Source organism: Cibotium barometz, chromosome 22 (assembly GCF_041138505.1).
Source record: "Cibotium barometz isolate CiBa-2024 chromosome 22, ASM4113850v1, whole genome shotgun sequence".
In the NCBI taxonomy this organism is placed as follows: domain Eukaryota; kingdom Viridiplantae; phylum Streptophyta; class Polypodiopsida; order Cyatheales; family Cibotiaceae; genus Cibotium; species Cibotium barometz.
Window position 1 is genome coordinate 26,009,835 of NC_141067.1, and position 144,179 is coordinate 26,154,013.

Genomic DNA, 144,179 nt, shown 5'->3' on the forward strand with positions numbered 1-144,179 from the left:
AAAGTGTCATGTGGTATATTCTGCAACCTCATGACGTTGCCCAATTAGAAATCGAAGAGAAACCGAAACTAAGTCGTACTGCGAGAAGGCGGCAAAACCAAGAGATAGCTCAGCAACAAAAGGAGGCGGAATTAAAAGAAAAAAGCCTGGCACAACAAGAACCAGTAGACTTACACCCCGCACCCAAGCATTTCAAATCATTTACCATAGGGGAACGTAAAGTGGTCTACACAAAAGCCCAACAAACGCTACCAATGGGAGTAGCGATGTTTACGATGGCCCGACAATAGTTAAGGAGATAGAACTAGCAGATCCAGGTGAGGAGTCTAACCTAGTTTTTATTGCTCAAGACCTCACCCAGATAGAGGAAGCTACACTTAAGAAGCTTCTTAAGGAATTCAAAGACATATTTGCTTGGACATATCATGATATGAAGAGTGTTCCACCCTCGGTAGTGCAACACCACTGCTAAACCAGTCCAGCAACGTCCCTACCCAATGAATCCTAAGTACGCAAAGATTATACAAGAGGAAATTGAAAAGCTTATAAAATATGGATTCATATATCCTATTGAGCACTCAGAATGGGTTTCTCCCGATAGTCATCGTACCAAAGAAGAATGGGAAACTCAGAGTGTGCGTTGATCTCAAAAAGGTTAATGCAGCCACCAGAAGGGATCATTACCCCTTGCCGTATTCTGAACATGTGCTTCAAAGAGTTGCAGGGCAAGGAGGCGTATAGCTTTTTAGATGGGTACTCTGGTTACAATAAGATCACAATTGCAATAGAGGACCAAGCTAAAATGGCATTTATCACGGAGTTTGAAAGAGTTAAAACAGCATTTAATGCAGCCACCAGAAGGGATCATTACCCCTTGCCGTATTTTGAACATGTGCTTGCAGGCAAGGAGGCATATAGCTTTTTAGATGGGTACTCTGGTTACAATCAGATCACAATTGCAGTAGAGGACCAAGCTAAAACAACATTTATCACGGAGTTTGGGGTGTTTGCCTTTCGCATCATGGCCTTTGGCTTGACCAATGCACCTGCAACATTACACAGCCTTTAAGGAATATCTAAGGGACTTTTGTGAAGCTTTCTTAGATGATCTTTGTGTTCATTCCTCTTGGGACGAGTACTTGATGTGTTTATGAAAAATATTTGAAAGGTGTAGATTATATCGCATCTCATTGAATCCTTTCAACAAATGCCAATTCTGGGTTGAACACGGAGTCATTCTAGGGCATATAGTGCCCAAAAATGGGATTTCCACTAACGAGAGTAAAATCAAGGTCATTTTGGAATTGCCCCCACCCACCAACTATAAGAGAGTCCTACGTTTTATGGGCCATGTTGGTTATTATCGAAGGTTTATTCTATTCTTCGCCGAGATAGCTCGACCATTGTATAAGCTTCTCATCGAGTTTATTTGGACCGAAGATTGTGACCGTGCATATGAGTTATTAAAGAAGGCCTTGGCTAGTGCTCCAATCTTGCGAATGCCTAACTGGGATTTAATCTTCCATGTGCATATTGATGCATCAAACTTTGCTATTGGGTGTGTGTTAACTCAACCTGGAGAACACAAACTAGACTACCCCATTAGCTTTGCCAGTCGATGATGCTGAGATGAACTACAAAATCAAATAATATGCATTGAGAGGAGGAGAACTATGAAACGTATGAACTTGTTTCACGGCATCAAATGGGTTGGACATTTTATGATGTGAGATGCATAACCCGTTACCTTGTACCCTTTTAAATTGGAAGTTATGGCTTGGTTTTGGGTACTCTTTCACCCTCCTTCTGTCTTATTTCCAAGGAAACCAAGTTGATACTTTGGAGCTTATGGGTAGGTGTTGTTGTAGACATTTTAGTTCTGAGTGAGAACTTCTTAGCTTTCCTTCCATCTAGTAGAGGAGTATATCTACTGAATCTTCATGAACCTATTGTGTTTCTTGTGCATGTGGCTTCACTTGGCTCTGCCTGATCTATTTTTGGGGTGACGTTGGAGGTGTTGCACTCCCTTGTTTACTTGGGTGAATGGCTTTCTTCCTTGTTAAAATCCCATAGATATCTCTAGTTAATCACTATGCATAAACACGCATAATCTAGGCATATACTCATCCACCCAACCACCCTCGAGCCCAATGGGTACAAGCAACACATATGTCTAGCATGAAATGGCAAGAGAGTAGACACAATGCTCTACACGAGAGTACATCCCTTAAGAGTGCCCCATGCCCCTATTATATAGGAGGGCCCTCAAGTGACTCTTGACTCTCCATTTCCATGTGTGACCCTTGGTTGCATGACCCTAACCTCAACCCAATGTTAGACCTAACCCTTTCTCCACTAAAGCATGTTCCCATGCTCCCACGTTCACGTGTCTAGGGTGGGTTAGCCTCCTAGTATATGCACATATAATGTGCACATAACATACTTCCCCTCTCTCAAAACATTGTACTCTTGCAATGAAAAGAAGAAAAACTGTGCTGAGCATTCTCTACTGACTCCTAAGTCGAATCCTCAATTTCCTTGTCTTTCCGCTTAATTTTAACCTTAGGGATTAAGTGACTACGAAGTTTCCTTTCCCTAAATTCAGGTACCTTTTTAGGTTCATGTGAAACATAAGACAAATCTTTGACTTCAACGAGTTCTTGAGAAGTAACTGTGTTATCCTCACCTCCCAGCTTCTCTTTCAGTTTATTGACATGAAAGCCTAGATGAACTCTGACATGTGGAGGTAGTTTTAATTCATATGCAACCGTGCCAATCCGACGTATAATTTGAAATGGACCACAATATCTAGGATATATGCACATATATAATGTGCACATAACATACTTCCCCTCTCTCAAACATTGTACTCTTGCAATGAAAAGAAGAAAAACTGTGCCGAACGTTCTCTACTGACTCCCAAGTCGAATCCTCAATTTCCTTATCTTTCCACTTAATTTTAACCTCAGGGATTAAGTGACGTTTCCTTTCCCCAAATTCTCATGTTGACAAAGTCTAAGGATCTTTAGGAACTTTAAATAAACCAACGTTCCTGGCTCAAAAGACCAGGGTGAGCGTCCCCTATATCAGCATAAAATCATGCTCTATCCTGAGCACTCCTGATAGAATCCTGAGCTTGGGTCAACATTTCCTACATATCACACAAGAAATCCCTTGATGCATCAATGTCATTAAAACTGACATTAACTGGTGCCCTAGATTGATACCTATATATAAGCATAAATGGACTATAACCAGTAGCCATATGCTTAGAACTATTATAGGCAAACTCCATCATTGGAAGATACTTTGCCCAACTCGATGGTTTTCTAGAGATATACGCACGAAGCATATCCTCTAAAATCTAATTCACATGCTATGTTTGCCCATTAGATTGCGGGTGATCAGAGGAACTCATACTCAAAGTAGTTTCCAATTTATTGAAAACTTGTTGTAAACCATTCGGAAATAAAGTAGGAAGACATGGCATTATAACGGCAGGAACCAGGGATCCATTGGCGGCCCAACGTACCCACATCTGCACAGGGAATTATCAACGTAACAAGTTACCCATATCAACATAGGGAATCATTAACATCTCACTGAGTCATATATGTACATCTATAAACCATCAGGTGGACTATAAACCATCAGGTGGACTATATAAATCACCTAAAGGACGGAACTAGATAAAGAAATGTCGACAAAGGAAGAATCCAAAATTCCTTAATCCGAACATAACAAGATAAACTCGTTGAACTCTAAAGAAAGAGATTTTAACAAGTGAAAATGTCGACGAGATTACACCCATCAAAACATGTAGGCTATAGATAAAAGAAGTTTATCTAAAGAACGCCTACACTACAACTTCAAGTGAAGACAAAAACTGAGTTTGTCTTTGAATATTGGAGTCAACATGCCAAGTGATGTAAGCAAGGCAACAATCTTGAGCCCAAATTATCCGATAAGATAATATATGTACCACCATGATACCACCCATACATACCTTACCAATTTGGAACTCCCTAGTATGCCGTCTAGGAAATATGAATAAAATCATGCATAAAAGGAATGAGAGCCTTCTCCCAGACTTTCACATACTAAAATCTGTCCCTATATACCTGAGACCACATTAAGGAATAACTCTTTTCGAGTACATCATTAGAAAAAAATTTAAATTATTTGCGCCTTTCTAATGATAACTACCCAATAAACATAATAAAGTTGGAGTAGAAAAATAACAATTCACCTAGATATATAAGCAACTAGGTATCCAAGTTGAAATATGTACAAGAGTATAAGGAACATACTCCAAAATTACGTGCAAAAACGAAGGCAAACACTACCTTCAAAGCACATGATATTATTCAAAAGATCAAAAGAGTCTTATAAAACCATGGATAGAAGCATAGGAGCGCCTCGAATCCATGGAAACCATACTTGATCATAAAAATCAATGCATGCCATCTAATGGTCATTGATCATGCCAAAAGAAGCATTAAAATCGGTGGCCAACTCATCGATCGGAAGTATATGAGCATGGTGTCATTCAAGCAAAACTCCAAAGTAAGCAAGTGAAACACATGTATGTAGCACTCATTAAAAACCCCTAGACACAAGTGATCTAGGCAGAACCTGATGAGTCTATATAAAACTTGGAAACCATCCAATAAAATCCACCAAAACAACTAGATCAACTAACCCATGATAGAATTTGTCTTAGGCTTAGGAAATTAAGCATAGACCACACTTAAACAAGTGCAAAATAAATTATCATGGACAAGTGTCAAAGACGAGACACTCTTGGAATGTAGACTCCAGTCATCATCGAAGAAAGTAAGGAACATGTTCAATAAGAATGACTAAACAATGGTAAAAAATTATGAAAACATCGTCTAGAATTAATCCAAACAGAAAAAACTACTAGTACGAGGTACAATCGCATTAATAATATGTGAATAACCCATACCTATCTAATGTCAGCACATGAAAACGTACTTCAACACCCTCGAAAATATTAAATTCTTGAGAAAAAAAAATTATCATGATTTTTTTTTTCTAATTTTTCCTATTTTTTTAGGACCTCAAAATTTACTAATTTTGAATTCCACTAAATTTCATCTTATGGCACTCCAAATCTAAATTTTCTAAAAAAATTTAGCGATAAAATTTACCAAAATACAATTGATATTTCAAAAATACCAATTTCTAAGATTTCTAAAACATTTTCTAGAAATTCCCTAGTTTTTGGTAATTGTAAAACAAAATTACCTCGAGAATCCCATCGATCATGAAATTATTCGGTTCCGTCCCGACAATTCTCAAATCTAATCAAAATTTACAATTTTAACGGATTTACTAATTTTTTGGAAAAAAAATAGTTTTTTAAAGGAATTTGAACGATCACAGGCGCCCAAATGGACACACCACATGCCGATCACTAAACCCGAATATTCAAAAATTTGAAATAACCTTTGTCTAATTTTCTATGAATTTTGGAGATTTTTTTGAAATTTTTAATGCATCCCAAACGCATTAGAATACGAACGATAAAAAAATTCAGAACTTGAAAGGTCATCTCGGAATACGGAAAGCCAAGGGTTGCTGGAAAATGAAAACCCCAAAGGCCAAAGGTCACAAGAGAATCTTTTTTTAAAATCTTGGAAAATATTTTTTTAATTCTCTTTTTTTTATAAATTTAAAAGCTTATAAAGCTTCTTTTAAAAAAAATATTTATGTAATGTGGGGGGGGGGGCGCCGAGACGGCCTGCAAAAAAAAAGCCCCCCCTTCTCCCCCCCCTCCCCGCGCGGTAGCGCACGATTGAGAGGGAGAGGAGAGGAGCATAGAGCTCACTCCCCCACTTCATCCTCCATCTCCACTCTCTCTTCCTTCAATTCTTCTTCTCCATTCTCTGTGTGATTAAAGTCTTAATCCTAAATTTTTACTAATCATGATTAATACCTAATGATGATTAATATTAATCAAATCTACCCCACCTAAGAGGTGTTCACACGAGGAGAAGAACATGAAGGAAAACTCGGATTTGAGAGATGGAAGGAAAAATTGCCACGCACACGAGAGAGAACCCGATGCATCGACATGCTACCCCCTACTGCATTTCAGTAGAAAATCGACAGAAATTTGATAGCATGCCCACGAGAAACCCATAAAAAGTGCATAAAAATGCTTTTTTACCATAAAATGCTCATAAAAAATCCTAAATAATTAGAAAAAATTCCTAAAAATTGTAGAAATTTAGGGAATCCATTCTACCAAAAAATACCCACAATAGCATGTGTAGTATTTTGGTAATTTTTTTGTAAAATGCTTATTTCAATCATAAAAATAGTATTTTCACTCTCGAAATTTCCCCGCGATATGTCCATTGAAATTCAGAAGCATGCGTTCCGACCACCGTATTGACGTTTCACACGCATAGGTTACCGAAACCAACCAAAAAATAACATTTTTTACTTAGTAAATGTTAAAATTTACTTTTAAAAAATGCTAAAATTTTTGTATAATGAGAGAAAAAACATAAAAAATTAACTAGAGACCGCTCTCAAACCATTGTTAAAATCCCATAGATCTCTCTAGTTAAGCACTATGCATAAACACGTATAATCCAGGCATATACTCATCCACCCGTGAGCCGCAAGGGTGCACACATAAATACAGTGAAGTACGACATACCCTTTCTTACCCACCTCTTTTGAATGTCAAGTTGTGTTCGAGCGTGCTTGGGTGGTGGATTTCTCTCCTTGGTTTGATCCCCTTGGTTCTTGTGATACCCATGAGATTTTGTCACTATCATAGTATCCTTAACGACCGAGTCAACATAATAATGTTTTGATTGAATTAGAGTGTGTTTTCCTTGCCCAAATGATCTAGAAAGGTTGTGCCTAGCAATAGGAATGTAATGCAAGCCAACACAACCGATGGCTTCTTGTTTTTTTACGTTTTTTGTAATTTTTTGAAAATAAATAAATAAAAAAAGACGTGTCACCATTACTAGCTCATGGTAGCGAAATTGGTGATGAAAACAACAAAATTGAAAGGAAATCCCAATGTAGCTTTCCTTTAGGCAATACCAAGTACTCACCTCCAAATACATAATTTTCCATAACTACTCTAATTTCTTCTCTTCCACACAAACCTTATCTACACAATTTTGCACAATGCACCTTCAGAATGTAAAGGCAATAGTGGATCTTGCATAATGGGAGCTAGAGTTCTAAGAGGATGGAAGAAACTACTCTAATTTCTTCTCTTCCACACAAACCTTATCTACACAATTTTGCACAATGCACCTTCAGAATGTAAAGGCAATAGTGGATCTTGCATAATGGGAGCTAGAGTTCTAAGAGGATGGAAGAAACAATGGTTGCCTATTGCACCTCCCAAGAGAACTCCACACGTTCACAACTGGAAGAAGCAATAGACAACAACCATCGTGGGGTACTTACCAATGCTTCAAGCTCGCATCCCTTGAGGCTCTCCAAGCTCACTTTTGGAAGCTCTAATCCTCCAATCTTCACGTCCACTCTGTCCACAGAGCGGAGTTACTCACACCAAAATGCAAGGCAATCGTCCTCTCACTCTCCCATACACAAGCATAGAAGAGGCACATGCGTAAGAGTACACTCTCTCTCTCTCTCTCTCTCTCTCTCTCTCTCTCTCTCTCATACACAAGACAAGAGCTCTCATAGCACAAAGGGAGATTGTGTGTTTCCATTATGAGAAATTGCCTTATATACAACTGGCCCTTATTCACACTTGGACACCCATGGAGGAGCATCTTTGTTAATTCAAAAATGGGATTAACAAAAGCCACCAATTACTCCATTCATTAAGGGCACAGATGCACAAAATATTACCCCAGAGATGTGTAAATCCAAACTTAAAATTTGAAAATGAACGAGGAATAAAATACCCATGTGAAAGTAATTTACCATTACTTTCACATTGTTCAAATTTATTATTTCTTTCTCTAGAAATTAGTGAAGAAAACAATCCAACCCTAGGAAGAAACTAGAAAATAGACACTTAGAGATAGTCAAATATGATGTAGTTTTTTTCCATCCTAAGTAATTATGTGAAATAATTTAACAATGTTTTATAGCAGTATGTTATAAGTATTATAGGAAAAAGTAAATCTAAATATGCATGTAAGGTTCACGATGCCCTTTGTATATAATAAATAGTAAATCTAAATATGCATGTAAGGTTTACAATGCCCTTTGTAGCCTTTGAATTTCACCATTGAGTGTGTCAAGTCGTCTAGGCATATGCCATCCTCTTGTCATCTAGGCATGCAACAACATATTTTGAGTGTGGCGTTTATTCCAAGTTGAGGGCATCAAAGTCATTAGGCATATTCCATCCTCTTGTCATCTAGGCATGCAAGTTGTTACAACACATTTTGAGTAGTGTTTGGAATATGTATTCCGAGTTGAGTGTATCAAGCCGTCTAGGCATATGCCATCCTCTTGTGCATGCAACAACACATTTTGAGTGGTGTTTTTGGAATATGCATTCCAAGTTGAGCTCAAATTTTCATACTCTTCTAAGTTGAATTTCAATGCAAGGTAATTCTTAACTTGACATTGATAAAAATCCACCACTAAAATTGTGTTGTGCTATCATCACCTTGCATACTAGGGCGACAACACGATCACATACGTGTAGATAAGTTGCCTAAGTTTGAAGGTTGTAGAGGGCCTCACATCCTTTTCAAACCTTGAAGGAATTTACTTGAAAATTGGGTTGCATTACACATATTTAGGTTTATAAGTAATACTTAGAACATATTATTATTATTACATACTATAAGTAAAATAAATTTAGTTACATATACTTACTATTTATTTATTTATAAAATCATACAAATGCTATATAACGATGTCCCAACGGCTATTCAAAAGCCAAAGAATGTATTAGAGATATGTATTAACATTCAAAGGTGGTCCATGATAGTGATAAGGTTATTTTGGAAAAAAAATAAATAGTAGGGCAAGGCAATAAATTTGGAGATGTGTTGCATATGAGGCCCTACTCTATTGTTGCTTTTTCCTTTTTGGGAATAAAATGGGCTTTTTTTGTTCCAAACTTACAATCTTGCAAGATCTCAAGTGAGGGGAAAGGTGGGTTAGATTTGAACCCACTTCTTGGGAGGAGAGAAGGGCGTCGAAACTTGATAGTTTTATTCTGAATCTGAGAAATTTTGTAGCCAAACCATCGCATCCATCCCTCGTTTACCAACAAGTACTACAATATCCAGTGATGCGCACAGATGGTGGGCATAGTTGTTTTTTGACGGGTGTCACGTCGGTTTTTGAGCACTTTTGTTGTAAAATATTTGCAAAATTTTAAAATGCCTGTAAAAAAATTACACAAAAATAGAAAAAAAACTTGCTATATTGCACTAAGCCTGTCAATTTTGAAGGGCAAGGGTGCACATCAAAAATCAAGCCTGATGGTGGGTAGGCAAAAGGAGAAAAAGGAAAAGAGAAAAAAAGAAAAAAGAAAAAAAGAGTTAAAATGCTAGGTGAACTTTTACTAAAGAAGGAAGACTACATACAGTGGGGATGATGGAGAGTGACTAGGGTAGAAATGAGGGCGAGGAAGCTTGCAGGAAGTAAAAGGCTTTCCTGTTATCATTTCAAGACGCAAGCGTGCACGACAAGGGGCTATCAATCCGCCCGTTCTGTGGGCGTGACCCGGTGCAATTTCCGCGGCCTGCTGGACAGCATCCGGCAGCACATCCATGACGCAGACTTTTTGGCCCTGGACTCCAGGCTCACCGGCACCCTCACCGCCCCCTGGCGCCAAAGCCATGCCCTGGACACAGTTGAAACCACCTACCATAAGCTCAAGGATTCCGCTGAACGCTTTGCCATGTTGGAGTTTGGCCTCTGCACTTTCTCATGGCGAGAACCCCAACAGAAGTTCGTTGCCCAACCGTAAGTGCATTTGCTTTGATACTGTTTAATTCTGTTTCAACACTTTGTTTTTGTTTTTGTTTTTTTGGCTTTTATTGGGGAGGGAGTAAGGGGTTTTGATTGTCAATGTACATGATGAACACATGACATTAAGTATCCCATGGGCATGATTGAGGTCATTGAACACATGTGCGTGGTTGACCCCGTTGGGACACTTCCAACAATGTTTTTTTTTTCGTTCTCATAGGGGGGTTCGGATGCTTGCAGTTGATTGTCACCATACAATGTGAACACACGACAGCTTGAGACATGTAGGCCATTTGCATGATCAAGGGCGGGTTCCTAGGCCCTGCCAAAATTTTCCCAATAATGGCTCTTTTATTTGGGATTGTTTTTTTTTTTGTTTTGTTTTTTTTTGGGGCGGGGGTTTTGTCGGTGGTTTTAAAGGTTGCGGTTGATTGTCAATGTATCAGGTGAACACATGACACCTTGACACATGTAGGCCATGGGTATGATTGAGGTCATGGAACACTTGTAGGCCATGTGCATGATCAAGGTTAGAACCCTTCGATTTGTTGGATAGTTTGAATGGAGGGAAGCTATGTGGGGTGGAAGGCAAACTTATTCGAGTGTCTCGATGGTTTTTTAGACCCATATGCAGCCTGTCTTTGAACCCACCCTAAGAGAAAGTAGGGGGCCACTTTGAAATGTTATACAAGTTTGTACATTTTTTAAGATGTATTTATGGAAGGAGAGGAGTTACCTCGGACCGGGCCTCTGTATTCCACTGTGCTCGATGCCCTTGGTTCTCCTTATGTCGGCCACGATCCCCTCATAAGCTCCAGATCCAGGACATGCTCCATTGTCATCGAGCTACCTTTCCACTTGACATAGCCGAGGGGGACCTCTTGACCGTACTTATTAGCTCTATGCTTGATTTTTTGGAGAGTGGTATACCATCTATTGGGGGCTAACGCCCCTCTCATGTTTCATATTCTTGGTATTTCATGATGAGATTTCCATTGACAATTTTGTATCACTCTAGTGAGATAGCTTTGTTTTGTTTCTATTTTATTTTCCATTGCATGATGAGATATGCCATGGAGGCCCATTGGGGCTTTAGTAGACGCTTAATATATCTTTCTTTCGCTTTCTTGATGGTGTGGGCCCTTCGTGCCCCTCCCCTTGGTTTGTGTTGTGTGCTGGTGGACTTTGCACCCGTGGGGTGTTGTGCGCTATTTGCACTGTGCACCCCCTGGGCTGCCCTTGCTGTTCATGTGTGCTGGTGGTTGGGCACTCTCTGCCCCTTGTGTGCGTAGCTCAGCGCATCCCCCTTGCCCACCTTATCCCACCCACCCTGCGCAAGTTCCCAAGGCAGCAACTAGGGGGGGATAGCCAAGATGAACCTACAAGAGTAGGAGGCATACATCAAGATTGCACCAAGAAGGCATTGATCGAGGAGAAGGAGGTGTTGGACAGGGTCCTTAACCAACACGAAAAACAGTTGGAAGGCCTTTGCAAGGAGAAACTGAGAAAAAATAACAAGATTGAAGAAGTGGAGGCAAAGTTAAACCACTAGGAGGAGGAGATTTGGATGTTGAAAGAGACCTAGATGCAACTAGAGGTGTCACCATTTGGCCACCCAAGTAGTCCACCCTTACTTTCTCATTATTTGTATACATTGGATTGGTGTCCATGTCTGTTATGTAGGGGATTGATGCCAGTCATGTGATACTGTGGATCTGGCTTTTCGGTGGGACTTGTGCCTGAGTGTACATGCCCGGAATTGCTTGGAGGAGTGGGTGTTCCACTGGGTCTAGTACCTCATGTACTTGTTTGGAACATGTATGTTTTGCTATAGTCTCATGAACGGGGATTGTCCATACCAATGTTGCATTGCATAGCATCTTCATATGCTTGCAAGAAAATTAAACTTGCATGTTGTTTTCATGCTTGCTTGACCAATGTGTAGTTTCGGGTAAGGGGACACCAGTCCGTGAAACAGTTTGCTAACATGGTTATGTGGCATGTGAAAGGTGGTAAATATTAGTCAAACTTGAGCCTTAGGATCTAGTATTAATTTATAAGTGAGTGTGTACATAGTTTATTAAGTTTTGGTTAATGAACACACTTATAAATTATGACCAGCCGTGTGTTCGCACACACTGATGTCTCGAGGTGGACAAAGCTCAATGTCCACCGCCTAGACCTTATCTCCTTTGTTCAAAGAGAGCAACTAGCCATGTGTCATTCCCAGCTCGGACGCCAACTAACTTTTCCTCTCTGCTTGACACCCACGGTGGGACATCTCAGCATCTCTCTTCTTCCCTCTCTAGAAGTTGGTGCCCTCTTGAAGGAGGCCTTATGGCTATATTTTCTGCACTTCTTCCTTCCTTACACCATATCCAAGCTTGCTAGAGTGTTTTCCAAGCTTCCAAGATTGTTTCCAGGTCATTCACTTTCCTACTCACTCCGAAAGGCTCAAATTCAGCAAAACAGCCCTTTTATTTGCTGTCCTAATTTCTACTTCTTTTCTCAAGTTGAACCATAGGGGAAGCTTTCCTAGGGTTTCTTGCAACCACTTGAAGACTTTTGTTGTGAAGGATTGCGACAAATTGAAGATTTCAGCATTCTAGACGCTTCCATTGCGAAGACTTTTGCTAATTGGTAAGCTTTAATGATCAAATATGAGAGCAAGTAGCAAGAGGGAGGATGTCACGTGCATCCCACGCTTGGATGCGAGTGTGCCACGTAGACATATCTGAACAAGAAGGTGCAGGACCTGGGGTGGAAAAGTGGTCCCATGTGAGCCCAGTCAGCCAGGGTTCCACTCCATGCGTCCGAGGTCAGGTGTGCATTGTTCTACACATGCATCCAAGGTCAGGTGTGCATTGCCCTGCACATGAAACAGTGCTAGTCCGCGCTGTGAGTCTCCCTCTGGAATGATGTCAGTTGCTCTGGGTGTTTGGTCTTTGACCAGATGCCAGACATCTTTGTAGGTTGCATGTAGAAGGGGGCATTTCTTAGGGCTACCTCAGAAAGGGGTATTATATCCCATGTTTGGTAGAGGGGCCAGGTAGGCCCCAGGATTTGCCCACCAGCCCAAGGAGGGGCTGGGCAGGCTGTTGGCTAGCCCAAGAGGGCTTGGCCAGGCAGTCGACTAGCCTATAAGCCAGCGCCTAGGCCTGGGTGCTACCCAGCACCCAATCGGCCAGTCCAAAAGGTTGCCGAGCACCTAATCAGCTAGACCCAGGCGCTGCCCAGCAGTATGTGCAAGGTGGCCAGGGCAGCTTAGTGTGAAACGATAGCATTAATGCTACTTTTGCAAGTCATGGGTCTTTTTCAACAAATCGACCCTTGATAAACTAGCCGACCAGCATCTTTAGGGGGTATAAATATCCAAGGCATAATTCAGTCCAATCATCTTATAATTCACAAGGTGCTGAAGCTACTCAAGGGCCAGGACAGCCAAGGGAGAAGCTAATGCAAGGGTGAAGGATCGAAAGTCAAGGGCAAAGATCCATCTCAGCCAAGAAGGTTCAGATTCAGTCTTTTATTTCAGATTTTGCATCATTCTAATAAAAGTAAATACACCATCCGTGGTGGGGGTCCTACAGCGGGTATTCGAGACCCAATACTATGTCCACTCTCTCTATTTTTTGCACATCTATATTCAGTTTTGTGTGTTATTCTTGTCGTGAAAAGTGTGCTGATTCTGAGCATTGAAGTTACCAATCTCCCCCGAAGCTTCCGCATGTTACAATGGTATCAGAGCTTACTTCAAGTGTAAAGATTCAACAAGAAACCAGGAATTTTTTCTCACTTGTGTGGTTGGTTTTTAGACTCCGGTGGACCACCTCTTTCGGAGTGATTCTTATCCCTCGAAGGACGGTTGGTTTCACCCTCAGGAAGCCTCGGAAGTCTCCCACACACATAGTGGATTGTCAAATTGCGCTCCGAAAAGGAGGTGTATTTTCCTACTATGGTGAGCTAATACGGCGAGAGAGACCAAGAACCTTGGGACCAAAGTGCACTAGGCAGTCCAGCTAGGGCATCGGGCATGAGTGTAAAAGAGATGTTCCAACGGATGATGCGAGCAATCGCAGACCAGAGTACCAAGTTGGAAGAGCAGAAGGCGCAGATACTGGCTCTGGAAGAGCGCACCCGTTCTCTAGCTCCGCATTTTCCATCTCCTCCTCCCTCTCCCTTCGTTTCCCAGATTCCATATCCTCTACATAGGGACCCTTTCGAAGGGTCACGACTGCAGCTGAGTTCGATGCTTGAGTTGCAGATGTGTGCATTGGAGATCTGACAACGTGAAGACGACGCTATGCAATGCGTGGAACATGAGTGATACCTTGCGGTTTTGGACGCAAGACGGACATCAGCGGCTTCCTCAAATCATTTTTCCGAGAAAATGAATTTCAGTAAGTATAATGATAAACTTGACCCCACACCTCTTTATTCATGGTTGCATCAATTTGAAGCTTACTTTGCCGCGGTTCGAAAAAATGATACTGACAGGGTGATCTTAGCTAGTTGGTACTTGGAAGGTGAGGCCATTCCTTGGTGGACTCAGTGGGCTTATGCCCACACCAGATTAGGTATGGCAGCTTATGTTTGGGACGAGTTTGTTTGCGACCTTAAGCAGCGGTTTCTACTGCCCCATTACCTTGAGCGACTCAAAGACGAGTTGAAAGGTCAATTCTTGTATGGCCTTGACACGCAAATCCAGTGGGAGGTGCGTATGTTTAGGCTAGCTATCTTCGAAGACGCACTCTCGCTTGTGTAGAGTGCGGACATGAAGCACAATGGTGGAAAGCCCCCGACTTCCCAGCCGGCTACCACCTCTGGGGAAAAAGGCCAGAACCAGACGGGGTCTTCCCCAGGATAGAGCACGGGAGCCTCTGGCTCCAAGAACTCGACCAATGCGCTCAGGCTTACTCTAGACCAAAAAGCGGAGGCAAGCAAGACCGGTGGAAAGTTGAGTGCTGAGGAGATTGCTCAGTACAAGGAGGGGGGTAGGTGTTTCTTTTGTCATACAAAAGGACACACTTCTCGGGAGTGTTCTAAGAAGACTACCGCTCCAAAGACCGCCGCCTCAGCCTCCATGGCTTCAGTGGTGAGCCGAGCTCCCACACAGACCCCAATGGCTGTCCCTAGTTCTTCGAATCCCAATGCTTTGGTTGGAGCAATCATTAGCCGGGAGCTCGAAGATAAGCAGATGGGCGCCCATGACCAGGAGTATGAGTGCAACGAATTGCTCAAGACCTTTGGCTACATAGGTGGCTAGAGAGTCGTCGTCTTGTTTGACAGCGGCAGCACGGAGGATGTGGTCACGGAACAGGCTGCTTGGCGTGCCCGTTTCGTCTTGACTTCGGTGGACAAGCAAGTTGAGGGTTTTAGCACAGGCATGACGACGAGTGTCAAGTATGAAGCTCTTGGTGCTAAGTTGGTTATTCAGGGCATAGAGTTTGTGCATGATTTTATGGTTGCCCCTCTTGTAGGAGCATACATCATATTGGACATTTAGTGGTTTCACAAACTCCTTCCTGATGTCAAGTGGGACAAGCACACTTTCCAGATTAGCCGGAATGTGTCCAACGCCCCAGTGACCATTAAGTGTGAGCGAGGAATCCCGAACTTTTTGCTCATCTGCCACTTGCAGGCTAAACGAGCAATCAGGAAAGGCGCACATTGTGCGATGATTTACATCCAGACTGCCGAGACGGTAGCCAGTGCTTCCGAGAAGTATTTGGCTCTCCATGAAAAGTTGCAGAAGATTTTTCTTCGAGACGATCTCCCTTCCTAGCTTCCCCCGTCTAGACTGGAGGACCACAAGATCGACCTCCTCCTAGGCTCGGAACCCCCGAGCAAGTTTCCATATCGTCTTTCCAAGGCAATGGAATCAGAGTTAGACCGCCAACTCCATGAATTGTTGCAATCTGGCTTCATCTGTCTCCCAGTGTGTCGCCATTTGCAGCACCGATCCTATTTGTCAAGAAGAAAGATGGGTCTTCTCGTTTGTGTGTTGATTACTGTGCACTCAATAAGCTGACTATCAAGAGTCGATTCCCGATGCCTCGAATAGATTATATTCTGGAGAGGCTGAATGGGACTAAGGTGTTCTTGAAACTCGATTTGAAGAGTGGGTACCACCAGGTGAGGATTGTGAGGGGGACATCTCCAAGACAGCCTTCCGTACGGAACGGGCCCACTATGAATTTGTGGTCATGCCTTTTGGCTTGACGAATGCCTTGGCCACATTCAACCGCATGATGATGTGGGTGTTTCGGGAATTGATTGGAAAGTGTGTTTTTATATTTTTGGACGACATACTGGTATTTTAGCTACGGTTGAGCAGCATGACATTGATGTGGAAAAAGTCCTGAAGTTGTTCGAAAGCAACGAGCTCTACGTCAATGAGAAGAAGTCGGAATTTTATTTGTTCGAGATTCATTACCTTGGATATATAATTAGTGTAGAAGGCATTCGACTTGATCCGGCCAAGGTGGCCGAGATTGTCAATTGGGAAGTACCACATATTGCTTATGACATCAGATCCTTTGTGGGTATATGCCAAGCATACTCCACCCATATAGACAAGTTTTCTAACCTCTCAGCGGACCTCTCCGATCTGCTAAAGGGTGTCAAGACAAAAAGGCAGCGGATTCGAATGACTCCACAAGTGTTGGAGGCATTCAAGAACCGCAAGGTGGCTTTGTTAGAAGTGCCTTGTCTAGCACTTGCCTCGTGGGATGAGCCGTTTCAGGTGATCACCGATGCGAGTAACATCGCAATTGGAGGTGTATTACAACAGAATGGTCATCCAGTAGCTTATATGTCTCGTAAGTTATTGCCCGTAGAAAAGAATTACTTGGTGTACGATCGGGAACTCCTCGTAGTTATACAAGCCTCGAAACATTAGAAACATTTTCTTTATGGCCGTGACTTTAAGGTTCGCACTGACCATCAAGCATTATGTTGGATTCAAACAATGCCAAGTGCACAGTGGAGTGACCGACAGCACCGCTGGAGCCAGATATTCCAGTAATTTGGTGGTATGATTGAGTATGTTCTAGGAAAGGCCAATCTAGTCTAATGCATGTTGCATTAATGTTCCAAATGGTATCATACTGGTACAAAACATTGGTATCATATGTCCACCACAAGTTCTCCTTCTGGTGTTTACCCGTTATCATACCAGCATTCAACTAGTATAATAACGGTCAGAAAATTTGCTAAATATAAAGTACATTAGAGGAGACCTTACTACCCGTTATCATACCAGCGTTCAACTAGTATAATACCGGTCAGAAAATTTGCTAAATATAAAGTACATAAGAGGAGACCTTGCTCTTAAGCCAGTATGATAGTAGTGTTTAACCGACAGGCTGGTCTTTTCCCTATGGATTGTGTTAGTTACATACAACTATCATTCCATAACCGGTATCATATTGGTTTAGGATTGGAATGATACTAGTGAAAGGGCTATTAAGTTTGTTCTTGCTATAGCCTAAGTTGATGTCGCCTGCCAAGACTCTCTCCCTGATGAAGTGATAGTGTACCTCAATGTGTTTTTGTTCGCGCATGGAAAATTGGGTTCCTGGCCAACTGTATACTGCGAAGGTCATCACAATATATGACAACCTTTCTCGTCACATGCAACCCCAGTGCAGCAAGTAGCTTTGCCGATGCTTTGAGTAGGAAGGGATAGGTGACTTTGAATCAGACCACTAGACTCGACCTTGTTGGTACGGGACTAGACGACATGAAGCACACGTACGTGGATTTCGAGGAATTCGGTACACAGTGGGAACAGGCATTGGATGCCACAGGACCATGTCACTTTTTGATACGTGATGGTTGGCTTTTCTACAAAGACTGACTGTGTGTCATGAAGTCGTTTAGGGCAGCTCTTCTCATGACGCCATTACTGGTGGTCATAGGGGCATGAATTCGACTTTGGAGAAGTTAGAACGGCGATACTATTGGCCAAAGATGAGGTGAGATGTGTTTTCATATGTACAACACTGTGATATTTGTCAAAAGGTGAAAGCTCCTCATGTGAAGAAGATAGGATTGTTACAGTCCTTGCCAATTCTTGAGGGACCTTTCCAAGATGTTTCGATGGATTTTGTCACGAATCTGCCTCCCCGTCCGGGTAAGCGTAATACTCAGTGCTTGACTATAGTTGATAGATTTAGCAAATTTGTTATGATGCTTATTCCATGCAGGGCCAATGTGACCGTCGAAGATGTTGCCCATTTGTCCATTCGGCATTGGTACCCGATTGGGGAGATCCCTAGGACCATAGTGTCAGACCGAGATGCCAAGTTTACCAGTTATTTTTGGAGGACATTGTTTGATAACTTTTTTGGTACTAAATTGAATTTTTTTAGTGCATTTCACCCACAGACAGACGGCCAGACAGAAATCAACAACCAGTTGGCCTTTGATGTGCTGAAGTGTTATGTCCACGATTAGCAAGGTAAGTGGAAATCTTATTTGCCTTTAGTTCAAGCTGTTTTGAATGATTCTTTTTCTTCAACTATTGGCAGGACTCCATATGAGGCAACGTTTGGAAGACCATTCCAGTTGCTATTGACCAGAATCTCGTCTTCAATACCTGAAGCGAATAGATTGACGGAGTCTTACCAAGAGATTTTGGAGTCAGTAAAAGACAAGTTGGCTAAAGCACACTTGACAAGCCAACAAAGATCGAAGGGATATGAAGTTTTCGGAAGGTGATTGGGTGTATCTTCGGATTATGAAGCAAAGGTTGAAACAGGTGGGCAAGCGATGCCCAAAGTTGTCATTCAGGAGCTTCGGATCTTTTCCCATCTAGAGAAAGATTAACGAGGTTTCAATGAAGTACACATGAAATAGTGCCGGTCCGCGTTGAGTCTCCTTGTGGAATGATGTCAGTTGCTTTGTGTGTTTGGTCTTTGACGAGATGCTAGACATCTGTGTAGGTTGCATGTGGAAGGGGGCATCCCCTAGGGCTACCTGAGAAAGGGGTATTATATCCCATGTTTGGGTAGAGGGGCCAGGCAGGTCCCAGGACTTGCCCACCAGCCCAAGGAGGGGCTGGGCAGGCTGTTGGCCAGCCCAAGAGGGCTTGGCCAGGCAGCCAACTAGCCTATAAGCCAGGCGGCCAGGCCTGGGTGCTGCCCAGTACCCAATTGGCCAGCCCAAAAGGTTGCCCAACACCTAATCAGCTAGACCCAGGCGCTGCCCAGCAGCATGCAGAAGGTGGCCAGGGTAGCTTAGTGTGAAACGATAGCATTAAACGCTACTTTTGTAAGTCGTGGGTCTTTTTCAGCAAATCGACCCACGACTTGCAAATCGACCCACGGCTTGCAGAGGGGCCATGCAGGCCCCAGGACTTGCCCACCAGCCCAAGGAGGGGTTGGGCAGGCTGTTGGCCAGGCTGTTGGCCAGCCCAAGAGGGCTTGGCCAGGCAGCCGACTAGCCTATAAGCCAGGCGGCCAGGCTTGGGTGCTGCCCAACACCCAATTGGCCAGCCCAAAAGGTTGCCCAGCACCTAATCAGCCAGACCCAGGCGCTGCCCAGCAGCATGCGCAAGGTGGCCAAGGTAGCTTAGTGTGAAACGATAGCATTAAATGCTACTTTTGCAAGTCGTGGGTCTTTTTCAGCAAATCGACCCTTGATAAACTAGACGACCAGCATCTTTAGGGGGTATAAATACCCAAGGCATAATTCAGTCCAATCATCTCATAATTCACAAGGTGCTGAAGCTACTCAAGGGCCAGGACAACCAAGGGAGAAGCTAACGCAAGGGTGAAGGATCGAAGGTCAAGGGCAGAGATCCATATCAGCCAAGAAGGTTCAGATTCAATCTTTTATTTCAGATTTTGCATCATTCTAATAAAAGTAAATACACCATCCGTGGTGGGGGACCCTACAGCGGGTATTCGAGACCCAATATTGTGTCCACTCTCTCTATTTTCTGCACATCTATATTCAGTTTTGTGCGTTATTCTTGTCATGAAAAGTGTGCTGATTTTTGAGCATTGTTGTTACCGATCTCCCCCGAAGCTTCCGCATGTTACAGAGGAGCAGGACTTCGTGTTCACATACCTTGTGTAGTGTTCTCATGTCCTACGTGCTCTCCTGAAGATTGTTTCTACCATGTGTGGGTAGAACAATAGAGAGAAGATGTTAGGGAACATGGGCACTTGAGAGGGTAGTGTGAGTTGAAGTGTTAATGCGCGGAAGCTTGGTGTCTTTTTTCAACCCTAAGCACCTTTCATAGGAACACATAGATGCAGTCATGTAGAAGCAACAGAGAGAAGAGAGAGAAAACAACAGTGTTTTCAGCACCTAATCTAATGTATATTTAATAATACCAAAAGTATGTATGTATATACAAAGCTGGTGGCCATGGGCACGAAAAGGTCGTCTTGACTTAGAAGTCCTAGTCTATGATCAAATCCCCAAGATAGGAATGAGATCATTAATACAAATGCTTGCTTAGCTATATATAGCCTCACAAGCTGTTGATCGGCCATTCCTGAAGCTGTCGGCTTGTTGAGGAATGCCGTGACCGGATATATATCATCATCAATGCATCGTTTTGCACATGGGTTCACACGTGGGCCTCCTGGCTACTTGCTGACAGGATACTGGACCCCCAAAGGAGGTGCCGATTGCTGTCCAAGCATCTTATGATGCTTAATCAGGCTACCAAATTCCATGTGTCAGCCTTGGAAGAGCACCATGTCCACCATGTCCATGTGTGTACATGATATTCCCTCTTGCTAAACTTGATGACGGGCTTCCAAATCCTTGAGACCATGGATGATTGTCATCATCCCTTTGTCCCTTCATGAAATCCCACACTGTTATCCTTCAATGCCTTGCAACTCTTCTACTGAAAAACCTTGCCATACCCTAATTTCACTCTAAAGTTTGGTGTAGATCTGTGCATCTATCCACTTTGTCCCCTTGTCCTTCATGCCTCTCTGAACACCTCTTTGGTCTTCTTATCCTAAGTATTGAGTTTGGCATCTTCACTCCATGCCGTGGATGATAATCGTCCCTTGGAACCGTTCTCTAGAAAGCTTTTTGTGGATGCCTCCAAGGGCATCCGGGTTCACATGGCTGCCATTTCCCTTGGGTCTTGCTGAACACCACCAACCTCATGGGATCTTCTTCCATGTTTGTGTTATCCTCCTTGGACTATGCACCTTCATGTGGGACACCAACACTGCTTATCCTTGTTGAGCCTAATGCTCTGATATCAATGTTACATGCGTGGAAGCTTTGTGTATTCTTTCAGCCCTAAGCACGTTTCATAGGAACACATATGCAGCCATGTAGAAGCAATGGAGAGAAGAGAGAGAAAACAACAGTGTTTTCAGCACCTAATCTAATATATATTTAATAATACCAAAAGTATGTATGTATATACATAGCCGCTGGCCATGGGCACTCCCAAAAGGTTGTCTTGACTCAAAAGTCATAGTCTACCATCGAATCCCCAACATAGGAATGAGATCATTAATACAAATGCTTGCTCGGCTTTATGTAGCCTCACAAGCTGCTGGTCTGCGGTTCCTGAAGTTGTCGGCGTGTTGAGGACTGCCCCGACTGAATATATATCATCATCAATGCATCGTTTTGCACATGGGTTCACACGTGGGCCTCCTGGCTGCTGCCCATAGGATACAGGACTCCCAAAGGAGCTGTCGACCGCTGTCCAGCATCATATGGTGCCTAATCAGGCTGCCAAATTCAATGCTTTAGTCTTGGAAGAGCACCATGTCCACCATGTGTATGTGTGCACATGACATGAAGATCTTCATCGACAACCATGTTGTTTGCAATACTGTATTCCTATGCATTGGTATGGAAATCTGGTCAGAAATGCCCATGACACTATCTACTTGATTCTCCCAAGATCAATAAATATTATTTGAGGGCGGGGCCGGTTGTTCTGGCTCATTATGCGGCTCTTGTCAATTCAGCAAAATTGTGCTTGTTGTCCATTAAATCTTAGTGTATTTAAGTATACTGATTAGCATTGTGTTCAACCAAATATTCCACACTGACCGGTGGAATTACATTGATATTAGAGCATATGATTCTCGTTCACTTCCATCGTGAAAGATGATCACCGTGAACACTAGCTATCTCTACACTTAGAACACTATGGACAACTGTATAGTGAATGTTGAAGATGCCAACACAAGAGGCAAGGACAATGAATCAAAGGCACTTGCTTTTATTGCCTAGTATGATATTGCCTTTAGTGATGGGGATTTCACTCAAAAATCCATGATCTTGTATGTAAGCATGTTTATGAAAGGTATTGCTGCTCATTGGTGGCTTACTGAGAACCTGTTCCCAAATCCTGTTAGATCATGGGAAGAGTTCAAAGCAAAGGTTGAATGCATATGTGCACAAGTTTTGGAAAGTGCTTTTGGAGCTGTCTCCATGCATGCATGTTCCAGAGGCGGAAAGGAAGATAAGGTTTCAATTGGGATTATAACTTGTGTACAAAGCGGGACTAAAAATGTATCTTGGTCACACCTTACAACAACTAATTATATATCCTGGTCACACCTTACAACAACTAATCATAGCCACCCACGGCCACCAAGCAATCGGAACTCAAGTTGAGTCGATCCAACAAGGCTAAACTCTCTTTCCACAACAAAGAGAGGGTTGTTCCAAACCTATAAATTAGTGGACAGCTACCTAAAAAGGACCAAAACCAAGTCAAAAATAGTCCAAAGGCTGAAAATAAGTTTGCTAGGAAGCATCCCTTCAAAGTGGCAAACTATGGTCTTCTCACTATTGAGCAGAAAGAGCAGTATATGTGCGAGGGCAAATGTTTTACTTGTGGAAGCATTGAGCATATAGCAAAAGCATGCCCAAACAAGAAGAAGTGTGATAATGTGAATGCACCAAAGCCCAATGTGCATATGGTTCTCGATGTATGTAAAGCTTCACATGATAACAAAGATAGGGTTGTATGTAAAGCTTGGGGACAGCTTAAGGATCAGCCTGCTTTGTCTATGTTTGACGATTGTGCAACTGAGAACTGTGAACTTTATATTTACACAAATGGTCGTTGCTTTAATTATTGAAGTAGGGGACATGGGTCCTCAAATTAAAGCTGGGGCTATCTTTGTTGGTAAAGAAGCGTAGGTTGCACCAATCATTGGCAAGTTGCACATACACATTCAAGGTTTTTTGGATCATGAAAACTTTCTTGTAGCGCCTTTGAATGGTCGTGATGTATTGCTTGGAAAGCCTTGGCACACGCGCATTCATTCGGGCAAGGGTTACAAGACCAACAAGATCACCTTTATGCATAAAGGCTGAGAGCATGTGATTGAGTTGGTAAAGACGATGATACTGTCCCCATTGTATGTCTTGTACAAATTAAGAAAGTAATGAAAAAGGTGTTTCTGTGTACTTCTTTTTTTACGGGATTATGTTAATGTGCACGTAAACACTCTTAGTAATGATTGGTTGGAATTTTTGCAAGAGTACAATGATTGTTTTGCTGATGAGCTACCAAATGAGTTGCCACCCGAAGTCGTCACTTGATTTGAGAGTGCTCCTCCCTACCGCATTGCTTGCGCTTGTCCCCCCCTCCTTGCATTCTCCTCCCGCGGCCCGAAATGCCTGGTTGGTTGGCCCACGACCAGCATAGCCTATCCTGTTGGCCAGCTAGGCCCTAGTTAGGCCCCTCCTGGCTAGCTGATTCCTATAGGCCGACCAAAGAGAAAAAAAACAGCCCCACATGCCTACCAAAAAACTGGAGAAAGAAATGGGAAAAATGGACATCATTGGGGAATCCTCCCGTGGGCAGGCACACCCACCTACAGTATAATATATTATAGACAGGAGATGAACGCTAACTCCCCCTCTTAGCTCTTGGATGTGGAACCAATCCCAGTGAGCTGGAGTGTTGACGGAGCATCTGCTGAGGAAGAGGCTTCGTGACCGCATTGTCCTCCGTCGAACAAAAGGCTAGCAAGATGTCACCATTCAAAATCTTCTCTCGAACAAAGTGATATTGTATCTCTATATGCTTGGTCCGGGCATGGAAGACCGGATTCCGAGCAATAGCTATATAGCTCTGGTTGCTGCATTGGATGACCATGGGCTCCTTCTGCGGAAACCCAATCTCGCCAAGTAACCTCCTCAGTTACACCACCTCGCAAGCAGCACCACAAGCAGCCCGCCACAAGCAGCCCGATACTTTGCCTCAGTGGAAGACAAGGCAACAGGTGGCTGCTTCTTGTTGCTCCAAGAAATCGCTCCCGAGCCAAGGGTAAAGCCGTATCCTGAAGTAGATCTCCTTGTGTCTGCATCTCCTCCCCAATCAGAGTCACTCCAACCTCGGAGATTGATCTGGTCCTTCGATCCCCCTCAAGTGTCGTAGAAGAGTCCAAGATCTTTTGTATCCTGTAGATACTACAAGATCCGTAATCTTGCGTCCCAATGAGTCTTCAAAGGTGTCTGCATAAATGAGCTCAATAGCCCCACTGGAAAACTCAAGTCCAATCTGGTGTTCAATAACCAAATCAATGAACCGACAAGTTTCCGATATAAAGAGGCATCAACCTGCTCACAAGGATCATGTACATTAAGTTTGGTATTCGGGTCCATTAGAGATGAAATAGGCTTGTAGTTCTCCATCCCAAAGGCCTCTAGCAACTCATGAATATACCATTGCTAAGAAACAAAAACCCCCCTCTGGGTCTGCCAAATCTCCAATCCCAAAAGAAATGGAGTACGCATAAATCTGTCATCTCGAACTCCTCTGACAAGGCAGCCTTCGTCACGGCTATGTGCTCCACATGACTGCCAGTGAGGACAAGATCATCCACATAGAGGATAATCAATGTGACCATGCCGCGTTCCCGAAAGAGATACAAGTTCGGATCTGCAACAACTGATCTCTGGAAACCTTGTCTCTAAGAGAAAGCATCAATCTTCTGGTTCCAAGCCTTGGGAGCTTGTTTAAGACCATACAAGGCCTTCCACAACCTGTACACCATACCTTTTGAGCTCGGAATCTCAAAGCCCGGAGGTTGCTCAACATACACCTCCTCCTATAAGTCACCATTCAAAAACATAGATTTAACATCCATTTGATACACCAGCCACTGCTGATGGGAGGCAAGGGCAAGAACTGTATCGTGGCCATTCTAGCTGCTGGTGCAAAAGTGTCCTCATAGTTGATGCCTAGCCGCCGCTGAGCATAGTCCTTAGCCACAAGTTTGGCCTTGTGCTTGTCCACGGATCCATTGGACTTATATTTGGTTTTGTAGACCCACTTGATACCAATGATTGATCGTTTCGACGGCCTTGGAACTGATTCCCAAGTCCCATTCTTCTCTATGGCCTAAAGGCATAATTTACCTGTAAATGCTTCTCTGATTGACTTTTGTCACGAACTCTATGTGATCTTCGACGTCCATCCTCCGTGGTCCACTTGGAGGGATACTTCGTCACACCAAACTTTCGAATGGTATCCAACAACCACTTCGGAACCCGAATAGAACGCGGAGCTGCCTGCTGCTGCAGTGGCAAATCTCCAACCTTAGGATCAACCTCTCCTACTGTGTGAGGCTGGCTAGCTACTTTGTGATGCTGGTTAGCTGGAACAATAGCTTGGGACTTATCCTCATACTCATTTGGCTCTCCAAGAAGCGGTGGCTCCTCAATAGTGGAAGCTGGAACATGCTCATCAAAGACAACATCTTTGCTAACAACAATCTCATTCCGCTCTGGGTCATATAACCTGTAGCCTTTGCAAAGAGAGTTACATCCCACAAAAACAAGCTTCTGGGACTTGGAGTCAAGCTTCCCCCTCTGCTTCTTCGGAATGTGAACATAGGCATCACTCCCAAAAACATGGAAATGGGAGACATTTGGTTTCTTGCCGAAATAAGCCTCAAATGGAGTCATCTTAGGCACTGCAGTCGTCGGAGATTGGTTGAGGATATGGACAGCCGTAGCCACAGCCTCTCCCCAAAGTGGACGAGGAAGGTCGCGATGCTCCAACATCGTCCTCGCCATCTCCACCACAGTCTGGTTCTTTCGCTCAACCACTCCATTCTCTAAAGGAGACCCAGTATTAGCTAGCTCCCGCTTGATGCCATTCTCGGCACAAAACCGCACAAAAGCATTGGAAGAGAACTCTCCTCCTTTGTTAGCCTGAATAGTCTTCACCTGCAATCCAGACTCCTTTTCCGCCAAAGCATACCAATCCTTGAACCGAGCAAAGGCTTGGTCCTTATGTGGCAGAAACTACACCCATGTGAACCTGCCACAATCATCCACAATCAACATGAAATACAAGGCTCCTCCCAAAGATGGAGTTTGCATAGGCCCACATAAGTCAGTGTGAACCAACTCCAATAAAATGCTACCTAAAGACACATCATGGTCTGCTACATCATTCATGAGAAATAATAAGGTTTTCTAGTTGGTAGGGTACGAATTTGAAGATGGTTATTTGTACTTCAATAACTACATGTGTGTAAGAAGAGGATTTTAATTGAGGCTCATGATAGCCCAATTGTAGGACATCTTAGTTATGTGAAAACCTTCATGCGTAAGCACCCTTTCATGAATTTATTTTGATTGATGTTAGTCCATGAACTCCTTCTTTCAAAGAATAAAAATATATAAGAATTTTTCCAATTCATGTTTTTTTTCAAATGGAATCAAAGGATAAAGATTACCCTCGAAGACAAGCTCTCAAGCTAGATTTAAACATCCTCCCCCCCAAGGAGTCGCTTATTCCACCTATGCAAAATTGCAGGAACTAGAATGTCCTTGCCTGTTGCCAACATCTGGCAAGCCATCAACCATCTGGTCCTGGAAAGCCCGCCGCAGTGCGTCCACATTCAAGTGGCCATAACGAAAATGCCACAAATCACCGACCTGAGTACCTGTAAGAGAAGAAAGTGCTGAGAGTTTGTAAATCTCATTCTCCACTCTGCCTTCCCAAACAACGTGGCCTATTACTTTGTCCTAGATAGCAACTGAATGCTCATCAAACTCCACCCACATGCCAGTCTTGCAAACCTCATGCACTGACAAAAGATGAAAGCCAAGAGATGGGACATAAAGAACCGAGGAGGAATGCTTCCCCCCTCTGCCATTGCGAACGATCTCCAACTTGCCCTCACTGTGAATCGAGATAGTGGACTTGTCACCAGTAAAGATGTGACCTGTTTGCCTTCGAAGGTCCCAGACTCCTGTAACAACTCTCGGGAAGGAGTCATGTGCTTGGTGTCAGAATATGCAGCGGAGATGAAGACAAAATCTGAGAACACAAGAGCAAGTATACTGCAGAAAAATACAGCAATGGAGAAGGAGAGAGAGAGGTGTGTTAACTCTGCTCTATATACACAAGAAAATCCCGAATACCTAATAATACAAGTGGGGGAGCAAGGGGCCATTTTATATGGCCCTTGTGGTCCAGTCGGCCAACAGTAGGGACAGTCGACAGCAACAAAGACAACACCCGACCTGTTGAACCCAGTCGGCCAACTTCAGTGAGTCGGCCCTCACACGTGTGAAGTCGGCCAGCAGCAGAGAGAAGCAGGGTGCAGTAAAACCAGTTGGCCATCACTTGGATCACTCCAGGAACCACAGGACAGCCTCCCACACCTGGTAAAAATAGGGAAAAATATGGAGAGAGGGGAAAAATGAGAAAACACCTAAATCGGGCGGGCACACCCACAACAGAGGCCCTGGTATAAATACATAGACAGGAGATGACTGCTAACACCCCTCTCAGCTCCTGGATGTGGAACCAACTCCAGTGAGCTGGAGTGCCGCCGGAGCAAAGCCTGAGATAGAGACTTCATGAAGAGGTCCATCGCAGTGTCCTCCGTCCAACAGAACTCTAGCAAGATGTCATCAGCAACAATCTTTTCACGAACAAAATGCCTCTGGATGATCGTGGGTTTCACCATTGGAAACCCAATCCTGCCAAGTAGCCTCTGCAACCTCACCATCTCGCAAGCAGCACCACAAGCAGCCCGGTACTCTGCCTTTGTTGACGACAAGGCAATAGATGGCTGCCTCTTACTGCTCCATAAAACTGCTCCTGAGCCAAGGGAAAAACTGTAGCCTGATGTCAAGGTCCTCGTGTCTAGCTCTCCTCCCCAATCTGAGTCACTCCATCCATGGAGTCTGACTCCATCCATCAATCCCCCTCCTGTGTAAAAGAGTCCAAGATCCTCCATTCTGCAGAAACCACAAGATATGCAATCTTGCCTCCTAAAGAGTCCTCTGCAAACATGAGCTCAACAGCCTCATGAGGAAGCTCCCGTCCAATCTGGTATGCACAACAACCAAATCAATGAACCATTTTGCTTCTGAGTCAAGGAGGCATCATACTGCTCACAAGGATCAGCACCTATTACGGTGGGATGCCAAGTCCTGGAAACCTGCTGAAGACCACTCAAGGCCTTCGGAAACCTGTAACCAACCCCCTTTGAAACTGGAATCACAAAGCCTGGAGAATGTGCAACATCCACCTCCTTCTGCAAGTAATCAACTGTCACTTGCCTGGCTTTCCAATAGGTCCCCGTGGAAAGAACTTCTTCATCTATAGGAGTTTCTTTGTCCCGAAAACTACGAGACATTAGAGCATAGGTTACCTATAAAGTTTCCTCTGACTGACGAACACAAGAACTACCATCATCTGTACTGGAAACTTCCTGCCAACTGCTCCCATCATCTGGCAAGCCATCCACCATCTGGTCCGGGAAAGCCTGCACCTGCAGCCTATCCACACTTAAGTGGCCATTACCAGACTGCCACTCATCACAAAACTGAGGACCTGGGAGAGAGAGTGTTGAAAGTTTGTAAACTCCATTCTCCACTCTGCCTTCCCAAACTACCGGGCCTGTTGCCTTGTCCCGGAGAGCAACAAAATGCTCATTAAACTCCACCCGTATGCCAGTCTTGCAAACGTGATGCTCTGTGATAACAGATGAAAACCAAGTGATGTAACATACAACACCTGGGAGAAATGCTTCCCCCCTCTGCCACCATCGGGAAGTATCTCCAACCTGCCCTCACTGTGAACTGGGATAGTGGATGTATCCCCAGTAAGAATGTGACCAGAATACCTGCAGAGATCCTGCAAATCCGAATGGGAAGGAGTCATGTGCCTGGAAGCACCACTGTCTAGAATCCACTCCCGAGTATCTGTAGGCGGAGAGTCCTCCAACCTCCTCCCTGCACGAAGAAAATAAAACATCGGTGTCCATAACCTCCAGGTGCACAAACGCTGGAGTCTTCACGGTTGCTGTTGAGGATTCTACATCCTTCTCGGTGCTCCGCTTGGGACACTACCTCCAATAGTGGCCTTTCTCGCCACAATCATTACAGGTCCTCTCTGCCTTCAGTTTCTCGCTGTCTGAGTCGGACTTCTTCTTAGAAGACTTCTCCGATGAAGCCTTCCCTTTGCCCTTGTTGTTACGGCCTTTCGACCGTTGGCCAGTTAAGGCCTCCGAACCTCCGCCCTGTGGAGGGTTCGAGAATCTTTCCTCCTGGTCCAAGACCATGGGCACAAGCTCCTCCCATGTCATGGTGTTGAGCTTGCCACTGGTAATTAATGAAGAGTAAAATGCTGAGTACTGAGAGGGTAAATGCGACAGCAACGTGATGGCCATATCCTCCGATGATATCTCCTTTCCAGCTTGAAGAACTTCTTGCTGAAGAGCCTGCAGCATGTTAATGTGCTCTCGCATCGTCGATGACTTTGCAGGATTCATAACCCGAATCTGTACTTTCAAGGAAATCCTCTTCATGGGCGATACCCTGTTATAGAGAGAAGCCAAATGCTGCCATATACCTCTGGCCAGCGTCATATGCTTGATATGATTGATTACCTGCGGTGTGCAATTGAGGAAAATGAAAGAACGGACCCTGGCATTGACACGATCCCATAACTGTGCTTGTGCCTTACGTTCCTTCCGAATCGAGGGTAACTCCCTTTCCTCTACCTCCGGCGGTGGAACCCCAACAACAATGAAATCAGCAAGGTCGTAAGACTCTAGAACAGATTCCATCATTACCTTCCATATGCCGTAGTTGTTCCCGTCCAACTGACGGTCCACTGGGAACGTGGGGAGTGTCGGGATTTTCACATGCTTCTCAGCCATCTCAAGTAAATCTGCCATTGCGGGGATGTAACTGAAAAGGGTGGGTGGGTGGGAAAAAAGAACTTCTTAAACCTGCAAGTGGCTGTCCCGCAAATCAGCCCGCCCTCCTCTTTCTTCCCGAACGGTCCAAAACAGTCCACCAATCAGCAACAAAACAGCTCCCCTCTTGCTCACATAGTTCCCAAGATTTATCACGAGCCTAGAGCTCTGATACCATGTCAGAATATGCAGCGGAGACGATGACAAAATCTGAGAATACGAGCAAGTGCACTACAGAAAAATACAGCAATGGAGAAGGAGAGAGAGAGGCGTGTAATTCTGCTCTATATACACAAGAAAATCCCGAATACCTAATAATACAAGTGGGGGAGCAAGGGGCATTTTATATGGCCCCTGTGGTCCAGTCGGCCAGTAGTAGGGACAACTGATAGCAACAAAGACAACACCCGACCTGCTGAACCCAGTCGGCCAGCTTCAGTGAGTCGGCCCTCACACGTGTGAAGTCGGCTAGCAGCAGAGAGAAGTAGGGTGTAGCAAAACCAGTCGGCCATCGTCTGGATCACTCCAGAAACCATAGGATAGCCTCCCACACCTGGTAAAAATAGGGAAAAATATGGAGAGTGGGGAAAAATGAGAAAGCACCTGAATCGGGCGGGCACACCCACAACAGAGGCCCTGGTGTAAATATACAGACAGGAGATGACTGCTAACACTTGGAAGCACCACTGTCCAGAATCCACTCCCGAGTATCCCCAACGGTGAGACCAACTGCATCCCTGCTTGAAGAAGATGAAGCTCTGGTGTCCATAATCTCCAAGTGCACAAAAGCTGGAGTCTTCGCAGCTGCAGCCGAGGAATCTGCACCTTTCTCAGTGCTCTGTTGAGGACATTTCCTCCGGTAGGGATTGGTCACAATGGTTACAGGTTTGCTCAGCCTTCAAGGCATCACGATCTGAGTCAGGCTTCTTCTCAGAAGACTTCCCTTTGCCCTTGGTGGTGGTGTTGTGGTCTTCCGACCCACTGGGGCTAGTCAAAGCCTCCGAACCTTCGCCCTGTGGTGGAGGGTTTAGAAACTGCTCCTCTTGGTCCAAGATCATCGGCACACGCTCCTCCCAAGTAATTGTGGTGAGCCTCCCGTTGGTGATCAAAGAGGAATAGAAAGTTGAGAACGGAGAGGACAGATGAGACAACAGGGTGATGGCCATGTCCTCTGTTGATATCTACTTCCCAGCCTGAAGATATCTCCTTCCTTGCATCTATACTTCCAAAGAAACTCTCTTCATGGGTGATACCCGATTGTACAGAGAGGCCAAGTGCTGCCAAATCTCGTGAGCCAGCGTCATGTGTTTGATACGATTGATCACTTGGGGTGTGCAGTTGAGGAAGATGAAAGAGCGCACATGGGCATTGACACGATCCCACAACTGTGCCTGGGCCTCCCGCTCTTTGACTGATAGTGAAGAGTCCTCCTCCTCCGGATTTGGCCTTGAAACACCAACCGGATGAAGTCAGCCAAATCATAAGATACCAAAACAGGCTCCATCACCACCTTCCAAATGCCATAGTTGTTCCCGTCCAACTGCCGGTCCACTAGGAACATCGGTGAAGGGTTTGAGCTGTTAGGGTTAGGGTTTGGAAGGCACTTCAACAGGAGGCGTGAATGTCAGAGGGAGGAACAAGACTGCTCATGTATTGATTGTTATAAAATGAAGTACAATAGCCACATAAAAAATGTGACCTAATAGTGTGTTCACATGGTCCGGTCATAAATAGTGCCAGGTGGACCAAATCACTTATAAACCTTTATAAGTGAAACTAAGCTAAACTGGGGGGAAAAACCTCCACTAACTGAAGTAAAAAGTGCCCCAGTAACCTACTAATGATCACTAGCACTTCCCTGGGTGCATACACAGCATAAAACCCAACAATCGGGAGGGTGGGGATCTTCACAGGTTTCTCTGCCATCTCGAGCAAATCTGCCATCTCGGGGTTCACGTGGTCTTGTAAAGGGAGTGTGGGTGGGAATTTATTTTTTTGAAGAAGAGGCTGCACTTTCTTGCAAGGTGGCTGTCGAGTAATGACACCTACCTTCTACCCACTTCACCACGTCTCGGACAACCCAAACACTCTCCAATGAGCACCAAGCGCAAGCTCTCACTAGGAGATGAATGCTAACCCCCCTCCCCCCCCTCGCGTGCTTGCGTCCTGCTTCTCGCCCCTCCCCCTCCCCCTCCTCTCTCCTTTCGTTCTTTTCTTGCTCTCTCTGTAGCCCCCTCCCCCCCCTCTCTTTTCTTCGCTCTCGTCCTTAGCCTCTCTGTTTATCCTGTTTCTCCGACTCTGTTGTCCCTTTCGTCTTCTTTTGGCAACGTCTTCAGTTCTTGGACATTTGCACTCGGCAAATCTTGGCCTCTTTTGGTCTTCACCCTCAGGAGCTCTGTCATCCTCGACCGAGATCGCCGTCACTTGCTTATCTTTCTCTAAAGCAGACCTTTAGCTCCTCGCTATGATTGTTGCATCCTTAGAGGCCTCCACTCTAGTTTGCAAGATTGTCGGTAGCCGCCTTGCGTGTGGACAACTCAGAGATCTTCTACAGGCTAGCCTCCGTGGTGGGCCTGCAAAGATCACAGGCATTCATCCTCTGGGGCGTGGCTACTACCAGGTTGAGTTCGACTTGCTAGCGGCGTCAAATCGAGTCATGCAGCTAAGTCCCACTGCATTGCGTACGGCCCAGGCCTTCTTTGCGCGCTGGCAGCACGGCTTTGACCCCGCATCTGACCCATTGAAAGGTGCAACTACACATGGTCTAGTGTTGCTAATTCTGGATTTGCAGAAGCCATTCGGTGTAGAATGCGATGCATCTGGAAACTGCATAGGAGCTGTTCTAAATCAAGAGGAACATGGTGTGTCTTATGAGAGCCATAGATTGCACGATGTAGAGCTCTCTCTTGGCATTTATGAGAAAGAGCTCTTGGCTATAATTCATGTACTAACCATATGGAAACATTACCTTCTTGGAGCTGATTTCACTGTGAAGACAAATCACCAGAGTTTGTATAGTTTCTTACCCAAACTAAATTGTCATAGAAGCATATGAGGATGGCCAATTTACTCTCCATGTTTCATTTTCAGATCTTACACATCCCGGGAAAGAAGAATGTAGTGGAAGATGCATTGTCACGAAAGCCATATGTAGGAGCTATCTTGGTTGCCTCTAATGGGGACTTGTCTGCCATGCGTGATTTGTACCATACATATGTTGATTTTGCCACTATTTGGGCTGATTTAATGGTGGCTGATGATGCACATGTCTCCTTTCTGGTCAAAGAGGGTTATCTTATGAAAGATAATTGCCTATTTGTGGTGTCTAACATGAGGCAAAAGGTTTTGGATGAGTTTGTCATGCACCTCCATATGCCGGTCATAGAGGAAGAATGCCTACTATGCACAATATTGGGCGGTATTTTTTTTGGCCAGATATGCGGAAGGACATAGAGGCATATGTGTTGGTCATGTCCACTCCCGGCTAGTTCAGGTGTGAACCCAGCTTACTCACGGGCACTTTTTCCTTGTGACTGGACATAGGTTTTTTCCTCGTGTGAACACACTTATGTGTGTTGGGCACTCTGTCCTAGGCCTTTTAGTACTCACTTGTACTTTCATTTCATATCATATCATTATTGAGTACATCTTTTCCAGCACTCACGTTTCTCTGTGCTTGAGGTTGTGTGTGTGTGTGTGTGTGTGCAGGCTAGCTTCCCTCCTACCCAACATTGGTATCAGAGCTTGGTTAGGGTTAGCATTAGGGTTTGCCCCCTGCTGCCCGTCAAAGCTTGAGCCTATTGCACACATTAGGGCATTAGGGTTTTGTTGCATTAGGGTTAGGGTTTTGCCTTCAGCCGCCTTGCCACTGCCCTTAGCCGCCTCTGCACGTCGCCGCGGCCTCTGTCCGTACGCCGTACTGTACCGCCCTGCCGCCGCCCTCAGCTGCACCACGCCGCCGCCGCCCCTGTGCGCCGACCGTACCTGTGCGCAGCATCGCCATGTACCACAGCCGTCGTCGTTGCCTGGTAGATCTGTGTGCGCTGCCGTCGTCGCCGCGGCTCTGTCAAATCTACAACGTCGACTTGTACCGTCGTCGCCGTCGCCTACGCCCGTCGCCCCTACGTGCGCGGCCATCGACTCTAGCTGCCAGATCCGTGCGCTGTCGCCTCCACAACTGCTAGATTTGGGGTCGCCTCCTTTAGATCTGCCATCGCCGTCCTCAGCTGCACCATGCCGCCGCCTGCGCCTACCGCCTTGAGCACCGCCGCCTCTGCCATCGCCGCTGCCCTGTACCGTGCCCCGCACAGCCTCCTTGTACCGTCGTACGATCATACCTGCACTTGTACTGTACGATTGTACCTGTGTACCTGCTCTGCACTACCCAAAGCAACTTCAGATTCACCTTCAGATCTACCCAAAATTGGCAAGGTTTGAGGGATTTGCAATTTTTTGACCTGAAATTGCACATTTTGCCTGTTAAAAATTGGGGCTTTTCACCATTGAGCTTGCAATTGCAACATTGGCATTGATTTCAGCAGATTTGGTGCATAATTGCACTAGAAATTTGGGGATTTTGCAAAAATTGACTCGATTTGGCAGAAATTGGCACTATTTGCAGGCAATTTTGGGTATTACAGGCACATTTGGTTGGCATTGGGGCATTTCCCCCAAATTTTTGGGTATTACAGGCACATTTGGTTGGCATTGGGACATTTTCCCCAATTTTTGGGCATTGTAGCACTTGGTACATGTGACAATCGCATTAGCAGATTTACAGGTGCAGATCTGGTTCAGATTTGGATTAATTGGTTGCCTAAAAATTAGGGCTTTTCTACAGAGCCTATTTTTGGAGCATTCGACCAATTTACATTTGATGTGCCAGGATTTGAGCACTTGCAGCTCTTATAGGTGTCAGTTGATTGTGTTTTTCATGGCACATCTATACATTCGTGGTTTGCTGCAGTATATGTATGCCATCGTGGACACTTTGACAGATTGCATCATCGTGCAGTACACTTGCAGATTTGGGACATGCATATGTATTTCTCGTTGTGAAGGAGTTTCCTTTCAGTCCATTGGTTATCCTGCTATTTATCTCCCACATTCTTACGGTTTTGCTGGACATTGCACACTCGTAGTGACTTGTGACAGATTTGCTGTGCTATCATGGCCAACAGTAGTAATGACCTCTTTGGAATGCTATCTCAAGAGGACAAGCTCAATGGGGACAGCTACCCTATGTGGGCTTACATGATGCGTCATGTTTTGGTCGCCAAAAATGTATGGCTGTATGTGGATGGCACTGAGGAGCGTCCTCTTGCAAAAAGTGATTCCCGCTCATCCTCCTGCAGGTCCACCTCCTTGTCTTCCTCCTACTCAGTAGCAGCGTACTTGGGATGCTAGGGATGCTCAAGCCCATGCATTGATTGCTCTCTCATGCCGCAGGCATATCATTCCGCACATTCGTTCTTGCACCACTGCAAAGGGTGCTTGGGATACCTTGGCGGCATTGTATTCAGGTCACAATGAGGCTCGTGTAGCTTACCTTCGGGGCAAAAGCTTGAGACTGACCGCATGCTCGAAGGTAACTCTATCGATCAGCACCTTACGCATGTGAAGGACCTATGAGAGCAGCTCATTAACATTGATGAGGTCTTGACAGATAGCTATCTTGTTCAGACAGTTTTGCGCAACTTGCCTGACTCTTATCAGACATTTAGCACCACTTTGCGGTTGTTGGCTGGAAATGCACCTAATGCCGTAACTTTTGACAACCTTGTGACTCTCTTGCTCAGTGAAGAGCAATCTCGTTCCAACAGGAACAACATGATGTCTGTTGAGTCAGCAATGGTTGCTTCCTTTTGTGGGAATAGAAATGGGCCTAAACCTAGCCCATCGAATCCTCCCAAGACAGAGGACAAGCCTGAAAAGAAAAAGCGCTGTAACTATTGTAGGAAAACAGGGCACACCATAGCACTATGACATTGGGGATTCTCCTTTTTCCAGTCATATAGTGCTTGCTTTTTCCATTGGCACTGCAGTTCACTCTTACTGTGGAGCATAGTGCAGGGCAGCATTCACAGCTTTATCACCCTGTTGCTACCCGTTCACACCATTCACTTGAGGGGGGTTTGTTGGTCATGTCCACTCTCGGCTAGTTCAGGTGTGAACCCAACTTACTCACGGGCACTTTTTCCTTGTGACTGGACACAGGTTTTTTCCCCGTGTGAACACATTTATGTGTGTTGGGCACTTTGCCCTAGGTCTATTAGTACTCACTTATACTTTCATTTCATATCATTATTGAGTACATCTTTTCCAGGACTCTCACGTTTCTCTGTGCTTGAGGTTGTGTGTGTGCGTGCAGGCTAGCTTCCCTCCTACCCAACAACATGTACGTGCATGTATCATCTGTCAAAGGGCAAAATTTGATAGACAAAAGGCACCAAAGGACAAACATAAAAAGGGTGCCAATAAGCATAGAAGGCAATTTGATATCATAGAGAATGATAGGTATTGCTGAAATTTGAGAAAGCAAGACTTAGAAAGAGGCATGCCAAAGAGGATGTATACCCTAAACTTGCCACCAGGTACTATGGGCCTTTTTGTGTGATCAAGAAGATCAATGAAGTGGCTTTCAAGTTGGCATTGCCTAGTCATTGGTATATACACAATGCTTTTCATGTGAGTCTTCTTTGCAAGTATGTAGGTCCGGAGCCTAGTGAACCAGTCATTGAGGATCCACCAGAAGTAGATGAGCTTGAGGATATTTTGTAGCCTGAACAAATTGTGTATCACAAGGAACACAAGCATGTTGGAGACAAACTTGTCAGGCGTTACCTTGTGAAGTTCAAGAACTATCTTCCCATTGACGCTAAATGTGTAGATGAAGACAACTTGCTCATCCCCCTCCCCTTATTGCTCCCCTCCTTGCTGCACCCACCTTGGCTCTTTGTGCATCAACAAAACCAAATCTACGATGACTGCTCCTGTATATAGATAGTTGGTTCGTCACAATCCTCATCTGTTGTGCATTTGGAATGAACTGTCCCAAAACTTTTTCCCATCTCTCACTTCATTGTATGCGTCTTATCCACTCCCCTAGAACTTAGGATCCAACACAAGTGCAACGTATCTTTGAGTATTCTTATCCGCCTCTACAATGTGCTCCACCATCTTGTCAAGCCCACCTTGCCAATGGAAGGCTCACGGCCATTTGTGATTCTAAGCATGCCCACAATAGGCTTGACCACATTAAGCAAAAACTCTTAACTTGCAAGACTGTATAAACATTGTCACTTCAAGAAAAATACAACTAAAAGACAATGCCCTAGTACTTTTTCTTTCCCAATCATTTTGTCTACTAGAAGATGCTTTGGGTTCAATGCTGTCAACTATTTTTGACGGGCTTTGGTTTGTTTGTTTTTTTGGTTGTACAAGAAGGTGCCTTGTTATTTCAACCATTGAGTTTCTCTTTTTGAGAAACTAGGATGTTATGACTTTGTTAAGTTTTTTCATGCCGGGTTTTTATCGTGTGTTGTCACCATTTTCGGCATCTGCTGAATTCATGTGTGTGGATGGGCTTTGGATGCCTAAAAGAACAAGAATGTACACTAGGATGTTATGAATTTGTTAAGTTTTTTCATGTCGGGTTTTTATCGTGTGTTGTGTCACCATTTTGGGCGTCTCCAGAATTCATGTGTGTGGATGGGCTTTGGATGCCTAAAAGATCAAGAATGTACACTAGGATGTTATGAATTTGTTAAGTTTTTTCATGCCGGGTTTTCGGGTTTTTTATCGTGTGCTGTGTCACCATTTTGGACATCTCCAGAATTCATGTGTGTGGATGGGCTATGGATGTCCAAAAGATCAAGAATGTATACGCTTTGGGAATGGGGATTTATCCAGTATAGAGGAGCAAGTGTTCGTAGCATGGTTGAGGCACTCTAGACGGTTTCTTGGACACAGAAATGAGCTTTGGAGCTCAAGTGTCAAGTGGAAAGTATGTATGGCGAACTCTTGAGGCAATGAAACAGATTTCTACATGGTGCTTACATGTATTTCTCATGTGGTAGAACACAGAGAGATCATCTCTTAAATTTTAGGGAAAGTTGCTATTTTTGGCAATCTCCGATGGAATTTTCGTTCGTGTTATTACCTCCGAAATTTAGCAGAGATCAAGGATTGCCGAAGTGCCATTGTGAAATTAGTCATTATTTGGGATATTTTCAGAGCTGAAGATTTTGGAATTTTTGGTCTTTGGATTTGGGACATGTGGCAAATAAAAGGAAGTGTCTTCACACTTGTCAATTCAGCTCTACACATGGCATTGTAGCATTTTCTTGCTTATTTGAATATGAGAGAGTTATCTCTTGGGCAAGTTTGAGCTTCAAGCATGTTTTTGGAGGCTGAAAACTCTGATTTCTCTTCATTTCTCTTCATTTCTAAGCCCACCATAGCCATATCCAGCTTGGGGAAGATGATTTTCTCTACCGACGTCAATGAGGTGGAGAACAAACTACACCGACACATCATGGCTCTCGAAGCACGGGTACGAACCTCGAACAAGAGAACACGGCACTCAAGGAGGAGGTGAGTGCATTGAAAGTGGAAATGGTAGCCATCAAGAATACTGAGAAGGAAGAAGGGGAGATCAATGACAACACTCTCACGGCCATCAAAGAAGAGATCTCCAAAGAGATCACAAAGGACATGGAGGGAAAGCTCGAAGCCAAGCAATCAGGATGGGTTGAGGTGGTGAAGAAGAACATCCGTAAAGAAGTGAGGGAGGAGACTCAAAGGGAAGAACACCAAATCATTCACACCTCCATTGAGGAGGAGAAGATGAGGCATGCCCGCTGCCTCAACATTTGAGTCACAGGTATAGCCGAGACACTCGACTCCACTCCCGAGAAAGATGGACAGCTTCTTTCTATGCATGAAGCTCGGCTACAAGGAAGAGCACCCTCTCCCCTTCACCAAAGCATGGAGAGCCGGGAAAGACTCAACACGCAAGCGAGCCCTCATCCTACAGTTTGCAGGAGAGACGGAGAGGGTCACCTTCATGAGGAAGAGGGTCATACTACGGGGTTTAGAGGGAGCTCCTGTTTTCTTGGATGATCATCTCACGAGGATGCAGCTTGAGCATAGGAGAACTTGCATGCCACGAGTCTTACACGCGAGGAGAGAAGGCAAGAAGGCCTTCTATCGAGATGGTCGGGTCATCATTGATGGCCGGCCCATGGATTAGCGGCTTGGGGCCTATGGGACACAGACCAGGCCACTGACAGAGATACACATGGCAGTATGGAACTGTAACGGTTCACTATGGGTGCAGCCTGGACGACTGGAGCATGTTATGGTGGGGAGAGACATCATACTTCTGACAGAGACACATCAGAGCCCAGAGAGAGGGCTACCTCGAGTAGAGGGATTCCAGTGGGAGTCAGCATACAGGAGGACCACACGCCAGGGTACCTCGAGAGGGTCGGGGGGAGTAGCAATTCTATTCAAACGGGAGCTACAGGGGAGACTGAGAGTGGTAGCACAGGATCCAGAGGCCAGATTCATGTGGATCAGCTTACAGCTCTCACAGGACAGGGTTATATACATAGCTCTTTGTTACTTTTCTCCATCAGGATCCTCCTATGTCATTACAGAGGACATGCCACAGGAGGAGGAGACAGGAGCCTCGCCATACACTTGTCTGTCAGAGGAGATTATGCATTATTCTACACTAGGGGTAGTATTTCTTACGGGCGACTTCAATGCCCACATAGAGCAGACAGTGTGAGGTGTATGACTATGATGACATGGAGATCCTCCACCCTGTGGATCCAGAGGAGTAGGGGCTAGTCGGGCATCAGAGGACACTGGACCAGACAGAGGACATCATGGGGACCAGTTACTAGAGTTGGGAGCCAGGCATCGTCTCGTTATTTATAACGGCATGCTACAGTGGTCGGGATCAGGAGGGCTGACATGCTTCCCACATGGGGGTCATACACGGACCGGAGGCACGGTGGTAGACTACATTATGGGGTCTTTGGAGGCATCACAGCTTGTCACCTCATTCTCCATTCCACCTCGTCCTATTGGGGCAGATCATACATACTTGGCATTTTCACTAGCCGGATCACCAGTATCACCAGCCCCCCGCATATCGACGCCACACACTACCATCTACTTCACACATGACATGGCAGACATATACATTGGCAAAGTAGAGGATGGGCTCCTACTCATGGATCCCCTGGCACCTATGGATACCATTACAGCCCAGCTGGCATCACTCCTACACACGGCTGCATTACAGAGCTTCCCACATCGTGTACACTCAGGAGAGCGTGCGAGATCCGGGACTATGCCCCAGAATATATGGTATGATGACGAGTGCAGAGCCCTATACTCACGGCTCCGCATACAGAGAGCCTTGGGAGCCATCACAGAGCAGGAGTCGAGGAGAGAGATGAGGAGACTTACTCGCCGCAAAAGGCGAGCCTTCGCAGAGATACAGGAGCTAGAGATCTTTCATTTCTTCACGAGTAGAGATAGCCCTGTCTCATGGCGGCACTTCAGAGAGCACCGGACACCGACAGCTATTGCAGACCCACAGACATGGCACACATATGCAGAGGGCCTATACCACGCCCCATAGCAGCCACCAATACCTCAGCCACACAGGAGCCTCACCTACCACAGCTAGCTTCTTTACCCACTCGATGATATAGGAAGCTATCCGCCGCCTACAGCATGGACGGGCCGCCGACCATATGGGCCTGCAGGGTGAGCATCTCATATATGCAGTAGATTCTTTGGCTCCTTTTCTTGCACACCTGTTTAACAGGGCACTAGCAGAGGGTTTGTCTGCGGAGTGGACGATGCACACCATTGTGCCGATTCACAAAACAGGGGATATGCTCGATCCGAGCAACTACAGGACGGTTATGGTTGGCCACGTGTTGGCCAAACTCTATGGTGCAGTGTTGGAGCAAGAGCTTAGCTTATATGCTGAGTGAGCAGGTTTACGCTCATCAGGGCAGGCAGGCTTCAGGAGAGCTTTCTCTACCACTGACCATGTATTCACTTTGAGATGTATGATTGATCAGGCCAGAGTGAGGAAGAGAAAGTTCTATTGCTGGTTTGTGGATTTCTGCAAGGCATTCGACACAGTACCACGAGAGAGGCTCTTTTAGCGCCTGTAGTCTCTTGGCATACTAGCAGATATGACATGGAGCATCTATGCATTATATGAGCAGGTTTTTTGGCGAGTCAGATGTCCAGGAGGTATGTCCGAGACTATTGCTGGCACCATTGGTGTGAAGCAAGGATGCCCACTTTCCCCCACGCTATTTGGGTTATACATTGATGAGGTGGCTGACTTCATTACACGGGGAGGCGGAGATGGAGTTGATTTAGCAGGTACCTTAGTACATATTATGCTCTATGCTGATGATATTGTATTAGTGTCTGAGTCTCCAGGTGGTCTACAGCAGCATCTACATGCACTCGATGATTTCTGCACACAGAGGGGTCTTACTGTGAACCTTGGGAAAACCAAGGTTATGGTCTTTCATACATCGAGACAAGGCAGGAGTCAGCTGACATTCACTCTCGCAGGACGCCAGGTGGAGGTGGTGACATCATACGTGTACCTAGGGGTTACCTTGTCTGCAGCAGCCACACGCTTCACCATGGGTTCAATAGCCAGAGCTAGATTGACACGGGGATATACAGCATTGGCTATGCTAGAGAGACAGTGCCACCAGGGGCATTTTCAGGAGCCCCGGACGAAGGGGTGGCTATTTGACACATTAGTCACACCGGCATTGATGTATGGAGCAGCGGTATGGACGCCAGCCCTTGCTACCCATTGGTGGACACAGATAGAGAGACCACAGGCCCTCATGATGGCACGCATGATACGCAGCAAACCGTCAGTACCTCATGACATTATCCGAGCAAAGTTTGCTACGCCTCCTATGATGGTAGAGGCCATATTTTAGACTATATGCCTGCTAGACAGATTCAGAGAGATGCCACAGGACAGATTGTCATACAGGGCTTTTGAGGCATCTAGACAACTGGCTGAGGCAGGAGATAGAGGATCATGGTATGCACAGGTCACACATTGGTTCTCACAGCATGGCCTAGACATGGATCATCTACCACCATTCGAGTATGATAGGGATGCACCACATATCCGTCTCTCTCATAGTGAGAGGAACAGAGTATTGAGACAGGATCTATGGCAGCTCTATACACGAGAGACATGGATATCGCCTACATAGCCTCTTCCACCGAAGATGCTATACTACAGAGATCACTTCATGAGTATCATTGATGATGGATTTATAGAGAGGCCTAGATACATGGAGGGCTTGTGATGGTCTAGGGAAGGCCCCGATTCTCCATGGCCTCTTAAGCACTGATAGAATTGAAAACACTGGGCGCTAATCACTAACCCAAACATGCTCCGATCATGACCAAACTTTGCAAGCATGTGAGGGTGGGTCACCCCCCCATGCTTGCAAAGTTTAGTCCCAATCAGAGCATGTTTGGGTACAATGGTATGGGGAAGGCCCGGATTAAGCACCAAGAGACTTGAAAACTCTGCACTTGGCACTAATCACTAACCCAAACATGCTTCAATCATGAACAAACTTTGCAAGCATGTGGGGGTCGTCCCCTCCCATGCTTGCAAAGTTTGGTCCCAATCGGAGCATGTTTGGGTACAATAATATGGGGAAGGCTCGGATTTTCCAAGGTCTCTGAGTGAGGAGCATTATGTATGCAGATGCAGAGCATATACAGCCATCAGAGAGAGGTATCCCATTTTATTCAGAGAGCCACATTCCCTACGCCAGATCTTTGAGGCAGCAGACCAGCGCATACTGGGGAGATTCATTCTAGACATACAGCGCCACAGAGAGACATCATTACAGGCTCAGACAGCTCTAGAGGGGGGACGACAGATACAGATTACTACATTTTTTCAGAGATCCATCCCACTCCGAGTCCCTACACGGCAGGGAATTACTCTCCAGAGAGCAGAGACACTCAGAGCCCGCAGGAGACAGAGGACACCTGGCTTTCGGACACCACGTCTATACCAGAGAGAGATGACAGAGATTAGAGCTCAGTTTCACAGAGAGGGTGCGGAGCGACTGGCTCGCTTCAGAGCACACCGAGGCATGTTCTTCAGGGAGCTGTGGATACCCCCTTCATTGATGTATACCATTTTATACCCCCAGTATGGTACAGGATGGAGCTAGCTAGGTTGCATATCATGATTGTATACTCCATGCATATAGCTTTGCATTCTCCTAGTAGTAGAGCTCCATCCCCTTCACCACTCATTGTACTTATTGCACACCCAGATTCAGCTTTTTAGTTCAGTACTTTTTCATTTTGTTGGGATGACAGAGGATACCCCATACAGGTACACCGATTTGTCTCATAGGCCGAGTTTGGTCTTTTGGAAGACGTTAATAAAATCTTTCTTTCTTTCTTTCTTTCTCTCTCTCTCTCTCTACTCTACACCATCTTGCACACCCACTGCTGTCCTTCCCGGGTGGCCATTGGTAGGATTATACATAGCGGTACCAAGCATAATGGGAAGTGAACATTATGGTTTCTTGGAGTCTGTGAGGAGGCGTCTATAGTCTATCTTTGTATTATGGAAGTTGCTTCTCAAGCTCAAAGCAAGCTATAATGGAGTTTTATTTGTCTCATGGCTTCATGATGTTTTTGGCAAAGAAGAAGAGCTAAGTATTCTTTGAGGTTACAAAGCTATTACTTTTTGATTCTTCATGGTTTATGTGTTTTCAACACTTAATCCTTGTGTGTAAATGCAAGGAGAAGTGTTGTATGTTTTTCTTGAATGTGTTTCAGGAAAAATTCTTTTCATGGCTGAGAAGCCTAGAATCTAGAGGTCATCTCTGTTGTGAGCACGATGCTCAAGGACTGCAATATATATATATATATATATATATATATATATGGTCATCTTTTGCATTCTTAAGTTTGATGGCTTTATGGACTTATGACTCCCTTTACTGAGATGAATTCTTTTCATGGCTCCCTTTATTGGGATGGGTTATATCTATGGAGTTTTCTTTCCTGGATGAGATTTATGTAGATATTGGGCTTCGCAAGCAGTTTCTATGGATGAATCTATCCGAGTTTTTAGAGACGAAATATTTGGATATCTCATGGATATGATGCTTTTATGGATGAAGTCCACCTCTACTTCAAGGTGTGTGGTCAGCACGGAGCATGTGATAAGAGTTATTGTATACAGGACTATGGATTCTTGGACTTCTTTTCTAGGGATTTGGATCCATCCTTAGGTTTATGGAGTATGTTTATGGCTCCCTTTTAGTAGGATGATTTTTTTTTTTGGCTCTCTTTATTCGGGATGCATTGGACTTATGGAACTCATGGTTCACATACCTTGTGTAGTGTTCTCTTGTCCTAGGTGCTCTCTTGAAGATTGTTTCTACCATGTGTGGGTGGAACAATAGAGACTGGAAGGGAACATGGACACTTTAGAGGGTAGTGTCAAGCATAATATACTGTGTAATGCTCTCTTGAAGATTGTTTCTACCATGTGTGGGTGGAACAATAGAGAGCAGATGGAAGGGAACATGGGCACTTGAGAGGGTAGTGCGATTTGGTCGCAATATCTATAAACTATTGGTGGCCGAAATGCCTATAAGCTATGTGTAGCACAAATGCTTATGGAACACCAGGCTATCTATGCCTGCGGGCGATTGTTTTATCTTATTACTTGAGCCCACCTCTCATCCAAGGTGTGTGATCAGAGTTCCAACACGGACTGCAAGTGGTAGAGTGGACATGACACTTGTTTGGCACGGTACTTATGTCGATGCGAAGGGTCATGTGGACTGACGCCTTGTTGGCAGGAGACTAAGTTTGTCTCGCCTATTTACTTGGGACATGATTATGATATTTGGACTTATGGGACTAATTTGTCTTGCCCATTTACTTGGGACATGATTATGATATCTGGACTTATGGGACCGTTTTACCTTGCCCACTTATTTGGGATATGATTTTGATATTGATATTGTGGAACTTATTTAGTCTCGTCCATTTATTTGGGACATGGATTTTTTTTTCAACCATATTCGAATCACTATCTCTCCATACGGAGGCCAAGAGGTTCATTGTTCATCTCACCATACATGTGGATTCGTGCTGGGATTGTGAGAGGGCAATTCAATGAACACTCACCAGAACTATGGAGAATCAACTTTTCTGTCACAGTCACCATTTTGGGCATCTCCAGAATTCATGTGTGTGGAGGGCTTTGGATGCCCAAAAGATCAAGAATGTATAAGATTTGGGAACGGGGGATTATCCAATATAGAGAACCAAGTGTTCGTTGCATGGTCCAGGCACTTGAGACGATTTCTTGGACATAGAAATGGGCTTTGGAGCTCAAGTGTCAAGTGGAAAGTATGTATGGCGAACTCTTGAAGATTTGGGAGAGATCAAATAGGTCCCTTTTTTTTTTTTCCAACTGGCCTTTAACCCAAGATCCTCCCATATAGTTACCAAATTTCACCGTCTATAGATAGCCGCCCGTGGGCGTTTATTTATCCACCTGTAGGCGATGCCGCCGAGGAAGCACCAAGGGGGGTTTTGAACCCAAGACCTCTTGGTCCTAGGCAAACACCTTCACCACTTGAGCTATCACCTCATTTGTGCAATGAAACAGGTTTTTACATGGTGCTTACATGTATTTCTCATGTGGTGGAACACAGAGAGATCATCTCCTAAATTTTAGGAAAAGTTGCTATTTTTAGCAATCTCTGATGGAATTTCCGTTCATGTCATTTCCTCCGGAATTTGGCAGAGATAGAGGATTGCCAGAGCGCCATTGTGAAACTAGCTATTATTTGGGATATTTTTACAGCTAAAGATTGTGGAATTTTTGGCCTTTGGATTTGGGACATGTGGTAGATAAGAGGATAAAAGCGAGACAAGTGTCCTCACGTTTGTCAATTCAGCTCTACACATGGCATTATAGCATTTTCTTGCTTATTTGAACACGAGAGCGTTATCTCTTGGGCGAGTTTGAGCTTCAAGCAGGTTTTTGGAGGCTGAAAACTCTGATTTTTCACCATTTCTTATCATTTCTAAGCCCACCATAGCCATATCCAACTTGGGGAAGATGATTTTCAATACTCTACACCATCTTGCACACCCCAGATGGCTGTTTTTTAGCAAAACAGTTCTAAAGCTTGTTGAAATTTCTGGTTTTATGCAATATACAGGCTGTTTTTTAGGTTTTGGCACTCATGGATGCGACATACAGGCTGTTATACATGTTTGTGCGCCTACGGAAGGACCCATATTGGATGAAGGACAGGTTTATGGTTGTATATCTCTGGGCATCTCCCATGGGGAGAGTAAGGCCCTCAAAGCTTATACATGTTATATTTCTCCTTGGATAATGAAATACTCAAAGGGGGGGGGGGGGGGGGTCGGCCCATTGCGGCCTCTATGCGGTGTTGTATGAGAAACTTCTATTTTCAGCTTTGTGGATTGTTTAATGGCTGTGATTAAATCTCGAAATGTTTGATTGTGCTCATGGTCAAGCAATTCACATGCTTTGGAATGGCACCAGTTTGTGTGCATAGCACATGTTTCTGTGCGATGCACTAGTGTCTTGTGCATGGCACTTGTTTGAGTGTCTTAGCACCTCGTTGGCGATTTTGATTGGCATACGATCATCTCATTGATATTGATTACTGAGACACAGTTGGCTCTTGTGCCTGTGTCTAGCATATCTTCCATGGAATTCTTGCCCATTTATTTTGGGACATGGTTATATCTTGATATATGGTTTGAAGCTTTAAAGTTGAGGACAACTTTTAAGAAGCTGGGAGGATGCCACCATTTTGGGCATCTCTAGAATTCCTGTGTGTGGATGGGCTTGGATGCCCAGAAGATCAAGAATGTACAAGGGTTGGGAATGGGGGATTATCCAGTATAGAGGACCAAGTGTTCGTACCATTGTCCAGGCACTCTAGACAGAAATGGGCTTTGGAGCTCGAGTGTCAAGTGGAAAGTATGTATGGCGAACTCTCGAGGATTTGGGAGAGATCAAGTAATGAAACATATTACTACATGGTGCTTACATGTATTTCTCATTTGGTGGAACACAAAGAGATCATCTCCTAAATTTGCTATTTTTGTCAATCTCCGAAGGAATTTCCGTTCGCATCATTACCTCTGGAATTCAGCAGAGATCAAGGATTGCCAAAGCGCCATTGTGAAATTAGCCATTATCTTGGATATTTTTAGAGCTGAAGATTGTGGAATTTCTGGCCTTTGGATTTGGGACGTGTGGCAAATAAGAGGAAGTGTCCTCACACTTGTCAATTCAGCTCTACACATGGCATTGTAGTATTTTCTTACTGATTTGAATATGAGAGTCATCTCTTGGGCAAGTTTGAGCTTCAAGTAGGTTTTTGGAGGCTGAAAACTCTTATTTTTCACTATTTCTCTTCATTTCTTAGCCCACCATAGCCATATCCAACTTGGGGAAGATGATTTTCACTACTCTACACTATCTTGCACACCCACTCCCGCGCTTCCCAGGCAAGTTACATGTTGTGTGAGTGCTTTTTACCAATGTGTATAAAGGGTAGGGCATGCCAGTTCTTATTCTAATGTATGTGCAGTTTTATCAATGTCTCATATAATTATTGTGGAAGCTCATAATATTAAACTTTGTAATCTGCAGGTACAACTTTTATTTGTTTCCACAGGATGATTTGAAAGTCAAACTAGAAAGTGAAAGCTTTCTTTGTGAAACTTCAAGTTTAGAGTGTATGGCAAGGCATGGATTCAACTTTAATATGTGTATTCAGCATGGTAAGATCAAAGTTCCTGTATGCTGCATTCCTAGGTTTGACCTTAAAGTTTCTTAAAAAATTTTAAGTTATCAGGTTTGAAATTTGACACTAGCCTATATACAGTAGTGTTGCTGCCCATGATTTTATGTAGATTGCGGGAAACGTTCCGAAACGACGGTTCTCGAGGTCAAAATACACATTTCTGTTTTTGAAATGGTTTCTCCTGTTTCGGCTTTTTCCTCTCTGTCATTTCAGCCGTTTTTACACCATCACCTGCCATTTCCCCCTTGCCCCCTGGATTTTAAACTCAATTTAGGTCAAGTAGCTTGTTTTCTTGTTTCTATCTTTCGCTCTCCTCTTATCTCTTCTCCTTTCCTTTCTTCTATTACGCTCTTTCCTCTCTGTTCCTTTACCATTCTCTTTTTTCTTCTCCTCCCATCCCTGTTGCTTGTGTCATCCATCTGATGTGGTGTTTCCCTTTTTCAGCCCATCAATGCTTCCACTTCTGCTTCTATGAGAGTGATTGAGAAAACCCATGTGCATTTCTGTTTCTCATGTTAAAAATCTTGGTTGGTGTATCTTATCTATACTGTGTGCTCAAACGTTGGCAAAGCCATCATGTGGCATTGCATGGCTATAAAGTTAATGACTGACATACTAAAATGCCGAGTTGTTTGGCCCAATTCAGGCATCTCATACATGTCCAAAGATCAGGAGTCTATGGCAGGAGTCAGAATGGATTTTCAAGCTGAAGATTTTGCAGGAGTGCAGATGTTTGGCAAGTTCAGACATTGGCGCATGAGTGATGCAGAGATGAGTGCTGGTGATAAGATGTTTTCGAATCATATTAGGACTAAACTGATGCAGTGGCGTGGTGCAACAGAAAGCAAGATCAGCGCTACCTATCCTCACGAAACAAATTATACGAGTGGAGTCGTACCCTTGGACGGTTGCTTAGTAAAGAAGAGTGCCCATGGAGAATCCGGGCATAAAGGCAAGAAGTCCAGTAGGTTGATCGATTCATGTGTCATATGGTACAAATCATGTGAACCTCCTCGTCTCCTGCGTGCATCAATGAAGTGGGAGTCCTTAGGTCATCATGAGCTTTTAGTGCTTTTGGAGGTGAACTGAAGATGTCTCATATGGTTTCCTAGGGTTTAGTCTTGTTTCAACCTGGTGCTAAGAAGAGTGTTTTATATATTATATTTTGGGTGTCTCAAACTTACATGCCCTTCTGGGTGCACGGTGGTGCGATAGCTTACTTGAGCAAGGGTTCCCACCAACAGCTAAGAGGAATGTAATTTTTTGCAGGTGATACATCTTGATTTTAATGATCTGGTGGCTGTAGTTCAGCCGGAAAGTTTATCAAGCACAAGCAAGAATGTGCATGTATTCTATGCTGCATCTTATGAGGAGAAAGTCCTTTTGCTGGTTAGCATCTTGGCCCGCTCAAATATGAATGTTTCAAATGCTTTGTTAGGTAAAGCGAGATTGATTTAAATAAGCTGCCTAGCTTACGTCAAGTAAGCTGTTTTTTATGCCTTGGCAGATCAATGTTAACTTTTTATGACCTTGAGTGACATCAGATGGAAGTCCTATTGCTGGTCCTAGCCTAGGATGCCTTGAGATTCTTGCAAAGCTTTCAAAGTTAAAATAATTCGTCTGAAACTAAGTTCTCTTTGGGTTAAAATGTTGCTGCTCATGTTTAGTGTATGTTTGGGCTTCGCCTTCAATCATTTATTTAAGACATTCAGTTTGTTTGTTACAGTAATGTGGTTGGTGGAAATGGTCAAGCTTATACCACACCCAGCATCTACCAAAACCCTGGTAGATGCTGGGTGTGGTATGTGACGCATCTGGTAGTCATCAGTGGGCAAGGTGGTCTATGTTGTGGAGGCCTCCTATTCAGGTGTTATTTTCAATCTTGGGCCTATGGTTGGATCGTGGAGCTGACAACTGCTTTCTGTGTTCGACCATTTAGTTCTTGCATTAAAAACAGAGCGAGAGAATACACGACTGTTCCTACAAATATTGATCATGTCTGTGGGCTCATGGCTCACGGTTTGTGGGCTCATGCCTTGTGTAGATATAAACCATATGGGCAGTGATGTCTGTGAACACACTTAGTAGCTGTGGCACTTTTTCCCTCACTAGGACGGTTGTCCCCCCAGCATGTGCACACCCTCTTATTTCATATTATTGGGTGTACTTTTCACATTGTACTTGCACCAGTCACTATCTAGTGCAATCCATATCGAGTTGTGTGCTTCTTCTCTCCCCGACTGTGTACTCACTTGCTTCTATGTGTACTGCTGCTGCTGCAAACCCTAGCCCAACATTTGGTATCAGAGCTTGGTTGCCATACTGCAGGAGTTGCCATCTCTCAGTATCTTTGTTAGTCACGCGCTTGAGTTCCATCCCTCGCCTCCATTGGTCGTTGATTCAGTTTCACCCCTTGCTTTGTGCGCCTACTTGCTGCTCCTGTACAAGGTGGTGACATAGTTCAAGCCAATATACCACAGGTATTCCTTTCAGTATGTGGGATAGTCCTTACTGGTGATACAGAATATACCACAAGTATATTGTGGTGACATGGTTCAACCCAATATACCACAAGTATTCCCTTAATATGTAGGACAGCCCTTACCGGTGATATAGAAAGGTGTGGATCCCAACTTACTCTGTACTCTCAACATGCGGGCTATGTGCACACTCCTCTACCTGCTGGACAGCCATCACCCGCTCCTCAACCTCCTGCATCTCCTTTTGTGGATTCTTTGTACTCCATTGTACTTGATTCAGAGAGACAGTTTGTGGAGATACGCTCCCAAGCTCCCCGAACTGCAGCCAGTAATCCTCCTCCTCTGTAGAAGGACAACCTATGTTTTGAGTGCAACCAGCCCGGCCATCACTACAGGGATTGTCCGAAGAAGAAGTCTTCGGGGGGTAAGACTCGGTACACATTACGGAACTCCAAGGTAACTCTTTGATCTCTTTTGTTGAAATTCATCATTTGGATAGTAGTAGATGCCAGGGATGTGAGATTAGTGAGTCTCACTTTGGGCCGCATGATCTCCTCCGAGCTCAGAGATTTATAGGTGGCTCTCGGGTGTGGATTCTATTTAACAACGGCTCTACTCACAATTTTATTTCTTCACGTTTGGTGCAAACACTCCAGCTACCCATGGAGTCAAGTGACCGCCGTTATGTGGTTAACCTTGCTCGGGGTACAGACGTGGAAGTGTGGGATTGAACAGTGCCTAGGTTGGAAGTCCAGATTCAGGCTTTGGACCTCCACATCATTAACCTTGACAGGGTGGACATGATCTTGGGAATGTCCTGGTTTTTCAGTAAGAGCGAGACAATGGTGTTGGATTATCGATCTCATAGGCTATCTCGTTTGTTCATGACAGTGAATTGTATATAATTCGGAGTCATGTCCTCCGTGGATTTTGTGATGTAAAGTTGACTTAGGCTTTGGTCAAGGATATATATAAAACTCTTTTTAATCCAAATTGTGAACCATATTGTTGTTTTCATGATCTTTTCAATTTTTGAAATTTTGTTAAGATCATTTGCTTGTGAGTGTAATTCTATCTCAAGCAGTGAAATTTCTAAAGAACAACAAATTTTGGATGATATTTTACAAGAGTTGATGTATTTTCGAGTGAGTTACTAGATGATCTGCCACCCAAGAGAGGCGTTGATCATGCGATTGAGCTATTGCCTGGTAGTAATCTCGTCTCTCGGCAACCTTATCAGCCTAGGTGAATAAACTCACCGTCAAGAACAGGTATTTTTTGTCGAGGATGGATGACCTGGTAGATCGTTTTGAGGGTGCTAAGTATTTCATTGAGATTGATCTACGGTCAGGCTATCATCAAATAAAAATTAAACCTAACGACATGCCTAAGACTATGTTTCGGACTCGCTATTGCCACTATGACTTATTGGTCCTACCTTTTGGGTCGACCAATGCTCCTGCTACTTTTTAGCAGATGATGAACAGTTTGTTTCGTTTGTATCTGGGAAAGTGGATTGTTGTCTTCTTGGATGACATACTGATTTACAGTAGGTAATTGGAAGAGCACATACAACATCTCAGAGTTGTCTTAGAGTCACTGAGACGGGAGAAGTTGTATGTGAAGGAGTCAAAGTGGCATTTCTTCAAGCAGGAACTCTTGTATCTGTGTCACATCATGTTTGTTGATATTGTGAGGATTGATCTAGATAAGGTTCGAAAGGTCTTGGAATGGCCGATTCCACACAGACGATTAGACAAGTGAAATCATTTCTTGGCTTCATTGGCTTTTTCAAGAAGTTAATCGAGGCTTACACCAAAATTGCTACTGGTGAAGCAAGAAAGGCAAAACAAGTCTTCCGGTGGTTTGGAGTGACAGGTTGGATCGGTGTTTTAGAGCAGTGAAGGAGCTAGTCACCTCAATGCCTATGTTGCAAATCGTGGATCCTAATAAACCCTTTGTGGTCGAGATGGATGCTAGTGATTATGCAATAGGTGTTGCCTTGTTCCAAGACGAGAGACCCATAGCCTTTGAAAGCAAGAAGCTTTCAGATGCACTGATGAGGTAGCCTATCCACGAAAAGGAACTTTTGGTTGTTATACACGACTCCAAGGAAGTACCAAGCGGCTAAGGCTAAATTTTTTCAGTCGATTTCTATCTTGGGCATTAATTGATACTTGATGCTTGAGGGTGAAACATTCTAAATATGTACATGGTACCAAACTCTACTCCCATTGCCCATTGCCCATCCTCCTCCTCCTTCCCCCCTTGTTGTTTAAGGAAAAAGCTCCTATTTTGTGGCCTCTCTCGCTAATCGGAAGAAAGAAAGGTTTCCCCCCTCCCCTCACGTTGGATAGAGTCCTAGAAGGATCACTCAAGTCCCACCACTCCCTTTCCTCTTCCTTCAACAACATGATTTCTCTATCTTTCTTTTTCACATAAAGTGAAATATTTTCATCGGATATCTAAAATTTAATAGTAACAAGATACTCCTCGATCTTATTTAACCATGCTATGGGTGCCTACTTTAAGCTATATAAGGCTTTGCGTAACATGCATACACAGTTTGGATGTGCATCGGAGACACTATTTGTATGGGTCTCAATTTGTTGTGTGGATGGATCACCACTTGTTGAAGTATATTTGTGATCAACTGGACGTGAAGGGTCAGAAAGCCAGATGGGTTGATCTCATGTAGGAGTTCGACTTTGATATCTGTTATCGTAAGGGAGCAAGTAATCAGGTTGTTGATGCTCTTAGCAGGATCCCTGAGGTCAATGCTACCTCTTTTAGTTAGATAACGACTGAGTTCTCTCTCTCTCTCAAAAGGCGTTGCCAACATGATTCCCATTTTGGTGGAAATTGGCAATGGGTTCAGGTCGGTTGCAGCCCATGAGATCCGAGTGATCCGGATGCTCCAAGGAGTGTTGCTGAGAGAGATATTCCATTAGAGGTGAGTTACTATTCAAGGATGGCAAGGTTTGTGTGCCTAGTGATCTAGACGTCCAAACTTTGATATTGCATGAGTGCCATGATGCACCTAGTGTGGGGCTCTCCGGCATACATATAGAACCTTGGCCTTGGTTTGGGCCTGCATTTCCATTGGCCACGCATGAAATCTTTTGTTGAGGATTATGTGCAGAAGTGTAGCCAATGCGAGCTTAATAAGTTGAAAGGCTTACAGTTGGGGGCTTATTGTATCTTTTGCAAATTTTTGAGAACAAGTGGCAAAGTGTTTGATGGATTTTGTAGCTGGATTACCCCGAACGAGTAGGGGCTATGATTCAATGTGGGTTGTTGTTGACTGATGGACGAAGATGGCTAGATTTACCCCTACCAAGTCATCGGTGAAGAGTCGCAAGTTGGCTTCGGAGAGCAATTGTATAAGCTCTATGGATTGCATGAGGAGATTGTCAGGACTGAGATCCCAAATTCACTGCACAATTCTAGCAATCAGTGTTTTTCAAATTGGAAACACGCTTGAGTATGTCATGTTCGGATCATTTTGAGTCAAACGGTCAGACGGAGAGGATGAATGAGACTATGGAGGATATGCTGAGGGCGTATGTCTCCAAGCGGCAGTTTGAGTGGGGAAGGTATCTTCCATAGATTGAGTGGGATGATGTGCAAGATGGGTTTCTCGAAGGAGTGGGTCCAAGGTGTATCGGAACTCTACTTCGCTTCACATAGCCAGGTTCTTATTCAAGGAGCTACAGATGATAGATGTCCGCTTTCTCACTCAGTTTGGCAGGGGAGTCCTCTAGCACCTTATCTCTTCTTATTTGTCGCCGAGGCCATGTTTAGTTTTCTCTCCGCCCAAGGAGACCGGACTCCAAGGACTGCGTCTTCCCATCTGAGCATAGGAGCAGCTTCTCGATTCCGAGTTTGCCGATGACACTGCAACAAATATGTGGGGGCCGAGGGAAACATCCAGAGATTTGCTGAGGCGATTGAGACTTTCTTTCGTGCATCCGCAACACAGATCAATTGGCACAAGTCGTGTGGATTTTGGGTTGACTCATCGCCTGCCCCGACTTGGCGTCTAGTTGAGGCTTTTCAGGGGGGGCCGAGGGGCACTCCGGTTCGTTATCTTGGATGCTAGGTTGGCATTGACATCTCCCCAAAGCAGCAGCTTGCCTCTCTTCTTCTTTTGAGCATCCAAGGGGCACTCCGGTTCGTTATCTTGGATGCTAGGTTGGCATTGACATCTCCCCAGAGCAACAACTTGCCCCTCTTCTTCTTTTGAGCATCGGAAAGAACCTGCTATATTAGAGTTTTGCAAGGCTTTCCGTAGTTGGCCGGGTTGTGGTGGCAAACCAGGTTCTTCTCGCCATCGTGTGGTATATCACCTCTTGTTGGTCTTTCTCTTGGGTGTGTATTGGTTAGGTTTAGCGTTTGATTTGGAACTTTCTTTGGGTTGGCTGTGATGGGAGACTCGCCTGGGCCAAGGTGGCGTGGAGAATGATCATTCAGCCACGACGCAGAGGAGGCATGGGCATCATCGCCCTCCATTCAGAGCCAAGCCTGATTGGGCAAGTTGATTGTTCGAGTCTTCTTTCGAGTGGTGAGCCTTGGAAGAACTTCCTCTTGGCTAGGATCTCCGCTCGCACCCTGATCATGGGAGGCCTGTGGCCTCAGAGTAGGAGATGGATTTTCACAGAGATGCGGATGTTGAGATTTGAGGTGACATGAGAGCTAGAGAGAATGTTATAAGAGTTGGTAGTAGAGCTTAGGTCTAGCTCTCCTAGCTTAGGTTCAGATTATTAGCATTTGATTAGGGCTTAAAAGGTGTTTAGCAATCATTTAGAATTTCTTTAGGGTTCCATTTCTCTTCTCTTTCCATGCTCCATTAGGGCTTCATTCGGATTGTAGTGCATTCCCAACAAAGCAAGAGCTTGCAGTAAAACAAAGTTAACAATAGCATCAAGCACATTGGGTAGGAATGCAACAATACCAAGGGCGAGCATCGAGCTGGACAGAGTTTGAGAACTTGCAAAATTAGTGCGCCAGCATAGCAATAGTCTCTAGAAGGCCTCCACACAACCGCAAAAGGCCGTGCAATGCACATCCAAGAAACGTTTATCACTGGCCTACAGAATAGGGATAGAGCAACAACTTTGCACCTCTTCAACAAGCCCCGACGAGTGTAGGCCACCGAGTGCAGCAGCATAGAGAACAACAAAAGCAATAGCACGATCGAGCCCATCACGTCCTCGTGTGTAGTGCCAAACAGCGATCTGGGAGCAGCAGACCATTCTCAGCCATCGCCAGGCATTCTCACAGAGGAGGCAGTAACCGACGTCAGGCATTCCACCAGCAAGACAACACGACATAATCAAGTCTGAGCGTTGCGCAGTCATGTGTGATTTTTTGAAGGTCTATATTTTCTTTGAAAAGATAAGGTCCTTAAGGTGCATTCACATCCAAACTTTCCTAAGGCCTTGCTCACATGTTGCCATATACAATTTATTCTTGGCCATCACTCCTTGCATCAACATCAACAATAATCACTTAGGTTTTAAGTTTGGACATCATCGCATATTGTAAAATACTGGCGATCCTATCGGTAAGACCCCCTTGTGGTGCATGATGGAGAGACTCACATTAGAGCAAAATAAGTTTAATGGGGATAGTTTTTTCTCTTGGCAAATGAAAACCATGTACACATTGATGAGAAAAGGGATATGGGATCTAATTGAGCCTAGTGAAGATAGTGATAGCACGTCACTTAACACATTCAACAATTACAAAGCGCTTGGCATAATAGCTCAGAGCTTGGGAGATGAAGTTATCCATCACATTGCAAGGATAAAAGATGCCAAGAAGGTGTGGGAGGAACTCAACAAGGTCTTTGGAAATGAAACCAAGAGCTCCAAGATTAACCTTTTGATGCAGATTTACAGATTGGACAAAGAAGAATCTGACACAATATCGATCCACAAGATCCGAGTGTTCCAAACACTCCGATGAGTGCTATTAAGAGAAAGATATTGGAGAAGTATTCCATTAGAGGTGGATTACTATTCAAGGATGGCAACGTTTATGTGCCCAATGATCTGGACGTCCAAAGTTTGATATTGCATGAGTGCCATGACACACCGAGTGCGAGGCACCCAAGCATACATAGAACCTCGGCCTTGGTTGGCCAGCATTTCCATTGGCCATGCATGAAATCCTTTGTTGAGGATTATGTGCCGAAGTGTAGCCAATGCGAGCTTAATAAGGCTGAAAGGCTTAGAGCTGGAGGGTTATTGCATCCCTTGCAAATTCGTGAGAACAAGTGGCAGTGTGTCTCGATGGATTTTTTGGGTGGATTACTCCAAACGAGTCCAGGTCTGAGGAGCTCTCTCTCAAACTGACTCACAAAGTCGCTTATATAAGCCTCCTATAAACTAGGAGCCAAATATAGCACATGTCTCATGATAGCTACTTACCCCCACTTAAGTCACTTATATAAGCCTTCTATAAACTAGGAGCCAAACATAGCACATGTCTCATGATAGCTACTTACCCCCACTTAAGAGGCCTTACTCATAGGCTATGGTTGACCTAACCTTAAGGTCTTAACCCTGGTTAGCCTTGGAACGTAACACACTTTCCTCCTTAAGAGCCATTGGTTAGCCTTGGGACGTAACATAACGTGAAGGTCTTAACCATGGCTAGCCTTGGGACGTAACATACTCCCCCCCTTAAGAATAAGAACCATTGATGTCCTCAACAATGAATCCGCAAAAGCAACTATTAAGACTACTCACTACACATCCTAATCACACACTAATCTACTCTAATGACATTGCTAATCTATGGTGGATAATCACACACTAATCGACTCTAATGACATTGCTAATCTATGGTGGATATAAATGAAGGAGAGTCATTGTGAGTGTGTGCTAATTAAAATTAGACTCAAGTTTAGTTAGGTTACAAGATGGAAACTTGAACTCATAAAAAGACTTCAGATGTTGTGCTTGTATTCCATTGCTTGAAATGTCCCCCTTTTATATGAGGAGAGTACAACTTGGCTTTTCTCTTGCATGCGGGATAATTCAAAACTCTTAGCACATTCTCTCTAGCTCTCATATCACCTCAAATCTCAGCACCCCCCCTTGATGGTGACTTGACCTATCTTTGAGGCCCAGAGGTCATCTCTAAGAGTGAGGTCTCCCCCTTGATAGAGACTTGACCTATCTTTGAGGTCTAGAGGTCTCTTCTAAGAGTAAGGTTATAAATTTTGGTTATTTCTTCTACCTTGGCTACATCATCAATGCCAAAGAGTAGAACATACAATGTTTTTAGTGGACAGTTTTGGAGCTAGAGGCATCTTGAATTGCATTTTCTGCCACAAAGTGATCTTCTTTCGTACAGTTGTTTTCTTGATTCTGTTTGGAGTAGCAATGTTCTTCCAAGTACCCAATCTTTCCATAAGCATTACAAATTCTTTTTGGCTTGTTTTTTAAACGACACTTCACAAAGATGTAACCAAGCTTGCCACAGTGATTACATTTGACAATTTTTCCTTTTCCAACATACAAAGCATCTTGATTGATCCCTTGAGTGACATTTGATGTGCTTTTGAGTTTAGACTTATGCTCAAGTAGTGAAGACTCAACTTCAGTTAGAGTTTTGTCGACATTTGTGAGTGTGGACACAAGAACATCATAGGGGATTTTGTCGACACGTGTAACTACTCATCTTCTTCGATCTTCTTCTTGATTCCCGCTAGTTGTTGCTTGAGTGCCTTGAACTTGTTGGGAATCATGTTGGCAACGCCCTTTGAGAGAAAGATAAGAGGTCAGTCATTATCTCATAATAGAGATAGCATTGACCTTGGGGATCTTGTTAAGGGCATCATCAACCCGATTAGTTACTCCCTTACGGTAACGGATCTCAAAGTCCAACTCTTGCATGAGGCAACCCATCTGGCTTTTTGACCCTTCAGGTCTAGTTGATCACAAATATGCTTCAACGAGTGGTGATTCATCCAGACAACAAATCAATACCCATACAAATAGTCTCTCCAGACTGGCTCGCCTAGTGGTGCCGCTGTGCTCTAGAGGTCCAACGATGGTACCACTCTCCTGCACCAGGATCCTCAGAGGCTGGGTCTTGGTGCTATGAATCATGGGGGCCGAGATTCCCCCCTCCCCCCTTGATGAGGAGTTGAGTTGGGAACTGACCGGGGGGAGGGGGGGCTACTAGAGACACCCTCCTAGACTGACGGAGGGGACAAGCTCTAGCAAGGTGTCCCATCTGTCGGCAAATGAAGCATTTGCCGGGGAGGCCAGAGTACTCGACTTTGTGCAAAATAGGAACTCCATGGAGGCAAGGAAGTAATATGACATGAGGAGCTGACTATGGAGAGGCTATGCAGATACAAAGAGAGGGAATCCTTGCCATCCGAGTGAGAACCCAAGCGGCGCCCGGCCGGGGGGGGTGAGATCCCATCACTCTCTTGGTAGCACCACCTATCGTCACGAGGAGGGAAAGGTATTCCTTCTTGCGAGCACGAATGAAAATTGAGACGCTAGCCAGAGGGTCGGACATTGAGTCGAAGCCGTGCTACCACCTCACAAAGAAGGCATGGGCCGTGCACAGTGCGACGGGGCTGAGCTGCATGACTTTGTCCGATGATGCAGGCGAATCAAACTTGACCTGGTAGTATCCACGCCCCAAAGGATGAATATAAATGATCTTTCTAGGCTCGTCGAGATAAGGCTTGCCTGCAAAAGATCCTTGAGCTGTCCATGCATCAGGTAGCTACCCACAATCTTGCAGACCAAGGTGGAGGCCTCCAGGGAGGTGATTGTCGAAGCGAGGAGTTGGAGGTCCGCTTTTGAGAAGGAAAGGCAAGTGACGGCGGCCTCGATTGGGGATGATAGAGCGGCGCCATGGTGTCCTCCCAGAGATGTGAAGACTAGAAGATACTTGACACTTGCCGTAGAGAAAAACAACCTGAAAGCTGAAAACACCCGAGTGACGAAGGAGAGGATAGGGTTTCGCCAACGAAGAGGCTTTGGCTGTCGCCCGCCAGGGTGGGGGGGGTGCAAAATAGAAGAGGTGACGGCAGACCGGAGGGATAGAAAAGGAAGGAGCTCCACAGGGCAGAAGAGGAGCACGAGGACATCGCGTGGGGGGGGGGGTGTTGGTGGGTGGGTCGAACTGGCAGCTCGGGAGGGTGGAGGCGGTCGAAGGTGCAGGAGGGTGGGCTGAAGAAGCGGAGAGCAGGAAGTGGTTAAGGCGGGGGCTCAACATAGGGTGGCGGAGGAGAGGAACGGGGGCGAAACCAAGGAGTGAGGGGGAAGGCAATGTGAGAGAGAGAGCTAGTTGGGTGACAGGTGCATAGACGGGGAAGCTCCTATCTTAGGCTACTTTGTACCCTCATGAGCTCATTTTGCACTCAAATGATTACCATTATAGGTAGCTAGTCTTTTCCTTTTCACTTTTTCATCCATGACCCAGTATTCTCATGGATTCATTGTATTACTTTTGATCTCATAGACCCATTGGATCTTTTGAAGATGTTAAAACTCTCTCTCTCTCTCTCTCTCTCCACAGCGTGCCCGACACCCCACCCCACCCCCCCCCCCCCCCCCCCCCCCCCGCGGTCTGCCACGATCACCTTATCAGCTCTAGATCCAGGACATGCTCCACCGCCATCGAGCTACCTTTCCACGTGACATAGCTAAGGGAGACCTCTCGGCCATACTCATTAGCCCCATGCTTGATACTTTGGAGAGTGGTATACCATCTACTCGGAGCTGATGCTGCTTTCATGTTTCTATGCTCTTAGTATTTCCATGATGAGTTTCCATGGACAATTTTGTATCACCCAAGTGAGATAGCTATGTTTATGTTTTCTTTCTGTTTTATTTTCCTGGACATTATTGTATCACTTTGGTCTTATATGCCCATTGGGTCTTTAGTAGATGCTTTATATATCTTTCTTTCTTTCGTTCTTTCTCTCTCTCTCACCATGATGTAACTTTTGGTCTCATAGGTCATTATGGCCTTTTGAAGACGTTAATATAACATTTCATTTCATTTCATTTCTCTCTCTCTCTCCTCCCCCCCACGCGGTATTGCCGGGCACATTTTCAGGAGCTGAGGACGAAGGGTTGGCTTTTTTGGCACCCTAGGCACTCTGGCACTTATGTATGCAGCTCCCTTCTAGGCACCATATTTATCCCCGGCAGATTGGCAATGCATAGAGCATCCTTAGATCATGAAGTTATCATGGATGATATGTAGTTTGTACCCACGTACTGTTGAGAGGCATATGTAAATCCTCTCTCATGCGGGTGTAGCCATGACCACATATCTTGTATCATAACTTGATTGGCAAACACATTCCAGTTGAGCCTCTCTGGCCCATCCATAATAGGGTCAGGTGTAGAAGCATGCTCCGGCAATTCACATACATTAAAATCGCCCAACACAAATCCAGGCTTAGTGTTGTACAAACACAAATCGTCCCATAACTGACGATGCTGTGCAACACCATTAGGTGCATACAGCTCCACAAGCCATAATGTTTCATCCATAAACTCCACTTCCACAACAATGAATCGCCCTCAGACATCCTGCATAACCAATGATGGCTTAAACTGAGATTTCACTGCAATCATGACCCTTGATTGTGTAGTGGGGTGCCCCATTTAAAACACATGAAATTCCTTGTAATCATATACTTGTCCAGCCATGGAATGTTGTTTATGCTCCACAACACAAAACATATCCCATTGACCTTGAAACACAGTACGCCACATGCAATAATTCTTGGACGGTGAACACACACCTTTTACATTCCAAAGAGCAATCTTCATAATCCACCAAAATAGAAAGCCAATCAATGAGAGGTACCACCATTGGCCTCTCTTTTCTTAAAATATTGCACATGATCCTCAATGCCTTCTCTCTCCATTTGTTTCCATACTCTTCGTAGCAGAACATCCACCTGTTTCTTCTCACCTAAAGTACGTGCATCATTAGGTGATGTATCCTGTCTCCTCTTGACATCCGGATACTTCTTGTCGCAGGTTGAGACCATAGTCCCTTTTTTATCAAATAGAAGAGGAAAATTTACCTGATTTTCTTTCGTAGCTCGAGGTCTCAGATTATACCAAGAGTGTGATACCCTACCTTGGTTATCTTTCTCTGGAGTCCATCTTGTGGCACCAGGACGAAATGATGAAGAGGCACCATGACCAGCACCCATATTTTGATTACCACTAGAAGTAGCTGTTGGCGAGCGCCTCTCTTTGCCACCACAAGCCAAGGTCTATCTTTTGTATTTTCCAAAACTTGTTCACCTTTATCTTATCTGCCAAAACTTGTTTACCTTTATCTACCACCTGCTCACTTGTTTGCTCTTCTCTATATTCAAACCAGATGGCAAAACAAGAGCTAATGTATCTTTATGAGTCGGACCTTGGGACACATTCGGTTGTGGCTGAGCATTCACCTCCTCTGGACACTCTGAAATGAAGTGACCCATCTCCCCACAACAGAAGCAATGGCTGCAAACGATCCCCACTTTAATTGGAAATACAAAGGGTCAAATCCATCCATGCATGAGCTCAATTGTCGAGGTGAGGGCTTCCCAGTATCCCACAGCATGCAAACCCTATTTTTATTCTTGGACGACATTCTGGGCTTCACCAACACCTCCCCAATAGTACACATGGCCAACGGTAATAATTCCCACATAGTTGATGGAAAGTCTACAACCTTAACCCAAATAGGACATGCCTGACGCAACATATCTCTATACTCTGCCATAGGGCGCCATGGTACAACATGCACCAAGTGTCCATCTAGAAATAACGGGACTTTCTGCATAATCAAATCTCGAACTTCTTTGGATGAGAATAGGACCTCATAGAATCCTCTAGGACCGTCAAAGATCTTCTCCACAAAATTGCTATCTAATAAATCATGTAACCAAATATGTAACCCTGTTGAAGAATGGAATTCGTCCAGTAAAAAAGAAAATTGCAGCCTTGTTATGAAAGGATTCCACGTGTCCCACAAACCGCCATGTTTCCACTGGGGCATCTACCACTTCCTCTATTGGAACCTTGGTAGCCCTAACATGATTTGCCATCACATACGGCTGCAAAATCTAATTAGCTTGTGGAACTTGAAAAGTCAAAAGCCACCTCATTGTTCTCTTCTTGAGGTGCATCAAGAAGCAAGGTATCCTGAAGCATCCGACTAGCCTCCTTCCTTCCATATTCACCTCCGATCAATCTCTTCCTTTTAGCCTGATCTTTCAGGCTCTGACTGTGGCCCTCCACCCTCAAACTTCTTTGCATCTTGTGTTGAGACGCGTGTCTACACAAAATCCATATCCATGGTTCCCCAACTCATTTCCACTACTCAACACCGAAAATTAATGCTTCTACCACAAGAAGAAGAAGAGTTACGTTTCAGCCTGCAAACAAAGAGGAGAGGATCTGTTTGCCTGGATGGAAAATCTGTCTACACGAATGGCTCCGAAAGGGGGATAAAACCCCTACACAATTGGTGGAACCGCTTCAGGCTCACCCACATAGAAATTAGGGCAAACACAAATAATGTGCAGGTTGTAAATCTGCGTGAAGCCGCAATCGCGAATTCTCCACTGGCCGGATGGAAAATCTGTCTACACGAATGGCTTCGAAAGGGGGGTACAACTACAGCACATCAGCACAGATGTTGGAACCGCTTCTCTTTCACCCAGTGAGAAATTAGGGCAAATACAAACACTATGCAGGCTGAAAATCTGCGCGGGCGGCCGCAATCGCCCACACCAGTCATCACCCCTCCCTCGCCAACCAACCATCACCAGTTTCTTCCGGACCCAGGAGGGTGGAGGACACCGATATAGTGGATGTTGTGGACCCTCCATGAGCTGCTGCGGACCCTACCTCGCTCGAGAGGAGTTACCTCGGACCGAGTCTCCGCACTCCAGCGTACCCGACCCCCCCCCCCCCCCCCCCCCCCCCCCGATCACCTCATCAGCTCCAGATCCAGGACATGCTCCACCACCATCGAGCTACCTTTCCATGTGACATAGCTGATGGAGACCTCTTGGCCATACTCATTAGCCCCATGCTTGATATTTTGGAGAGTGGTATACCATCTACTGAGAGCTGATGCTGCTCTCATGTTTCTATGTTCTTAGTATTTCCATGATGAGTTTCCATGGACAGTTTTGTATCACCCAAGTGAGATAGCTATGTTATGTTTTCTTTCTGTTTTATTTTCCATTCCATGATGAGATATGCCATGGACATTATTGTATCACTTTGGTCTCACAGGCCCATTGGGTCTTAGTAGACGCTTAATATTTCCCACTCTCCCTAGTTGCTGCTTCCGGATGCTCCCTACTGATGTATTGCAGGGCTAGATACTTACCTTCAGTTCTTTCTTTTCTTTTCCAGACAGTGTATCAGATGTCACATGGTTGTAACTTTGGTCTTATAGGTCACTTTGGCCTTTTGAAGACGTTAATATAACATTTCATTTCATTTCATTCTCTCTCTCTCTCTCTCTCTCTCTCTCTCTCTCTCTCTCTCTCTCTCTCTCAGCAAGCCAATGGGAGTCACATCAGATCAGGCACGCACACTCCAGAGAGCTAGACGCGCTAGTCCCATCGGAACCCGACTACCCACAGCTCATCAGCCTTGGATTCAGCATATCTTGGCCCGCCATCGAGTAGCCTCATCCCTCACAGCAGACTATCAACATCTCTAGCCTTCTTGTATCACCCATGATGGACATCGTGGATGGGCCCTTGCCTGACATATAGTGTCGATTGACTGTTTTTATGTAGCTCTCCCACATCCCATCACTTATTGTACCCTATACCTGGCATAGTAGGATCTAGATTTTTCATCTTGTATAATCTCAGAGTCTGAAATCTTAGCTTTCAGTTTTAGTTTACTGTTGCTTTTTCTTATTTCATCCATGACGAGATTTCATGGACACTATGTACACATCATTTTGGTCTCATAGACTCTTTGGGTCTTTTGAAGACGTTAATATAACTCTCTCTCTCTCTCTCTCTCTCTCTCTCTCTCTCTCTCATGTTTCTATGTTCTTAGTATTTCCATGATGAGTTTCCATGGACAGTTTTGTATCACCTAAGTGAGATAGCTATGTTTATGTTTTCTTTCTGTTTTATTTTCCATTCCATGATGAGATATGCCATGGACATTATTGTATCACTTTGGTCTCATAGGCCCATTGGGTCTTTAGTAGACGCTTAATATATCTTTCTTTCGTTCTCTACACACACACACACACACACACACACACACACACACACACACCATGTTTTGATTTCCGGAGGACACAAGGTTGAGCCTATACCGAGATCAGTTTCTTATGTTCATGGCAGATATTTAAATGCGAGGATACTTGGGATCTTGCATGTCAATTGCTCTTCAGATCTCCATGAGTGTCATCTCACGAACTACACAACAAAGCTGGAAGAGAGAAGGCAGTCACACAAGAGAATCAAGAGCCGCGAGTATGACAGATTTGTGATATGCATGAGGTGGAGACGGAGGAGCACACCATCCTTCAATGTGTACATACTATGAAAAGGTCATAGGGTACAAGGATCAAAGATGTGTGGCATTATCCTGCACAACATACAGATGCATAGAGTGAAGACTCATGAGAGGCCAGAGAAGACAAGGAAACCATAGGGTATGGGGCTCTGTTCAAGGACACCTTGCCTTGTTTTGAAAATAAGCCTCAAACACCAGCAATACAACAGGTTTTGTTTTGCCAGTGACATAAAGATTTTTGGCATTTATTGGTATAAATCTTTTAAAGCAGACTTGAGGGAGGGGCCAGATCAAGGACAACCTACAGGGGATTTTCATTGCGTTGAGTTGGGGAATCCATGGTTTGGTAACTGATGGGTGTTGGGTGCCCATATAATGGCCCTTGCGCCTTAGTCAGTCGGTGCTTATCTCATTCTTTGAGAATGTTGGCTAGCGCCAATTTAAAGAGGCATGTGTGGAGGTGAAGACATGGGGACACTAGACAAGAGTGCTACTCAAGAGATCCACCACCATAGGGAGGCTGCATCACTGTCCCCAGACAGCTAGTTGCGTCAAAGTACCACTGGACCAAAGCCTACGAGGATCTCTGGAACCACAACTATTCAGAGGAGATCCCAAGTGAGATATCATAGACATGTTCCTTAAGTGCATGGAGCGATCAGCAGATGGCCCCTTAAAAGACAAGATTCTCCGGCATCTTTGTAATTCCATTGTCTTGACAAAGAGCAAGCTCCAAGAACAGCATATGCAGAAAATTCAGCAAGGTGTGGCATCCATAATGTGATATTCATATGGTCACCTCACCTTACCTCATCTCTCCATTTCATTTTATCTCTGTAATGATAGCTCTAGGTGACGCTGAAGGCATCCTTGAATTGTATAAAAGATTATATACATTCAGTACCACTTGGTTTCGTAGGCCGTTTGACTTTCTGCAGAGTGCAATAAAAGTTTTTTTTTGTTTTTTGTTTTTGTTTCTCTTTCTCTAGCAGGCTGTCTAGCTTTGAAGTAAATCAGGCTACCCCCTCACTCAAGTGGGTATATGAAAAGCCCCTTTTTTTTTTCTGGGAAAGAGATCCTTCTATTATTTTAAAAGAAGCAACCTGAGGGCTAAATGTACATGCTCAGAACCCTCATAGGAGGTAAAAAACAATCTGGGGAGGGGTGTTTCCCTCCATGGCTGGCTGCTCTTGGGGGGGGGGGGGGGGGGGGTAATGCCAAGTAATCTTGCCGGCCCGAACAGTGAGTAGGGGACCATTGCGCCATGTGCGCGGGAAGGCCTCTTGCAGTCTACGCATGTGATCCGACTTGCCCTAAAGCTCCCCCCATGTGATGTCACTCCAAATGGAGCAGATGGACTCAGCTGGAGAGGTGAGAGTACCCTCAACGATCTTGCTGGAATGGGCTCACCATATATGCCATGCAGCTATGCTGATGATGATCTCCCATGTCGGACTGGTGTTGGGGGAACAGGGCTCTGCCTTCCTGTTGGGGGTGGGAACTGTATCAATCCTGCAGTGAGAGAGTCGGGGGGCCTGCCCACCTGCTGCCTCCTTGTAGAAGAGAGGGGCTAGTCAGTCACCTAGGCTACTGCACCCCGGGTGATAGTATGCCGCGTGGACAGCATCGACGTGAATAGGTGAAGGATCCTTTGCCAGACCTGTTGTGCTTTGGGACAGTCCCAAAGGCAGTGCTGATGCGACTCCATAGGGTGGCTGCAGCAAACGCACTGTGCTGGCTGGCCTCCATAACTGCCAAAGTAAGAGCGTGACCTTTCTAGGCCAATTGCTGTCCCACAGCCGCTGCCAGAAATCTTTGAGGAAGCGGGAAGAGATGCCTCGGGAGGCCCAGTGGTCTGCCGCTGCTGGGGTGCCATCAATCTCGGATATGGAAAACCTACGTGGAAACACTCCTAAAATGTAGCCAATAAACCCACCATTGATGCCTCATATATGTCTTCAACAAATGCACCCTTTTTACCAATGAGTTGGCTATACCAAGGCTGTCCTGGGAACTCAGAATGGCAAGGCAAACGTCGTAAGGGCACACAGTTAAAGCTATCTTCTCACGGTTGTAAGACTGTTGTGCCTAATGTTACTCCAACTGAGTTTGTTTGGAAGTGCTTCCTCAAAAATTGGTACAGATTATTGAATGTCTGTAATTTGCTAGGCCTGTTGTTTATTAAGTGTGCTCAAAGGGAATTTTTTCTTCTTGGACAATGGTGTTTTAGCTACCCGCAGGCATGTATGCACTGTTATTTTGAACCTTTTCTTGGCATTGCATCACTAGCTTTTATTGACATTGCACCACTATCTTTTCTTGACATTGCATCACTATCTTTTATTTTAGTACTCAAAGTTAAGGGTTTTTGTGTTAAGGAAGAGCTGGAACAGGGAGAGAACAAAGAAAAAGAGAGGCAACTTGCTGAATCCATAGGCTTTCGACATATCATAGATGCTATGGTGGATTCCAAAAAGCCTGTTGTAGGCCATCATTGCATTCTTGGTAAGAAAATGCTATCATGTAATTAAGTACGGAATTTTATAGCTTAGATTTTCTTTGCTTTGCCTTTGCTGATTTCCTTGCATTTTGATGTCATTGTTCTCTTGTGTTGTCGTAATTATTTCCATGATATTGGCATGCAGATTTTGCTCATATATTCAAGAGCTTTATCAGACCTCTGCCTTTGACTACTGCCAAATTTACAGCTGGACTTCTGGAAAATTTCCCCTGTATCATTGATACAAAGTATCTATTAAAGAATATCCCGCAGTTGGAAAATGACAAAGAGAGACAACTTCCTGCATTGTGTCTGAAATTATTCGGCAGTCATGGTAGTGAAAACTGCAGGGTGATGGTTGAGATAGCAGATGAGCAGAGGATGAAAAGAGGTCAGCTCAAATCAATTGGGAGGTAATTCTTTTTGCTTGCATTTGAGTTGAATCGAAGGAGAACACCTTTATCTAAACAATAAATTCTAATTCAAAAGACCTCATGTTTACTTGGGGAAGCAGCTTCTTTTAGCAGCATAAAGTGGAGGATGCCTGCCAGCCCAAGCTGTGGGCCTAGCATGTTTTCTTGTCTTGTGCAGTTGAGCACTACATTTTCAATTTCATTGTTGCAAAGCCCAAAGAGAGTGGGAAAGAGACGGGCTTAAGAGTCCCAAGCAGCGCTGATCTTGATAGTCAATGACTTGGGACCATGGGCCAAAACCATTCCTAGAGAGATAACGAAGCCTCCCTCTCATCTCATAGTACAGCGGGCATCTCAAAAGGTAGCATTCCTTTGTCTCAACCTGTCCTCTAATCTCCCAGTCTCCACTCTCAGACAGTGGGATGAGACTTCAATCTGTCCGATCACTATCCACATGGCACGTGAGATGCATCGGCATAGCTGGGATTTTGAATGAAGCCATCATATACTATTCCCAAAAAGTGTTCCTGGTAAAATTGGAGCTTCCCACGAAGCTCTGGTAGTTCTAGCCTTGTGTTGCGGCGGATAGTAGTTGGAGAAGGTCAGAGTGGATAAGCCGGTTAGTGAGGGGTGATAGTGGTGCATCTAGACTGTAATGGAATGGCAATAAGTGTTCCATGCGGAGCCCATGTGAGAGGAGCTATTGTGTAATGGTGGCATACCACAACCTTTCCCATCCCTACTGTGCAACTTTCTTAGATGACTCGAGTTTAAGTCTGGTAGTCGCATGTCCTTTCGCATAATCCCACCAAAGTCTTCATCACGCACATAGTGATCTTTCATGGAATCCAACTCTCTATGATAGGCAATGGTCACTAAATGTACATGTGGTCTCCTAGATAGAGCATATGCAACCACATTCTTGTTTCGAGGTGTGTGCATATTACATAATCTAGAAATGAAACATGGACAAAAAGTTTACCCACCTCATATGCTTCTCGGAAAGCTTAGTTTGGGTCAGAAAATATCTCAAACTTTGATGATCCGTCTTCACCATGAAATCTGCCCTAAGCAAATAATACTTTCATGAAGTAAGAGCATGAATCACGGCTAGAAGTTCTTTCTCATAAACTTGCAAGTGTTTCGCGGTATGTTGCAACCTTCGGCTCTCAAAGGCAACCACATGCTCTTCTTGTTGCAAAACTGCCCATATACAATCCCCACTTGCATCACATTTCACCACAAAAGGTTTCACTAGGTCTGGAATGACCGATACTGGTTCAGTAGTAAGCTTTTGCTTCAATAAGTTGAAGGCATGTCTTTGACACTCACCCCATCTGAATACTACTTTCTTCTTGGTTAGATCATGCAATGGAGCAACAATTTTCTAATGAACCTCCTATAATAGGAGCATAACCCAAAGAAACTGTGCACCTCATGTACGGATTTCAATTTTGGCCAATTCTTGATGGCCTCAAGCTTTGCTGGATCCATCCGCACTCCTTTCGAAGACACTATATGTCCAAGGTAATGTATTTCTTCTAAGAAAAACTCACTCTTCTTTCTATTGATGAACAACTTGTGCTCTTGCAACTCCTGAAATACCTTAGCTGAATGCTTTCTGTGTTTCTTCTCAGTCTTGGAAAACACAATGATGTCATCAAAGAAAGTACTTGCATACTTCCGATGTGGTCTAAAGATCCGATCCATCATGTGGTTGAAGGAGCATTTGTGAGTCCAAAAGGCATCACTAAATACTTATACAATCCAAAAGTGGTACGAAAGGCAGTCTTGTGAGTATCCTGTGGTTGGATCCGAATCTGATGATAGCTACTCTTTAAGTCAATCTGACTAAAGAATGCCGTGCCTTCCAAGCGATGGGAAACCGATTCGTGTTTGTAATCTTGTTCAAGGCTCTGTAATCCAAGCACAAGAGGAATGAGCCATCCTTCTTCTGCACTAGAAGCACTGGAGAACAAAAGGGTGAAGAACTAGGCCGTATTAACCTCTTTGATAGCAAGTCGTGTACTTGTTTCATAATCTCTTCTTGTTGTATTGCACTCACACGGTAAGGAGGTTCATTCGGGGGTGAACTCCCTAGAATCAACTCTATCACATGATCCTCTGGTCGCTTAGGAGGCAACTCTCCTGGAATAACATCTGTGAAGCAATCCTTGTATCCCTCTAGAAACTGTAGTCTTTGCCTCTCAAGAGAGTTCAAATCTTTCATTGAGTCTTCACTCTTATCCTTTACAAAGATCATATAAGCAAAGATGGAAGATTTTATTGCTTTGGAAATTGATACATGGGATACAATAGGGATGGTATCTCTTTTCTTCTTTACTACAGTAGTGATATCCTTATTCTTATGCTTAGAAGTAGTAGTCCTCTCGGGAATCTGGATAATAGCACTCTTCCTATGGAACCATGGCATCCCCAAGATGACATCCGAGTGCTTCAGAGGTGAAATATAGAAATCCTCATAGTCCACATAACCCTGGACATGAATCCTCAACTTACCAATGATAGGCGTTACTGCCACTGCATTACCATGAAACACTTGTTCTGCATGCAAGACCGGTCCCATCTCCTTGGGTTTGATACCCAACTATTCCGCAAGCTCTATGGAAATGAAATTATCTATGGCTCCCATGTCACAAACAACACTTGTTCTGCATGCAAGACCGGTCCCATCTCCTTGGGTTTGATACCCAACTATTCCGCAAGCTCTATGGAAATGAAATTATCTATGGCTCCCATGTCACAAACAACACTAGAGAATTCTTGTCCTGCACTTTGCCCCAAGAGAGGCATAACTCTCTAGCCTCAGGTTCTGAAGTGTTTTCCAATACCCACCAACCATTGGCTTAGTGTCATGATTGTGACTTAATCTCTCTTAATTACCCTTAATTACTCTGTCATTCAAAGGACACTAGCAAAGGGTCACACCCTATCACATGGGTCATCACCAAAGGACACGTCTCTTCAAAGGGACACATTTATTGATTAAAGGACACATCTCTACATCCAAAAGACATAACTATTCATTCAAGAGTCACACCCTTTCGTTAAGGATGTGTCTCTTCATTTGTACCTCTCCACGCCCTGGCCTTGTGTCTCAATGCAAACACCATAGCTTTTCACTCTAAGCATCTTACTTTTCAGTTTGAAGTATTTTAATCATGTCTTAAATTACTAATAGACTAAGGAGTCCTCACAGTGGTATCAGAGCAAACAAGTTCTAACTTGTAGGATGCACACATCCAAAAAATACAAACCCTAACCCTAAAAATCAAAAACCCTAAATCAGCAAGTAAACCCTAAAATCAGCCGTAGTAGGGTTTATATGGAAGAGAGGGAGAGAATGCCTCGTTCAATTTTGCCCAATTTTGCTAATTTTGCCCAATTTTAGTTTTTTCCCCAACTTCTCTATAAAAGAAAGAAAAATGATGACTAGCTGTGAGCCTCACCAGTTGTTCTTACCTTGCCCAGCAAGTGCCAAACCCCTTCGGTTTTCCCACGCGTTAGCCTTAAGGCTCTTCTAGGCGGAAACGTCAATTGCAGGAGGTCGCCACCCCTTCCCTGATGAGATACGTCGTTTGACGTTTTTTTTAAACGATAGCGTAAGGCGTTAAAGCCTTATAACTTTACAAGCCTTCCGAGCCAAGTGAGCGAGCTGCGCACCCCCCCCCCCTTCCTGCACTGCATCGCTGCCGTTGCCCCCTGTCTCTGCTCTGCCGCCTGCACCCCCCCTCGCCTGCCCTTCCCCTTCCCCTTCGGCTCTTCTCTTCCCTTTTGCCGCTTGCACGCTGCCCCTCCCCCCCCCCCCCCCCCCCCCCCCCCGTTTGCACATGTGTCCGCCCCCTTGTCTTGCCCGATTGCAGCCCCCCCTCCCTTCGTTGTTTCTTCCTGCGTCCGCCCCTCCTCCCCTCCCTTTGCCGCTTGTGACCCCCCCCCCCCCTCCTTTCCTTTCTGCACCCGCCCACCCCCCGATGGAGTCCGGAGCATGCATACGCTCATGCTCGTACACAGTGGTGTTACATGGAAGACAGGATTAGTGCCCACTTGACGCACCTTTGCCCCCGCACAGATTGTGATTATTCCTTGTCCAAACCCTCGCCCAAGACTCTTCGAGTGGAGGGTAGTTCCGCTAGTGCCGCATCACACAGAGACTGATATGCGGATTGTTACATGGAACATTTAGGGTTTAGGGGGGGCTCAGTGCTTTCAGAGACGAGGTGTCCTACGAGGCTAGCTCCAGAGAACCATGGTTGGGGGACCCATAGACATTTTATTCCTCCATGAGCATCACCTCTAACAGGGGCGCACCCGCAGATGCAGGAAGATTCTTCCACGTAGGAGTCACACTTTTTGGTCCCCATCTTTCTGCCCCTCTGGGACGCAGGGAGGGGTGCGTGTTTCTGTCAGTGAGCAGGTGCTGTCCACAATGACTGGCTTAGGAGTCAATCCACGGGTGTACACAGTTGATTACCATTAGTATTAGAGAGGATAGCGTTGCCTTCCTCAACGTTTACGCTCCGAACGCTATTGCAAGTAGAGCCCTCTTTTGGACTTCAGTACTACAGGCCCTCCCTCAGGCTGACTTTTGGTGCTTGGGTGGTGACTTCAACATGATAGAGGCAGCAGAGGACAGACTTGGGGGTGGCACGGCCACAGTTTCAGGAGTAGAGTACTCAGCTTGGGAGGAGATGGTTCTTGCAAGTTAGGGGACATAGTATCTTCGAGAGTTTGGGCGTAACCCTGGGAGCCTTCGCTTCTAGGGCCCCAACTTGTCTAGACTTGATAGATTTTACGTGGATGAGTGGGCTTGCAGTCGAGGGGGTATGATTGGTATTTTGGCAGGCACTACATTTTCTAACTACGGCCTGGTTATTTTGTCCTTAGAGGACCCCTGGAGGCATGACATGCAGATAAGGATCCTGGACAACCTCATTTAGGACCCAGAGATTTACAGCAGGATAGAGCAGATATGGGCGGGATTTGATTTTCTTTTAGGCCCTGCTGCGCGCACAGTGGATGAGGGCTTAGGGGAGATCAGTTGTTTCTTACAGGAGGCAGCCCAGAGCCGTTTAGAGGATTTCCAAGAGCAAGAGAGGAGTTTGCAGAGTCGTCTTGCCTCTCTACAGCGGCTTCAGGAGAGGTCCCCGGATAGTCAGTGGATCGAGAGTCAGCTTGCCGCCGCTAGCACAGAGATTAGATCCATAGAGGAGAGGAGGGTGGAGTATAGGTATCATGCCAAGGCCTCTTTTTGGACTCCGGCGCCCGGGGGCCCATGGTTGCAGAGTACCCGATGGATCTTCACATGGATGAGAGCCCGTGGTTTTAGCTCAGCTTTTGAGGACGGATTTGCAACCAGTTTACTTTGGGCTTGGGATCATCTCAGGCCAACCCTTAGACAGATAGTCCCAGTTGCCTCAGAGGAGCAGCTCTGGCAGCCTTTGGTCTGGAACCCCTTGATCCGTTTACCCAGTGGCCACATGTTGGGGGCCCGACCGCATGTATCTTGGGGAGCCTTGAGCACGGGACCAGCTGGGTCTCTTGGAGATTGGATTGTACACAGACAGTTACCCTTAGAGGAGCAGCTGACAGGGATCCGGGGTCGAGATAGACTTAGCATCAACATTGACTCAGCTATCCCTCAGGAGTGGCTGATGCCTGTTTCAGGCCCCCCCCCCCCCCCCCAAAGTGTGGTTAGGAGTGTTTACCAGAATGGATATCCTTGTGGCGGTCCATGGAGCAGATGAGGACAACGGTCTGCTCACTTTTTCTATTTGATCCCAAGCCAGACTAGAGAGATCAGAGCTTGCCTTGGAGGATTTTAGAGGGTGCACCTTGCAGAGAGTGAGGGTGATTGGTTTTCGGGCATGGGAATGGCACATAGATCCAACACTGGCCAAAGTGGCCAGGGAGAGACTATGGTGGCTATGGATTTGGGAGTGCCGACCTCTCACGCGGTTGCAGTGGGACCCGGGAGAGTGGACTTGGCATGATCCTGAGGATCTAGAGGAGACTCTGGACACCCCTTTCTTTGCATATATAGCACTGCTGGGCTATAGGATCCAGATGCGTGAGATAGATGGCATATCGACAGTAGCAGCACATTGGCAGTCACAACGCCTATCGCAACGTTTCCTTTGAGATTTCTTGAAGAGGCTTTGGGACAGCTTTCAACCTAGAAAGATCACACTCTTTCTTTTGTTGATGGCACACAGGAGTTTGGCGGTCACGGTACTTGGCTGGCAGTTGGAGGTCGGTCAGCGGTGCGGCCACCATCAGGAGTCTCAACGACTTTGCCTTTGGAAGATTTGGGAGATTTGGTAGTGGATTCTCCACATCTTCACTATGGACAGGGTATCAACCCGGATCATCACTTGGGGCATTGTCACGAGGCAGGAGCGGTCATGGCTTATGAGGAGGATGGGGGAGGGGTAGCCCTTCAAGTCTCTCACCATCGTATTGCAGCAGTACCAGTACCAGCCCCTCCTATAGGTGACTGGCAGCGAGGCTCATGCTAGAGGTGGGAGATTTGCAGTAGCATTGCAGCCTGGCATATTTGGCGAGCTAGATGTAGCGAGGCCATCGAGGGTACTCACACTCTGCCAACTGAGACCATCAGGAGCATATGGCTTGATATTATTCAGACCCTCCGCAGTCAGTGGGGGAAGCTACAGGGAGGTTTTGACCGCATGCGGAAGCCTTCTTGTGACTTTGGGCGCCTGGCCCTTTCCTCATAGATAGAGGCGGTGACCCCATTTGGCACTACAGGCCACCTGTGTGGTTGTTCCCCCCCCCCCCCCCTCCCCGGAGCCCCCTCTTGTATGAGATAGCCTTCTGCTCACAAAGCGGCCAGTCGGAGGAGAAGCATCTCTTCCCCTTATGATCACTTGTTTCCCACCCTTATATGAGGCGAGTTTGTATCTACCCCGTCGTGTTTGTGGCTGTTTTCTTCTTTAACTAATTGAAGGATCTTCTTCCCGGAAAAAAAAAGCCTTCCGTGCCAACCGACGGTAGCTAGGACCCCAGCATTAAAAAAAAGGACACAAACAGCCAGCCGACTAGCAACCAGTGATTGGCAGCATTAAAAAAACAAAAAAACGACCTCCTACAGCATTCGCCTACAGCCTACGCACACGTAACCCAGAGAGAGAGAGAGAGAGAGAGAGAGAGAGAGAGAGAGAAATGAAATGAAATGAAATGTTATATTAACGTCTTCAAAAAGCCATAATGACCTATGAGACCAAAAGTTACATCATGGTGGATCTGATACAATGTCTGGATAAAAAAACCAGAAAATGAAAAATAAAGATGATACTACTGGCACCTAGAAAATGAAACTGGAACTGGAATATAGCGAGGGGGGGTACGCTATAGAGGTGAGTGGAATATAGTGAGAGGATACAATATCATGTGGGACGGAGGGGTACACTATGGAGGTGCCTCCATCTCATAATATGTGCCGCATCGGACACTGGCGGATCTCCTCAATATCCTCTGTGGTCAGCACCCTGAAGAGAGAGAGAGAGAGAGAGAGAGATGAAATGATATATTAACGTCTCTAAGAGGCCATAGTGGCCTATGAGACCAAAACGGAGAGTACATCTGAAGTTGGTGTCTCATCAAAGAGAACAACTAAATGAGACTAAAAAGTACAATAAACTGATTGTCCTACAGTTATAAGAATAGAACTGTAAGACTTCGAGATGATACTGATGATACTGAGTAGAAATAACTAGAAAATACTGAAAAATGTATATCAGGTAGAGCAATGTATGCTGATCAGTTGAAGTGTTGTCCTCTCCTTAGATCAAGTATCTCCACCATGGGGCTGTCTAGAATGGAGAGGTAGAAGCGAGGTAGGCGCCTCCGATGCCGAGCAATAATGGCTCTGATCTGGCGATGGATGCCGTGGTCGGGATCCTGGTGGGCGTGGCCGACGAGCACGACATAAGATAACTGCTCTATCAGTGGTGACTCCCTTGGAGCGTGGTCGGTGCCCTGATGGCCCAATGGAGGAGGTATCATGAGGTGTGTGGGCTGGGTTGCTGGTGCTAGTGTCGAAGAAATCTGTCAGGGTCCTCTGTCTACGTACATCATGGCTCGGCCTCCTGTCTGCCAAGAGGGTCTCTCTGTGTCTCCTGAGCTCAAGTAGAAACAATCCCAGGCATCTCTGATCCTCAAACTCCATGACCCTGTGTAATGGCCCAAAACTCTCTCGGAAGAGGCAGTGATATCTCCCTCGGATCTCATAATAGACTGTACATCGGCAAATGTAGTGTTCCTCTGTCTCTACCTCCTGGTAGCATAGCTGACAAATGCGGTCATCCAAGATCTGATGCACATATCGCCCTATCTCAATCCGCAGCTGGTGTGATGAGGTTCGGATCTGTCCAATGGCACAACGTATCCCATGTGATAGGTGTACATCCATGTACGCCGGGCGGGTGATAAAATCATCCGGTGAGAGGTGTAGAAAATGGCTCTTGTAATGAGCCATTTTCATGCCCAAGGGCTCAAGGGGGCTAGTCCATGTCCTCTTTGTGTCCACTCTGATGATATCCATCCTGATCACGCGGTTTTGCTCTGAGCGGGTGAGATCCAAAAATGGACAATCCAAACTGTACTGAAAGGGTGGTAGTGCCTCTATCCGCAAACCATGTAGGTCAAACCATGATCTCATCTGAGCCAACAATGAGTATCTCCATCCTCTGCCAACTGTATGGATGAGGTCAATGCCAATCGGGTGTACCTCTACTGAGGGAGCTCCCATAGCCGTTGTAAAAAGGCAGAGTATGCACCACTAGTGAGGTCGAGTAGTATTTGTTCAGGTGCCCATCCTACTAAGAGATCCGATGAAGGTTTCATTCTTTTCTCGGACAATTCGGCCCCTCTCACAAGTCATGCAGTATGAGGAGTCAGGACCAAAGATGTTCAGGCATGTACTTACTAGAGCTTTGCCGTCAAACAGAGGTCATGCTGAGGAATCACTCCGAGAGACAAAGCTAGCATAGTGCCTCCCAGACCTCCATAACAGATTTCTTTGGGTCACAGCCACTGACTACCCAAGCTAGACTGGAGCAGCAACAGGACCAGCCAGGTCCACGATAGCCTACACGGACGCATGGTCCTTCCGCCCCACGTCACTGGTGGGCGAGCGTGATCTCTGCTGAGAGCCAACCGCCGAGATCTCAGAGACCTTATTCCTCCACCCCTTCAACGAGATGGCAAGCTCCCATCACAGAGGGAAGATGCTATGGCTACTTTGCGATGTATTCTGGAGGAGGATGTTATGTAGTCTTTGACTACATACTATCATCATGTGACGTCACATGGATACTTCTGCTTATGTAGCTAGTTTCGTACAGTTTTTCTTTTCCATGGTTTGATATTCATCACTACCTTTTTGGTCTAATAGACCTTCTGGGTCTTTTGAAGACGTTAATCTCTCTCTGCCATGTATGTGATTTATCTCCACATTATAGAGTACTTTGTACTTTTTTTCTTTTGTATCCATTTGATGTCCATTGAGACATGATGATGATGTACACAGGTTTTGTCTCATAGGCCGTTTTTTGGCCTTTAGAAGACGTTAATAAAATCTTTCTTTTCTTTCTCGAAAAATGGGCATAGAAGACATACCATATATAGATGCATGGAGAGCAGGTAAGGACACCACATGTGCCCACCCACTGCTCCTCAAATTCAAGGGCCCCACCAACCAGCAAGCATTCTTGGATCATAGAGCAGACATAAAAGGTGAAAATTTTTCTTGGTGATGGCCTCACTCCCACATAGGTGGAGCATAGCAAAATGAGCATGCCACAGGTGCTTGAAGCCCGTAAGACAGGAATGTGGGCAATTTATAGAGATGGCAATGTCATCATCACATACAGATCCCAAATAGGGACACGAAGTCTATGGGACCACACATCTGAGGATGTCAGTCTCTGGAACTCCAATGGGACTTTGTGGTTAGACACTGAGGGATTCACAGAGACTTTCATAGGACAGGACATCATCTTCTACACAAAGATGCACCAGAGCTAGAAGAGGGGGCTACCACATTTATCGGGATACCAATGGGAGTCGGCTTACCGAGGGGAGACCCGAACAACAGGAGGGGTGAGGGGATCAAATTCAGAACCATAGTTACGAGAAACGCCCAAAATGGCCGTTTTTGAGGGCCGAAACGCGTTTCTCGAAGCTGAACGGATTAACCGGTACCTTACTTGCAGCAAGCAACGAGCACATTGTCATAAATAGCACGAGGACTTATACCAACTCTTCCTAAGCGGGAATTCTGACATGGCATGGGGTAGGATCCGAGAATGACGCTTACCCACCCCCATCACACATCTGACACTCATACGCACACGCATTATACCACATACTCCACCAATCCCCCCCTCTCAGCCCCCCTCCCACAGACCCACACATCTGGCACTCACGCACACACATCATACCACGTACCCCACCACTCCCCCCCCCCCCCCCCCTCATAGACCCACACATTTGGCACTCATATGCGCACACATTATACCACATACCCCACCTACCCCCACTTTTTACCTTCAAATGCGTGGAGGGTTTTTTCCCCTAGTCGTTAGGTGTGAACGGACACTACTTTTCATTATCCTTTGTACTTTTGGTTTTGTATATCTTATCATAATACGAAAAACGTACGCACGACTCTCTTCAAGCTATTCGCTATATTCCAGTTCCAGTTTCATTTTCTAGGTGCCAGTAGTATCATCTTTATTTTTCATTTTCTAGGTTTTTTTATCCAGACATTGTATCAGATCCACCATGATGTAACTTTTGGTCTCATAGGTCATTATGGCCTTTTGAAGACGTTAATATAACATTTCATTTCTCTCTCTCTCTCTCTCTCTTTCTACTGCATATTGGGGTTTGCTTAACCCAACAACTATCACCAGGTGCAGGTGACACCTCAAGATATGCATAAAACCACCTTCCGTACATCATTTGGGCTTTTTTATTTCCTGGTAATGCCATTTTGAATCAGTAATCCTGCTTCATTTAATGGATTGATGGATAGAATCTCTAGGAAATAGAGGAAGTTCACATGTACGTTCTTTGATGATAATGTTGTGTTCTTGAAGAATGAAGAAGAGCATAGGAAGCATTGGTCCATTGTTTGAGGAGCTAAGAATGAACAAACTCTATATCAATGGAAAAAGAGCGAGTTCTTTCTTTAGGAAATACACTACCTTGGGCACATGAGTGTCTAAGGAGGGTGTACACATGGATCTGGCGAGAGTACAAGCAGTGAAAGAATGGCCACAACCCAAGAATGATGTCTAAGGAGGGTGTACACATGGATCCTACGAAAGTACAAGTAGTGAAAAATTGGATACAACCTAAGAATGTGCATGAAGTGCGAAGTTTTATGCTCATACTATCAGAGATTCATTTGGCATTTTTCTTACTTGGCCTGTCCTTTGCATGCACTTACAAAGAAGAGGACTGCGTTTAGGTGGGCTAAAGCTGAAAGTAATGCCTTCCTTGCATTAAAGGATCTGGACCTGTACTCATTGTGCTCCTCTTGTGCCATCCTCCTCTATAAGAGTATACATGGGAGCCACTCTATGTTGCTGGAGGATGTTCCGGATCTGGAGCTGGTGGGAAGAGTTCCCGGAACTTGGAGGATGAGGATGTGTGGCTCTGTGAAGGGTCCTTGCGTGATCCTGGACAACTCTACCTATGCGTGGTGCCAGCAGGTCTCGGGTCCAGAGAACACCGTCCTGGTGGATGGGGGTGTCCTCTATGGTCTTCCAATCCCCTCGGATGCCAGCAGTGTTGAGAAGCTATCCCATCCATAGTCATAGGAAACGGCCGTTTCAGTCCCTAGAAACGTGTTTCTCCGTTTCAGGACCATGGCCGTTTCTCGTTTCCCAAGTAATTTTGTCACAGGAAACGGCCGTTTCCACCCCTAAAAGCTCGTTTACCCATTTCCATTCCTCCAACGTTTCCGTTCCTGTTTCTCGTTTGTGGTGTGACTATGGTCCCATCCCACTTGATGAGGTCCAAACAAGTCAGTGACAGATGCTGAGTGGTATCCTGCCAAGCTTGGTGCCTTATCTATAGTCTCAATAAGGCCTCTTGGTGATGACGCAGATCTAGCAAATAAAGGCCTAAGCACCTGTGAGCTCTATAGTGCACCCACCTGTGTGAGGGGGCCAAACCTTCCCTGAAGAGACAGTGAAACTTCCCTTGTATCTTATAGTACAGGAGGCATCTAATCAGGTAGAGCTCTTCCGTCTGAAACTCCCGTCCTGTGTAATCTGCAAAGCCATGCCTCTTGTGGTATACCCTCTGTTCTGTCGGTCTCTTATCCGCGGTGAGAAGATACCCTCAGCTGACCAATGGAATTCCGCATGGCATGGGACATGTATCTGTCTGCAGAACTCCAGTGTAGTGGGAAGCTCTGGGGGTAGCAACCATGTATGGCTTACATGAAGTGGTGTCAGCAGATCCACATGGATGATGCGGTTGATCCCCTACCTGTGAGAGATCTAAAAGGGGGTGGCTAGGCTGTACTCGAAGGGTGGCAGTTGGTCCATCTATAACCCATGTGCCTCCAACCATCAGACCACCTGGTAGTAGAAAGAAAGAAAGACCTACAAAAGACCTGAAGTGCCTATGAGACCATGAATAGTACAATGATACCCATGGGTATACAACGCCCTGGAAAAACTTAAAAAAGGATGCGAAAACTGAAAACTGAAACATTTGAAGCCTCCTGATGGCAGATGTGGCTATAGTGAGGGTGTGTCATGTCGTCGAAGAATCTCATGGATTTGTCTCTGTGGAGGAGATGGTGCTCTGGTGCTGGAGATCCTCTGTGCTATTGGTCTGAGAGAGAGAAATGAAATGTTATATTAACGTCTTCAAAAGGCCATAATGACCTATGAGACCAAAAGTTATATTGGTCTGAGAGAGAGAGAGAGAGAGAGAGAGAGAGAGAGAGAGAGAGAGATTTTACTGGCACAATAGGTTACTAAACATGCATGAGGAAACTGCAGGCTCAGCTCAATACAGCAGGAACAAAATAGACATGATAGTGGAAACAATGCTTACTTGGCAGGATGCTTGTTTGCTCATATATGCAATTTGACAAACACAGATCCATGTGAAATAAAGAAGCTTACTGTGGCTGGTGTAAAAACAGGGTTACGAAGACATGTGAATCTGTTGTGCATGCATAACACACTTTTTTCTGACCTGGATCTTTCAAGAGGATGTGAGGTTGCAAATGTTACTGGGTCACAAAAGCAACAAGATAATTCCAATGTGGTTCTTCTATGGGGCTATCCTTGCGGAACATCTCCTGTGTCGATACAGTCAGCGATTAATGAGACTCTAAAATCAAGTCATCCAGTTGGTGTTTTTCCATTGGATGATAGCTCTGGGCTTGTTCAATTCAATCATCCCGAAGCCGTGGAGCAATTTTTTGCTGTAATGCAAAGATCGCCAAAATGTGCAGATTTGGGAGCTCCTCTGTTGTTAGCAGCTGAGGTGAGAGCTGCGAGATTTGCAGCCTATGAGTTTCTTTGCAAATACTCTCCATCAATGCATAAACTTGCTGATTGTGCAAAGCATCTGCAATTGGGCTTTGTAAAATAATTACAGCAGGTGCACTGCACAATGATTCGGCTCTGCGGGGCTTTGGGGTGGGGGTTGTGGAATTGGGTGTGTAAGAACTGGCCAATTGCCCAACCAGCCAATCTGTGCATGGTATGTGTTCTCTAGTGCTACCCTTCATTATTTGATGGTTTATCTATGAAGATTTGTCTACTAAAATGACATATCTTTATGTGTGAACCTGCACCTACTCCTGGGGCCTGATGATGCGAATGGGGATGTCACAACACATAGTCTATGATGGAGTTGATGGTTTGAAGCTTGCTTTGTAGTCTCTCATGGACTCACGGACACACTTCAGTTTTTGTTAAGTTTGGGAAATAACCTAAACTTTACATTATTTTAGATCGAGGTTGATAGTTTCTACTGCAAGGCCTCACTCCTTTGTATAATATTGATTAGGCAAAAAAATTTAGCAAGCAACAAGGGGCAGTAAATCTTAATATATAATTATATAATTGAAAAAATGTTAATGTTGGGACCAGCATCTAGTCAAGGGTTTAAATACCTAGGTATCACATGGAATCACATAAGTATCCAGTTAGGAGTTGGATTGTATGTGAATTTTGCAAGGTGATTCCTCTTATCAGCAGCAAAGTCAAAGAAGTGTTGCTTACAATCACTCTGTCCTTTTAACAACTATGTAGGATATTATTTTTCTAAGGCCAATCTCAATGTGATGTGGCAACAAGTTGGGAAGCAAAAATGTGCAACCATGTTTTTGATTTATCGGTTATGACGTGGAGCCAATTCACACTAAGTTGAAAATAAGTTATTGTAGTACAAACCTTCCACTCAAAGCTTCCCTTCTACTTTCAACCAAGTACTTGTTCTCTCTTTTTCAGGCATTGTTAGCTTTTTTCCTCCCAATAAATGGTTTTTAGCATTTTGATGCTGTGCATTAGTTCACCTACTTACATACATACGTACATATAGATATCTATATAGACATATATGTATGCATATTGTGCGTGTGCGTATGCGTACACATACGTACGTACATATATACGTGTGCGTACCATATACACGCACACATATACATATACATATATACATGTGTATATATATACACATGTATATATGTGTCTACGTATGTATGTATGTATATGTGTACACATGTATATATGTGTCTACGTACGTATGTATGTATATGTGTACACATGTATGTATATGTGTACACATGTATGTATATGTGTACACATGTATATATATGTGTACATGGGTACATATATGTGTGTGTATGTATACACACATTCCTTGTAGTTTCAACTAAGTACTTGGAGTGGAATGTTTACACACATACGTACCACATAAATACATGCATCTATGTACATACATATATATTTCTTGTAGTATCAATCAAAAAGCATTTTAAAATGGAAATGCCACCCAACTAAAGTAAGAGAGTTCGGTAGACATACAGCTAGTAAGCATTAAAACAAGAATAGGAAACAAAGAGCCAAGATATGGAGTATATGAAAAGATTTATCAAAAGGTAGTATATTAAAGATCGTGGTGTGGAAAATTTATTTTTATATTGCCATTATATTGGTGGTGGATTTTGTTGAGCTTAATCCTTTGGTTTTGAAATTGTAAAATATCCATTGCCAACTAGCTCATTTTAGATAGGCCGGTTTGTTGGACCTAGTCAAGGGAAGGTGTGAACCCAAGACCTTGTGCTCAAGGGTTCAATCAACTACATGCCGTAGACTTCTTCACCAAAATTGTACAATGTTGGCGTTTCTAAAATATTGCTTGTATGCATGTGCTTTATATAGGGTCTTTATATATTGAACTTCTTGAGCCAAATCAATATGTATACATAAAAGAAGCTTTGGTTGTTTTAGTTAAGTAGTAATTAATGCAAGAACCCTTAGGATTAATGATTGTTTTAGTACATGAAGAATTGTTTAGGTTACACACGAATAAAGAGCTAAATCTATGTATTATTAGTGGTTCAAGCAATTAATATATAAGAGTGTAACTTGATCAAGCTTCCCTTTTTATAAAGTGGCATGATCTACCTCTACACTACACAAACCTTGGACATTGCAAACTTATAAGTTGTATAATGTAGCTTCACATATGGGGTACATGTGGTTGATTATGTGGATAGAATGGACAATATGTTTATTTTTGCATGGTGAATGCTCTATGAAATCATTGGAAATGCTTAACTAAAAGGGCTCATGCTAAAACTATTGAATCAACTCTCCATACATTAGTTGTGTATGATTAACCACCTATGCAATGTTAAAAGTCCTTTCCAAAAGGAATCATAAGGTTTGCAACCTTACTCCTTAACGTTCTTAAGAGTGGTTAATGTTATGTGCTTTATGTGAACCTGTTCATGTGGAACAACACCTTGTCCCTAAACATATTCGCTCACTCACTTCTCATACAAAAATATACATGTTCTAGTAGGATGATGATAGTAATCATTAGCTTGGTACTTTTACTAAATCTTTTGATATTTTTTTATTAGTCTAATTCTTATAGTTTTCTACTGTTTTAATCTCATTCTCTCTCTCTCTCTCTCTCTCTCTCTCTCTCTCTCTCTCTCTCTATGATCACAAAGGGTCTTTTATCCAACACATGTTGATGTTGAATGTTCTTACACGGCCTCATATATAATGACATGTTTTTCCTCGCCTAGAAGATCTTGGCCATTACATTGACGTAAATCATTCATGGTTTGTGCAAACTCATGGATCGAGATTCTTTCTTAAGCATAACTTACTTTGATTGCAATTGAATGAACATTTTTAAAAACTAGACTAAGGAGGTTAGGATAATAATTATATTTTATATTGCCATAGTTTTTTTAAGAGTAACACATGCTCTCACCCCCCTTTGTGGAGTGATGCAGAGGAGGGGTGTTGAGATATGGAGGTCAACTAGTGTTGATATGGATGGCATGCAAGGATGACATCTCTGCACTTGGTTGGTGAGCTTATGAGTCATATACTACCAATGGTTTACATGATGTGAGACAATCACTTTGGTTCACTAGATGTATAGCATATGGTGTTAGCTCATGTAGTCGGATTCACACTATGACCGGATCGTGTATGTTTTAGTTGTAGTGCACTTTCCCTTATAGGATATACTCTTATCATTATGTTATGGTTGTAGAGAAGAGAAGAAAAATGCATCCATCCATCTCTTGTATGCTTGTTCACTCTTGGGTGTGTATGTGTTTGCTTGCTTAAGCTCATTCTCTTCCTCGCATTCTTCTTATGGTATCAGAGTGTCGGTTCACTAAGAGAACTCAAGAGGCAAGCTAGAGACAAGAAAAGGAAGTGGTTCATAGGTAAGGGTAACTCCATCTCTTTTCCTTTGATTGGAAAATATTTCTATAGGTAGCTTCTAGTCAAAAGTAGCAAGTAGGCATAACAGTAAGGTGCACAATTAAATCTTAAGCCACCCTTAGCTGTGAAGCACAATTTATATTATGTGGTGTTTTGATATTTTAGATTCGAGGCCATTTTGGGTTGTTTTTTTTTAAAGCTTTACAAGTTTTTTGTAGGTACTTTGTGAAACTCTGTGAAAGTATCGATGACTTTATTTTGCGTGTTTGGTACATAGTTATGACATAAAATTGGCATGAAAGTATCGATGACTTTATTTTGCGTGTTTGGTACATAGTTATGACATAAAATTGGCATAAAATTAGTTGTAGGATAGGTTGTGTAGAGAATCTGGGATTTGTAAGTGGTTGGCATATGTATGTTTATGTGACTGGTTCACATACTATTTCAATCAATATCGCAACAAGAAGTGACTGTTGGAGATTGCATGTTTATTATAAGTATAGAAGTTTTTGCAAGTATTGTTTGTAGGTAATTATGTCTGAGAGTTTATCCAAGATTGTGAGTCCAGAGCTAGACAAGAACAACTTCCAAGCATGGAAGTTCAGGAGAATGAGAAACTTCCTCATGGGTAAAAGAATATGGGGAGTTTGTTTCAGGTCACAAGAAGGAGCTGGAGCTTCCAAAAGAAAATGCCACTCCTCAACAGGTACATGCCTTCAAGGCATGACATGAGAGAGATAGCAAAGTGATGTATTGGTTGTTTGTTAGCATGTCAGATGCTATGATCGATCATATAGAGGATGCATCGACATCGAATTCATGGGATACTTTGGTTAAACTATATAGCACAAGTACTAAGGCAAGAAAAATGTAATTAAAATAAGACCTATATAATGTGTAGAGGAATAAGCTGAGTATCGATGATTGGTCATTGAAAGTGAAAGGGCTTGCAAATGCCCTTACCTCCTCTATTGGAACTCTAGTTGAGATGATTTGGTATTGGTCACATTGAATGGACTTGAAAAAGAGTATGATTAGTTTTAGACACTTATCTGAACTCTAAAAATATTTTTTATCTTTGAGAACTTTATAGCCCTTTTGATTAATAAGAGAATGAACGTTAGAAGTAAATCATCTTTCAGAAAGAGAGAGAGACATGTTTACTTTGAAAGTAAGCACCGAGAGTTTGAGAGAGAGAGAGAGAGAGAGAGAGAGAGAGAGAGAGAGAGGTCTTCTGCATGGACACAAATAGAGATAGAGGCATATCTTCATCTAGAGGTCGAGGTGCAGGCCGTTTTGGACATAGAAATCATGGTCAACTTTTTGTGATATAACATATTCTTTGTTCCATGAATGCAAATGCACGGAATCCTAGACTTGTATGGTATGTTGAGTGAGATGTTTGTAACCCTGCAACAAGTAATGTTAAGTGGTTTAGAGATACGAGAAAAAAATAAAAAAACAAGGTATATGGAAACATGTGATGAATGCACATCCTATTGCACATGTTCGTAAGGTGCCATTGTCTATGCACAAGATGGCAAAATGAAGTACCTACTTGATGTAATTCATGTTCTAAACATTATAAAGGACTTGGTTTTTCTTAAACAAATGGTTGAGCAAGGTCTACAAGTGGGGTTTAACCCTTGTGGATGTTATGTAGAAGATTTCAATAACTAGTGCGGCCTTGTTGGCAAAAGAAAACATAATTGGCAGACTACTCACATTGGATATAAGTATGTTAAGTGAAGGTTGCAATGTTTGCATATGGTACATGTGTGATTACACACATTAATATTTAGAATAAACACATTGGTCATGTCAATATTCAACGCGATGGCGGCGATTAAAAAAATATACAAGCCCAGAATATTATTATAGGTTTGTTGAAGTTCAAAGTGGATGGAATGCACAATGTATATGAAGCATGTCGATTGGGAAAACAGTCTAAGCATGCATTTTCACACATGATAATGTAATTTAAAGACATTTGGATGTGGTGCATTCTGATGTTTAAGGACCAACAAAGATGATATTATGTATCTTTCATTGATGTTGAGATCACACTAGAAAAGTGTGGGTATACTTCATGAAAGAGAGAAGTGAAGTGCTTATGCACTTTCAGAGATTCAAAGCTATGGTTAAGAAAGACAAAGGCATGCACATAAAATGTCTAACATCAAATGGTGGAGGAGAATATTTCTCCAATGAATTCAGTGATTATCTATGGGTATAAAGAGGCAGTTTACATGTAGGTACACTCCACAACAAAATGAGGTTGTAGAAAGGAAGAATATGCATAGCAGAAGTTATATATGCATTAATGAATGAGAAAGAAATGCCTCACTATTTTTGGGTTGAAGGAGTAGCAACTGTAGTTTATATTATAAACAAAACTCCCATTGTAGTAGTTCATGGCATGACGTGTGAATGTAAGTTTACTAGCAAAAGACCAGAGATTTGGTACACTTGAAAGTATATATAAAGAGTCAAATGAGGTGAGAAGCAAATTGGATCCCAAAGTTAAAAAAACGTATCTTTATTGGATATTTCCTTGAGTAGAAAGGTTATAGATGCTATAATCCTACTACATGAGAGTAAGGATGTTGTGTTTAATGAGATGAGTAAGGATGTTGTGTTTAATCAGATGAGTAGTTGGTATGTACCAGTGAAAGATTCCATAGAGACTAATGTAAACACCAATGCGGCTATAACAAATGGAGAGAAATCACATGTATTTAGTGGACCAAAAGAGTTCTCTAGCAGTGGGTCTATTGTTAGACCTTGATCAGGAAGAATGAGGTAGAATGTCAAGAATTTTGACACATCATTTCATGGTACTACAAGTGCTAAAATTTCAGCAAATTCACATGTATCACGTAAGAAAAAAGAGAAGGTGGATCCATCTCTCATAATGCATAATATTTTAGTAGGTCATTCCTTTGTTGATGGTGGGGATAGTGGCTCTCATAACAGAGCCTTGATGATGAGGAGTTTAGAATCCTAGCTATACCAACAACTAAAGTAATATTAAGAACACATGGCAATAATCAAAGTGTCCATAGTAGGTATTCAAGTGTCAATGGACGGGTTGAGATATGATGGGTATATATGGTCAAAGACATACAAGAGGTAGACTCCATACGTTTTGAGGAGGCACTTGGACATAAGCATTGGGAAGATGCCATAGATGAAGAGATGGTTGCATTGGATGCAAATGAAACATGGGATTTAGTGCCTTTGCTGAAGGAGAACAAGGCAATTGGATGCAAGTGGATCTACAAAGTAAAGCATGATTTAGATGGGTCTCTGAGCAGGTATAAGGCAAGATTGGTAGCCAAGGAATATGCACAGACCTATGGCATTGACTATGAGAAGACTTTTAGCCTAGTTGTTGCTAGGATGGCAACCTTGACAACAATCATTACTATGGATGCAACTAAGGATGGTCTTTACTTCCAAATAGATGTAAATGAGCATATTTTTATGTCGTGATTTGTAGAAGGAGGTTTAGATGGTGCAGTCATCAGGACATGAGGACCATACGCACCTTGATTTTGTTTTGCAGGTTGCATGAATCCTTCTAGGAGTAGTAAAAGACAATCACCTAGAGCATGGTCAAAACAAGATAGGAGAGTATCTTATCACTATTGGGTTTTAGATAGCTACAATAGGTTTTTCACTTTATGAGAAAAATACTGAGAGGGGCATTGTGCTAGTCATCTATGTTGATGAATTGATTATGACAGGGGACAGTGAACATTCACAACGTGAAGATTCTCCTTAAAAAGAAGTTTGAAATTAGATATTTAGGTGGGTTGCGATACTTCCTAGGTATAAAGGTGATAAGATCATGTGATGGAATTTGGCATTTGCAAAAGCAGTACGCTACATAAGATCTACCAACGGTTTTATGTTTTATTTTGGGAGTGCTACTGTTAGCAAGAAGCAACCAATGTCTATAAGGAAAATTACTCTACATCTAAAACATAAAAAGGTTGGTCCATAGTATGAACCTAACTATATGCGCTAGCACTATAACTATTCTATAACTCTATTGAACCAAAGTGGTTGTCTCACAGTCCTATAAACCATTGGTGGCATATCACCAAAAATCTTACCAACCGTGCTAGTAGCATAAATGTGTGGAGTTGTCATCCTAGTGTGTCATCCACAGTAGTGTGTCGTCCTCCTAGTATGTGGAGTCATCATTCTAGTGTGTCATACACGCTAGGTGAGCTCGATACCTCAACACTCCCCCCTTGAGCTCAACTCCAAGTAAGCTCCTGAACTTGAGGAGCTTCTCTGTATACCAATGCCTTTGTGAAAATGTTAGCCTCTCCTGATCCTCTGCAGCACTGATGTAAACCAAATCCACATCATCTGCTAGCACCTTCTTCTGCACAAAATAATACTGCACCTCAATATGCTTCGTCCAAATCTAAATCACCTACTAGAACCTTCTTCCTCACAAAATGATAATGCACCTCAATGTGCTTCATCCTAGCATGATACACTAGGTTACTAGCAAACTCTATGATGTTGTTCATGTTATAACAATAAATCACAATTTTCCTATCTATAGGCTCTCTCACATGCTGCCATAGGAGTGCCTCTCTGTACTTAGCCACTGTACTTGATAAATACTCTTATCTTTGTATTATGGTTGTAGAGAAGAGAAGAGAGTAGAAAAAAACCCAACCATCCATCTCTCTTGTGTGCTTGTCTACTCTTGTGTGTGTGTGTGTGCGCGCGCGCACGCGCTTGCAAGGAGTTCAAGCTCACCCTCTCTCCCGTGGGGCGAGTTGGGGGGTGGGGGGAGGCAAAATCTAATGGGCATCCTGGGAGGAGAAGGGTGCCACTTTAACCACCCAATTATTGTCCCCACCTCATATTGCCATGATTCTACCCAACACACTCTTTTTTCCACCCTTCATTTGTATGCAGGTGCTTATTATGAAGTGATTTATGAGTGCAAAAAGAAAGTTGATTTTATTATGGACTTTAAGATTTCATTTTCTTCTTCAAAAACAGAAGGCTACTCTTGAACAAAGAACCAATTGGAAGCACCTCATAGAGTTACTTGTCATTGTTAACAACCATCACTATAAGATATTAACCCTATGCTAACACAATATAGACTTAGAAAAAAATTAGGCTAAATTAGTCACGTTGTTGGTATTAGGGTTGATAGAATCATCGGTATACATGTGAGTATAAATGCCAGCGCATATAGATACTTATATTGACACCCACACGAATTCTATAGTCGTCAATATAGGGGGGAATAATCGAAACTGCATCCTAGGAGGAGAAGGCCTCTACCTTAACCACCTAGCTATTGCCTCCCACCCCATATTGCCATGTTTTTACGTAGCACACCCTTTATTGTTGGAGTGGAGATATTCATTTTATGAAATGACTTATGAGTGCAAAGCAAGTTGATTTTATTATGGACTCTAAATATTTAGGATTTCTTTTCTCTTCTTCAAAAATGGAAGGCTACTTTTTATGTGGGTAACAAATAACTAATTTGAAGAGTCCTCATAGAGTAACTTGACATTGCTACAATCATCATTACAAGAGATAACCCCATATCGACATGATATAGACTTAGAAAACGTTTGGGCTAAATTAATCATGCTGTTAGTATTAGGATGAGTATAATCATAGGTATACATGGTGATATAGATGTCAGTGTACATTTGACACTCATGTTGACATCCTGCAGGACTCCTATAGTCGGGATAGATCTATTCCATTCTATCGATAGTACCTTTACAGGTGCTTAGATAGTGATATACTATCATATTTATAGTTAAAGATACTTAAAGCAAGAGCACATCAAATAAAAATAATAGTAGAAAAGACAAAGATCAATGATGCAAGTATTATAATTGGATTGACAATGTATATTACAATTACAAGGTTGGTAAATGAGAAATAAGAGCCAATGGCTTACACAAAAAGGGTGCCAAAATAGGATCCAATATTGGTTTACAAAAAAATGCCATAAAAGAATAGGAGGAAGGAGGTGAACCACTTGTCCTCATTTTCATCCTCCTTCTGATCATTGTCCCCCACCATCTTGATATTCATTAGGTTGCTCCTCTAGAATTCCTTGCATAAATAGAGCAATAAAGGAGACAAGTTATTTACTTACAAATATAATACAATAGTTTTTCAAATCAAAGAAGCTATGAAGGCTATACTTACATAGTCGACAACGTGAGTCGAGTTAAGGTCATGTCCTTTCTACTCCATCGTGTTAAACAATGTGTTGGTAAAGTGAGACCACACATTTTCATATGCATCTTGAGTATAATCTCATAGCATTACATCCTTCTATATACTATATCTATTACATATTAACCATGGACATCCAAGGCACAAGGAGAGGAGAGAAAAGAGAAATCCAGGATTTCTAAAAAATAAGAGGAAAAACTCCCTTCGATTAACCCTTTGTATTCCGGTTTCCATTCTTACATTTCGTTTCTTAATGTCTTTTACATACCGCATAAATGTGAGGGTTGAGTAGTACTAGTACATGTTTAAAATGAGATTTAGAGAAGGGATGGCCATGCATAAACGTATTCAATATATGGAAATAAATACATGCATGGAGTGAGTGGAGCTATGAACATGAGATTTGCGTCGAGGAGTACGTAACGACGAGGAGTGAGACCCAGAGTGGTCGAGCACGGCTGTGACATGGTGGTGGCCGCCGCCGCCGCCGCCGCCGCCACTTGCTCGGCTACGAGTCCTCCTGCAGAGAACTGCATGCTTGCTGCTGCTGCGATTAGATTGGGAGCCACCATGTGAATCAAGCAAGAGCTCCATCCTTGCTACTTCCAAACAAGAGATTTGCCTACGAACAGGAGATTATGTCACGAGAAGTGAGACTCAGAGAGGTCGCGAGACAGCTCCTCCTCCTCCACTACCACCACCACCACCACCACCACCACCCGCCGCCCCTCTCATCCGCCGCCACTTGCTCGGCTATGAGTTCTCCTGCAGGGAATCGCCACCACCACCACCACCCGCCGCCACTTGCTCGGCTATGAGTTCTCCTGCAGGGAATCGCCTCCATCACTACGATTAGATTGGGAGCGAGCATGTGAATCATGAGAGAGCTCCATCCTTGCCACTTCCTGTTGTTCATGGGAGAGTATGGACATGAAAGCTTGGATCTCCCTTGACATGTAGTTTTACGCTACCATAGTTATTCTTTAAAAAAAAAAACACACACACACACACACACACAACATACATACAGCTTCAAGCCTATGCATAGAGACTATGCATAGATGTTATAAAAATGCAATGCATAGAGCTTAAGGCTATGCATAAAACAGCTATTCACAGAGCCTATGCATAGATGTTATAAAAATGCAATGCACAGAGCTTAAGGCTATGCATAAAACAGCTATTCACAAAGGCATCTAGGTATCTATATATAGCCTTTATACACAACCTTAAGCTCTATGTTTAGGACTAGGCTTTGTACATAGCCTTAAAACTCTATGAATAGATCTTAAGGCTATGCACAGAGGCATAGATGCCTCTATGCATAGCCTTTATGCATAAGACCTTCACGCTATGCATAGAGCCTAGTCTTATGCATAAGACCTTAATGAAGGGTAAATAGATGCATATTGTTGCAATAGATTTCATCACTGGTCTTCCTAACACTCAGAAAGGATGGGATATAGTGTTTAGGTGGTGATGGATAGGTTAACAAAGGCAACCCACTTTATGCCAACAAAAGTGAGATGTACGGCATCACAAGTGGCATATCAATTCATGGAGAATGTGTTTAGATTGCATGTGGTGCTACAACAAATGGTGAGTGATAGAGATGTGAAGTTTATAAGTAGCTTTTAGTGCACACTATTTGTGATCATGGAAATAAAGTTGACACCAAGCATTGCCTATCATCCTGAGATGGATGGACAAATCAAAAGGGTGAACAATTGGTTGGAGACTTATTTGAGATATTATTCTTTTGATAACCAACATGCTTAGGATAAGTGGTTGCATATGGTATAGTTTGCATATAATAGTACCTATGACTTTAGCATTAAGATTTCACCATTTGAGGCCATGTATGAATACAAAGTGAATTTTTCAATGGGTGATTTTTATGTAAGATGGTATGAACCCAAATGCAAGACAGGAGGTGGAAATGAAGATGTAAGCCATACTCCAACAATGCAATCTTAATCTCAAGAAGTCTCAAGATAGGATGAAACACTATGAGGATGCCCGTAAAAGGCCATTGTCTTTCAAAAAAGGGGGTTTGGTGTCTTTGAGAATTACTAAGAGTAGATATGGTTCCCTCAAAGGCAATACATGCATGAAACTTTCTCATCATTATTATGGACCATTCAAAATGTTGAGGAAACTTAATGAAGTTCCTTATCAATTGTAGCTTCCTTCTACTACTACTAGGATATACGATGTTTTCCATGTATCACATTTGAATTCTTACTTGGGTCTAGATGTGCAAGTGGTGGATGATATGGATGAGGAGGGTATGATTGATTATGTGCTAGAGAATATATTGGGTAAGAAGAAAAGAGTTCTCTAGTGGAATACATGGGGAAGTGGAAAGGTTTACTCCTTGGGAGGCTTCATGGAGATCCGCTTGGGGAAGTGGAAAGGTTTACCCCTTGGGGCGGATTCATGGAGGTCCACTTCCATCTTGGAAGGGTTTGAAGAACCACATGATGCATTGGGTGGTGAATAATTAAGGCAAAGGTGGATTATATGCTGGAGTTTCTTATAAGTTTTTGTTTTGGATGCCCTATGAGTATTGGATTTGAGTTTCTATATGCAAAGATCCTTATGGGAGTTATGTGTTTCCATATGGATGACATTATGCTCTCATGGATAGTTTTTATAGCCATACCATTCTTGGTCATTTAAGAATTTTTTTTTATACTATCAACTTTGTAGTATGAATTTTTACTTTTCCTCCTTTGTCTTTATAGGTAGCTCTCTCTCTCTCTCTCTTCCCTCCATTCTCAAAGAGATGATGATAGATATTCCTGATCGACAGAGATTAGGGTTGGGATAATTGATTACAGATGAAGAGTATATTAGTTTTCTAATGTCACATAGTTGGAACCAACTCTACAAATTTAGAGAAGAACAAAGCTATGGAGATCAATATTCTATATTTTATAATCTTATAGATTCAAAAGTTATGTTTTGTGGAAGGATTTAACAAATTATTTGTTTAATAATATGTATTATTAATTATTTTTTTAATGTTTTAAGATAAAAAGTTATCTTTTTATAGTTCAATGGTTTTGATTATTGTAGTTGATTTTGAGTCAATGTTGGTATGAATTACTTTTGTATACCAATGATTTTAACTAAGATATAGGATATATAAAAAAGTAAGAAAAGAGACATCTTAGTATTCACCTATGTATAAGAGGACAAAGGTTGCCTTAATGGAGCAATCAATTATGCAAGATAATTGAAATGTAGGGAAAAAGCATGTGGATTTATAGGTAGACAGCTTGATATCTACATTTGATCTGATATCACAATGGCCCCCTCTTTTATCAAAATTAACCTCCTCCTTTATCAACCATGTCTTGGATTATACAAGAAGGCTTGCCAATCAAGTATGTATGGTCATGTAGGTCTCTTAGGTTATACAAGAAGGCTTGCCAACCAAACACATTATATTTACACATCATGCCAAATTATGTTAACGCGAGTAAGGAAGTAATGATAACACAACTCTCACATTTAATGATTGAGAAGAGAAGGAATGTGAAAATTTACAACATTATAATGTCTGCTATTGGAAGTAAAAAACGCTCAAATGAGTCAGAGAGTGCATATTCTTGAGAAAGAGAATAAGAAAATGCAAAGGAATGTTAGAACAATACTGCATTTGGGCCAAGAGCATGTTTGGTCACTAGAGGTGGACAATCGGGACTTATAAGAATATACAACATCTGCTTGTGATAGAAAATGAAGTAAGGTTGACACTCCAAGGCAAGAAGTTTAGAGCAATGTCAGAAGATATAACGAGAGATAAGATGCATGAAGCGAGCAAGACATTCACAACTAAGGGTACCCAAGGCATATGTGATAGAGCTTGGATTGCCTCAAGAGCATATGTTGCTATTTATTTGCAATTAGACAAATGATTTAAGGGGGTATGAAAAAAAAAAGACTTTACCTTTCCCAAAACCGTATCATGTAGGACAAGCACGATAATTGTTGAATGATAAAGCTTTGAAGCTCATTGGTGAGACTATGCATCTATGCCATACACAAAAATGCATGTCAAAGGTTATATTTAAGGTGATTAAATTCAAAAAAAATTGTGTTAGATGTATGGCGCAAAGTGCTGCAATGGTCAAGTTCTATAACATGATAATTCAAGAATGTGGTGGTACACTAAAGTTTGTATTAAAACTTGATGAATGTGAGATTGTCAAAGGACATAAGTTATAGAGAGTAAGGTTGAGCCTGATGAATAGAGCCTTGAGTTGGGACATTATAAAAGAAAATTCAAATTATCTATTTGCTCAATCAAAAAATGAGATAATTTTGATATGAGAAAGTACGTAGCCAGTTCTTGCGAAGGTGTCTATTTGAGTTAAGAACGTGCATTCCCACTTTGGCATGCACGTACGTAATTCTGATAGGTCTACGACTTACAATGGTGGAAGTCTTGGCCACATGACAATTAGTTTCCAACCATTTTTATCATTATGGTCTTTTATGGAGGGAATATTTTTTGACCTTTCCTTAATGAGAATTTTGTGTAGATTGTCCATGTCAATAGACTTAGAAACGTGCATTTCTACTTACAAATGTGCATTCCTAGGCCTAGTGGAGCATATATGTAACCAAGCCACATAATAGTTTTCAAAGTTTTAGCCAAAAAATCTAGCTCTTTTGCTCTCTAATTCCTCTAATTCCTCGTTAATGGTATATGTTTTTGGGTTTTTGATTTGATAGCATGCTAACCTATCTAATGATATGCTCAATGTAATCTAACAGTATTTTTACAAGGATTAATGGTGAGATTAACACCTCAAATGAACAATAAAACTCAAAAATTTACAAATGCAAGAAGGAAAGAGCATGAATCAAAGGAAATAGAATAGAACACTTACTTGTAATCATGCAACTCGAGCTGGAAGAGTTTCTCCATGCTTCATTACACTAAGGTAAGAAAATAAACAGAAAAACAAATAAAAAAACAAGAGTTCACTACCAACCGGTGGATTTGCACTCCAATCGAGCTATGTCAATACTCCAAATGCAAATTATAGCAAGTGAGTCATGAGCTAAGGTGCTTCCCTTGCATATAGTGGTGCAAAAGATGTTCAACTATTTGACAACACTTGAGCCTTACAAGATAGAGAGAAGAAGAGGAAGAATGCAAGGGTCTTACCAGCTTGCACCTCTAGCCACTCTTAGTACAGCAACCCGCTCTTGTGGAGAAAGGGTTTCTCAACTAAGAGTTATCTTACCGGCTTGCACCTTGTTAACCCTCGTTGGAGACCTCTTAGTGTGGTGTTGATGCTAAACCACTCCATCATTTCACCTCTTTTGTCTATGGGCATCGAAAGGTTGAATATAATGTATTACTTTACATGTGTGATCGCCACTTGTATATGAAAGGCACGCCCCACGGGATAGCTTAATTAAGGGTACCCAACAATGAGTAAGAAGTCTAGGAGGCTTAGGACCTAATTTTTAGCTTTGGTCGCCTAAATGATGTAAACCCTAAAAACCAAGGAGATAAGGTAAAATGTAACCCTAATCCCTCATTCTCTCTTGTATTCTCCTATGTTAACACTAAGTGTTTGGTAATAAGACAGAAACATTTCTGTGGGCATATTTAGGTCCTCTTTACTGACCAACTTTAAAGGTTTTCTTTTTTCATATCATCGGCGGGTACATAATGAAGGAAAATTGGGATTTTTTGGGATCACATTGGTTACCTCTAGAATTTTCAATTTCATAAGAATTCATAGGCCAAATTACAATCGTAATGCAGAGCTGTTTGGACTATATTTGGATAAAAGACCTTAATTAGTCAATTTCTCATTACTTTCTAAATTTTTTGACGCACATTGCTTCACAAACATATATATGGTGTAATATAATCTATGTTACACCCAAAAATCAATTAGAACTCCAAAATTTAGGTCTTGATAAAAATTCTAAGGTATTTAGCTATCTCAAAAAAATTAACTTTGAGGTTTTTATAGCTAATCAAACAATCATAGACTAGGACCAAATCTTGCACATATATTATGTACAATGTTATGCTTTTTTGTGAGTTTTGTGAGAGCCAATCATATATACACTTATCCCTTTAGGCTCTTTGTTTTACACAAAAGTTTACAAAATTTGAACCATATTTATTACTATAGAATAAGAGACTATTTCACTCATTTTTTAACGCCTCATAAGGCTTTAAGTGGAATTCATATAATAATAAATACTATTTTCATAAGTTCTCACTATATGATCCAAATATAAGTAAGGGTTCATATACGATGTTTTGTTATCAATACAGTTTTGAAAGATGAGACCATCACCTTATCTTCTAACTAAACTGAAATGTTTAGATACGTATTCTTGATTGATTACTTTAGTAGAGACATTGATTTATTAGTATAACTAAAGTAAATCACCATATAAGCTCACACTATTATCATATTTTGGGTGTCAAAGACTCAACAACCAAAAAGAGATTCCAAGAAGTAAATTTAATTGAATTAAATTTTTTGTCATGAAAATCTCTCTTATCCCTTAAATACTATGTAAGGTTTAGCAAATTATTTTTTTCTTGCATGTAGGAACGTACTTTGTAAATTTGTAACCTGTTTGGATTATAGTGTTGGATATACCTCTACTTATGGTGATTTATCAATTATATTTAAGGATATTTTTTAATTTTAATAATTTTATAAGGTTTTTCACATTCATGGAGACATGCCTTAGAAGAGAAATGCTAAAATATCGCTCCCATTCACAAGATATGACTTTTTTAGCAAACCCCTGAAAAGACATATTTATGTCCTACTGAGCTACCAAACTAGTGTTGAGTTCTCTTCTTTTGTACTCCCTTCTTCTTGCCTATCACTTGCCTTTCTTGATTTGAACTCTAGTGTACTTGTTTACGCGTGTGTGAGTGTGAGTGTGTATGTGAGTGAGAGATCGAGCTACGAGGGTGGAGCTTATCTTGTATGTGTGACAATGCAGAGGTCAAGCTCTTGTGTGCTCCATCATGATGCTTCCTATGAGGATCGAAGAATCCAAGCATTCATGAGGTAAGTGACACACTATGACCGTGCATTTGTAGGCAATGCTATGGTATATTGGTTGCTCGAATGAGCTCTTATGTGCTCTTGATGACCGTTCAACAATTCTCCCCATAACATTGGTAGTGTATCTGTGTCTTTCCTATGGCATTAGGGACACCTATAATTGGCAATTGAGTTCAGCATGGTGCAAGGCCTAAGACTTTCAGGTAGTGATACTTCCTCTGAGCTTGGATCAATGGAAGGACTACAAAACTTGGGGAGAGAAAACCTCGCTCAAAATAATGAATGCAAGACCAGCCACTAGCCTTATCACATACGAACCCCATGCACGTAGAGATTCATGTCCATACAGAACCTGTTGTGAAGACCAGCAACCCAACGCCTATTGGACTAAACCCTACAAAAATCTTATTGGCCAGATAGTAGAACAGAAGAGGAAGTGCAAGAAGTAGAGGCCTTGATTCGAGCTACTAGAGCAAAAGAGGATGTTGAAACTCTACGTCGAGCTCAACAAAGATTGGCGGTTCAAACTACACCAACTACCTAGGTTACCTAAATCGAACATCTATTCCATGTTCTTGATAGCCTAGAGGGTACCAGACATGTTGAATTCATGTCCAAAATCGATCTAGGCATAAGATTCTCATATACACTATTACAGATTGAGAATTGGCAATTTGATGTGACTCATGAAACCCTGGCAAACCTGGCTACGAGCCTCATCTATGCTGGAGCAAGAGAGGCTAAGACATGGAATCACCATACCCTCTCGACATCCTATGACATAGATTGGGATGAGCAATGTGTGGGGTCCTACCCTAAGCAAGATGACTGCTTCAATTTTTACAATCACTCTTGGCTCTGATACCACTGTTGTGGGAGGTTAACATGAACCTAATGGATTGATTATAAAAATACTAAATACCAAGCATAATATAGAATAATCGATTGCACATGACACAATATTGGGTCCAATTTGCCTCCACACAAGAGTGGCCCCATGCTTCCTCTTGGTGTATTTAAATGTATTGCTTGAAATAACTTGTGAGGCTCAAAATAGTTTCCTTTTATAAATATATCGACTTCTTCGAAAATAGCTTGCTTTATTAGACATGCAAGCTAATCTACTTCAAAATAGCTTAACTAATTAGATGTGCAAGCTAATCTACTTCAAAAATATATGTGAACCTAAAACCATATAATTCTATACATATCTTGTAAATCAAATATTCACAAGGGAGCTTTTGCATATTTCAAATAATATATACACATTGTCAATAAATATGGATGACACCCAAAATAAATTAATGGCACTTGTTGTCACAAAATCAAATAATATTTGTCAGCACTCAAAATCGATTATCTCAAAATATTCTTGAGCCTCTATTATCCAATTTAATGATCCGCACTTACATTGACTATGACAATTAAGTAATTGATTAAAATTACAAATAACCATACAAAACTCTTAACATCAAGACAATTTAACCAATACTCTAATGCATGTATTCGCCTTGATAGTTATCATGCAACCTGTGGGAGTTTCAACAAAATCAAAACCCTCCACCTATGAAAATCCTTATGCAAACTACCTAGCTTTGTATTTTTCAAATGAGCCCTCAACCTTATGCTTAGCTTTTCAAACCCACTTGGTACCAATTACCTTTCACTTGGTGGTTCGATTAATTAGCTCCCATGTGTTGTTCTTTATGATGTGCATTGCAGCTTTCCACTTTGGATGTGCTAAGGTTTTGTCTAAGGTGGCTCTGGCTCCTTCACTATTCCCACGATCTTAGCCATCAAGGCCATGTTGACAATGAGATCAAATACTGTTCCTCTCTGCTCCTCTTTTCTCCTTGATCTATGTGGTCCATCCGCTAAAGCTTCTGGCATCTCAAGTACTAGGTTGTGCCCAATTTAGAAGTGGCTTTCCGTGTGGTGCAGCAATAACAAGTTGGTGTAGTGCATGAGTCTTCTTCCTCTCTAAAAACTCCTCCTCCTTAAGAGAAAATCTCGTTAGTGGGTTGGACTCATGGTGGATTATTTCTCCAACTGATAATAAAGTGGATGGACTTGAGTGTGGCTTCTGCACAAACACCACATCTTGGCTGATCTTCTTCACCTTTGGATCATAGAGTTGATAAGACTTTGACTCTTGATTGTATCCAAGAAAGATACACTTCTTGATTTTGGCATCAAGCTTCTTTCTAGATGCATCTGGTATATGCACATAACATTCACAACCAAATGTTCTGAAATGAGACACTAAAGGTTTCTTACCAGAGTAGGCCTCTTGCGATGTGATACCCTTGAGCACACTTGTGTAGCTTTAATTGAGGATGTAAACTGTTGTGCTTACTGCTTTAGCCCATAAAGTGTCTTGTAACCCTTTTCCTTTTAGCACGCATCGAGCCATCTCCACAATGGTCCGATTACAGCATTCTACAATACCGTTTGTTGAGGTGTGGGAGGAGTTGTGAGTTAAAGCTTGATGCTATTCCCCTTGCAATAGCTATAAAACTCTATTAAAAGGAATTCTCCTCCTCGATTTAAACTTTTTCACCTTGTTTCTTATCTCATTTTTCACAAGCTTATGCCAGTGTTTAAACTTGCCAAAAGCTTTAGCCTTATCCCAAAGGAAATAAATCCACATCTTCCTACTGTAATAATCAACTGACATCATAAAGGAAGAAGATTCCCCCAATACAATAGTAGACATCTTACCATATAAATCAGCATGTACCAGCTCTAGAAGAGTATTTGTCCTATTGCTATTCTCCTATGGAAATGCCTTGTGTTGTTGCTTGCCTATCATGTAAGCCTCACATGGTTCCTACAATTCTAAAAATGCAAGCAAATTAGCTAATATTTCCTTTTTTGCATCTCTTTTAGCACTGCAAATCCAATGTGACCAAATTGCTTGTGCCAAAGCTTGCTCATGCTCTTTTCTACATTTGTCATTGTTGTAATAAGGGAAGTTAGCTCATACAAATTGTTGTGCCTTACTCCTTTACCAACTAACTTGCCCCAACAGCATATAAAATTTTTGCTTCATTTTTCTTAAAGTGTACTTCAAGCCCACAATCTGTTGTTGCAAATTGACAGCACGTTCCTCTTGATTTGAGGTACATACTACTTCTTCCCTTCATGTATAGTTTTCATAAAAGAGATGGTTCTAGACCCTTCAGCTCGACATTTACCATTATTTCCAACAACAACACTAATGGGTTCTATAGAGGCTTCTAAGAACTATACTAGCCCTTTTTACTGATCATGTATTGGGATGCTCCACTATCCAAAATCCATGAATCATCAACCAAAACTAGAGCCTGAGCAGATGAGCATACCTCTTCTATGGTGACCCAAAGTTCAAGCTCGGTCGTCTCAACATTGTTAAGTTGACTCCTTTCCCTTTCATAAAGACTTTAGGGTGCTATTCTTCTCGTCATCCTACTTCTTTCTATAGTATTTAATAGTGTGATAGTAATAACAGCTCCCTTGAAACTTCTTCTTCTTCTTATCACATCAGAAGATGCCATGCCTTTGCCTCCTTTAGACCCTTCTTGTCTAGTAATAGCAGCTCCCTGGAAACTTCTTCTTCTTTGGCTTTTTCTTTTTATCACATCAAAAAAGTCGGTACCTTTGCCTTTAGCATTAGTTAAAAATGTAGCATCCCCGCCATCACATTTCTTCAGCCCACATCTCCTCCTCAAGGAACATAGTACTAAATTCTTCAAATAATAGAGGTGGTACTCTAACCTAAGTGTTTAGTGGCATAACCAAGCCATTGTACTTTTGTGGAAGAATTCGGATATACCTCTAGGCTAGTTCTTCACTAATCTTTGTAATCCCCACTATAGCCATAGATTTTTTATCTGCGTGATAAATGCTTCAACTTCTTCTTTAGTAAACTTCTCATCAGCAAGGTGATTCTCTAGGTTTTGAATTCTAGTTTAATTTTGAGTCTCATCCGTATCGATTCCTAAGTATGGTCCAAGCCTCCGATGCCTTAGTTATGTGTTAAATCAAAATAAGAATAGAATTATTTACGCTAGTAACAATGGCATAAAGTGCATCACATTGTACCTCTTCCATGCCTGAAGAAAATGAACAAACAACTCGTATTTTCCAATAAACTCAGCCTTGATATACAACAACTCCTTACAGTAGATGAACAAACATTGAAGACTCAGTAGACATTATGCAAAAAAAGTGGATGTAGATTATATCCGCATGAGATGTACTCCTTCCTTGATGGATTCCACGGGTATAATTCAAGTCCACATGGCTCTGGAGGAGGATACAATATTTGTGATGGAATTGGTAGATTTTTCCTCCAATGTAATGACATTTAGCTTAAGAATGCACCTATAACCTTTCAATTGTGGTGTAAGAAATCTTCTATGAGTACCATGTATAGCATTTATTATGAAATGGATTCAACAGGTATAATCTGCATAGCTCCAGAGGATATATTAATTGTTGCAAAATGCATAGATTTTTCCTTCAATGTAATGACATTTGGGCTAAAGAATGCACCTACAACCTTTCAACAAATGGTGCAAGAAATCTTCTATGAGTACCTCATAGCATTTATGAAGGTGTTTATGGATGATTTCAATGTATATGGAAAGAAATTAGCCTACACCACCTCACAATTTGTTTGGAGAAGTGCAAGCAATGGCTAAGTTTGAACCTAACCCAGTGCTATACAAGTGGATCATTGCTTGGACACATAATCTTAGAGGAAGGCTTGGCAATAAATCCAAAGAAAGTGGTAGCAATAAAAAACCTGATATCACCAATAAACAATATCAAGGAATTGGGAGAAGACTCTTGGAACCAAAGATTAAATGGTTTCTAGCATACGTGGCATTCGTGATGTATGGGCTCACCAAGAAGGATACGTTATTGCACATAGCCTATGAATGCGCTTTTTAGAACTTGAAAAAGATTCTAACCTTAGCCCCAATTTTGATTCCACTAGATTGGACTAAGATTTTCCATGTGTTTATAAGATGTATTTGAAGTGGCCACCATCAAGAGTGTGTTAATGCAGGGGTGATGGTTCCAACCTATCTACTATGCTAGCAGAAGGCTATCTAAAGCAAAGAGGAACTATTCCATGATGACATAAATAGAAGCACTCATAATTTACTCATAAATAGATTGGACTCATAAATAGATTTTCCATGTGTTTATAAGATGTATTTGAAGTGGCCACCATCAAGAGTGTGTTAATGCAGGGGGGATGGTTCCAACCTATCTACTATGCTAGCAAAAGGCTATCTAAAGCGAAGAGGAACTATTCCATGATGACATAAATAGAAGCACTCATAAATAGATTGGACTAAGATTTTCCATGTGTTTATAAGATGTATTTGAAGTGGCCACCATCAAGAGTGTGTTAATGCAGGGGGGATGGTTCCAACCTATCTACTATGCTAGCAGAAGGCTATCTAAAGCAAAGAGGAACTATTCCATGATGACATAAATAGAAGCACTCATAATTTACTCTGCCAATAGATTGGACTCATAAATAGATTTTCCATGTGTTTATAAGATGTATTTGAAGTGGCCACCATCAAGAGTGTGTTAATGCAGGGGGGATGGTTCCAACCTATCTACTATGCTAGCAAAAGGCTATCTAAAGCAAAGAGGAACTATTCCATGATGACATAAATAGAAGCACTCATAAATAGATTGGACTAAGATTTTCCATGTGTTTATAAGATGTATTTGAAGTGGCCACCATCAAGAGTGTGTTAATGCAGGGGGGATGGTTCCAACCTATCTACTATGCTAGCAGAAGGCTATCTAAAGCAAAGAGGAACTATTCCATGATGACATAAATAGAAGCACTCATAATTTACTCTGCCAATAAGTTTTGCCACACTATGTGCAAGTGAGTTTTGTTTTACGTAGATCGTCAAGCCTTGATTTTCGTAATCCATAAGCCCAACCTACAAGTTAGCTTACAAGATGGATGCTACTACAGGAGTTCACATTCACAGCATCTGCCACACCACCAGCAGTGCAGCAGGTAGCTTAAATGCAGCCATAACCTAAATATAGCCATATATTTCCTTTTCCTTGCATTAGAAGCAGTAGAAGGTGTACATAGATATGTAGCATTGTTTGTGTTGTCTATTTAGGTTAAGGAGACCAACTGCTATGATGAAGTTTCAATGTTCATCATGGAGGAAGCTTTTTCGAATTGCATAGCTATAGCCATATTTGGTAGTGATGTGTGTAAAAACACTAGGACCAACTAGGACACTTTTCCCTCTTTAGGAGGTTTTTTTCGCCTGTGCTAGTATCATCTTTGTACAGCACACATTCATTATCTATCTATCATCTCATTGTGTGCTCTCTTGAGCTTCTCCACTCTGTGTGTGTGTGTGTGTGTGTGTGTGTGTGTGTGTGTGTGTGTTTTCCTGCAACCTTGTTTCCAACATTTAGTATCAGAGCATATGCTCCTTGCCCTTATTGCTGCCTACCCTTCACCCCAAGTTGCATGTCTTCTTGAATTAGATTAAGGAGCCCCTTTGGGAGAAGAAAGAGGACCTTGAAGTGTACAGTATCAATAGTAGTGGTGTTGAGCAATACAAAGCAAGGCTTGTTACAAAGAGTTGTGCACAGGAAAAAAGGCATTGACTATGGTGAGACCTTTGCCATGTCGTATGACTACCATGCGGAGTATCATTGCATTAGTAGCACATAAAGGTTGGAATGTACATCAATTGGACATTAAAATTGGCTTTTTGAATGGAGATTTGCATGAGGAGGTCTATATATCTCAGCCTCATGGTTTTGTTCAGAAAAGTCAGGAATCAAAAGTATGCAGATTGAAAAAATCTTTGTATGGTATTAAGCAGGTCCCAGAGCATGGTATGAGAAGATACATGCATACTTGGTTGCATAAGGTTTTTGCAACAATCCTACTAATAGTAGCCTCTACATTAAGAGGACTAAAGATGAATTTTTGGTCATCATACTATATGTTGATGACATGGTGCTCATACAAGCCCTGATGATGATTATATTTTAGTAGTTGATTTACATAGGTCTTTTGAAATGTCAAATCTTGGCCTAGTGCACTTTATTTGGGCATTGAGTTTTGACAGCGTAATGCTGGCATTGTTATGCAGCACACACAATACAAAGAGACATTGTTGAAGAGGTTTAATCTTGGATACTGCAAACCTATTGCTACACCTGTGGAACCTGGATTGCAACTTAGTCTTGAAGATGCAGGTGACCCTTTTGATGTTGGCATATATAAAGAAGTTGCTGGATGCCTTATCTTCTTATGTAACACCAGGCTTGACATTTAGTATGGTGTCTCAGTATTGACCAAATTTATGCATAGCATAGGCACAAAGCATTGGCAATCTGTCAAACGGGTGTTATGTTACCTAAAGGGCATCAAAGCACTTTGGGTGTTATGTTACCTAAAGGGCACCAAGCACTTTGGGTTGTTTTATCCCAAGGGGTGTAAATCACATCGGCATGCATTTACAGACTCGGACTAGGCTGGATATTACGACACATGAGTGTCCATGAGAGTGGTTTTTGCTTTCGCCTTGGTGATTCATGTATATCATGGCTCAACAAGAAGCAACCCACTATGGCCACTTCTAGCTGTGAAGTTGAGTATAGGGTAGCCTTTACAGCTACATTTGAGTGTGTTTGGATCAAACGCCTTATTTTGTTGATTTGGGTATTGGCAAGTCCTTAGCCACTACCATCGTTTATACTGACAGTCAAAGTGCTATGGCAGTTAAGAGAAATCCAGTTTTTCATGGTCGTGCAAAGCACATTGAGGTGCATTATCATTATGTCAGGGAGAGATTCTCCGTGTAGGGGAAATCAGCTTGGCTCATCTCAGATTTATTCACAAAGGCTCTCTCACGAGAGAAGTTTGAAGCTTGTGGCAAAGCTTTGAACTTTCTTCCCTTTGGGGATTAGTCTGGGCTCCCTTTCATAGTCCAAAGAGCCTCACACATCTCTGTACTTTTAGTGCCAACTCACCCCTTTTTCACATCATCACTCCTAGAGAGGATTTGTAGCCACATTGGTAGTGATGTGTGTGACCACACTAGGAGAGTCGGGGCACTTTTTCCCTCTTTAGGAGCTTTTTTCCATGTGCTAGTATACACCCATCTTGGGCTATACTTATCATCTTTGTACATCACACATTCATTATCTATCTATCATCTCATAGTGTGCTCTCTTGAGCTTCTCCACTCTATGTGTGTGTGTGTGTGCGCGCGCGTGCATTCTAAATCCTATTTTCAACAATGTCTAAAGGTTAGCACTCCTCCATATAAGAAGCTATATGAAAGTGGAAAGAGCCCTCTATAAAAAAACAGCCACATCCACCACACGCACCCCCTCTCCGAGGAGGAGGGTGGGTCGTGGGGACGCTCAGGTAGGCATTTGCTCTTGGACAAGCCATGGGCGTAAGTTGTGTCCAAAGGCTAGATGATTCATGGAATTTTACAATTCACACTACGTATCGCATTTTGCTATGGATCAAGTGTTCTGATGATGTGCTCTGACAATCTATCCTAGATCATGAACAATAAAAGTTGTGCTGATAGAGGCACACCAAGGCATCTCTAGTGACATCACGGGTAAGAAGATTATTTAGGCTACACTTTGGTGGCCCTAATAGTTGTGCTATGAGGATAGAAGTGCAGCAAGGCATCTCTAGCAGACTCTTCTCTAGTGCCATCACAAGTAAGAAGATTATTTAGGCTAGACTTTGGTGGCCCTAACAGTTCTCAAAAGCATGCCTAGAAGAATGCTAATAAGGAGTGTGATGTATGTCAATGCTTACGCCAATTTTCTAATCAAGATAGAATGCCACATAATACTATCCTCCCTCTCAAACCATTTTAGAAATAGGGATTGGACTTTGTCGGACCTTTCAAGCCTTTGGCCAAGTAAATAAGTAATGTTGGACCATTTTAAGTAGCCATAGATTATACGATGGAATCGTCCCTAAGGGATAATCTACCACATGAGTGGAAAAATTTGTGTATGAAGGTATCATCACACAAGGTTAAAATATGCTCAATGGAATTAATGGAATTAGTCAATAATTGGGGTGGACATTTCATCAATGATGTAATCCAAGAGCTGACAAAGTAACACATGATAATTCATAAAAAACATGTAGTGTATTATCCTAAGGCTTATCCTCAAGCTAATGGTGGAGTAGAGTCCACCAATAAATTAAAAAAGAAAAATCTCAAAAAAAAACTAATACTGGAGAGATTGGGATTAGAAGCTATGTTTCACCTTATAGGCTTTCCAAATAAGCATACAAAAAGTGGTCAGGAATGACACCTACTATTGGAAACTTGGTTACCTGGTCACCTGCCACATGTGTGATACATATCCCATATGTAGTATATAAGATCCTTGGACCTTACAATAGACCCCGTAGGCCCCTATCCCTTCACATTTTTATGTGGTTAGAGGGAGGGAATGGGGCGTGCCGGTCTATTATGGTTGCCCGTTGGCTGTGAGATTATTGTTTATATGCGCACGTTTTGATCGTGAGCTATGCTGAACTCTAATATGGTATAAGGAAAAGTACTCTCCTACTACTATAACTTACAAAGATCGGTCCATAGTGTGAACCTGACTACATGACCTGGTGTTAAAACTATGTCATAGCTTTAGTAATCTAAAGTGGACTATCACATAGCCTGCCATCTATTGGCAGCATATCAACCATAATCTCACTGATATCAACCATGCCAGTGACATAAGTGCGGAGGCTGTCACCTAGGTGAGTCATCAATGTCTGCAGCACTAGTTGAGCTTGATATATCTCAACACTCCCCCTCGAGCTTAACTCCACACACTGTACTCCAAGTACACTCCTAAACTTGCGGAGCTTCTCTATACCAAGTGTCTTCATGAAAATATCAGCCACTTGATACTCTATGCTGACATATACTAGATTTACATCCCTTGCTAGAACCTTCTCCCTCACAAAGTGATAATGTACCTCAATGTGCTTCATTCTAGCATGGTATACTGGGTTACTGGCCAACTGTATATGCAACTCATGTTATCATAATAAATGACAATGGTCCTATCCACGATCTCACCCATATCACTAAAAGTAGCTTCTGAAACCAAGCTACCTTATCTGCTGCCATAGCAACACCCCTATACTCTACCTCTATACTCGACAACTCTTACTCTCACAGCAGTACTCCTAAAAGAAAACATAAAGCCAATCCATCTAGCCACATTGAAGTGTTGCTTCCTGGGAACCTGCATAAACTAACTCATAAGTCTAACAACATAGCTCAAATCTAACCTAGTATGGGCATGTAGAGATCACACTATCTACTATGTGCTTGTACAAAGTGGGATCCTCTAAAATCTCACTTATATCTATGGAAAGATTTGTGATTTGCTCCAATGGCACTGAAACAGGCTTACAACCTATAATACCATACTTGGACAACATGTTCAAGCCGTATTGTCTTTGTAACAATAAAATGCTATGAGGTGATCTCGGGCCTCTATGCCCAAGAAATATTGTAGCTCACCCAAATCCTTCATCTCAAACTTCTACTTCAAAAGCATCCTAATATCATGTATGTCAACATCATGTTGCATTTGCATCCAATGCTACCATCTCCTCATCTATTGTGGCATCTTCCCATTTTTTATTTCCAAGTGCCTCCTCAAAACAAGTTGGCTCCAACTCTTGTATTTCTTTCACCATGTAAGCATAATGATGGACTATGGATACATGATCAAAATAGGGTATCTAGCCCTTATAGACCTACATATACCTAGATCACTGTTAGACATCCTCAAAACAACCCTAATTCTCCTTACAGGAGTAATCACCACTAATAGAATGCCAATCTCCTCATCAAGACTGCTCAGATCCACTAGAGTCACCATCCACATATAAGGACCTACTGACATATCATATAAAAATGGTCAATCTACCTTTTCCTTTTGTTTGTTTGAAACATGTGTACCAACATCTATCCTTAATCTGCCACCATTGCTAGAGGATTCTCTAGGTCCACTAAGCACCTTTGATTACTGCTCTCTACATGTGTACCTACATCTAATCTCAAGCTACCTGACCATGGACTAACATTGGATCCACTGCTAGAGGAATCTTCAGGTCCACTAATCACCTCTGATTTTGGTGCTCTACATGTGGGGTAGAATCATTACTTCTTACATCTACATCTTTTGTTAACTTCACTGGTTTATCTAGCTAGTCATCTCAACATCTTTGCTTACTCGCATCTCACGAGTGGTAGGCTCATAACATCTATAACCTTTTTGCTCTAAAGTATAGCCAGTGAAGATGCATTTCTTTGCCTTTAGATTCAATTTTATTCTCACTTCATCGGGAGCACTATGCAATACATTTAAACACTTTCAAGTGAGACACATTTGGTTCTATGCCTATGAACTTTTTCTCGGGTATCATACCATGAATAACTCCAGTGGAGTCCTGTTTATAATAAAAATTTTCTACTTTTGCCCATAAATAATATGGCATATTCTTTTCAGACATCAAGGCATGTGTCACTTTTGCACGTGTCTATTTTTTCTTTTTATAACACCATTCTATTGCAACATGTACCTACTTATAAACTCTCTCTTGATTTTGTGCTTTCTCAAGAAATCACTGAACTCATTGGAGAAATACTCTCCCTCACCATATGATCTTAGGAATTTGATCTGCATACCTTTTTCCTTCTTGACCAAGGCTTTAAATCTTTGAAAGTGAGCAAACATCTCACTTTTCTTTTTCATAAAATAAACCCACACTATCCTAGTGTGATCACATCAATAAATGTAACATAATATCTACAACCTATAATTGTTACAGTCTTTGGTCGGTCCCCCTATGTCCAAATGTATAACATCCAATGGCCTTGCATTGCCATGCTTTTTATACAAGAAAGCATGGTTGGCCTACTTACCAAACTGGCATGCTTCATATACTTTATGCATACCATCAACTTTAATCCTCGATAAACCTTTAATAATATTTTGGGTTTGCATAGACCTCAACCGTGCTGTATATTTACATAACCAATGCGCTTATACCATATATCAATATCTATTGTAACAGCATCTGTCCCATGCATAAACATGACTACCTTCACGTCAAGCATGTTAACATCTAAAGTAAACATCTTGCCATTTATATTGCCCTTTGCATTGCAACCAAGTAGCATTAATTTTTGAAGTCTTCCATAAAATAGCCTTGAGGATTGAACCTCACTTATTACATACCATCTTGTCCAACAAAAACTAGGTTCTTTTTAATATTTGGAACATGAAGTACATTTGCCAACAAGTATTTTATTTTGCCATCCTACATAGACAATGGCACTTTACCAATATACGTAATGGAATGCATTTCTACATAACCTAGTTTTTCCATTTTCTACATGTCTCTAAACCACTCACCATGACTGGTCATGTGGTTAGAGGTGATAGAATCCACATACCAAACATCCTGAGATCCTGACACATCTCCTATTATGGAACTAAGTATATGTTGCATCACAAACAGTTGTTTATTTCTGTCACACCACCCTGTTTACTTGATGATACATAGTTACCTTGCTATAAATTTTCACTTTTGATATCATTCTTCTTGTTATAGTAGTCCTTTGCCAACTTCCCTAGTTTGCCACAGTAATAGCACTATATGCTATTACTGTTCCTAGTTTGCCACACTAACAACACTCTATGCTATTTGCACTTAGTAATCCTTTGCCATGTGCCTTGATTTGCCACAGTAATAGCACTTGATGATACATAGTTACCTTGCTATAAATTTTCACTTTTGATATCATTCTTCTTGTTACAGTAGTCCTTTGCCAACTTCCCTAGTTTGCCACACTAATAGCACTATATGCTATTACTGTTCCCTAGTTTGCCACACTAACAACACTCTATGCTATTTGCACTTAGTAATCCTTTGCCATGTGCCTTGATTTGCCACAGTAATAGCACTCTATGCTATTTGCACTTTGATTTCTTTGCCAACCACCTCGACCCCTCTGGCTAACCTGGCCTCTTCCACCTGCTTGTATATTTGATTCCTATTATTGTTGCTGCCCATGATTTCTATTTCCAAAACGGCATGGGCCTCTGGATAATGATCTCCCTCTGCCTCTGCATGTATCTCAGTAGTAGAAGTCCTACTCATTTAAATTTCGAGAGAATTAACCTTCCCTAATATTCATCTCCTTCCCTAATATTCATCTCCTCTCATCACAGATGAGGAGAGCACTTAATTCTTGAAAACTAGGAAAGTTCTCTCGAATCCAATGGAGGTTTGAAACTAGTTGTAGCCTTTGCCAAGACTATTGAAGGTCATGGACACCATAGAATTAACCTTCCCTAATATTCATCTCCTCTCACAGATGAGGAGAGCACTTAATTCTTGAAAACCAGGAAAGTTCTCTCGAATCCAATGGAGGTTTGAAACTAGTTGTAGTCTTTGCCAAGACTATTGAAGGTCATGGACACCATATCATCATCATTTATACTGGTGATCCAATAGAAGCAAGGGCACCCTTTAACCTTCAGTGAGTAATCATTTATACTCAGCTTTCCTTTGGTCACATCATACAACTCTTGCTTTAGTTGTATCTTTCGAGCTTGGGTATTTGTGTTGTACATCTTTCACCAAGGTGTCCCAAGCCTCCTTAGGCATTTGTGAACTATATATACACAATGATAGAGTTTGTCACATTGATAGAAAAGCAATATAGCACCTTTCTGGCTCTTTCATGCTATGCTTTATATGTCTGCACTTGTTGGAGAGATTAGATTTTCCTCAGCAGTCTTCGACTCCTTTTCATTACCTGTAGGATGACTGGTCATATTTTTTCCCATAAGGAATTAGTGAGCAAAATGAGGATGCAGATATGATAGTGAGTAAGAGGGGCAGGCTAGTGAAGAGGTGTAAACAAGAGAGTGAGCAAGATGAGGATGCACATGAGGAAATGAGTAAGAGGTAGGAATCACTACCTCTAGAATGAAATTAGCCAACAAATTGGCCAACAAATTAGATGCTATCATGTAAAACTTGGGTACTTGGTTACATAGTGCCTCTTTCATATGGTTTTACCAAGGTTGGATTTCGGTTACAATTATACAAAGACTTCTCGGTCCCACTAGGGAAGGAGAAAAGAGTAGCTTTTTCATCTCTGCATGATGTATGTTTTCTTATGGGTTTAGATTATAGTTGGAAAATATAGTGATAGATAGGCTTGTTTTTGTGGTAACTCTCTTCAGCTGAGGTTTTTTGTTTAATGTTTCTTTACGTACCCTTGCACATATCTATAAATACACGTGTCTCTACTTTTTTTTTAAAGTATGATGTCGAGAAACGGGAGAGCGGCCTACATGTCTCATCCTGAGCATCAAGAGAAATTGAGAGAGAGAGAGAGAGAGAGAGAGGCGCTTTACCTCAACTTAATGATCTAGAAAGACCAATCGACGGGAAGACTCGAACCCAGTTCCTGGATTCCATCTATGTCAACCCAAGTCCACTAAAGTCTCTCTCTCTCTCTCTATATATATCTATCTCTCCGTCGTCGTCCATCGCTTGCCCTTTGCGATGCTCGTTTTCGCCTGGCACCCGCTCTTCTGGTCTATCCGTCTCCCATTTCCGCCTGGCGCCCGCTCTCTGGCGCCCGCTCTCTGCTCTGTGTGGTTCCGCCTCCCGTTTCCATGCCGCCCGGCCTCCATTGCTCTCGTTTCCACCTGGCGTCCGCCCTTCTGTCTGTCGCCACCAGTAATGTAGAATGTCCTCTGTGCTGCTTGTCTCCCGTTTTCGCCTGGCCCGCCCGCCCTCCGTTGATCCCGTTTTTGCCCGGCGTCCGCCCTTCTGGTCTGCTGTCCGTCGCCCGTCCTCTGCGGTGCCCGTCTCCTGTTTTCGCCTGGCGCCCGCCCTCTGCTGTCTATGGTTCCACCTCCCGTTTCCATGCCGCCCGGACTCCGTTGCTCCCGTTTCTGCCTGGCATCCGCCCTTCTGTCTGTCGCCGCCAGTAATGTAGAATGTGCCAGTAATGTAGAATGTGTCTCCCGTTTCCACCTGGCGCCCGCCCTCCGCTCTTTGTGGTTTCACCTCCCATTTCCATGCCGCCCGGCCTTCGTTGCTCCCGTTTTCGCCTAGCGTCCGCCCTTCTGTTTGTCGCCGCTAGTAATGTAGAATGTCCCTACCCTGGACTAATGGTTAAACCCTCAACCAGAAGCCCCCTTAGCCCATCGGGCCGGCTCTCATCTTCTCCCGTGCCCTTGACCATAGCTTAAGCTGGGTGATTGTGGAAATGGTGCTCTCTCTTGAAGACAGAGTGAACAAGATCGAAGAACAGGATCAGAAGGCCCTTTCAAACCAAAAGAAGCTGATAGACAAGACATTGAACTAGCATCAAAAAGAGATTCATGCTGTCAGGACTGAGATCTAAGGCAAAGAGAAAATGTACAAACAACTACAAAATGAGATGCGACAAGAGATGGAAGCCTTGAAGGATGCATGCATAGTGAAATGTATGGAATTATGCAAAGAAGAGATGCAAAAGTATGGCAAAGAGGAAGGAGAGCTAGCTACACAAGAAGCCCTTGCTATAGAGATTGCCCAATTTGCGAGACGCCAATCCCAAACTCGAGGCGGAACTAGAGAAGGCTAAGAAGGCAATCACAGCAGAGATTCAAGAGGCCAAATCAAGATTTTGGGAGGAGCATGCAAGTCTCCGAAAAGACATGGAAGCAACCAAAGAAGAGGTTGGAGAACCCTCCAAATGGGTTGAGGTTGTGAAAAAGCAACAAATTATCCATACCCCGAATGGCACATCCATCATGACGGCCACGCTTGAGGAAGAGAAGCGTCGCCAATCTACATGTACGAGTAACAGGCTTGCAAGTGGGCAACTCACCAAAAGAGGGCGGTGAGACCTTATGCAGATAGATGGGCCTCACTAACACCCCTTTTGTAGATGCTTGGTGAGCCAGGAAGGACTTGACGAGGGAGAGGCCTCTTCTCCTCAAGTTCAAAGATACGGAGTCCTGTTTGGATTTCTTGAAGAAGAGGGCCACCCTTCAAACCACCAAAATATACCTTGGAGATGACCTCACCCCCCTCTAGGTGGAACACAGGAAAGTCGGGATGGTTCAGGCTATGGAAGCCCGCAAGGCAAGAAAATGGGACGTTTATCTTGATGACTGAGTCATCATCATGGATAAACGCCCCACATGACGGTGCGGGGTCTATGAGACCACAGATGCATTGAGGATGGGAGTATGGAATTGCAATGGAGCTCTATGGTCAAATAGAGGAGGCTTCACAGAGACTTACACAGATATGGATAGTATCTTCTACAGATGCATTGAGGATGGGAGTATGGAATTGCAATGGAACTCTATGGTCAAATAGAGGAGGCTTCACAGAGACTTACACAGATACGGATAGTATCTTCTACACAGAAACACATCAAAGCCCTGAGAGAGAGGGCTACCCAAAGTGGAGGGTTACACATGGGAGTCAGCTTTCAGAGGACAAACACACACCACTGGGGGGGGTGTGGCTCGGGAGGAGTGGCATGCTTGTTTCGCCCTCATTTGAGAGGCATGATCACAATGGTTAGACACAATGAGGATGCAATTAGCCAAGCCTGGCTTAAGAGTGATGCAAATTGCAGTATGCTACTTCCCACCAGAGAAATTAGAATATGCATGTAGGTTAATAGAGAAAGGGAAGACTCCATATGCACCATTATTTGCAGACATTGCAGAGTTCTCCCAACAAGGAGAGGTCCTCCTATTAGGAGACTTTAATGCACGAACAAAAGGGGAACAAGTGCAGACATATGACTTCTAGGGAGATGCCATTATGTTGTCAAAAATTGACTTGGCTGAGATGGGCCTCTAGAGAGACAACCAGGATAAACACCATATGGTAGCATGAGCTACTTATATATAATGGGCTGGCCGCAGTCGGATAGCCTTACATCTTTTCTGCATGGGGGAGGCACTAGTATGGTGGATTACCTCAAGGGGTCTCCCGCTCTTATACCACACATCCCAGACTTCACCATCCCTCCTCCCCCCATACTAGCTGACCACAAATTACTTTCTTTCACGATCTCATGCCCCACTGTACCGCCCACACCACCTTCAATCGGATTCATTTCCATCACATGCTCTTGACCACATCTATGAGGGCCACCTCTCCCTCCACATTTCAGCTCTCTCCACATTTCAGCTCTCTCGACTTATCCCTCCCTATCTCCACCATCACATCCCAGCTTTCCTCCATCATCCATGACTCCGCCCACACCAGCTTCCCCTACACCACATGCTCCACAGCAAGTTTGCCAGTGGGATCCCAACCCCAGAATGGATGGTATGAGGAAGAGTGCAAAACCACCAGGCTTTTGCCTCTTACGCGAGAGGGAACATGGGCTGATTTCAGCACATAAGATGCAACGCATCTTCCGTACACTCGCTCGCCAAAAGAAACGGGCATTTCTTGCCAGGACAAGAACAAGAGTTATACTAGCTCTTTTTGAGCGAGGACAACTCAGAAGATTGGCACATTCTTGAAGAAAAAAGAGAATCTACACCTATCACATATCCTAGCCTTTGGGAAGCCTATGCACGACAGCTGTATGATGTGCCAAACCAACCTATACCACAAATGTCACACATCCCTCGGCCTACGTCATCTTATCTTTTTTATTCCCCCAATGTCACTAGGGCTCTTAAAAAGCTGCATAATGGGAGAGAAAAAGATTATAAGGATCTACACATGGAGCATTTTTCCCACGGGCACCACGTATTGGCTCCCATTCTTGCCAGTCTTTCTAACAGAGCACTTTGTGAAGGCTTCCCATCCTCCTGGACTACCAACACCATTGTCCCCATCCACAAAGCAGGAGACCCCACAGACCCAGGTAACTACAGGACTATTATGATTGGTCACACAATGGCCAAAATCTATGGGGCAGTACTAGAAGACATGATGAGCTCTATGGCAAAGAGGATGGGAAATAGAGCATCAAGCCAAGCAAGCTTTAGAAGAAACTTCTCCACGTTGGACCATATCTTTACTTTATGGGCTATCATAGAGGAGGCAAGGTCCTCAAAGAGATATTGTCTTGATCTTCGATTCAGCCAAGGGTTTATAGAAACACTTAAATGCACTGGATAGATTTTGTAGGGAGAGAGACCTTACGGTCAATTTGGAAAAACCAACGTTATGGTCTTTAACAAGCCCTTTGTTCTGCATGACCATACTTGCCACTGACTTGCAAGGGGGCATGCCTCCCTAGCCCGTATGGAGAGACAGTGTTTCCAGGCACATTTCCAAGAACCTCGTACTAAGTTCTAACTCTTTGATACTCTAGTACGAGCGGCGGCTATGTATGGTGCAGCCTTTTGGGGCCAGGCCTAGGGAAGGATCACTGGAGGAGCATAGAGAGGCTACAAGCAATGATGTTGTCACGCATGATCAGGAGTAAGCCATCTGTACCACATGACATTCTACATGCAGAGTTTGAGGTGGCCCCACTAGTTACAGATTCCCTTTTTCAAACTGTCACTTATATTCAGCATGTACACACGCTTGATAGAGAACGCCTCCCACAGCTAGAACTAGAGTCACGGCCGCCACCATTACCAACACATGCATGGTACTCTGAGGTAGTCGAGTGGTTTCATGCACATGGCATACAGATGGACCGTCTCCCCCCGTTTCAGTATAGCCTAGATTCCCCCTACCTTGATCTTTCACACGACAAGAGATCAACCGGATCATCCGCTTAGATCTACTCAGGCTACACATACACCAGACATGGGTGTCTCCGTCTGAGATTGGTAAGAAGAGTAAGTTCTACAAAGATCACTTCTTGAGACTCTCTGAGGATGTATTCTTTGAGATCCCGGGATACATATAGATACACATGTCACGTGCTATGCGTATCATGATCGGCCAACTCAGGGTATCCTCCCACCACCTCAGAGTAAAGACTGGTAGAGCAGCTGAGGATATCCCACATGAGGACAGGACATGCACAGTATGCACCACACAGGAGAAGTAGAGGATGAGGCCCATTATATGTTCAGTTGCCCGGCTTACTATGAGATACGGGGGAGATTCCACTGCCTCTTTCGAGAGGGATTCGGACCCAATTTGAGGATCAAAGGTGCTTGGGAATTTACTTGATGGAGCTCAAACAACACATGGATGTAGTGTTGAGGCAGCATGTTGAGAGACAACCCCAGCTCTAACAAGACACCTCACACAGAGAGCCATCACAGATTTCTTTGTGGTACACACATCCACATTGGAATCCACTGCCCACAACAATTCCTCTACTACAACATCAAAGCTTAAGTAGATTCAAAAGGAAAGAGTGTGGTTCTTTGAGTTTTATACAACCATGTACTATATGGTGATATGGTATGGTGCCATGTCATTAATAGGAAGCTATCAATAATGTAGCACCCCACAACATCACCACAAAGTAGACAATTATGGTGCCATGTCATTAATAGGAAGCTATCAATAATGTAGCACCCCATAACATCACCACAAAGTAGACAATTATGTAGAGCTTTAAAAATTGTACAATTTTTCTTTTTAAAGCTACTCAATCAAAGCTATGGTATGAAGAGAATAGGGAGAGGAATAGAGAGAGAGAGATGTGGAGAGAGAGAAATTACCATATGTATTATTTTCACTCCTCTTTTCTTAGTTGGGTATTTTGTCTCTTTTCTCCAGATCCCATTGCTCTTCAACCCCTTTTTGAAACTACCATTTGTCAGCGTTTCTCTTAGCTTTCCTGTTTTTCTTATTACCCCTTGCATCTCTCTTGCAAAATTTGGTAGTTTTTGAAGAGTCACTCCTCTTTGAATGCATTCTTAGCTTCTTGGGTTATTTACTGACTGGACTATCCTTCAAGAGATAATTATTAACTTGTTGGACCCATTACCCCACCACCACAAGATATTTTCCCAACTCCACCTCAGCGCAACTGACACTTTGAGAGGGTATGGAGAGAGAATTATTAACTTGTTGGACCCATTACCCCACCACCACAAGATATTTTCCCGACTCCACCTCAGTGCAACCGACACTTTGAGAGGGTATGGAGAATCCAATTAGCTTTATCCCAAAAATATACCCTATCCAGCCTAGATTATTTGTTTGCATATTGCATGCTAAAATAAGTGTGACCCCTCTCTGAACACCTCTCTAAATGCTAGTCTCCCCCTTCTACCAAATCCCTTTTTAGGTCCTCATGTTACTTCTTCTCAGAACCCATAAGTACATAGCTACCCCCCTATGTCAACATGATTCTCAACCATATTGAAGTCCCCCATGAGAATCCATGGGTGCTTCCCCTTCAACTTTGCTAGCCACACCCATAGCTCCTTCTCTATTTATAAGTATGCCAACCATACACATTGACTACCCATAGGGCTTGCTCTCCAACTAGAATCTCTACCACAAGTATTCAAGTACTCTCCCATTTGGGTGATTGGGAGAGTACTCAAACCAATGGTGATTGGCTATCACCATTGGTTTGAGTTTCATGTCTATGATTGTCATAACCCCATTGAGTCTCCCTTCTAGACCCCCCCCCCCCACAAAAAAAAGACCAGCCACTTTTTGAAGCTGACTTTTCTCGCAACTCCTTTCCCAAATAGGTTTTGTTCCTGCGATGGAGTATTTCTTTTCAGCTACAAAAAGCTATAGTCTTTCCACTTCCCTTTATCCCTTTCACATTCCATGACGACCCTTGAGCTTGCCTATCATTGCAAAACATTACAGGACACCATGTCCACCTGATCTCGTTTGAGAGCCTTGAACCTCCCTAGACCCATAAGGCATTCTATCCCTAAGTCCTTTTGGAGTTGCACCCAAGTTGTATCAATTTTTTGTTGTGTGTGGAGTTATCACTATCCTCTTGCTGCACTCCCGCATCAAATGCATTTTGGAGTAGATAGGATAAGATAAAGGGGATTGATCTTAAGTTGACTCAGCCATGTGTGCCCCAAATTAAACATTCCAATTGGGAACACCCTTCCAAGCACCTTCCCTTCCCTTTCCCTTTTTTACCACCCTTCTTCACTATTGTTGTTTCCAGCTTCATTGACCTTGGCCTTCACCTATCCGCACTAGATAGTTTTTTTAATTGTTTTTCAATGTCATTAGACAATGTCTCTTTACTTCTCCTTTTCATTGACTAAAGATCCTAGAGTTTCCCTTTCCCCTACCTTCTCACTCTTCTACCCACTCTCCATATGTCCTTAACCCCTTTCTTAAGACCCTCACCCTTAGGAACCAAATACTATTTTGCAAACTGCCCAAACCTACCACACTGGAAACAACCCCTTGGGAAAGGAACAAAGGTCAAGTTAATTTCAATGTTTCCTACCATCCCTAGTCGAGAGTTGGGTGTTTGCTTGAAGGTGTTCCAAGATAGATAAACCTTGTTTGAGGCCCTCCCCATGGAATGATATTTTTGCGCGTAAAAGGTGAGACCTAGTTGTTTAGCTTTAAAATCCCAAACCAAGGAGGTAAATCCAAGAATTCTACCCACAAAGTAAGCCTCCGAAAGGCTTTGGTTAAAATCAAATAAAGTGTTTCATGGCATAACATGCAATAGATTTTTACCCAAGGACAGAGGGGTTTTACCAAGGATACCAGACATAGAGGATGGTTTAAACATCAAGACATTAAAGGGTCCTTTGTCAAGGTAGAATATTTTAGAGATAGCTTTCATATACATCCTTATTAATACACGTGTGTACATCCTTATCAATACAAGCCTGAAGCTCACTTTTAAAAGGAATTTTGCCATGCACATTATGAACACTGTTGCAAAGAGGCCTAGGCATTTGCAAATCTACAAAGTCGAGAAGAGGGAGATAGCCTAGCGGTAAGGGCTCTTGCCCTACACTACGACATACACGCCCCCTTCTCCCGCATGCCTAATGGCATGTGGTCCATCAATTCTGTCTCTAAAATAACCCTCTCAATACCAAGAGTAAAAAATAAAAAATCTACAAAGCCTCGAGACAGACCTGAAGTTTCTTGGGGGCTTTGGAAGACCCTGATAGTTTCTCCTTAGAGGTAGACCCTCCAGGCTCCTTCTTCACCAAATAGCCTCGATGAAGGTCTTCTTCTTGTTGCGTCCAATGTCCCCTTCTGCACTTTCAGCACCTCTCCAGCTCGAAATCCCCCTCCCACTCATCCCTAGTCTCTACACGTATGAAGATTTCTCACGTTGGTGGTGTATCCCTCATCCTTGTGTGTGTGTGTGTTACTAAAACCCTGAATCACCTTAGAGAGAGAGTATGACATCAACTCTCCCTTTGGTGTTTTAGAGTTTTGATAGAGCACAACAGGAGAGAAGACAATGGAAGGCTATCGGCATCTGGGCGAGCTTGACGTCTCCCCCTCTCTCTCTCTCTCTCTCACACACACACACACAAGCAAATGGGAAGATATTGGAAGGGTTCCGAGCTCTAGCGTGAGGCGAGCCTGGGAGCTCTCTCTCTCTCTCTCTCTCTCTCTATATATATATATATATATATTATGTAGCCCATGTAGACGTATCGAGAAGAAGCCATATCTCTGTCTCTTTCTCCAAGGCTCCATCTTCTCAGATGTTGTCGTCGAACATAACGTAGAGCTTCAAACACACTCTGTCTCTCTAACTTCATTGATAGACTTTGTGGGCCACGCTCCACGCTTTATGCAAAAGACATAGTACTGATCTCAGATTCAGCAGAGGAGCTACAGAGACACTTGATGGCATTACAGGGGACCTCACGGTTTGATCAGGTAGACATGCCCCACCCTAGCGGCCCAGGCTCGGGTTACAAAATCAAGGAGACATGTAGACATGCATCTGCCGTTAACCTTGGCAAGACCAAGCTTATGATCTTGAACACCTCATGCCTTATAGCTTCTACTGAATGAACATCACATATGCAGGGGATCAGGTACATGCGCCCAGTGGCCCAGGGGATCAGGTACATGCGCCCAGTGGCCCAGACTCGGGTATGCAGGGGTGCACCTAGTGGCCTAGGCTCGGGTATGAAACTTTGGCTCGATTGGAGCGATAGTCTCGCCGTCAAGAGCCTAGCACTCGGGGTGGCTTTTTGACACACTTGTGACACCTATTGTGATGTATGGGGCCTCCTTTTGGGGACTAGACCTCGGGGAGCATGACTAGAGGAGGATAAAGAGATTGCAGGCATGATTCTGAGTGTCCCACTCCATTATCCTTGCAAAGTTTGGTGGGTGCCCTCTTCCAAATAGTAACCCCCACATACCACATCTATACCTTGGACAAATATAGGCTCCCTTGGTCTAGGCATCTAGCCGAGATTGGACATGCTAGGCTTTGGTATGCTAGGGTTACAAAGTGGTTCCTCTCACATGGGCTTCATATGGATCACGTGCCACTATAGTTTGGATGCACCACTATTACCTCTTACTTGCCAGGACATTAACCGATGTGTCTGAGCCGACCACTTCAGATTTGAGACCCACGTTACATGGTTGGATCCATTGCAACTTCCTATGAAGATGTAGTTTTACTAGGATCACTTGTATGAGGCTTATAGAGGATGGCTTCATTTAGAAGCCTAGTATAGATGCATGTCACATGCCACAAGGATTGTGATTGGTGAGATTGAGACTCTTCACATCGTTTGAAGGTGGACGGTCTGTTGGATGATACCTTACCTAGTTTTTGTGGATGGTCTGTTGGATGATATATATCAAAGAAACAACGAATGTGGAGAGAGATCAAATGAACAGAGCTGCCAAGAGACACAAACATGTAGTCTGATGAAAAAGATGTATATGTGATTGGGAGGACTTTCTAACAAATCATTTCTCTTCAACTATCATTTCCATCATCAACATTTTAACACTTTTCAAGGAAAAAAATGCTTTTTTGTTGTCTAGGCACTTCAGAAAGTAGGTCACAAAAACACAAATTATTTTATTATTAGATGAATCCATTTGTCGTCTTGCTTTCAATCAGACTGCCACATATTGTCTGATTTGAGCATCAAGCATTTGTTTCAAGCCCTCCACTCTCTGTAGTGTCGTGAAGAAAGGGTATTTCTAGCTTACACTCATGGTATGTGAACTGAGCTAAGGTTTAGACAGCAGCCACTTGGACATCAAGATGGGTACCTTCCAATGCCTTCTACACCCATTTTGACATGGCCATAACTACTGCAAGTTTGATCCAAAAAAGGTGCTGCATTCTCTTCTTCCTAGACATGCATCTGACATTGCACCCACTTCCTTGCTATCCGAAGTACCCCATCAGGACTCTCCATAGACATTATTGCAATGCAACAGGATTCTCAGTTCTTTACATCTTGCTTTCCATATGGTGTGTGTAAGTGCCCTCTTTACTCCATAGGGCAAGTGCCCTCCAACAACAATATTGTTGTACCAGGTCAATATTGTGATAAGAGTAGTTTAAACAAAACCGCCTATGCAAAGAGAACAAAATGTGTCTCCATAGTGTTTCCCCATAAATAGCTTCCCATTGGCACCATCGACCTGTCAATGTGGCCTTGCTTTCATGGAACCACTAGCAAATAAAAACAGTACTACACAAGCAGTATGGATCTCTCTTTGTATCTATAAACACGTCACTTGTAGATGCAGTCTTGATGCCATTTGCCATAATAATTCTCAAAATTTTGTAAATCAGCTAGACATTTTAATACTAAAGCCTTTTTTATGACCCCAATTTGTAACATTGTGACAATGTTGTCTTCAAATATGAACCAAATATTTATATTTTCAAAGGTTCATCAAATTGCCTTTGAATGTGTCACATTCAAGCAATCAAACTTTGGCCTTGTAATCAAGGTGTGGAAAGTCTACTTCACAACTTTGTACCATTTTTATTTTCTGGACTTAGGATGAGGATATATTCTTCAAAGCGAAGTCCTAACCATCCTTAGCATTTCGGTAGGAAATCCCTTTCATCTCCCCTCCAGAAATCTCAAGCTGGTCTTCAGGTCTCTTGCCAAGAGAGGACAGGCTACATTTATTTATAGCAATATAATCTTTGCCATGCCTAACTATATCGTGGCACCACCAATGTACCTTTTGGCAAGAGGTAGATTCTCTATTTTCCACAAGATGTAACACATATGAAATTTTCGAAGTCTTTTCATATCACAAAAGAGACTAATAAAACTCTATAAACATAAAATCACTAGCAACACCTTTCACGCTCTAAATACATGATAAATGTTCTTATGTATCCATGTATATGACACAAGTACCTCTTTATGTTTAAATTTTTTTGATATTGTCAATACTTGCCTCAAAGAAGTCAACCATTGGATTTAATTTAGGCTGATCTTCACATGAAAATGTGTCCCATAATGTTATAAGCAATAGCCTTCTGCCAATTCTTGGCAAGTTTTGTAAAAGATAAAGCTGTTTGATATAGTCTGAACATTCAAGCTAGCTAAGTTATGCAGCAATACAAGTGTAACAACGCAAATGTGTGGGTGTGTTTGCGCATGGACGAGCGTGCCTGCAAACAGAAGACATCTCCAAACTTATTATGATTCTAATTAATTTGCGGATAAATGAAGGAATGTGCAATTATCAGAGTACGTGTTTTTTATAAAGGGAATACATACCTACTTCTCAAGATGCCTTGACGGCAAGAGTACGTGCTTTCAAACTCAAGAACACACCCCTATCAACAGAAAGCAAGAAGTGTCAGCAATTAGCTCCCAAAACACCTTCAAAATTAACTGAGAACACACTCAAACATAATCACTTAATGAAGAACCTCTACTATCCACCATCTCCAACATGTCCATTGTCAGCTTGAAGCATCTCTAACCTGCAAGTCAGCCACAGCTTCTTGGACATGGCTAATTCAGTTTGAGGTTTGACTCCATTAGGAGTTCCATAGTATCTCTTGCTCGAAATGGATACCTTCCTGATTATGGCAGGATTCCTATCATAATCTGCTTTCCCGAGAGTCCTGAGCCCCAAAGAAGTATCATGATCTAGATTCTCTAAACAAAATATCCGCAGTCACGTCACACAAGAACACTGCCTCAAAATACTGTCTTCACACCTTCTGGGTAAATCTACTTTCACTCTTGGATGGTTCCACCCCAGGCCAACACTGCATAGCAATGTATCAGTCATCCTACCAGGAAGCACACAATCATCTGCCGCCCCAAAGTCTGACAAACCCTGCTGCCTTTGGATGCTGTCATAAAGGAGGGACGGGCACTTGAAGCCTCTTATGGCTCAGTATATTACCAAAGATACGGCAAGGAGATAATGGACCAAGCTCTACGGCAGGAAATGTACTTGGCCCTAACAACACTATGCCATGCGCACGGTTCTCAAGAAGATGGAAAGATGCAGTAGGTGAGGTATAAAAGCTTAGCTAGAAAACAAAGCTCTGAATGATTAAAGAGCACAAGAAATGCATACAAACAGATTCATTGACGAATGTAAGGGTGGCATGACAACATCGACCCGCCCACACCCATTAGCTAAAAAGCATCCTCATCCAGCAGCACCCAGGGGTAGGGCGGGCTCTGTAAGGCCACCTGATGTCTTGATTGGCACAGACAAGCTCCGTTGTTGTGAAGCCACCTAAATGGAAGCAAGATAGCTATCACCGACCCTGGTGTGATGAAGAGAAAACCTTGAAGCCCCTTACCAGCAAGCTGCCGCAAGTCCATGAAACAATACACGAAATTCGATAGGCATATAGCGATAGTTGATGAATCCAATGATAGGCCATATCTGAAGATACAAGACAAACTAAATGTTGAGTATTTACAAAAAAAATTGATGCCTAAACATTAAACCCCTCTTACGAGAGAGAGAGAGAGAGAGAGAGAGAGAGAGAGGAGCCCAACCGGTTAGCTCACAAGCAAGAGGTTGTGAGTGAGCATATAGTAGTGAGTTCCATTCTCAAGAAAACTGCATTCCAAACTACAAAACTCACCTTCCATGAATTCAACTGCACATTTACATAGTCTTTCTTTATCTTGTTCTTCACAAAGCTCCACGGCCTTCCTGTAAGGATTTCATGCATCAAGTTACTGAATGAATACACCAAATACTTTCTATAAAAGTAAATTAAACTTCAGAAACACCATGCATAAAGCTATTGAATGCATACAACAGTACTTTCTACAAAAGAAGACTAAACTTTTGAAACACTGTATGGACAGCTTTAAACCACATCAAAACTATGTCTTCTAATGTCCTTACTACTGTAAATGAATATCTCCACTAAACATTGCAAACATCTCTCTCTCTTAACATGACTACTTGTGATTAATGCTAAAAGCTCCAGAGATTGATTCTAATCACATGCACAATGATGACAGAGAAGTAGAGATAAATAGAAGAGGACTTTTTACCTAACCTACTCCTACTCTAATTATTGAATGAGTAATTACAATGATTGGCAAAGAACCAATGCCCTCCTCTATGCATTATTGGAAAACACTGATTTGGAGGTGTACTTGGCTGATCTAGATGTCGTGACTAAATGCCCTTGGTCCTGGCTCCCTTGCCCTTGGTCCTGGCTCTGCAACCTCGGTCTCTGAATGCTTTGGAGTGATCCTTGACTTGCCCTTTTATAGGGATTTTGATAGCAAGTCATATTCAGGTGCCAGCCCTTCTTAGGCCACAACAAGTCATTAAAAATATCATGAAATGTGTTTATATTGTGCCCATAATGTCCCAACCATTGGTGCATGTCCTCGGCACCTCCACCCAACTAAAGGGCTGTCAAAGTTGCTCAACATTGCCCATATACAACCTCTTAGCTTTGCCTCGGCAGCTGCAAGGAATAATCATGTCTACACGGCACCAGATTAAGGTGTGAACAAGACATCCCCTCCTACTAAACTTGGAACACTATGACAAACCATGCACCTTTTCTCTTTTCTTGACTTTGTCTTTCCCTAAGCTCATCTCCCAACTCTTGTCTCCTCTACCACTGTTGCCTCCATCGGAACTATCGGTTCCTTCGCCAATGGATGCTCTTCCAACATGGGAGACTCCTCTGCTTCCTCGAAAACTCTTGTGGCATTTGTCTCATCCTCCTCCGTACTCAATTCAAAGAGACATAACTGAATGGTTTGCATTACTGCCTCCTTGGCAATTTGTCAGTTTATCAGAGATGAGATCGGATATACTTGCTTTGACTCTTCCACTGTAACTTGGTTGAACACAATGCTAATCAATACACTTAAATACACTAAGATTTGATGGACACTTGCTCAAATACAAGAAGTAAATTGCTGAATTGACAAGAGACACACAATGAGCCGGAAAGGCCAACCCCTCCCTCAAATAAAGTCTTGATCTTGGGAGAATCAAGTACATAGTGTCATGGGCATTTCTGACCAGATTTTCATACCAATGCATATCAATACAATATTGCAAACAAGTGGTTCTCCTTGTAGACTTGCAATCCACACTACCCTCTCAAGTGCCCATGTTCCCTACCATCTGCTCTCTATTGTTCCATCAACACATGGTAGCAACAATATGCAAGAGAGCACGTAAGACAAGAGAACACTACACAAGGTATGTGATCTTGTAATCCGGTTCCTCCCTCCTGCTACTTGCTTCCATATTTAAGCATTAAAGCTTACCAATTGCAAGTAGAGTCGATGACAACCGAAGTCTTCACAATGGAAGTCCTTGGAATGAAGAGATCTTCGATTTGTCGCAATTCTTCACGACAAAAGTCTTCAAGAGGATGAAGGGAACCTTGGGAAAGCTTCTCCTATGGTTCAACTTGAGAAAGGAGGGCTGAAATTGGGTTTTCAGCAAAAAGACCAAAAATTACAGCAATAAAGAGAGCTGTTTTGCTGAATTTCAATCATTGGGAGTGTATAGGAGAGTGATTAACATCCGGAATCACTCTTGGAAGCTTGAAAATCACCTTAGCAAGCTTGGAAATGGAGTTCGGAAGGAGAATGTGCAGAAAATGCAGCTCAAGAGCCCTCATAAAGGAGGCACCAATCTCTAGAGAGAGGAGGAGGAGGAGAGAGGTGGTGAGTTGTCCGTGTAGGTGGCAAGCAGGTGCTTTGTGGAGCAAGCTAGAGCGAACACATGGCTGGTTACTCCCTTTGTACAAAGGGGATAAGGTCTGGGCGGTGGACATTGGGTGATGTCTACCTCGGGACATCAGTGTGTGTGAACATCGGGCTGGTCATAATTTATAAGTGAGTTTTGGTCGCCCAAAACTTAATGAAGTGTGTACACACTCACTTATAAATTAGTGCTAACTCCTAAGGCCAAGTTTATGACCAATACTTACCACCTGTCACATGCCACATAACCATGTCAGCAGACAGTTTCACACGCACGGTTCGCGGACGGGCGTCCCCTTATCCGGAACTACACATTGGTCAAGCAAGCATGAAAACAACATGCAATTTCAATTGCAAGTAAGCACATAAAGATGCTATGCAATGCAACATTGGTATGGATGATCCCCGTTCATGAGACTATACCAAAATAGACGTGCTCCAGGAAAGTGCACGAGGTACCAAACCCATTGGAACACCAATCCACCAAGCATTTCCGGGCATGTACACGGAGGCACAAGTCCCAACCGGAAAGCCAAGTCCACAGTAACACATGAGTGGCATCAAACCCCGGCATATACAACTGCCATGGACACCAGTCCAACGTACATACATGATAAGAAAGCACGGGTGGACCAATTGGGTGGCCAAATGGTGACATCCACCACCACCATCGGCACCTCCTCAAGATCTTCCAATGGTCTACACTCCTTACTTGAGGAAATTGTCACAATCTTGAAAGCTCTCCTGTATCCTTGGAAACTTCCTCTTAATGAGTTGCAACCTCAAGTGAATTCTCCACTTTCGTACCTTTGTCCACGAAAACTTTAACTTTTGCAACACTTGTCTCGTTCTCCTCCTTGGCAATTTGACTCTTCCACCACCACCATTGGCACCGCCTCAAGATCTTCCAACGGTCTACACTCCTTACTTGAGGAAATTGTCTCAGTCCTGGAAGCTCTCCAGTATCCTTGGAAACTTCCTCCTAATGAGTTGCAACCTCAAGTGAATTCTCCACTTTCGTACCTTTGTCCACAAAAACTTTTACTTTCAATGAGACATTTCCACCACTTTGGAGAAGTGCTGGATCTTGGCCACTTTTCAGGCAGAAGAAATGTACTGCAGCATTTAATTCAGTCACGGGTTCTCAAAAGCCTATAAAATCACCTCCCCACTTCAATATTTCTCTTTCGCAGATTTATGCAGTGGCCAGTCAACAGCAGCATGCGGCAGTGTTTCACTATTGTAGCTAGCTCCAATAAGTGCAAACTGAGGTTTTACAGCAGTGATGGTGTCCACCAATGTACATGCATCTACCATGATCATTAATCAAACAAGAAGTGAATAACCATTTAAAAAATTAGAAGATACACCATAGCTGCCAGAAACGGGAACGGGGCATCAGGAACGGTCAAAGATCAGGAAACAGAAATGGCCAAAATAAGGGGGAATGACAAAAATAGGGGTTTTTTAATTCATCCATCAAAAATTGGGCCTCATTTTAAGAGAGTATATGTAATTGATAAAGAAACGGCAGAACATTATCCCCACTTTTAGGTGGGGAAACAGTGTTTCCTGCAACTATGAGATAGACAAAGCATGAATGTATACATACCTTCCAAAACTAAGCCGAAGTACAACATAAATATGAAATTATTCCATGGTCCTGAAAATGCTTGCTCCAAGGCCACCTAGCACACAGAAAAACAACTATCAATTCAAGGGTCTAAAGAACATTTCAGCACTGACGACCTGATTGGGTCGATCAATCCAGATGCCAAAACATCTGATGCAATATGCTGTTTATAGAGTCCTAAAATCTCTCACATAAAAGCAAGTACTCCAATAGCCCTCTAATGGAAAAGTAACTGCCTTAAACAACCCTTCAATGGGAAAGTAAATTTGTAAAGCATAGCATGCCTCCTAGAGATCAAAAATTGAAAAAATTAGTTCAAAAATACACAATGGTGCAATAGAGCGTGCTGAGCAAGTATAGTGTAGAACTAGGCTTGTCCCTTCCTCTTAGGGTATCTTTTATTTCTCAGCTTGCATCCATACTACACAGCAACTCTGTCACAAGCAGGTGGCATGGCTCCTTATATTTGACCAGGATGGGTGCAAGAAAGGTTTTTTCTCACACTAAGAATAAGATACTCGCTTGCATGAATTGTCATGATTGATAACATCTTGTCAATGTGTGCTCTTAGGGCTTTACACATCGTCCGAGAACTGAAGCCTCCCCCCCTGTACGAACCTGTCAACACCACCCCCCCCCCCAAAGTTCCACCTTCGCCTGGTTGCCCCCCCCTCCCTGCGCAGTCCAGCGCCCCTGCCTGCCCCATCGCCAGCCCTTGCCGCCCGCCCTGTCCTCGCTGCCCTCCTTCGCGCCTGCTACCTCTCCTGCCTGCCCGCCCTTGGGCTCTCACCTGCTGCCCTCTCCTCCCACCTCCAGCTGTCTGCCATCTCCCATCTGCCAGCCTCTGCGCCCCAGCCTCCTCATTGCTTTGCCCACCCATCAGCTTCCTCTCCCTTTCAGGTTCCAGCTTTGGGTTTTTTTTTTTGTTGTTCTTTCAGCAAGCTTTTGGCTCGTCTAGTCTTTCCCCCATTACGAGGACTCCACGGCCACTGTCATCCCCGACCGCGGCTGCTGTCCCTTGCCCATCTTTTTCTGCAGCGGACCTCCTGCTCCTCGCATTGACTGTCGCCTCCCTAGAGGCCACCACCTTGGTTTGCAAGATTGTGGGTAGCCCCACGACACGCAATCTTCTCTAGGCTGGCCTCATCGGCGAGCCAGGAAAGATCACTAATATTCATCCTCTCATGCACGGATACTACCAGGTGGAGTTTGATTCATCTCCAGCATCGGATATAGTCATGCAATTGGCCCTGTCGCACTGCAAACGGACCAAGCCTTCTTTGCGAGGTGGCAGCACGACTTCGACCAACATCCGACCCCTGCTAGGTGTCTCGGGCTTCGTAGTCCCAATTTTCTTTCTTGGCGCCAAAAAGAAGTACCTTCCACTACTCCAAGTGATTGGTAGAGTTATTGGGAGAGTGATGGAATCCACCTCCCCCAAAAAAAAACCGCCTCAGTTCTAGCCCAGACAGCCAGGATCCCCTCTCTTCGTATCTGCATCGCCTTTCCCGAAGCTATTCCGCATTCCGTGCCTCCGAAGAGATTCTCTCTTGTAGACAAAGGAGTATTTTGGCCTCCCTAGACAGTGTTTCATTGACCGCCAGATAGGGCATCTTGCTAAAGAGTGCCCCCACAGTCAGTCCACGCGAGCACCCACATAAAGAGTTGTGGGATCGTGACAACGCCAAGGTCCGTTCATTTATCTTCCTCAACTGCACACCGCAAGTAATCAATCATATCAAGCATATGACGCTGGCCAGAGGTATATGGCAGCATTTGGCTTCTCTTTACAACAGGGTATTACCCATGAAGAGGATTTCCTTGAAAGTACAGATGTGGGTTACGAGCCCTACAAAGTCGCCGACGATGCGGGAGCATATTAACAAGCTGCATGCTCTTCAGGAGGAAGTTCTCCAGGCTGGGAAGGAGATATCGTCAGAGGACATGGCCATAATGTTGCTGTCGCATTTGCCCTCTCAGTACTCAACATTTTACTCGTCTTTGATTACCAGTAGCAGACTCAGCACTATCACGTGGGAGAAGCTTGTGCCCATGGTCTTGGACCAAGAGGAAAGATTCTCGAACCCCCCTCAGGGTGGAGGTTCGGAGGTCTTAACTAGCCAACGGTTGAAAGGCCGTAACACGGGCAAAGGGAAGGCTTCATCGGAGAAGTCCTACGCTGACCGCGAGAAACTAAAGGTAGAGAGGACCTGTAATGATTGTAACGAGAAAGGCCACTATTGGAGGCAGTGTCCCAAGCGGAAGACCGAGAAGGGTGAAGATTTCTCACTAGTAATCATGAAGACTCCGGCTTTTGTGCACTTGGAGGTGATGGACACTGATGTTTCATTTTCTTCAGGCATGGAGGAGATTGGAGGACTCTTCGCCAACGGATACTCGGGAATGGATTCTAGACAGTGGTGCTTCCAGGCACATGACTCCTTCCCATTCGGATTTATAGGATCTCTGCAGGTATTCTGGTCACATTCTTACTGGGGATACATCCACTATCCCACTTCACAGTGAGGGCAGGTTGGAGATGATTCCCGATGGCAGAGGGGGGAAGCATTCCTCTCAGGTGTTGTATGTTCCATCACTTGGTTTTCATCTGTTGTCAGTGCATCAGGTTTGCAAGACTGACGTACGGGTGGAGTGTTGGGGTTAAGGCCATGTGCCACCTCATGTACACTTTATGTTACAGTTACAGTTACAGTGTGAACACGGTTCACTCCGAACCGGTTCCACCCAAGTGTCTATCCTAATATATTCTTGAGGGTTGTGGTGTGCCCTCTTCTCTCTTGATTCACACCCACCACTCTTGTGTTCTTGTTCTTGCTCTCTTCCACTCGCTTCTTGATCCTTCAACTGATATCAGAGCTTTGGCTCATCATCTCCATCCCGCGTCCTCACCCTCAGCCCAGAAGTTTCTCGTTTGCTGCCCCGACTTCGTCCCAACCCGTTTCTCGCGCGTTTCAGCCCGTTTCTCGCTCGTTTCAGTTCCAAACTTGACGGGCGAACTTCCTCGACCTTCGTGCACGCTGTACGGACCATCCCTAAAAATCCGGGCCATCCCTAAAAATCCGCCGAGATTTCCGGGCCGCGTTTTTCGGGCTGCCCTACGCGTCTTTTTTTCGTGGGGTCGCGTGCGGGAACATCCTTCTTCGAGGTATTTTTCAATTTCTACAACTCCCTCTGTGATTCTAGTATCGTGGGGAGTCATGTTTCGCAGGTACACTTGACATTTGGTCAAGTGGGCAGTTGGATTGTGTGACATTTGGTCACATTGGGCAGAAATTTGGGGATTTGGTGCACATTGTGGTGCATTCTCGGAAATTGCAGAAATTGCATGCAAGAAATTTGGGGCTTTTGACGCTAGAGTGCTTGTACGCACTTGTGGATGCCTATTCGATGAAATTTCTCTTCAATCAACACCAAAACAAGGGGCTTTTGCTCAAATTGGTGTCATTGGCTGTTGTAGACAGTTTTGGAAGGGGATTCACATGTCCATGTGTCAAATGCATTGACAAAAGAGGAGATTTTGCAATCAGGTCAGTTTTGGGTAAATGCTCCTTGTTGTGGACAGCGCATTTGTACACTCTTGGAGAGAGTGAAAACTCAGTTCAGTTCTGAGTTTAGCTTTGTGACAGTTTTGTACAAGTGCAGGCACAATTTTGGAAGAGATTTGGGCACTTTTAGAGTGATGTTTTTTTACTGTTTTTTTGACAGTTTTGGAGAGTGGACAACATTGCATTTAGTCACAGCACGTGACTTTGAGGCTCTCTGTGCCTTAGGTGTATTTATTTGCTTCTATTTGGGCTTATCATCATGTCTTCAAGCAACGAAGGAAACTATTGGAACATCGAGAAGTTGTAGGGGAATGCAAATTTCTCCTATTGGAAGAAGCAAATATACAATGTGTTGGTCCAGAAAGATCAAAATATGCCTATCAAGTATAAAGGGGTCAAGCCAGATGAAGTGACTTTCAGTGGGAAACCATGGATGAGAAGGCCAAGAGTACCATTCTTTTGACCATCTCGAAGAAGATCTACTTCAATGTAGAGAATGAAGCCACCGCTTACAGCATATGGCAAAAACTTCAGTCCCTTTTCGAGAGTCAGAGCGCAGCTAGTAAAGTGTTTTGGTTGAAGAGGCTCATGAAACTAAGCATGAAAGAGGGGACAGCCCTCTCACTTCACCTCAATGAGTTTCACTCTATATTCAGCCAACTCACAAATCAGAAAATGAATTTTGATGATGAAGTGAAGGCCATTTTCCTCTTGAGTACCCTCCCTGACAGTTGGGATACTTTTGCTACAGCCATAAGCATTTCAGCCCCTGCCTTCACAGGATTGTCATGCCAAGATGTGGAGAGCGCTCTTCTGCAGGAAGAGGTAAGGCGTAAGAATAGCACTGAAAATAAGAATGCAAGTGCATTGGCTGTGGGCAGAGGTAGGCAGCAAAATAGAGGGGAAAATCAAAATAAAGGGAAATCTCGCAGTAAGTCCCGTCCTAGGAAGGACCTTGAATGCCACTATTGCCATAAGAAGGGGCATATCAAAAAGGACTGTTTTCAGCTGAAAAACAAAGGCAAGGATAAGGAAGGAAAAGAAGAGGACAAAGATGCTAAAAGAGATGCCAAAGACACCAAGGGCAAGGCTAAAATTGAGGAGCTCAATGCAGTGATTAGCAGTGATGAAGATAATGACGATGTCATACTTGTTGCATCCTCTGGTGATAGTTTTTTTCTTGTCGCCAATGACGGCTCGTATGCACAGGATTGGCTATTGGACTCAGGTGCATCCTATCATGTTACTCCTCATGAGCAGTGGTTTGCTTCGTATGATGCAGGAAAGAGAGGATGCGTGAAACTTGGGAATGATTCTGCCTGTGACATTGTCGGCATTGGGGATGTGCATCTAAAATTCCCAAATGGTTCTGAATTTGTCTTGCACAATGTGAGACATGTGCCACAGCTCAGGAAGAGCGTGATATCCACTGGGCAGCTTGATGATGCAGGGTATCTCACCCAATTTGGTCATTCCATGTGGAAGGTGCTTAAGGGAAATATGGTTGTGGCCAAGGGCTGCAAATCAGGCACCTTGTATCCATTGTATGTTGAGGGTGTTGATGCTAATGTAATCCATGTGACCGAGCAGCCACACACTTCATTGTGGCATAGCCGGTTGGGCCATATGAGCCAGAAAGGAATGAAAGTATTGTCTTCTTTGGGTTACTTGCCGAGACTTAATTTTTCTAATTTTTCAGCATGTGATCATTGTATTTATGGCAAACATAAGCAATCAGCCCATAAAAAGGCTGGAAATGTTAGGCAGGAAGTCCTAACTTTGGTACATACAGATGTGTGTGAAATGCCCAACCTTTCTTTGGGCGGTGCCAACTATTTTGTCACTTTTATTGATGATGCATCCAAGAAGATATGGGTCTATCCCATTAAGCATAAGAGTGATGTGTTCAAAGTCTTCAAGACTTGGTTGGCACTTGTTGAGAATCAGACAAGAAAGAAACTTAATGGAGGGGAATACCTCTCAAGGGAATTTACTACATTTTGTGAGGAGAAGGGGATAAAGAGGGAGTTGCCCGCTCCCTACAATCCTCCACAAAATGGCATGGCTGAAAGGGCAAATAGGAATATTCAGGAGAGGACTCTTAGCATGCTCTCACAAGCAGGATTGACCCATGGTTTTTGGGCAAAAGCTGTTAAGACAGCAGTACATCTCATCAATAGGTCACCCAACAGGGCCTTGGATTTGAAGGTGCCTGAGGAGGTGTGGTCAGGAAAGCCACCCTCTTACAAACATCTCAGGGTGTTTGGCTGCGAGGCCTTTATGCATGTCAGAAGGGAAATACGTAGCAAATTAGACCCAAAGTCACGCAAGTGTATCTTTCTTGGGTATGGTGACAATGGAGAGATGGGTTACAGGTTGTGGGTGTAAACCGGCCTTCAGAAAGCCAAAGGGCGGTGGAACAAACATTTGCACATAAAACACTACAACACTGTTACATTCCCGTAACGCCGCTACGGGCATTACCACAAGAGGGGACGGCCTCTGGCTCACCACCCAGCCATAGAGGAAGAATGAGGATTGCCCCTCATCCCCCAAGCTATATAGTGTGTGGCCTGCCGTCCACACTAGCCTGGCCGCCCATGACTCCGCATGGGCGTCCTCTCCCACTGAACCCCGGACATGGCCATCCGGTCTGCCGTCGGTCACACAGGCATTACAGCCTACGTGACATTACCCCCCCCTTAAGAAGAGTTTTCGTCCTCGAAAACAAACTGGGGAAACCTTTGGAAATTGCACTACGGCGTTCCCAGGTTGCTACACCTCATCCCTATCTGTCCATTTTTCAAGTACCTCCTGGTACACTTTATGTCGGGTGTGTCTGTCACGATACCGTAGAATCTTTTCAGATTCATGTGGTATCTTTGGTGGCTCTATCAAGTCCACCAAATCTTTGGAGAAACTACGTTCTCTAACCCGTGAACTGATTTCTTCAGTTTACTGACATGGAAGACAGGATGGACTTGAGAACTCTCCGGTAACTCAAGTTTATATGCTACGTCCCCAATCTTCTTAAGGACCTTGAAAGGACCGCAATATCTAGGAGAAAGTTTATCACACTTTCCCGTTTTCATGGTTTTGCTGACTGCGCAGGAACCTTTAAAAATACAAAGTCACCTTCTGCAAAGGTCATTTGTTTGCGTCCTTTATAGGCAAATGTATTAGCGCGATTCTGTGCGCTACGGATGCTCTCGCATGCAGCTTTGAGCATATCATTCATATCTTCAAGGAAATCCTTGACAGATTGAATCTTCTCCTTTTTTAGGCCTACAACCATCGGAGATCTCGGCTGGAATAACATGAATGGTGTAAATCCAGTCGTCGTCGCTGAATGCTTGGAGTTGTTATAAGCAAACTCCAATATGGACAAATATTCTTCCCAATTTGATTGCTTCTTACTTACATAAGAACGCAACATATCCTCGAGTATTTGGTTAACTTTTCAGTTTGACCATCAGACTCCCATACTCATACTCAGAGTAGTATCCAACTTTTTGAAGACTTCTCTCCAAAAATGACTGTTGAACTTTCTATCTCTATCTGACACTATATCTGCGGGCAGGCCATATAGCTTGTAGAGATGTTCAATAAAGAGTTTTGCCAACTCTGGCGTTTTTACAGTTTCTTCGTGGTAATAAACTTTGCCAGTTTATTTGTCCACTACTACCCACACCGAGTCATTCCCTCGACTCGTCTTGGGTAAACCGGTAATGAAATTCAAAGGAAATGCTTTCCCATTTCCTTTGAGGAATCTCCAGTGGATGGAGTAGTCCTCCAACCTTAAGACGTTCATGTTTATTGACCTGGCACTTACTGCATTTCAGCACATAAGTCTGGACGTTCGTAAACAATCTAGGCCAATAAAACTGTCTTTTTACTAGTGCATAGGTCTTCTGAATTCCAGGATGACTCGCACTTGGACTATCAAAACTATACCCCGAAGACTCGGCTAGCCTCTCCGGACTAACTTTCGCTTCGCTACCCGCCGCACCTACGGCCAGTCTCTCCGGACTAGCATTACGTGCCGGCAAGGAAAGTGGGCGCGGCTGTGACAAAGTGCGTACGCATACAGCACGCCAGACCTCTGTAAAGACAGGATCATGCTCACACAAACCATGATTTGGTAATCAACCAAAACCTTAAGGCAAATTTCATGCCTTGATTTTGCATCATGTCATTAGCACAGAAGCTAATGTAATGGAGAGCACTCTAGTAGCTCAAGTTCTTAGACTATGCTACTAGATATTTGTAGACTACGCTACTATGTTGCATCACCAACTTGTTAAAATTTTTTCTTGGAAAGCTTTACGGCGATAGGAGAAATAAACTAGAGCCAATCTAATCATGCATCACAAGGATTAGTTCCAAAGTTGAGAGATACTTCTCTCTCAGAGTAACATCTTTGCACAAGCATATGCTCTAGAATCTTGTTGAGTTTCTAACTACCATCAATCTACGGATGGTTAAACTCCACTCTAACTCAGAGTAAATGTAACTTTTGAAAATTTTTATTCAAATATAACAATCAAACTTCCTATCTCTTATGCCATACTATATGTGCGGGCAGACCATATAGTATGTGGAGATGTTTGATAAAGATTCTTGCACCACTACGGGTGTCTGGAGTTACATCCAATCACTTACAACTCTTTGTTGCTATTACCAGACACATCCCTTCAAGTATTGTCTGGACTCACACAACTATTCCAGTTTATGTGATATTTGAGGATATCCCTCAAGAAAGGTTCTTGTCCTCAAAAACTCTACTCTCAAGCGACTACGCGCTAGTGTCATAGGTTCAAGAACAAATCTAGACCGTGTTTAATATCATATGTTATATTCTTGAGTCCTTCCAAGAAACTTTTAAACATCTTTCAACGAAGATGTGGTATAGTGTCTACGCACATATTGTGGTACTATTGATTTGCAACAGATCAGTGGTTTCACACTTGTAACAAAGTGCTTCATTGTTGCATATTATTACCCTTCATAAGTGGTTACACACTTATGAATTATTTGGGTGGGTTGTACCATCTATCAAGAAAAATTCCAAACTAATAACCACATTTTCAATCCACAGATAATGACTGAGCTTGCTGCTGCGAAGCCATAGGTTGCTAGATAATTGATGGTAATTACACAAGCCAAATGTCTCATTACATCATACATTCAATATAAATGCAAACATCACAGTACTTCGTGATGATGAACTTAGGAATTTCATCCTATCCCTGTTTGGTGTTGGTATGAAGTATAAATATGAGAACATTATTTGCTGCCTCCTCATTATAGCGGCAAAGCTACCTACCCATCACAGGTGGCAATCTCTACCAAGCTATAACCAATGACAAGCAAATAAACGAGTACTTTTGTAAGAACTTCATAAGCATATCTCACACCAAACTCATAATCACTACGGATTAAATGCCAGGGCTTGTAAAATTGAATGTTATCTGATAGGTAGAGGGGATCATCAAACTACGGATGACCTTGACAACTCACTAGGACTAGTGATGTGTAACTTTTAAGTTACTCCACTCCCTTGCTTATTCCATACCATCGACCGAACAAATCGGTCCCTCGCGATTTGAGCAACGTCAACATATTTATGAGTACCTCGATACTCATGGATTGTGGTTCGGTAATTTAAAATGTTGATTTAGAGTATCTTTCACTCGAAGATCTTAATTTTATTAGCAGCAATGTATTAGTAGTGAGTAACTACGTACCCACCATCATCACACTAGTGAGTAACTACGTACCCACTATCATCACACTAGTAGCTACATACTAGTCTGTGAGTAACTCCGTACCCAATGGCGTACCTCCCCCGAGTGGGAGTACCATATAAAGCCATCTATAACAAGATGCTTAAGTCACTTGCTGCTAAGAAGTGACTACACAAATTACTCCTCCATTGCACATTGCAGTACAATTTCTGGTATTACAACACGAATTTTGGACGTCCTTATCATAGAGGTCAACTTAAAAACTAGTGCATAGGTCTTGTGGAGTCTCGGCTGACCTATCCACACCACTGGTGACTTTCTACAAAAAATGTGGCGCCGAAGTCACCACCTATGTACTTTAACTCCGTACAGTACATGGTCTCCATTTATCATCTATGGAAAGTTGTAAAACATTCCTGCGATGGATATTTATCACCCTAAAATCATTGTGCACTATTTTAGTGTGAAGAGCTTTTTTCCTGGGTACCATGGTCACCCCAAGCTCTTCTTTTGCTAAATTCTCCGATTTAACAAAAGATATGTCTGCCTCCGAACACTCCGATTCAGTCCCAGACTTTGAGTTTACTTTTTAACACTCCGGTTAAGTCAAAACTCACCAGATACAGTAGGATTTACCACTAAGCTCTCCGGCTTAGCCTTCTATCCTAACTCAGCCCGAGTTTATGTACACTTTAATGTCGGATCCGATACTAACAACAATCAGGCTCATCTGGAGTGAGATACTACTCACTATTGCCATGTAAAACCTTATTAAATACTAGAAATGCTCCACTCATTCCTTAGGGGTCATACGACTCATAGGGTTTACACGCACATGAACTTTGTAAGCAAAATAGCCTGTCATGCAATATTACAATTGCTTATGTAGGAAAGTAATATATTTCCCAAATTCATATGGTAGCAACAAAAATGTGCTCACAATCGCACACTTATGTTGAACATAGGCAAGACTACGCTTGCAAAATGCTATAGGGCGTCCCCCATGCATGAAACTGTCCAACCAACTAGTCTTACTGCTAACCTCTAGATTTAGATCACTCCGGAACTAAATCACTCTGTTAGCACTAGTACACCATCATGGTCTTGCTACCTAGAGCTTCTCCGAACTCTGTAACTGGGTTTTATCCCAACTTATGGCTATATTTGGTAATTTTCAAAGTTCAAATTTTATCTTGCACACTTTATCACTACGGACAAGTGTACATACAGACCTGCCAAAGAGTCAAGTTACATGCACAAGCCTTGGCGTCCCATTCCACCAAGACTACAATCGATTCCGTGAGAATTGATGTCCCATACCATCAAATTACCACCAAACCAATTGATGTGACATATAAAAAGGCTCTTTCCCCCCTCGAAAGATCACCACAAACTCTCGAGCAGCGGGATGTCAACGCATGGCAATAAAAAGAAGAGAAAACCATGCTAGTTTAAGAACAGTTCTCTTCGATCAACTTTTATAAGGGCATTGAGCATTACATCTCAAGACTATACTCCTTCAGATTTACCTTTGATTTCTACAAATCAATCTTAAATCTGCTATTATTATCCAGGCGTATGCTAATCCCTCAGATTAGTACTTCTAGATAAACCAAATTGAGTACTGCTAGCAGCACTGCTAACCCCTTTATCCCAAGTACACCTTAGGGATTACTTTAACCAGGCAATCACGTGACTAAACTAGTCACTAATCTCTAGGCCCAAGTATTGACACTATTTTGTTATTACCAACAAGGGCCAGCTTGCCTCTACGGGCCAAGGTTCTCGTGTTGCTACAAACAGTAAGCAACTTGTTTGGACCCAAGGCATAACCACATCAAGACTTCGCTTGTACATGGTTCTTATTGCCAAGTTTATCACAATCTTCAGCAACTGTTAAAAGATTGTGAAGGGTTATGAGCACTACGGCTCAGTTATGTTTACCTTGATTTCTCGTTATTAGCACTTCGTCTAATTTGAGCACAACTGACGCCATGCCGGTCTTAGCCCAAGTAAAACACACCGCGGTTTCAGATTTACACTATAGCCAAACTACGTGACTTTGATGGTCAATACTAAGTGTATGCTCAGCTTAAATTTAGTCTTTCTGAACCAAATGTGTAATCACCACATGTGTTATTTTCGAGGCGCTACGGCCATAGACGTGTTCACTATGCACAACGGCCATAGAACGTTTTTTTTTTTCTCGAAGAACTCGGCACTACGGCCGTGGGCTTTATCTCTCTCTTAGCATGCGACGCTACGGCTGTGTGCGGTGGGTCTCTCTCGTGGAAAACAGGCACTACGGCCACACGGCACGACGGCCGTGTTGGGCTTGTTTCGTGGGGTATTCCATTGTTTTGCGTGTCTTTTTTTTTTAAAATAAAATAAAATAAAATAATAACGGGCCGGGTCGGCCCTCGCCGCTTCGGGCGTGGCCGCCCGCCCGTGGGGAGTGTCCTTAGGGCCGCCGAGTCTGTCCGCCGCCGCCGTTGGCTGCATTTGATTTTAATTTTTAAAAAAAAAAAGAACAATTAAAATATATGGTTTTTTAACCCTTTTTTTTTCTTTTTCTTTTTTTTTCTTTTTTGCTCGTGGCGTTTGCTGGTGGGCTGGTCGGCTGCCTGGCTGGCCGCCTGCCTGGCCAGCCGCTTGGGCTGGCCGCCCGCTGGCCTCCCGCTGGCATGGCCGCCTAGCCGCCTATGGGCTGGCCTGGCCGTTTATGGCCGCCCGCTGGCATGGCCGCCTATTGGCTGGCCTGCTGGCCGCCGCCCGCTGGGCTGGCCGCCTGGCCAGGGCGTTCAACTCCGCCCGCCCGCCTCGCTATCCACCCGCCCAGCAACACCAACGAGCAGCCGGCGTTGTTTGCTTCAGCTTTTCCCAGGTGTTTGCTGGCCGGCGCCTTGTCATCACAGCATTTCCAAGGCAAGCCCCCCCCAGGCTCTTCAAATCGACCGTGGGGCTAGTGGGGCTGCGCAGTGAGGCTGTTTTCGCCCCCCCCAACACACAATTGTGCTCTTCGCCCCACGTCTCCCACAAACAAAACGTTGCCTTCCAAACACTTTCGTTCAGACAAGCTTCAACGACTTCTTCGCAGACAAGCTTCATTATCAAACAAAATTTATTTCGTAAAAGCTTCAACGCAGAGAAAAAACAAGCTCTTACTTGCAATTTGCTGTGTGTGATGGGGAGAGAGAGAGTTCTTCCCCTCCATTCTTCCATGGCTGCCTCCCTCCACACCCTCCATTCGAGATAAGGATAAGGAGATTGTGGATGAAAACCATCGAGTGGGCTCCGGTCCCCCGTTCACGCGCAGGCTCTGACAATCCCATCGAACCACGCTCTGATACCAGTGTTACATTCCCGTAACGCCGCTACGGGCATTACCACAAGAGGGGACGGCCTCTGGCTCACCACCCAGCCATAGAGGAAGAATGAGGATTGCCCCTCATCCCCCAAGCTATATAGTGTGTGGCCTGCCGTCCACACTAGCCTGGCCACCCATGACTCCGCATGGGCGTCCTCTCCCACTGAACCCCGGACATGGCCATCCAGTCTGCCGTCGGTCACAGGCATTACAGCCTACGTGACAAACACCATTGAGGACCTAGAAAAGGAAAACAAACAGGGGGAGCTAGAGTGCTCCTACAAAAAGTACACGGACACCGATTGGCCCCAAATCGCAGTGGCGCCCCTTGCGGTATTTCTTTAATTGATTATAAGAGCTTTGATTACAATTTAAGGCTGGTAACTTAGCCGTCCCAGTAGAACTCCTGAAGCCTGCAAAGAACCTGCATCTGGCTTCTCATCCACACGGCATCCACAAACTAGTCCAGCCATTGTTCACATCGAAAGACTCTTCTCACATAGAGTCTGAATACAAAAGCTTTCTCCCATGATCAAGGCTGCCACATCCATCCATAGCCTCTCACACTATGAACAGCATCACACCCTGACACATCCAGTGCTCCTGCATCACAACACAGACTCCCAAACTATCTCTCAAAAGAGTATCACAGCACAGCATACCATACAGTCGACACACCTGTATAAACCCTCTCTACCTTCCAAGGGTACTATCCATCTCTGTCATGGATTTCCTGTCCCCTGTCATATCAGTAGCTAGGCTGTACCAAACATGTGTCCACTCCTGTACTTTCTGCCTGCATGTGACCTATCTCCTGGAGAAACCCAAAAACATGTTTCCTCATCGAGAAACCTACGACCTGTTTCCACATGAAACCCTTAGGCCTGTTTCCCTTTGAAACTTCTGTCATGTTTCCCATACATCTAGTTACCTGTTCCCTCATGAAACATCTGGCAACATAGAGATACTCATAACTGTAGGTCCCACTGTTCCTTTCTGGCAGGAAGAAAACAATCTGCTCCATGAGCACGCAGCCATGCGAGCTTGCATCACTCCCATGCCAAGAAACATAACCAAAAGACCTGTGCCTGTAGCCAAAAACCCAAGCACACATAGCTGAATTTGCAGCCACACAAAAACAGCCCGCAAACTGTCCCAAAACAGTCCTGAATCCAAAGCAAAGAGAAGCTAAAAGTTCCATCAGTTGAACGCCATCGACATGATGTCTATGTTCATGGAAAAACAGCCCTTATCCACCTTTGTGTCAAGAGAAACCAGCCCTTGACTACTCTTCAGCAGAGGAAGAGAGAGAGAGAGAAAAGAGAGCTTGTGCCGCAGCTTCCGCCCTTCTACTATTTCTCCTGCAACTTGCCACCCTCTGGAAGAGATCTTGTCGGCCAACAGTCCTGACCACATGGAATCCAAAGCTGTACTTTTCTGCCGACCAACCAGCCGCCTTGTACCTGCACTTCAGCCCACGTGCATCATCCATGCAGCCGGCTAGGCCCTGCAGTCCAGACCCTTGCGCATAAAGAAGAACATGCGCTGCTCTGTCCAGCGCTGCCTGTACACGCCTGCAGCAGAACTGTCCTGCGCCAGAATCTGTCCTGTCCGTACAGCTGTCCGTACAGTCGTACAGACCAGCCTGAACTCTCCTGTGTGCAGCCCACGTGTCCCTTCAGGCGACCAGCCCTCCTCTGAAAAGCACAAGCGCCTGCTGTAGGGATAGGCGCCTCTTTTGCCTGCTAGCCCTCCTTTTACCCAAAAAGCACACGTGGCCCCAAAATAGCTTATGGGCCACATTTCTTTTATGAAAGGCTTAATAAATGATTTTTAAAGGTTTTTAAACCTTCAAAGCTAAAATCTCTTTGCCCCCTTTCACACATGGGGTTGTCCACACATGGGCTTCCATCTTTCACTCCAACCTGATGCCATTCACATTGTCCACCATGTCCCCGTGCACACCTGCATCTTGTCCAGAGAAAAACACAGGGGCGTGACATACCCCCCTCTTGAAAAATGGCAAGCGTCCTCGATTGCACTCAATGGCACAGTAAAACATCTTATGAGCAAAGATACCCCATATGGCAAAAACAATGGCCTTCCAATGCATCTGGATGATAGAACAATCATCCTGCACAATAAGCCACACTGTCCTCTTGCTTGTTCCTTCAGAACCTACAGCAAAAGTCTAAAACCAAATGGAAACACGTTACCTGTGTTAGCCAAAAACAAAACCATGCATCATTCTACCTATGACAAACATATGCATGACACATATGCATTCGCAAACAATATGCTCCTCAAAATGCTCTACCTAC

The 144,179-nt window shown here is 43.5% G+C and overlaps 2 protein-coding genes across 5 annotated transcripts in view; one reads left to right on the plus strand and one right to left on the minus strand.

The window, feature by feature from the left end:
* The first annotated feature begins 9,557 nt into the window (after positions 1-9,557).
* Positions 9,558-82,437, plus strand: LOC147626455 (poly(A)-specific ribonuclease PARN-like). Its single transcript, XM_086816528.1, has 9 exons — positions 9,558-9,963; positions 47,944-48,074; positions 48,744-49,177; positions 49,367-49,486; positions 67,514-67,640; positions 67,781-68,048; positions 81,113-81,605; positions 81,720-81,824; positions 81,966-82,437. Exons 1-9 carry the CDS (start codon positions 9,614-9,616, stop codon positions 81,987-81,989), a joined length of 2,052 nt encoding a protein of 683 aa, XP_086672654.1. The 5' UTR covers positions 9,558-9,613; the 3' UTR covers positions 81,990-82,437.
* Positions 82,438-123,645: 41,208 nt separating this feature from the next.
* LOC147626456 (Peroxisomal membrane 22 kDa (Mpv17/PMP22) family protein) overlaps positions 123,646-144,179 on the minus strand; it is a 49,709-nt gene continuing 29,175 nt past the window's right edge. The window contains exons 4-8 of one of the 4 annotated variants that reach the window (XR_015268595.1): positions 129,158-129,233; positions 125,436-125,506; positions 124,913-125,230; positions 124,100-124,154; positions 123,646-123,986 (exon numbers count right to left, since the gene is read on the minus strand). Coding sequence is in view for 2 of the 4 variants with exons in the window: in XM_086816530.1 (XP_086672656.1) it covers positions 124,103-124,154; positions 125,145-125,230; positions 125,436-125,506; positions 129,158-129,233 (285 nt within the window). In the remaining 2 variants the exon portion in view is untranslated. Of the gene's footprint in view, positions 123,987-124,095; positions 124,155-124,912; positions 125,231-125,435; positions 125,507-129,157; positions 129,234-144,179 lie in introns of all 4 variants that reach the window. The other 3 variants (XR_015268593.1, XM_086816530.1, XM_086816529.1) reach the window with 3 other exon arrangements.

Coding starts and splice junctions, on each gene's coding strand:
- LOC147626455 (XM_086816528.1), top strand. CDS start 9,614: ATGAGGGCGAGGAAGCTTGCAGGAAGTAAAAGGCTTTCCTGTTATCAT. Junction 49,487..67,513: donor AGGAGAAAGTCCTTTTGCTG/GTTAGCATCTTG, acceptor TTTTGTGTTAAG/GAAGAGCTGGAACAGGGAGA. Junction 81,606..81,719: donor CTCTGTTGTTAGCAGCTGAG/GTGAGAGCTGCG, acceptor AAATAATTACAG/CAGGTGCACTGCACAATGAT.